This window comes from Pogoniulus pusillus, chromosome 12 (assembly GCF_015220805.1).
Source record: "Pogoniulus pusillus isolate bPogPus1 chromosome 12, bPogPus1.pri, whole genome shotgun sequence".
Taxonomy (NCBI): domain Eukaryota; kingdom Metazoa; phylum Chordata; class Aves; order Piciformes; family Lybiidae; genus Pogoniulus; species Pogoniulus pusillus.
This window is the reverse complement of record NC_087275.1, coordinates 20,388,479-20,524,326: the sequence shown is the minus strand read 5'-3', so window position 1 is coordinate 20,524,326 and position 135,848 is coordinate 20,388,479. Positions and strand designations below refer to the sequence as shown.

Sequence of the window (135,848 nt, the reverse complement as noted above, 5' to 3'; positions counted from 1 at the left end):
CTCTTGGAGCCTACCAGTATGTGCTGTGCTTTTGCATAAAGCTGTCAAAGGTATTTTGCCTCGGCACAGCTGTCGGAATTTAATGCTGCTTTAAGTCCAAACGGCCATTACTTGCCTGCATTGGACGCAGCTCATGTAAAGTATCAATCGGTAGGAAAACCACCTGAAGGTGTTCCTGGGACACAGGAAATAGTGTGGAATTTTGTTGTATACCCAGTAAGCTCATCTTAGTAATTAAATGGCACTTCTTTTAAAACCTATTCTTTTGTTGTTAGACTCGGTGGAAATAAGAGGTAGGAAGGAAGGCTGCAGGTATGAATCACACACAGAATCAACCAGGTTGGAAGAGACCTCCAAGATCATCCAGTCCAACCTAACCACCCCGCCCTGTCCAATCAACGAGACCATGGCACTAAGTGCCTCATCCAGTCTTGAGCACCTCCAGGGATGGCAACTCCACCACCTCCCTGGGCAGCCCATTCCAATGCCAATCACTCTCTCTGTGAAGAACTTCCTCCTAACATCCAGCCTCTACTTCCCCTGGCACAACTTGAGACTGTCCTCTTGTTCTATTGCTGGTTGCCTGGGAGAAGAGACTGACCCCCACTTGGCTACAGCCTCCCTTTAGGTAGTTGTAGACGGCAGTGAGATCACCCCTAAGCCTCTTCTCCAGGCTAAACACCCCCAGCTCCCTCAGCCTCTCCTCACAGGGCTGTGTTCCAGGCCCCTCACCAGGCTCGTCGCCCTTCTCTGGACATTTTCCAGTATTTCAACATCTCTCTTGACTTGAGGAGCCCAGAACTGGACACAGGTGTGGCCTGACCAGTGTTGAACACAGGGGAATAACCTCACTTGTCCTACTGACCACACTGTTCCTGATACAAATGAGAAGAGATTGTGATGAATTCATCACCACACAGCTTTTGTTGAATACAGTAAAGACTGTGTAGTTATTTTTATCCTTAAATGATAGGAAATTTTGATTTTATTACTATTTTTATACAATAAGGTTTTTAATATTAAATCAAGAACAGCAAATGGATATTACAGGTAAATCTCGTAGTGGTTCATGTTTGAGCTGCCCAAACACTGCCACTTACGATGTTCTGTTCTGACTGTTCAAACTGATAAACTAACTGCTTTGACTAAAACTTTCCACCAGGGTTATGCTGATGTTCTTGAGGGGAAGCTTTGAACAAACTTTAGCCACTTTTTTCACAAACCTTGTTTGCAAAAAAACAAATGATGTGGCCATCTCTTGGGTGGAAGGAAATCTGATGTCCTTTTTGTCTTAGAAATCTTACTGCTTGCATACTATACAGTTGTAGGCTCATAAGAGCATTTGGTTTATCTGTAGAAAATCCACCCAACCTGAATAAACCACTATCATTTGCATATTCTCAGTAGGGACTTGGAGATGTCACAAATTGCTGTCTGTGGAGTTTCTAGCTATAATAATGTGTGCCTGACTGGGATTTAGCATAGGTTTCTCCATCCGTGAACTTCTCTGAGCCCGCTGGAGCCAAGGTAACCTCTGGTGATCGGAATGAAGAGTAAGTGACCATGGCTCATGCTCTCAGAGGTGCTCTTGTTCTCCCACTGATTTCAACAAAGTCCTGTGATCCAAACCAGCATTAAAGTCATAATGAGTTGTTTTTTAAGGCTTAAGGTAACTTATCCTTGAGTATGTATTAGCATTCTTATTTAACATAAAGAAACAATAGCTTGTAAGAAGTTCCTGAGTTCTCTTTGTGCTGTGATGGATGTGAATGTTTGTGCTTCATTTTGCTGATGCATAGGTTCTAAAGAGATGGGGGACACTACTAGCTGATTCAATTTCAAGTTCTCAAGCTGAAAACACTCCAGATCACTAGAAGCTTGATATTGCTAACAAGGTTTTTGTATATGTGTTGTTGTAGAATATTAATAGTTAAATAGTTAGTCCTGTGATCATCTTCATAGTAATGGCTGACTATGCTTTCCCTAAGTTAGTGAGAGACATGACAACTTTTGGGTTTAAAAGGACAGCATTACAGAGAGCTTTTTGTAAGCTTTCATACTGTGCTGAAGTTACTTCTTTTTGAACATCAGGAGCTGTGAAGTAGTTACCATAAAAAAACACCAAGTAATTTCCCATTATGGTTTTCAAGGTTCTGAAAGTTGTTTTATCTGCAAAAACAGTGTTAAATGCAGTCTCTATACAAGTGTAAACTTAGAGGATGGGGGAAGGAGGAGCTGGGGAGAGGAAGTTGGGCCATGACCACCATGTGCTATGGACTGTACTGGGAGGTATTATACTGAGTTACACATTACAGTTGCAGCAATTTGCAACTCTCACTAAAAGAAAATCTCAACTTTTGAGCAAGTGAGCTATTTCATAACAAACACTGCTACTTTTACTGATCTGAGATACTTGGAAGAAAAAGAAATCTTCAGAGGCAGCAATATCATTTGCTGCAAGTGGAATGATTGCAGCATGCCCTGCTTGTAAAATAGGCATTCTCTGCAGGAGTTGCTTTCCCCGAATGTATGTTTGGATCTAATATTAGTACTTAAATATATTTTTCTTTTTTTTACTGAACAATAATATTTAAGGCAGCAGTTATCTTTTATTTCATTCAGCAGTGAAATGAAAAAAAAAAACTCTGTTGTCTTTGCTTCTTGGCTACTTTATGTATTACGTTCTTCTAGAACACTTCAAGGAGATTTTTTTACACAAGATAAGAAAGTGTGGAACAATTCTCTTACCTTCCTAAACTTGTTCTACCTTCACCACTACCACAATCAGTTCAGCAGTCTTGCAGCCCATCAAAGATAAGAAAATTTTGAAATCATGAAATCCTGACTGTTGAGGGGATTTTTCCTCTGAGATTAAGTGAAGCACCACATCTTCATTGGGCAGAATCTTTCCAAAATCTGCATGAAAAGGCGTGATAAATGCTTTGGCTGAATATTTTTTTAAGTGAAACTTGGCCTTTCATAGTCATTCGTATACAGTTAAACTGCATTCCTCAAGAAAGGATGAAATATTTTTCCCTCTTTTATCACAGAGCATTAATTTCCTATCCATGATTTATTCTACATCAGCACTTTAACTGTGTGAGTGATCTTTAGGTTGCAATTAATTCTCAGTAATCTCTTTGATAAATTGTGGTTAGTGCAGGGACAGTTCTTACACAGGAGATGCTTAGTGTCCCTACCCCCTTCCAGCCCCTTATCCTTCCAGCATTGTGTGGCTCATACACAGGCCTTCACCACACCTGACATCACAATCCAGTGGAGCTAGGACTCCAGCTCCAGTAGTCCTAGTGGGCTGAGTGGCCACCAGACAAAGAATAATTTGAGCTACTTTGTGGTGTTTTGCATTCTGGTCAGAATACATACAGGTATAGTAAAAATGCCTCACAGCAGTCCTTTTAAAGTAAATTAAGGGAAAGCAGCACACGACAGTGATTTCTGATCACTGTTTGCCACAACCTCTTCTACCTGTCGCAAGCAACGGAATTAGTTTATTTTGTGCCAGGGAGTTAACTCTTGAGTGCAGTCCTGCTGTTGAATTCAGCCACTAAATTCCCTGGAAGCTCACTAAGAATAGGACCAGTTCTTTTCTTATAAATACTTTTGAGGAATAAAGAACAAATGCATAGTGTTCATGGTCATAGAGGAGAATAGTTCTTACCTTTTTTTGAAAGTATATGAGATGTGGACTACCTCCAAATGCATGCAGACTTTGAGTAAGCTAAACATCTTCCACATTCTGTTCATGACTTTGTAAATCTCTTATGTAAAACTCATGTAAAAATTGCTGTTGTCTTTCCACTTTTATAGTATGCTGTATCATCTCCCCAGTATCTTGCCTGTATGTAATGATGATTGAATGGCATTTTCATTGGATCCCTTTGTTTTTCCAAATCGGGAAAAAACAATCTACACACAGAGCTGAGATAGTTTATTCAAGTTCTGCATGGAAAAGATGCTTAGGGAATAACTCACAAATCCAGCACAACCTCAGGCATCACAGAAGGTCCTGCACACAGGATGATAATTATGGAAAAATCACACTGCAACACCTCATAGGGTACTTACCACTCTATGACAAAAGTGCATTTGCATGTGTCTGACTCCTGTCCAGCTCTTTAGGTTAGGGTGGTTCTACATTTACATGCGAAGTTTCCTCCTAGAGCTGCAGGGTTTAGTAGTATAATGTGTAACCATCACCTTACAGTAACTAAAGGTTATATTTTGATCCTATGATCCATCACTAAGTCTTCGATCAACTTTCTATTTCTACTCAAGCTTCATAAAAACAGTGCTTGACCTTTCCTAACAAAGTTTGACTAGAAACTAATTGGAATGTTGTGATCTTGAGGACCTTTCATTCTAGTTGCAATGGACACCAAACAGCTTTTCATGGTTGCTTAACTTTGTAGTTCTGCACTTGCTTGATTTTGATAATTTTTAACTTGACATCACCTTCAGTGGGTAGAAGATCCCTGCATTTTCTTAGTCCTGTTTCTCACTTGGCAATTTTTTAGGCTCAACTTTTACATTAATTCTGCATGTTTCAGAATAAGTGCATGATTTTTCCTTTCATCTCTTGTTTTCTTATAGAAACCATAGTGCAAACACAATTCTGCTCATAGAAAGTTATCTTACATGGTATAATTTTCTTCTCTTTCCCATCTAGAACACACTATACCTGCAAAAGCATCTTTATTTTAATAGAAATATGCCCTCAGAGTTTGTCATTTGCATTATACCAGCAAAATTAAAAGCAGTATGAGGTCAGTTAAGCAAAGAAAGAGTGGCTCACACAGCAGAGGATGGAATATATCATTACATTTTTTAAGTGTATCTCAGCGTTACAATAAAGCCAGCCTGTAGAAAGAGTAGAAGTGTATACATTTGGTGTGTCTCCCCTTCTTCAATTTCTTTGTTTCATGCATCTCTTAGTAAAAAAATAAAAATGTATGTAGTGTTTCTGAAAATGACATTTCAGTAGCTGTTTAAATTATATGGACCTCAAGCCTTTCTGTCTTGGCCAGCTGAGAGTTTGTTTGCAATAATGAAGAACTCAAGAGAATGAAAACTGAAGAACTCTTTAGAGAAAGGTATTTTAAAACTCTTGAGTCTCTTGATTTTACAGCAGTTTGGATTTTGAGTTACACACCTTTCACTTGAGACATTGAGGCCTGGACAAATATTTTATCAAACTGTTTGGTGTATTTTAATTTGAATTAGCATCTAAAGATGGATCAGAAAAGCTCACGACCAGCGCGCATTCCTGCCCTCTCCCTTACATCCAGTAGTTGTGCAATCCCATGATCAGATGGATTAGTTTACTCATCTGACAGCAAGCTACTCCTTCCTTAGTGGGGGAGGGGACGGGGACTGCTCTATGTAGGAGCAATCCCTAGTTAGCTTGGGCTAAGAGAAAACAGAAACTGCTGCTTGTTCGCAAGCAACAAGGAGAGGGACAAGTGGAGCTTTGTGGTGTTGCTCTGACATTTTGTAGTTTGCTGTAAGTTGGGAGAAGCTGTTTTGAGTGTCAACTGTCAAATCTACAAGTGTGAGCTGAATGTGAAAAACAGCCTCTGATTTCTAAAAGGGTATCTACAAGAAATCTGCAAGACTCATTTCTAACCTTGTATCAGGATAACTGAAAATTATTTTTCTCTATTGAAGGTCAAGATAAAAAACTGCACAACAGTATAGAACTTCTTCTCCTCTCCCCTGTTTTCTGTTTCTGAATGTGCAGAAAATAAATACTTGGAAATTTACACATAAGTGTCACCCGTGTAACAATTACACTACTTACCTGATTTTATGTCTGTCTCTACTTGCTGCTGACTTATTGGAAGTGTAAAACATTTATCTTCCTGAAGACAGTTCAGGTGCATTCTGTGGTTGAAAGCAGTGATGGCAGGTGAAATCACATACTGTCCAGGAAGATGGAATCCCCAAACTCAAATATTTAGTTAGAAAAGACATTATAAAAGTGCAAACAATCTTGCTCTGTAGGTTTGGAGCTTCTACTTTCAGCATTTAGAGTTGTGTAGGGGTGTATGTCTGTAAATGTATATATGGGTTGTAGCAGAGTGAGTATGTTACAAAAGCTATTGATGGGGGAAGAGGCATTTAAACTGTTGTCAAACTCAATAAAATGCAGCACAGGATCGTTAAGCAGAAGCCTGAGCAGCGTAGGTTTCTGATGCAGACTCTTGATGAGCAATGGGGCTTCCCCTCCTCCCCCCCTTGTGTCTGAAACAGCACATGAATTATCAAAGCCATCAAATCCTCAGCAGAGCGCTTGTAACTGAGCACAACGTTTCTGCGTTTACCTGAGGATACCCCAGTAAGTCACTAGTATTTCTTGGCCGAGTCTTACAATCTATATTTCTTCATGTTTTGTCCTTTTTTTTCAGCGGGTTTGTCCCCATCACACTTCTCATGTATGTTTTCCCTGCTGCTCAGTGTCGGTTGTTGCTTGTCTCCTCTGTGTGCTTCCTCCTCCTTCCTCGTATTCTCCACTTCCAGCTGCGGTTTCTCACAGCCCTGGCGCCTCCTTGCTGCAACAAATGCATCTTGCTAAGCATTTCAGAACATGTCTTTCCCACTGCCATCCCCAGCATGCTATTAACATGGCCTTAGCTGGCAGCTGTTTTGCTGTAACAGAAGTCAGCAGGCAAGATTATCTTACCATGTTGTGTATTTGCAAGTATAAGCTGTTAGGTTGAAAGTATTCACGCAGGTATCAGCCTGATTCTATTTGTAACGTTTCAGCACTGGTTACTAAATTGTGTCTGAAAGTGAAGTTTCAGGTGGGCAAAGCTGATTGAACAACTTGCTAACAAAGACTAAGTACTTTTCAGTGAGCTGATTAATTTCCTAACCTATAAAATAGCAAACATGTCAAAAGCTGGATTGATTTTGTTTGGTTGGTTTCTGCTTTGTTTTATCAAACAAAAGTAAGGTATTGGGAGGTCAAATGAACAGCAGAGCTGGTGAAAGGAAGAGGAAGGTACCACCAGGCTTTGAGGAGGAGTTATGTAAGAGTTATGATAGAGGAAAGGCAGCTTCCACTTCAAAGGCAGGTATCTTGAAGATCAATAAACTGCTGGGGCAAAGGTCAAGCCTTTTCACCCTTTCTTTGTGAAAAGCTTTCTTGAGTAGAGAGAATTTTTCTGGAAGTAATTTTGAAATAGAAGTTTCTTTTTCTATCCTTGTTAAAAAAAACCAATATAAATCATGTACAAAATAGTAGTACTTAGGTTTCAGAAGTCTAGATTGCTGAGATCAGTGGAGGGTTGTTAGGGATTGACACTAAAATCTCTTCTTGGTTGGACCTGCAGCTGCTATGGTGTGCAGCACCTGAACACCAACAATGGGAGATTTCTTGGCGTAGTCCAACTTTTTCCTTGACATCACCCAAACATCATGGGGGAGAAAGAAAAAGAGTTTTGTTTCCGGTCAGTAGCGAAGATGGCTGGGAAAAAAATGGCTGGAGAGAACAGAAGCAGATTATCTGGAGGAAAGAGCATAGGTAGTTAATAACAAAATAATCTTCAGATAAGGCAGTATGAGTCCTCAAACACTTGGAATCAAATCTAGTGTTACGAGAGATTGCCATGGTTCTGTTATCTACACAATAGCTAGGCACACCTTTTGTGTCAGGGCTGAGCAGTCAGTCAAGTGCTGGCTTTGATGAGGAACTGTTGAAAAGGAGCTCTTGTCTTCCTGTAGCTGCTCCCCTGACAGTTTGCTGCCTCTTCAGTTATGCCTGTGCAATTGTTCTTGAGCTTGTGTTTAGTATAAAAGTTGACCTCCATTTGAGAAGAAATGCTATTTGTTTTTTTTAACCTGTTGTCTGATCTGCTGTGTAAATAGGTCTGCAAATATTTGTACTGGCACAGCTGAAGGAGTGAGCTGCAGTGTGCAGCTGAGATGAAGAAAAGAGATCAGGAATATACTGGACCAATTCTGTTACTGAAAAGTGTTCATATAGGGAAATAGAGAAATTTTATCACACTGTACATTTACTGTAGTAATCTTTGAGGGTTTTCTTCACATCTAAATATTCCAGGCTTTCAGATGATCTGTGTAAATGTCTTTAAATGGTTCTGCAAGCCAGTTGTGATTTTGTTTCTTAATGTATCATAGCTTGTTTTATTCCTGCTTGCTGTGTTTAAAGGCTATTAGGCTGAAAGTCAAGCACTTGAATTGGGAAATACCAGGATTAAAGCTGTCTTTGCAGGATTAATTTGGTCACTTGCCATTTGTGTATGTTGCAGCCTTGGTTACTGTTAAAGTGACAGAGTTAAATTGCACCAAATGGCTGCGTCTTCTTCACTGCACAGAAGAGGCTGCGCTGCAAGAATGAAAGGGATGGTTGTAGTGGGATGCTTATCCCTATCTTGTTTAATGTGATAAATTTAAGGTGTTCTATGAATTAAAAAAATGAGAGTGTTGGAGAGATTCTATGTGAATTCTGTGATTCTGTGACTAGTGAATTCTGCTTTAGATACATAGATTTTATACCTGTCTGTAGCCATAGCATTACTGTGTTATAATGGACAGAGGAACATATGGTAATTACATGGTATTTATTCTGCAAGTGTCTTACAGAAAAGCAGATTAAAATGAAAGATTGACAAATATTTCAAAACATTTGACTAATATACTTCTTCCCTTGTACTCTTGAAGTACAGATTCTGCAACAACTTCAACTGGGTGTCTCCACAACCCTGCTTTAGTTCCAGTTCTTTCATAAGTGTGCTGTTGATCTCTCACCTCCATATTCCATGCTGCAACTTGCATCCTACATGAATCATTTGAGTTTGCAAACTCGGTTTCGTTCAGATGAAGCTAAAGGAAAAGATGCCTTCCTGGAACACTTGTTCTAATAACACTTCAAGTGTTAATCAGTGCTTACACCACAAGACTGGATTAGCTCCAGTCAGACTCCACCACTTCAAACTGCAGTGGCATCCTCAAGGAGAGATCCTGAAAGGAGACTGGTAGTGCACCCCTCTGTCCCCTCACTCATAGAAAGCAAACTAAAACATACTGTTTTCTCCAATCCATGGTAGCTTGGATTCTCTGCTTCTTTTTTTTTTCCAATGAGAGGGGCATTATACATTACAACTACCTGAAGCAGTAAAGACAGATCTAGTGAGGAATTCTTTTTTTGCTATTGCTGTGACACTTAAGTCAATCCTATGACATAGTCAGTGACCTGAGACACTGCATGTGGCATGTTTAAGTAATTTCTCAGTAACACAGATTTGTATTTTAATCACATTTTATATCCATTAGTGGTAAGATTTACCACCATCATTTATTAATAATAGGCTTAGTTGGTTTTTTTTTAATGAACTTCTCAGGATTCTTTTGTAAGCTGATGAATAGTGCAGCCTTTTTGTGGTAGCAGCATACATCATGTATAAGTTATAAACTGGTCTGGCTTCACATGGGATAGAGTTAATTTTCACAAGAAGCCAGGATTGGACATAGACAGGAGACCTGAGCTAATCTAACCAAGGGGGTATTCCATACCGTATGATGTCATATTCAGTATATAAACTGAGTGAGATGGCCAGAGGTGGGGGATCTGGAGGTGGGGGGGGATCATGGTTTGGTAACAGGCTGAGCATCAGGTTTTGGGTGGTGAGCAATTGCACTGTGAATCATTTGCTTCATATAATCTTTTATTACAACTATTATTATTTCTTTTCTCCTTGTGTTGTCATATTAAACCGTCCTTATTTCAACCCTTGAGTTTATACCTTTTTACTTCCCGTTCTCCTCACCCCACCAGGATGTGAGCAAGTGGCCACGTGGTGCTTAATTGCTCGCTGGGTCTAAATCACAACATAGACTAAAGAGCCAATTCTCAGATCACCTGCAAAAAAGAAGATAATTACTTCTAGCAGATATATAATTGACTTACTTTCCTACTACCATGGAGCAAGGTAGTAAATTCTTACAGGCTAGCTTGAACAGAACTGTAGGAATGATGCCCATGAAAAAAAAAGAAACTTGAATATTGCTGATTTCTCTGTGTATGTTCTCAGATATCTAAACTTCAGTTCATGCTGCAAAAATTGCTTAACTTAGAACCCGATTTTCCTCTTGCATTGAGATCTGATCAGGAGCACTCTATTGAGTTGTTGGGACACCCTGCAGCATGGAGCAGACTGTGCTGTGAGGCATATAGAACATGGGAGATTTCTGCACTGCAGTTTGATTTGTGCTTATTGTACTCTTGGACACATCCAAGGGTAACTGTTTCTCAAGTATATGAGTTGCGTGCATTAAAGTGCTTTTATGCTAATGAATAAAGTGGGGAGTTCAGTTCTCTGCTTTTAAGTTAGAATGAAGCAATACAGAGGTACTTCAGTTATAACAGTGACATTTCCAAGAAACCAGATCTTCTCAGTTCTTGATATCTACAAGCATATATTAACAACACTAAGTATAAGCAAACATGCTGAATTAATCTAGATTACAGTTAATAATCTTGCTTCCTTCTTTCTTTCCAGTATTAATGTCCCTTCCATCATCCTATTAAAATCAGAACAAACCCATATTAATTTATTTAGTCAGCATGAGACCATCAGAGTTGCTTAGCCTCAGAGAGGTGACTTGGCATAACTAAGCTTTATATATCTGATTCAAGTGTTTATCAATGTCAAGAGAGATCTTGATAAAGCTGAACGTGCCAAATGGGTAATCAAGAGTTAAATGATTGAACTGTTCCTTCTTGTGGACAGGTGTATTGCAGGAATATATACCCCAGTTAGGTATAATGATACTGGTGTAAGAACAGTGATTTAGAGCATATTTGAAAGTGAGCACAGGAGCTGGTTCTTCTCATACCTGTATGTCTGTTGGAGCCAACGATGTTTTAATTCCCATACTTTTCTCCAAATGAGCTGTTTTTCATCAGTGTTGATGGTAGTTTAGCCAGTTTGTGAAGTGCAGGAGGATTAGGTGTGTTTGTCTCTAACCACAGTTCACAAAAGGCAACCTACAACCTTTTCTTTTTGTTGTTGTTCTTTTTCAGAAACATCAGAATCATGGAGGGGCTCTTGCATTACATAAATCCAGCACATGCCATTTCACTTCTAAGTGCGCTGAATGAGGAGCGTCTAAAGGGGCAGCTGTGTGATGTTGTTCTTATAGTAGGAGATCAGAAATTTCGAGCTCACAAAAACGTTCTGGCCGCCAGCAGTGAATACTTCCAGACTCTCTTCACCAGTAAGGAGAATGAGTCTCAGTCAGTGTTTCAACTCGACTTTTGTGAGCCAGATGCTTTTGATAACGTTTTAAACTACATTTATTCCTCATCCTTGTTCATTGAGAAAGGCAGTCTTGCAGCTGTGCAAGAACTAGGCTACAGTCTTGGAATATCCTTCCTTACAAACATTGTTTCTAAGAGTCCTCAAGCTCCTTTTCCAGCTTGCCCTGTTAAGAAAATAGTGTATCAAGATGAAGACGAAGGTAACTCTCAGAAGAGAAGTGTCATTGTCTGTCAGAACAGAATTGAAGCACAAGCAAAAGGTATAAATCAAACGCAACATGATTTAAGCCATACTTCTAAACCTTCACCCTGTGTTGCTGTCAAAACTAGCAGTAGACCACAAGTAACAAAACCAGCTGAAACCCTTCACAACTTATCGCTGACTGAAAGGAGATGGCTGAAGGAAAGCCCTGTGAGCTATACCAAGGTTCATGAAACTTCTGGAACTGTGGAGGATCAGAGCAGAGGTGGTTTAGTGAAAAGGAGCACAGTACTGCCTCAAATGCCTTTAGCAGAGAAAGAAATTGCAAACGATGACCCAGGAAGCAGTGGTCAGCTTTTAAGAGGGAAAGGTGCAGAGATGTCACTGAAAAGACCACGTCCACCAGTCTTGTCTCTGCGTGGCTCATCAGAATCTGCATTTTTGTTGCGAGAGGCTGGAAAAGGAAATGGTCAAGGTGAAGACAGGAATTTGCTATACTACTCAAAGTTAGGGCTAGTAATCCCATCTAGTGGATCTGTTCCAGAAAACCAAAGTATTGACAGAAGTGGGCCACTTGTAAAAAGTCTTCTTCGAAGGTCATTGTCCATGGACAGCCAGGTTCCCATTTACTCACCTTCTGTTGACCTAAAACCTTCACAAGTATCATCATCCTCCTCACCAGGAACTAATGATTCCCAGAAGACATTTAATGTTGTATCTCAAAAATCATCCTTGAAAGAGCCATCAGAGAAGTTAGTCTTAGATGAAAAACCACGGGTAATACACCCACATCGCCTTAGGTCTTTCAGTGCTTCTCAGTCAACTGATAGGGAGGTTGCTTCCCCTCTCACAGAGGTGCGAATTAAAACTGAACCTAGCAGTCCACTTTCAGATCCTGCTGACATAATAAGAGTTACAGTGGGTGATGCTTCAGCATCAACAAATAAAGACTTTCCTTTTAAAACTGAGGATGATCACAAGGAACCAAGTAGACTTCCAGCAAAAAGAAGATTTCAAGCTGATAGAAGACTACCATTTAAGAAACTGAAGGGGGTTGAGCAGGTGGGTGAGCAGGCGTCTCCTGGATCAGAAGAGAACTTTGAGGAAGGCTCAAGCCCTATGCACCTCGATGCTGATTTTCCTGATTCTGATGTCAGTAAAGATGAATACAGTGAGATGGAAGAAGCAAGACCAAACAAAAAATTCAAATGCAAGCACTGCCTTAAAATTTTCAGATCAACAGCAGGTCTTCATCGGCATGTTAATATGTATCATAATCCAGAGAAGCCCTATGCTTGTGATATATGCCACAAGAGATTTCACACAAATTTCAAAGTGTGGACGCACTGCCAGACACAGCATGGCATTGTGAAGAATCCCTCACCAGCTTCCAGTTCTCATGCTGTTTTGGATGAAAAATTCCAAAGAAAACTGATCGATATAGTGAGAGAGAGAGAAATTAAGAAAGCTCTAATTGTTAAGCTAAGACGTGGCAAGCAAGGTTTCCAGGGACAGTCTGCTTCACAAGCACAACAAGTCATCAAAAGGAATTTAAGGTCGAGAACCAAAGGAGCCTATATTTGTACCTACTGTGGGAAAGCTTATCGCTTCCTCTCACAGTTTAAGCAGCACATAAAAATGCACCCAGGGGAGAAACCAGTTGGAGGAAGTAAGGCTCCTAAGCAGAAAGATCATGCTCATATTGAAAGTCCAGCAGAAAGCAAAGAGGTTTATCAGTGCCGTCTCTGCAATGCTAAGCTCTCTTCACTTATTGAGCAGGGCAATCATGAGCGACTCTGTAGAAATGCTACTGTCTGTCCTTACTGCAGCCTTAGATTTTCTTCCCCAGAGCTGACGCACGAGCATGAGAGCAAGTGTGAATACAAGAAGCTTACTTGTCTTGAGTGTATGCGTAGCTTTAAATCATCCTTCAGTATTTGGCGTCATCAAGTTGAAGTTCACAATCAAAACACAATGGCTCCATCAGAGAACTTTTCTTTGCCTCTTCTGGATCACAATGGAGAAATAAGTAGTTCATCAAGACTGGCTCCTCAGTCAGAGTCCAACAAAATGAACAATTTTGTAACTGCAAAGGAAGATGGCGTATTCAGCGATTCATCGGAGCAGATAAATTTCGATTCTGAAGACTCCTCTTGCCTACCTGAAGACTTAAGTGTATCCAAGCAGTTTAAAATTCAGATCAAAGAAGAGCCTGCGGACGATGTAGAGGATGAGGTCACTGAAACGAGCAGAGAACCTAAGGAAGTGGTCTCCAACAAAGATGCTGGTTTGTGGCCCTGTGAGAAGTGTGGGAAGATTTTCACTGTACGCAAACAGCTGGAGCGGCACCAAGAGCTCTTGTGCTCTGTGAAGCCCTTTATTTGCCATGTGTGTAACAAGGCCTTCCGAACCAATTTCCGGCTGTGGAGTCACTTCCAGTCTCATATGTCACAGGCTGCAGAGGAGTCCACAAATAAGGAGCCTGATGTATGTCCACCAGCTAGTTCCCCATCACCACCACCCTTACCTCCACCCCCACCCCTCCCCAAAATCCAGCCTTTGGAGCCTGATAGTCCAACAGGCTTGTCTGAGAGCTCCACTACTACTGAAAAATTGTTTGTACCACAGGAGTCAGATACCCTCTTTTATCACGCTCCACCTCTCTCAGCAATCACATTCAAAAGGCAGTACATGTGTAAACTCTGTCATAGGACTTTCAAGACCGCTTTTAGTCTTTGGAGCCATGAACAGACACACAATTAGCTTTAACAGACATCTTGAAAAGCCGGTTCCGTGGAGGCTGAGTTCAGAGTCTCAGATATGTACTAGAGACTAGAAATCTAAGAGAATCAAGACAACGAAGATGATGAAAAATTTGGAATTTGAGATGCTGCTTGGATTTGAAGATTAAGGTAAACAAACTTCATTGCTAGCTGGAAAGCAAAGTGAATTAAAATACTGTGGTCTGGGAATCTAATAGAATAATCTGTATTTCATTTGACACTGAAATACGTTCACTTCTAAGTTGTGTGCATGGATCTTCATCCTGTGATGTTGGTGTGTGCGTGCGTATTATATACAAAGTTATATATTAAATGAAACAGCAACAGCAACTTGGATTCTAACTGTGAGTTTATAGTAGTGAAATACTGTAACCAACTTCATTAATTCATTTTCTTTTAAAGAAACCAACAGAGAAGCTCCATTATACATCGCTGCCATGCACTTGCAGTTAGGAAGGAAGTGGTTGGAGTGTCTTGCTGTATTGACTTAGGTCTTAGAAACTTTTAGCAATAACAAACCTCAAGTTTGAATAATCCTGATGTTTATTGGACACAAATGTTTGATATTTTAAGGGAACATAGAATTGTTTTGTTGTTATATGGAACTTGTGCAAATCAAAATAGAGTCTGAAGTCAGCAATATTATTACTAAGATTTTATATAAAAAGTGGCAGCAAGCCTGCTTTCAGCCATTTAATTATAAGTTTGTAAGGAAAGCTGGGGGGGTGGGGGGGATACTTCACTTTATATAATGTCCCAAAGACTAATTTAGATACTTCGGTAGCTAAAGTCATTGTATTGACAGCCATCGTAATGCAAATGGTACAGGTTATAATATCAGCTAAGACTGAATGGATGTCAGACAAGTTTCATAATTTAGTTTCCACTATTTGTACAACTGTTTGTAGTTCTAACTACAGAAGAATGTATAACAAATCAAAAAGATAAAGGAGAGGAAAAAAAAGAGAGTTCATTAAGGGACAGGAAGAAGAGTTGTATTCCTACAGACAGTGATAAGATTGGCCATGAGTACAAAGATATGTTTTAACAAAAACTAGAACTGTAAATATTTATATAGATACCTGTATAAATGAAGAAGTATGTATTTGAAATTTGTATTAAGCATACATATCCAGCTCTCAAAGCAGAGGAAAAAAATCATCACACTACAATCACTGCATTTTATGAATACAGTGCATAGAGTAATTCTTTCTGCCGCTTTCTATCATACGTGACACTGTGTTGCAACTTTCTGATTTGTTGAAAATGATGGTAATAATGGGCTGCAGGTTTTCTTTGTGGTTCCATTATTTTACCTCAAATCCTAACTGGAGCATTTAGTCTAAGTAAGGTCAGAGGTTATTTACCAGAAGCTATAGTAAAGGGTACAAAATCATTCTGTAAGGAAAGGAAATATTTACCCAGAGGTAGGTAGGAAACTAACAGTGAAAAGTTCTGTTAGAATTTAAACTCACTGGAGTGGTGATGGATTGCAGTGGATGCAAGTGATGCAAACAGTATTTGTGATGCTGAACAGCTTTACTCCGTGTGAGCTATGCGAGGAGGGCTGCATTTGATACTATGGAGCCAGAGTACAGTCTGTGTTTGTGGCCAGCAACGCGAGTTAGGTCACCGGTTTCAGGGGAAGCTGGAGCAAGGCTTTAATTCTGTATGTAACCATGAGGGGTTTTTTCAGCATCTCAAACTCAGAAAGAATTACAAGCTGACACCAGGATACAGCAGAGTTAAGCACAAGTGTAACTCCTAAGAATCTGAGGATGAGCATCCTTAGTTAGGCACACGCAGGAGCAGATTTTTCTCAGTGAAAACAGAAGTGTGCCACCACTTTTTTTTCAACAGATTTATTATTATTCCTGTAAGTTACTTTTAAAATAATTGGCTCAGGATAGACCCCTGATTTTTTTTTCAGCTACAAAAAAAAAAATCAAACCAAAAAACAACATTGCAATGTTAGCTGCAAGCCTCTTCTGTTTCACTTTTAAATTAGATTCTCAAATTGTTATTAAACACTTTTTATAGATACATGTGGTTCATTTTTGTCCTCTTTCAGGTAAATTGTAGCTGAATACAATTATGCTAATTTGTTAGAATATCAGTTAAACTGATACTGCTGTTTGCAATTTAAAGAAGGTACTAGTTTTATAGTGACATTTCTAGTTACTGACGTTGTTATTCTACCAAGTAAGCTTAAATTTCCTTCTTACCAGAAATAATTTCAAAGTAAAACGATTATTGCAATTAACCTGTTTAAACAAAATCAGAAAAGCATACAGCTTTGCTAAGCATCCTTTCAACGTGCTTAAGAAATCTGTGCATATAAAATAGGAACATGTTTTTAGTGAAGTGGTTCCTAAATTTTCACCAGTGATTCTTCTACACAACAGCCTGGAAGTTTATATGTAGCCTTTTAGAAATCAATGTCCTTTCTAAAGGAAGATGGATTCTAAGGGAAGTGCAGCTGTGTTACAGTCATATAATTTCCAACTGGGATTCTGCTATGTGATATGACAATAAATTCCACACACTTAAAATCAAAAGCTTGTGCAACATCTTTGAGGAAACCTTGACTGTTTTCCTAGTATTCTGTGTATTATTTAAAAAAAAAATAATCCATGAAATATTTTTGGTCTAAATAGCTTCCTTCTATGTTTTTCTTTAGGATTTGGGTTTGGGGTTTTTTTGGGGGTTTTGTTGGTTGGTTGTTGGTTGTTTTTTTTTTCTAAGTTTTGTTTTTAACTTTTGAGTGTGTTCTGTGTTTTGGGTTTTTCAAATTTTGGTTCCTGATCTTTAGTAAAGGAATTTGGGATTTAAATATGAGATGTTTATATAGCTGTTCTGGTTTTCTATTAGCTTTTATACAGTATCTTAAAAAGCCCTTGATAGAAGTGTTTATTTTGGAGGATACAGAATAAATATGCTTCCACTTATATAACTTTTAATATATGATTAAAAAGTTAAATTATGGAAAAGATGTTACTTGCTTCTTTATAAATAAAGGTCTTTTGAAAGAGTGTCTAGTTTGGCCACAGCCAAAATAAAAGGCAAATTTATTGATACAAAAGCCTGTCTTCATCATATTTTGTTTAATTCTGTAGATGTGTACTAGAGTTGCACAAAGTTAGAGGTCTTGTTAAATACAAAAAAAAGGGTTCTGCTTTTTTTCCTTTAAATTGTGACAGGAATGTGCAGATGTTTTAATATATAGATTAGAATCTTTAATTATTTCCTTTTTTTTTTTTTTTGGCTATGTTTATAATCTGTCACATAAATCTCAGAGAACTGTCCCCTGCTTCGGTGGAAGTATAGTGAAACCTTCTATTGCATGTAACAGGAGCAGAGTAGAGCCATGAAATGTATTTTGGTTTGGGACTGTTTTCTTTTCCCTTTCAGGCACTGTGTTGGCAAAGCATCTAAGCCTGTTATTAAATCCCATTAAGACGAGTCTGAATTTGTTTTAAACATGTGCTTCAGTTCTTTGCTAAATTGGGACCATGATCAACCTTGAAAGTGATCAATGGCAGAAAAACACATACAATTTTTATTTTAAGTCCTAGGACAAGAGCTGAAATGTGCTTTACATGAAAACTTTTTCCTTTTTTTGGCATGGGGCAGCAAAGCACCCTGTGACAGTTGAGCAGATAACCTGCTGAAGCAGAGGGTGACACTAGAGTTTTGTCTTGCATATTTCAGAATGGAGATCTAGCCTTATCTCTGAACCAAAACACAGCTGTCAAAGACGTGTTCTTGCATTTCCTATTTATACAGGCCTTCTAGTGACATCCAGTAGGGTTTTTTTCCTACTCTCTGCAAAGAGGTTGGGCTAGGTGACTTTTAAAGGTCCCTCCTAACCCAACCCATCCTGTGATTCTGATTTTTTTTTTGTTTGGTGTTGTTTGTTTTCCCCCAAGTAGGACATGCGGGTTTGGTCTGAAGCTACATGTACTCTGTTTTTGTTCCAAGCTTCCAGTGATAAAACTGAAAGTTCCTCACATGGAATAAGGACAGACTATGCCTAACTTCTTGGCACTAACAGTGAGAGTGCAAATATCTGGCATGAGCCTGTAATCTGGCATGTGCCTATACTGTTCAATAAAATTGTTTACATTTACCTACCAGAAGATTTAGGTAAAAAACAAAGCAAACTTAGGGTTTTTGGTTGTTTTTTGGGGTTTTTTGTTTGTTTGGGATTTTTTTTTATGTTGCTATTAATGAATCAGTGTTAAAATCTTTTTCTTTGTCATTCTTGTTGCTGAACACAGCCTGATAGTATTTTTTCAGTATAATTGCTCTTTGTTTATTTAAAATGACTTGTGAAAAATTGTACTATAACTGTTGTACATAAAGGGACACTGTCAAGAGGAAGATTGTATACAGTAAATGTCCTTATCTGTATTAAGAATACTGGATATTAATAAAATCAAATAATATAAAATCATTGAGCTGCTCAAATACAAATATGCCTATTAAGGGCATCCTCAATTTTTGCAAGGATGTCTGAAAAATGTATCAAAATTCTGTGGGTTGAGCTTGTTTTTCTTGCTGTTTTTTTTCTCTCACTATTCCAGAATAAAGGAGTCAATCCATTTTTCCTTTTCCAATTTCTCAGTGACACACATCACCTTCTAAAAACACAATCTTCCAACTGCTGCAGCAGCATCTTTAATTCAAATACATAAACCCAGAACAAACTCTCTTTTGCAATGTAACATGCAAAATTATATGCAAAATACATAAACCCAGAACAAACCCTCTTTTGCAATGTAACATTGTAAGGCTTATTCTTGACAGTGTCCCTTTTTAAAAAGCACTTTTAGTACTTGGATACAGGGGAATAGTTTCCTGCAGTTCCTAGAAATTGGAATCCAGTAAAATTGCTATAGAGTTTTCCAGTGAGTTACACGGAATCATTTGTCATGTTAAAGGATTATAGAGATAAGACAACTGAAGGTTTCATAATCCTGTATACCTTATAGTCATTCTGTATCAGTTCCATACACCAGGATGGGGTTTTACTTTTTTTAGGACTGAAACTTAATAGCTTAGGGTAAATTTTTCTTCAATGTAATGTAAATCCATTGCTGCTTTGTACAACTTTTTCTACCGTGTGTTTTCTTTACTTAGATCTTGACTAAGAAATGTTGGCGTCTAATAAACTTACACTTTGTTTCTTTTGAATTATTGTGTCTTCTGTTGGAATCTCTTGGCAAAGGGTCGTGTTATTGTGCTTCCCCTTGCATCTGTGGGATGGGAATTTTGCTTGTGCAAGAGCATCTTTTGATCTAGTAGTTGGATGTAAATGTTTTTTTGGATTTTTTTACATTCCTAAAATGATGGCTTTTTTATTTCTTTTACTAAGTGCCCCACTGACCCATTTAGTGGAAAGTACAAGAAGACCAACTGCTCCAGACTGTCTCTTTTAAACTTGAGCACAGCCCAAATTACGTTTCCTAGGCAGTCAGTGATTAACATGGGACTTTGTGGAAACAAGGTTACATCAACTGAGCACCTCTTTCATCTAAAACTCGATTGAACCAGATGTTTGAAAATACAGGGTCAGGAATATTTATGGTATTTTGCAGTGTTCTCATCAAAAGTAGTTTCTGCTGTGTGTATTTCCCTCTTCAAGAAACAACCCTGAATGAGAATGTAGTTTGCAGATTCCCATGATGCAGAAAATCATCTCTGTATATTTTGGGAACACAGTTTACTAGGCTCTTTTATTCAAAGTACACATAACCTACCTTGGAAAACTCCTAATCTACTTTTTCTTAAGATACTGGACTCCACATTTACTGTCCTTTGCCATTTTGATTTGCACAGTTTGATTGAACCCACTGGCCTTTCACGTTTAATAGAGAAGGCCTGAAGAGTTAATCTCCCAAGAGTTTCATTTAAAAATCACTGTGTAGCAAAGAATAGCCTTAGTGGGAAGGATAAGGTCTGCATCAAGAGTGTGTGCTGAACAGTTACCTGTGCTTCTTACTCTGGTGCTTGTCGCTGTATGTATGTGTGCTGTTGTGTCAGGGTGGGGCAATAGGTCAGGTGAAACACAGGGCAGAGCTGAAGTACAAGGTCTGCCAAATGATCAGAATGGAGAGTTGAAAGGGCACCACAAGCTGAAGAGGACTTGGATCTTTGAAAATAAGGATGAAGGGCTCCTGGCCTGTCTCTCTGTGAAATATGCCTGCATATCAGAAGTGAGCTGTAGAAAAGGCAAAGAAAGGGTGAGGAGCTGCTGACTCATTTACAGAATTGTAAATCAAAGGTTTGGCTCCCTGTTTCTGCTTTCAGCATAAAGAACTGCTCTTTCTGCATCCTGATCGTTCAACAATGTTTCCCCTACAAGCTTGCGCTGAGGGAAGTTCAGATCCTCAGGCTTTGAAAACTGCACATCCCGAGGGCTTCACCAGGCTTAGCACCTGTATATCTGGAGATACAGTCACAGTTCTTCCACCTGCATCTGTGGTTCTTAGAAAGAAGATGATCCAAAACCAGAGGAAAACCTATAGAGAAGTAAATACTGCCTTTCTGACCACCATCCTAATATCAGTTCCATGCTCATTGGCTTCATAGACATCTCTTGCTCTTCAGGGCACAGTGCCTGGAGTCCAGTTAATGTCAGAACAGACACAGCTGTTCCTGCCCATAGTGGGAAAGGTAAAGGCCTCCTCTGCATGGCAGCCCAGGGATGAAGTCAGCAAAGCAGCTGCTATTTGCTGCTGCCTCTTCCTCACTCATCAATCCACTGAGCAGCAAAATAACCATGAGAAGAAAACTTAGCTTTATTAGCTTGCATTCAGATTGTTTGTTTCATGAGGAATTTGACTTAAGGCACATAAAGATGTATAAATGCTTTCTTAAAAATTCATAAGAAAAGAAAAGTCTGAATAACTCTGGAGGAGAATCACAGGTAGTAAAAAAGAGATTTGAAACAGTGTAGGTTTTTTTGGCAAGCATTACTACAAGGCTCAAGAGGGCAAGATCACACAGAACATGCATTTCAGAGAGATGACCGTGTAATGTACCTCTAACACCGTCTACAGGCACTAGGAGGAACCAGAAACAAGACTGCAGCATCACATCGACCTGAAGAGCAACACAAGCATCGCACCAAAGGTCAACACCTCTCTATGTGTTCGTTTCTGTTTAAAAAACACATGTGAGTGTCTTGAAATAGAGCTGTGTTTGGGGGGAATTCCCTGTTAGGTCAAAGGCATGTTACAGTACACTTCTGTTTTAAAAGCTGCCTTTTCTGCTGTTTCCTTCACTGAGAGGCATGGTTTCTGCCTAGCTGACAGCTGGGAATGGGGAAGTGAGGTGCACACGCTTGAATCCTTGTCTCTCTGTTGGAACTGCCTAGGAAGAGGCCAGTGGTTGGTGCAGTGCAGACAGCTGTCCAAGAAAGTGCAAGAGCATTAGTTGTAGCATAACTTCTGTTATGAAAATACAGTCAACACACTTGAACATAACACAAACTTACGACTGAGGAGTTAAAAGCTTTTCACCCTTTGCCATTGCCATAACACATTTCATCCTCCCTCAGGTAACTGGCAGGATTTCCATGACCATATTGTGAGTGAGCCTGTACCCACGTGTGTTAGCCTTAGCACAGTACCCATGGGATGACATGCAACACAAAAATGGGACATGCTCTTGGCTTTTCTTAGCTGTCAGGCTGACTTGGAGCATTTTCACTGTTCTAGTAGAAGCTGTGGGTCCTGAGATTTTGCAAAAGCCTTTATTTCATTTCATTTCATTTCATTTCATTTCATTTCATTTCATTTCATTTCATTTCATTTCATTTCGTTTCATTTCATTTCTATTTATTTCCCACATTACTTGAAAGCCCTTTGCTCTCAGTTGAAAACTTGAAAGATCTCTTACTACTCACAAAGTTCTTTCTTGTTTCTGATGCCAAACATCCCCAAAGCCATTCTCATGGTAACCTTAGCCAAGTGTCAGAGTGGCATATGAGTGTTTATACTTCATGGGAGGAGCACATACCCCTGAGAAGTCAGTATCTCCTGGTTGGAGCCCAAGATTCAGAAGGAGAGAGGAATCTCTCCAGTGGCTCCTTGTCAGGAGGGTTTTTTAGATCTATTTTGAGCATGGGAAGCCTTAACCAGCTACTCAAAAGAGACCCCAGTGGAGGGCTACAAAGATGATTAAGGGGCTGGAATATGAGCCCTATGAGGAGAGGATGAGTGATCTAGGGCTTTTTGAGCTGGTGAAGAGAAGACTTAGAGGGATCTAATCAGTGTTTATAAATATGTGAGGGCTGGGTGTCAAGAGGGAGGGGACAGGCTCTTCTCAGTTGCACCCTGTGATAGGACAAGGACAATGGATGTAACCTACAGAACAGGAAGTTCCACCTCAACATGAGGCAGGACTTAGTTACTCTAAGGGTCACAGAGCACTGGAACAGGTTTCCCAGAGAGGCTGTGGAGTCTCCTTCTCTGGAGACTTTCATGCCCCGCCTGGATGCATTCCCGTGTGACCTTCGCTAGATTACGGTCCTGCTCTGGCAGGGGGGTTGGTTGAACTCGATGATCTCCAGAGGTCCCTTCCAACCCCTAACATCTGTGATCCTGTGATCCATTTGGACACAATGTTAACTCTGAGCCGAAATTAACTCACCAGTAGGCAACAAACTTCATGTAGGGGGAATTAGGCATCACGTCTGGAGTGCCGTGCTTGATGAAGGCAGCTCACGATGTTGCTTAAGTGCGTGCAGCATGAGCACCGCAATCCCTCCACCCCAGCACCACCGCCTCAGGTGACGCTTGCGCCCTCTAGCGGACAGAATGTAACTGGCACCAGCAGCTGGAAACTAAGACGGGGGAAAAAAAGTTTGTCTGTCCTATTTTCAGTTCTAAAAGCTTACAGTATTTTACAGAAGTCTAGTAAATATATTTCTGAAGAGCCACAGATTAAAAAAACAAGCCAACCTTTCAAAAATATTTTTCCTTCTTCCGTTGCAGTGCCTCACACAGACAGTGAAAGAAATGGTTAGCAGTTCAAGAGCAAATGTTCACTACTAGCCTTTGTTCCTTTTGCAAAAGCATGACCACTTAGCAATAGATTTTTTTCCCTGAAAACTGGAAAGAGAGAAAAGTGTGATCCTACAGAGAAAAGCAAAATAGTTATAATATGGCATAATAAGAGGCTTATAAAATGAATGGGTGGAATACTGATGTGCTATGGTTTATACAAACACTGTGGTGTCATCATTTATCTGCTTTCTCATGTTGATTTTTGTCCCTTGGCAGGATGTATATCTAGTATGTGAATGGCTTCAAAAGAAAGTGCAAGTATCCAAGGCATACCAGCTTGGGTGCGTGGTTGCTCTGATAGAACTGAAACAGGGCTTTTCAGTTTTGCTTTATATCTGACTATATAACTTGAAATTATGATTGGTCACAATAAAACACGTTTGCCCATTTGTACTGAAACCTAGACAATTATATTTATAAGGCATAGCACTTTCTTCAAGATTTATTTTTTGAGGACCAGGCCTGTATATTCTTACAACAAAGTCATAAGAAGAATTTTCTGATCTAATTGAAAAACTCTGCTCCTGGCACTAGTCCTTCATAAGCACTTAGAAGATGTAGGCATTTGGGCAAACAAGAACTAAATTACCTAAATAAATTGAAGTTTTTCCTACTATGAGGTCATGGTAGATATATTACTACTTCTTCAATGAGATTGGTGCTTGGGTGGATCAGATATCTCCTGGTTTTGCAAAAGAACCAAAACAGAAGCAATTAGTCAAAGTGAAGCTCTAATGGTGCCATAATCTCAGAGCTTTTTTTTTTTTTTTGTAGGAAGCAAGACTCTTTCATTAAGAAGAGGATGTTCTCTGCAAGACAAAAGTGGGGGGAGTTATTTCAGATCAAGTGCCAGCCAAGTGCTAGCCTGAACCCTCCTATGCTAGCTCCTAGTTATGAGAGCTTGCTTAGTGTCACCTCCTTGGTGATCATTGTCCAAGGAGGCTTCTCTGGGCATCTCACTTAGCTCTTGTTCCAGCTGTTTGCAGTCATAGCACTCTCTTTCTGACAGCTGTTGCATCGCAGGAGAATGGATTCCTGGTATGTTAGGTCACATGAGACATGATAGGTCACCTATGCTGATTATCACCTAGGAAGGTTACAGAAAACAGGCTAGACAGTACACGTAAGGACAGAACCAAATGCAGGAGCTGATCTGTGTTTAGCATCGTGTCTCACCTTTACTCACAACTCCTGCACAAACTAGCCACAGTCAGCAGGTGAAAGGATATGGCTATTACCTGCCTCTGGCACAGCAGAGTGGAAGGGAGGCTAAAATGCTACATGTGAAAAGGGAAATAGTCCCCTCTTCCATGAGGAGCAGCATGCCAAAGGGGCACTTTCAGCTATGAAGATAAACAGGTATGCTTATGCCAGCAGAGCTCTCAGCGAATACAGTGTGGTGGTATCACCTTAGGCTGACTGTTACACTAATACAGTCTCATAATGAAGACACAGTTATAGCCACCTTACACTAAAGATGGCATTGCACAGTCCTGGGATGCTGGAAGAAGCTCTGCTGACCAAAGTGCAGTTTTGCCAAACCAAGTGTCTCTTACACTACTACACTGTCCAGACAAAGCACTTGCTTCAGGTGTCATGTTAGACTGCATATGTGGCTTCTTATGAACTTTTTCTTTCAAGCATGTGAAAAATACTCCAAACTGGATATGTCTGTGCATTGAAATTGCATCAGTGATTATTTAATTTCTTTTGTTTTGGTGATCATTGTTCTGCTCACAGCTTTGAAACTTAAATCAATTAAATAACTATGATCTCATCCTGCTCTCTTTGCTTATATCTATAACATAGGACTCGGAGTAGTCTCAGATCTAACACTTTCTCAGTGCTAGATCTCAGTCCAGATCCTGCTGTGTCCCACCCTGGCATACACATTTGCCTGTGCCAAGTTCAAGCCACCATTCCACCCACCTGCAACAAATCTGGAAAGCTCAAACAAGTTCAAGGTCCTAACATTCTGTCCACATTCTGACCATGAGATGAAAAAGAGCATCTCTGAACTGATGTATGACGTAACTGACAGCACCAGTTAACAGGTGAGATCTTTCTTTGTGGTCCACATGCCTGAGATAGCCCTACCAGCAAAACATTCCAGCATAGACTAAGTCAGAGTAAGCTACAGGTCTGTGGTTTTCTTCTTGCCTTTCCAACACAGGGTGAAATGGTTATCAAAATTCTTACTTCAGAGGACCAGAACAAGTGAGGTAACCATGATGAATGATGCACTTAGTACTCTTTTATTTCAGAACCCTTGTAAAATCAACTCTCTGTCAGGCTCACTCACTTTACACTTTTAAAACTTGCTTTGCAGACATCATTGACTGTTAGACACTTGCTGATGAGAATTAAAACTGGGATTTGAGAAATCCTGAAGCTGCGTCATAGAAACACAGCACATAGCAGAGTCTAGGAGCAAGTCAGAATCACAGTTCCCAGCTTCAAAGTACACACATTTATGAAGACTAATTACTTTACTAATCACATCCCCAGAGCTATGCTTTGATGGGTGAGATCCTGAATGTTTAGAGAGGGCTATTCCAAGGTCACAAGTGCATGAAAAAGGAAAACAATTAAATAATAGCTAGCACATTTTTTTGCTATACTTTAGCAGTAAAAATGTGAATTCTGATAGTAAGATGATTCTGCAAGGGAAAACTGTTCTTAATATCTCAATGTATTTCTTGTGGTTTCATGTTCACTGATGACTCTTAAAATTCCTGCCAGTTAAGGCACATGTCTACATGACATATGTGGGGAACTGAAACATGGGACAGGCTAAGAGAAAGCTCATGTGCCACAGTGCAGTGCTGTATTAGAAGTCCCTGAGCTACCTGCAGATAAGCCAAAGATGTTGGTCTGGATCTTAAAATCATCCTGGCTAATCAATCTGGCCTCACAGTAGGGTAAATTAACCTACATACAGAGCTGTGCTAACATAGCAGTATAGCTCTGGTTGTGCATCTTTGGGAATTGCAGCAGCTTGCTCCTTGGTATCATGTAGGTGTACTCTAAATCACCTGCCCGGAGTCAGGCAGGCAGAAGGCAACTGGTCAGTCAGTGGACTGTGGGATTTCCCTGTGTCTGTCAAACACATTGACCTCTGAGTGGCCCATTTGTTTAAGTGCATACAGTAAATTTACTACAGCAGATAAAGCCATGGTCTGGCCCTGTCAAATCTGCAGCTTGTGGGTGCAAATGTGGACAAGGTATCTGCAACACAAAATGATCATTTGCCTCTCAGGCAGCAGCTCCTTCCTCCTCCCAAAAGTCTAGCCCCTAAACTCAAAAATACTGTGTTACATGTTGACATAGCAGCCCCAGGGACCAAGGTGAAAATCTGGAGCAAAGAAGATATACTCTTGGTGGAAGAGGATCATATCAGGGAATGCTTAAACAAAGTGGACATATATAAGCCCATGGGCCCTGATGGGACGTACCCACAAATGCTGAAGAAGCCTGCAGAAGTCATTGCAAGACAAGTCTTGATCATCTTTGACTGATTATGGTGACTGGGAGAAGCAAACAAGGAATGGAGAAAAGTGAACATTATTTCTAACTTCAAGAAAAGCAGGATGAAAAATGTGGATACATACAGATCAGTCAGCCCCACTATAGCCCCTGGAGCAGCTAATGCTGGATGCCATTTCCAGACATGAAGAACAGGAAAGTCGTGAGGAGTAGTCAGCATGGATTCACCACAGGGAAGTCATGCAGTGTCAAGTGGTGGACATTGTCTATCTAGAGTTTTGACACTGTCTTCCATATGACCCTTACAGAGAAGGTGAAGTGTGGGCTGGATGAACAGTGAAGTGGATTGAAAACTCGTTGAGTGGCTGGACCCAAGAGTGGTGATCAATGGCACAAAGTCTAGTTGGAGAACAGTAACTACTGGTTCACCTAAGGGGTCAATACTGGGTTAAGTCCTGTTCAACAACAGGGAGAGTGTTGCCAGCAGGCTGAGGGAAGCAATCCCTCCTCTCAGCAATGCTGAGGCCACACCTGGAGCATTGTGTGTCCACTGGATAGAGTCCAGTGAAAGGTTACTGAGATGATTAAGGAGCTGTTGCATCTCTTGTATTAGGGAAGCTGAGAGGACTGGAGAGGCAAAGCCTAGAGAAGGCTCAAGGCAGATCTTATCAGTGTATATAAATATCTGAAGGGAGGATGCAAAGAAGCTGGAGGCAGGCTCTTTTCAGAGGTGCCCAAGTGACAGAACAAAATGCATGAGCACAGACTGCACCACAGGAGGTTCCTTCTGAACATAAGATAAGGAAAGGCACTTTTTCACTGTGAGGGTGACCAAGCACTAGAAAAGATTGAACAGAGAAGTTGTGGAGTCTTTGGAGATACTGAAAAACTGTCTGTCTGGACATCTATCTGGACATAGTCGCAGGCAACCAGCTCTGACTGGCCCTGCTTGATTAGACAGGTTGGACAAGATGACCTCCAGAGGTCCTGTCCAACCTCACCCATTCCACAATTCTGTAGTGGAATAGTTTTCTTATTACCCCTGTATCTAGCTGTTAACATGCTTGAAAATATCCAGTAAAGAAGCACTTGTCTCCTGGTCTGTGTGCCCTCCTTGGCACCTGCCAGCTGCACAGCTCACTTAGGAGGCACACCAGAGGCAGGCACCATGGGACCTCCAGTAATTCCCCTCCGTGATCCATGGCACGCACTCCAATGGTCTGTAATTAGGAAAGGAAAAGATGTTTCTGCCCTTCAAGGCTACAGTGGCAATAGCCTAAACCCCAGTGGAGCAAGAACTTACAATGACATTTCACTACCAACCTCAGTGACTTAACCACTGCTTGTTTTAACATCTGGATTGGGCAAGATACCCAAATTAGGTTGTCTGGGAGCTGGCACAGGTAAAGAAAGTCACTACAACAGAAACAGAGCGGACAAAGAAAAGCAGAAGAAAAACGAGGCCACAAATAATAATAAGTGATAAGGTAGCACTCTGAAAAACAAACAGGAACTTAACAGAAAATGAATGTGCCATAAATAATTATTACACTTTTATTTACTATCAAAAGACAGCTTCCTCCTCTTTTATCGCAAACCTGCTACTGATAACAACAGCCACTCAGCAGGGTTTGCAGAAAGCACTCAGCTCCGAGTTTATGCTCCAGGGTGCAGATCACAATGACACGCAGAACTGGGTTTTTTCCCTCCTTCTGATGGGTTTGACATCCTCAGCAGAAGAGATCCTGAGACACCAGTTAGAAAAGGGAAGCTTGTGTTTGCCCTTTGATAGGAAGCAGAAGGAAAAGTAAAATGTTTGTGGTCTCCTGAGCTGTTCCCGCAGTGCTGTGAAGGAGTGAGCAGCAAGGCTGGTCACAGCCCCGCAGGTGTTACCCTGTTGCGGGAAGAGATGCCCTCATGAAATGCTGACTTGCAACTGAGGGGCAGCATGGCGATGTCATCTGCTGGGCTTTGCAGTGTTGACACACGGGCAGCGCCTGTGCCTCAGCTTCTTGCACACAGATTATCTAATCTTTTCTGTTTTCGGGAAAACATCGGGAGTGTTCTGTAACCCGCTCCCACTGCTCACAAGCAGCGTTAGTACGTTTACCTATATTGCGTGCAAAGAAGGCGAAGAGCTGCTCACAGGATTTTTCACTTGCAGTTCGTGCGCACGCAACATCGCTGAACACCACTGCCGTGCGAGGAAGCCTTTTGTTACGTGAAAACTAACAAAAATTACTAGTTTGACACCGGTGTCTTTCCTGGACCTCCGAACGCGTTTGCTGCCCTGCTGCCCTTCTGGCGGAGCTCTCGCTTTTCGCCCAGTCGTGACAGCGGGCTCTTGTCCCGTTCTGGCCGCAGCACCGCCTTGATGCACCGGATGGTTTCTCCGAGCAGCGCCGGCTCAGGGAGCACACGAACCAGCCTGGCCGCAGCCTTCCCTCCAGGCACGCACCACAAACCTTATTCCCTCCTGGGGCAGCAGCAGCCGTCCCGCCTCTGCTGGCGCCTCCCGGGGCACCCGGCGCCCCCATCACCTGCAGCGCTGCTAGACTGGGGGTGCCGCCGACCGAACGCCCCCCGCCGGCAGCGTGCCAATCCCCCCTGCCACCGCCCACGCCGGCAGCGCAGGGCTGGGACCAGAGCTGGGGCGGTGGTTGCGGGCCGGGGCCAGCCTCCCCTCGCCGCCCCGCCGGCAGGGGCGGGCCTGGCGGTGTCTGCGCCGTGGGCGGGTGGTGCGGCGCGTCCCCGGGCAGCCGGCCGGACGCTGTGCCGCCGCTCCCGGCTCGGGCCCTGCGCGGGCTGTGCCTGCGGCTGCCTGGCCCCGGCTACAGCCGCCCTGTGCGCCTCGGTGGGGGCCGGTAGCGCGGCTCCCATTATGGTCAGCCATGGCGTGGCTGGCGGGCGGGCTGGCGGAGTTGCGCTGGTGGGCACTGGTCGCCCTATTCGTGGCGGCGCTGGCTACCCTGGCTGTCTACCTAGTGCAATATGCGCTGCTGGCCCTGCGGCGGAGTCGGCCGCCGCCTCGGCCACTGCCGCCGGCGCTGCAGCGGGACGACCTACTAGAGGAGGGTGATACGGTGCTGGCGTGGGCGCTGTCGCTGGGCAGCTGGCGACGACAGTGGCGACGGGCCTGGGTGGCGGCGCTCAACGCCGAAGCGGCGACGAGGACGGTGAGTGCTGGAGACGCAGGTGAGGGGCGGCGGGCGGACGGCAGGGGAAAAAGTGGGCGTCCCGCCGCAGCGTCCGGCCGGAATGCTCCCGCGGGGCACGGCCCGGGGCTCCCCAGGCTTTGGGCGTCCCACTGGGCCATGCTTGAGCGGGCGAGGGCGGCGAGTGCTTCTGTGCCGGCGGGGGCTCTGCCCGCCCGGGCCGAGATGCCTCTGTAGGGGACACGGGAACTTGGCTCCAAAGGTATATCAGAGCGCCGTCAGCACCGTGCTAACAGCGCCTTCCGATGTGTTACTGCCCCTCCTTGCCCATATCTTGTGTGTGTGTATTCTGTATTGTGTGTATATATGTGCGTCTCTGTGTGTGTGCTGTGTGCGTGTGTGTATGCGATGGTGTATGTGTCGGGTGCGTGTCTGTGTATTCCATACCTACGCGTGTGTGTTGGTATGTGTATCCATATGTATGTATCCATATGTATGTGCGTTTGGTGGCTGCTTTGTAGGAATGTGCAGGAAGGAGCTGGCCGGAGGCACGGGGTGCGTGCACGCGTGGGAGGAGGGAAGGATGGGGAGGAAAGCCGTGGCCTCTGCGGTCCCTGGCAGGGGCTTGTGCTGCCGATAACATTGTTCGGGGTCGGGGAGAAGGAAACAATGGAAACTTCCTGGCCTGGGTGCCGGCACAAGGCCTGTGGTTGGTCCTTTGGCAAATAAGTCCCAGAGCTGGGCTTCCTTCATGGCATCTCAGTGCATGCTGAACCCGTGTGTATGTCAGTTTGGCACAGGGCTGGCATCTTCCAGTCAGCCGTGGGATACTGGGCTTCTCAGGCTTTGGTCAGCTGGTTTACAGCCTGAGTCAAGTAAGGTGTACAAAATGTGGTATCCTATCCCATCCTTCTTGTAAAGGGCACAGTTTGGCGTCTTGCTTGTTGCTTCGTAATGGTATGCCTAGATCTAGGAGGTGAGGAGGTTAGGTGAGGGTGTGGCAGCCTGGTTCCCTATCCTTGCCATGTCAGTGTAAAATACGCAGGTTAAACTATGTAGGAATTGGCATGTACCCAGGTCTCCAAATTTGTGCACAGCTCTCTCCCTAGGTCTAGGAAGTTCCTTTCCTGGTAGCCTCAGCATGCTTTCTTCTTATGTCAGGGGAGCAAGCTGGGGGGAGAAGGAAGAGAGTGTGTGTGAAAGATAAGGAAAGCAGTTTAACTCTTTACAGGCATCGCTGCAAGTTAGAGCAGTAGGAAGAAAACACTTTGCACTTTTGTATTGCGAAGTGTGGTTAAGAAAAGCATGGGTTGTGCTAAGAAACTAAGGTTTGTCTTGTGCTCATGGAGGAAAAGTCCAGCCAGCTTGGGCACAGGTGCTAGGAACTGAAAGAACTGAAACAAGCAGCAGCTTCCCCCTCTAACCAGAGACCAAAGCCACTTTGATGGGCACACACACAGACACCCTCTCTGGGTGAGCAGCTGGAGCCGTCTCTTGCGGTGAGTTCACTGCCTGGCACTGCAGCGTGGCATTGCTCCTGCTGTCAGGCTCTCAAAACAATGTCAGCAGTGCACAGTTAATGAAATTCCATCATGCAAAACAACCTCGAGTGACAAGGGAAGTGGTGCTGACTGCTTAGTGTGGGTAGCAGGTGGAGAGTGAGTGCTAATGCCTCTCAAAGTATGACCTCACTGCCAAAGCAGGTATATATGCTCTCTTTTCCTTCCTGTCTATGTGAATATTGAGTAGCTGTCATCACTGCCTGCTGTCACACATGAGGAAAGATTAGGGAGGAGAAGGCTTTTCCCACCTCTGCAAGATGGTACTTGGGTTTTCTTAGTTTCGCCATAGCCTAGTGCTAGCCTGTATTATTAGACCCAATTAAAAAATTGCTTTTAAAACTACACTGATTAGTCCTTACTCAAGAAGAGCAGTTTGACAGAACTCTGTTGCTGGGCTTTGCTTTGCTCTGTGTTGTGCATCTTGATATTCTGCTATAGAGAATGAGTTATGATTAGGTCTGTAGTTATGTCCTAAGTATAGGTTTTCGAGCTATGCCCTGTATTATGTAGTGAGGTGGCATGCAATTAATACATACAAGCTTTGCTGTACATTTGCAGTTCTGTCTCTGGTTCTTCCAGGAACTTCACTGACTGCGTTTTTATCACTCATTTTCAAACAATGGGTTCATCAGCTAATGATGCTTCTTTTTTCCTATAGGATTCAGAGTTGCTTACGTTTGAGGAAGATGACCCACCGGAATCACTTGAACTAGCAGTTAAACAAGTTGTTAGCATTGTAAAGTCAGCTCAAGAGAAGGTAAACTTTGGTTTGGCTTGGTTTGGTTTTGGTGTACTTTGGGGCAGGAAATGTTAACTTTTCTTATTAGCATTAAATGGGAGTTTTATTTGTCATTACTTCTGTACCTTAAACCTTATTTATGACCTTTCTAATAAGAACATGTGTAAACTCTATATTGATTGACTTCTTTTCAAGTCCTGAGCAGAATGTGCTTCAGGGCTATGCTGAGTTTATAGATATGCCTTCAATGAACTCACACAGCAGCCCTCTTATCATTCCCCTGCAATTGGTATGGTGGTTCTCCAACCTATTGCTGAAATGAGACTACTTCATGAAGAAGGAGAGGGACAGAAAGGTAGCTTTGTCTGCCTCTGGCTGTTTGTGTACCTGTTTACAGGTTTGCTTCATCAGTTGGAGCCACGTAAGGATCAGTGGAGTAGGTGCAAAGTCCTGAGGGTAAAGTCTTGACTGCTGAATCCTGTATTCAGTGAGTGGTGAATGCTCTCTTTCTTCTTCTCCTACCCTGCATACTGGGAAGAGGTTTAGTGCATGTAAGAGTAATATAAAGCAGAATGTGGCTTTTAGGGTAAAAATGCATTAAAAGGAAAAAAAAAAGGTATGTGTGCTTGTTAACAATGATAGCTTCTGGATTTTCATCCTTGTGACTGTAAGTACTAGTCACATCTGAACTGGTGCTCGGCTTCAAGCACCTGCATCAAATTAGGCTAATGCTTTTCTTCTGGTTTTACTTCGTCATTGTGATTTGCTTGTCTGATTTAGATGTTAAACAGCTCTACTACGATTCCCTTGGAAACTACGAACGTTCCTTTGCCTGATACACAGCTTACAGGTGCACCCTGATTGAAGGCAGCTGGGGACTGCCAACATGTAAAGTTGGCTGTGTGCTTGTTCTTGCCTTTTTTGTTTTCCTTTTTTTATTTATTCCTCACCCCTACCTCCACGGTGGTCCCTGCCACAGCAGTGGGGCTAGACTTACTGGAGTTGATAGGGCTGTAGAGTTGGCACTAGTGTTACTCTATGCTGCTGGAAGACACCACAATAGGGGATTGTAGGGAGAGGGAACTGCTAGGTCTGAAAGCCTTGTGCTGTATGTGTGAAGCCAGCAACTAAGGGAGGTCTGCTGTAAATAAAAGCTAGCAACTAACTGCACCAAAAAAATGTATCTTTCAGTTCAGTGTCTAAAATGTTGCTGGAAGACACAGCTGCAAATGTTTTTGCATGGGAGATGGCCTGGAGGTTTAGATCTGCTGTCTGCCCTCGGACAGTGCCAAAGTTCATCAGGGGTGCATGAGGCTAGCTCTGTGCTCAGAATACCGTGCCTGTGGCTGCACCACAATGAAAAGACTGTTTCAAGGCTAAAGCCCATTTTCATTTTGCCTGTGTACTAGTGCTAAGGCACAATGCTGCAGTCCACAATTTCCCTGAAGTCACATTGTACCATCGGATAGGGCTGGGTGATAGGTTGGACTGGGTGATCTTGGAGGTCTCTTCCAATGTGGTTGATTCTATGATCTCTGCTGCAGTCTTTAGTTAACAGAATCACAGAATCATTCAGATAGGGAAAAACCCTTGGGATCATCAAGTCCAACCATTAACCTTACTCTACAAAGTTCACCCCTAAACCATATCCTCAAGCACCACATATAAATGACCTTCAAACGCATCTAGGGATGGTGACTGAACCACCTCCCTGGACAGCCCATTCCCATGCCTGACCACTCTTGCTGTGAAAAATTTTTTCCTAACGTTCAAGTCTAAACCTGTCCTGTTGCAATTTAAGGCCATTTTATCTTGTTCTAGCACTAATTACCTGAGAGAAGAGACCAGCATCAGTCGCTCTACAACGTCCCTTCAGGTAGTTGTAGAGAATAATGAGGTCTTCCTTAGCCTCCTCTTCTTCAAACTGAACAGCCTTCTGTCACTATTCATAAGATTTATTCCCCAGACCCTTCACCAGCTTTGCTGCCCTGCCCTGTACTCACTCCAGCACCTCCACATAGCTCTCTTGTATTGAGGTGCCTGAAACTCGACACAGTATTCAAGGTGTGGCCTTATTTAACTGTAGATTTTGGCTGCCATATCAGCGAGGTAAGTTAACACCCATGGTGCCTCCTGGGTACCTTAACTCTCCATGGTTAAGCTTGGGCAGCAGAAGGTAGCAAGTGCTGGTTCTGCCACGGTCTAAGCCCAGGGAACTTCTCACAGCTGTACTCTTGCTCTCTTCTACCTTGTGACCTTGTATTCTGGCACCCTCCCCTCTACAGTCTCTGGGTTCCTTTTCAAAGCACATGGAGGAAATTGAGGTTATCAGAAGTAGTCAGTATGGATTCACCGAGGAGAAGTCATGTCCAACTAATCTGATGGCCGCCTACAAGGACATGACTGGATGGATAGATGGAGAGGATGGCAGTGGATATTGTCTGCCTTGACTTCAGCAAGGCTTTTGACACCATCTCCCACAGCATCCTTGTAAGCAAGCTCAGGAAACACGAGTTAGATGAATGGACAGTGGAGTGGGTCAAAACTGTCTGAAAGACAGAGCTCAGAGGGTTGCGGTCAGTGGCACAGAGTCTAGTTAGAGGTCTCTAACAGGTATTGTTCTCCAGAGGTCAGTACTGGGTCCAGTCTTGTTCAGTGTATTCATCAATGACCTGGACAAAGGGATAGAATGTTCCCTCAGCAAGTTTGCTGACGCAAAGCTGGGAGGGGTGGCTGACACACCAAAAGGCTGTTTTGGCATCCATCAAGACCTGGACAGGCTGCAGAGTTGGGCAGAGGTGAACCTTAGGAAATGCAACAAGGGCAATACCTGGGCAGGAATAAGCCCATGTATCAGTACAGGTTAGAGGCTGTCCTAGAAAACAGCTGTGTGAAAAAAGACCTGGGAGTCTGGTGAACAGCAGGATGACCGTGAGCCAACAACCTGTCCTTGTGGCTAAGAAGACAGATGGCATCCAGGGGTGCATCAAGAAGACTGTGGCGAGTGGCTTGAGGGAGCTTCTTCTCCCATCTACTCTGTCCTGGTGACACTGCACCTAGAGTACTATGTTCAGTTGTAGGCTTCCCAGTTCAAGAAGGACGGGGACTGCTTGAGAGGGTACAGCAAAGGGCTATGAAAATGATTAGGGGACTAGAACATCTCTCTTGTGAAGAAAGGCTGAGGGACTTTAAACATTTTAACCTGGAGAGTGCTAAGAGGGAGTCTTATCAATGCTCATAAATACTAAGAATGGGTTTCAGGAGGATGAGGCCAGTCTTTTTTCAGTGATGCCCAGTGACAGGACAAGACATAACAGGCACAAATTTGAACATAGAAAGTTCCATCAAATCATGAGGAGGAGTTTACTCTGAGGGTGGTAGAGCACTGGAACAGGCTGCACAATGAGGTGGTGGAGTTTTCATCTCTGGAGTCATTCAGAGCCCACGTTGATGCTGCCCTGAGTAACCTGCTGTAGGTGAACCTGTTATGTCAGGAGGGGTTGGACTAAATGATCTCCAGAGGTTCCTTCCAACCCCTATCATTCTGTGGTTTTGTGGTCCTTGTCTGACCTTGAGTTGAGGCATTATCAGTATGTTAATTGAGCTTTTTACACCACAGCCAGCAATCTAATGTGGTTTCACAGCAGCTTAAACCAATATAAACACACTTTAAAATGTATTGGATTAAAACTGAGTTGTTCTGAGCTGTCCTCAAACCCATTTCCAGAATCTTGTGCACAGCTGCTAGACAAATTTCACTCAGTTATTCTTGCTCCAGTTAAGGTGCAACCTGAATATTTATTTGGACTTCAGTGTATAATAACCATAGAACTGCATTCTGGTAGCTGCTTTCCCTCCTTCCTTAAATGTATACCTTTCTCTAAAAAACATCAGAAGTTCTTCAGTATGCACTTGCAGCCCAGAAAGCTGACTAAAGGCTGAGCTGCATCAAGAGAAATGTGGCCAGCTGGTCAAGGGAGGTGATTCTCCCCCTCTACCTCACTCTGGTGAGACTCCACCTTGACTACTGCATCCCTATTCAAGAAGGATGTGGATGTGCTGGGCCATGAGGATGATCAGAGGGCTGAAGCACATCTCCTATCAAGACAGGCTGAGAGAGTTGGGGCTGTTCACTCTGGAGAGGAAGCTCTGAGGAGACCTTATTGTGGCCTTCCGGTATCTGAAGGAGGCCTACTAGAAAGCTGGTAAGGGACTTTTTAGGGTATTGGGTAGTGATGGAACTAGGGGAAATAGATCCAGGCTAGAGGAGGGTAGATTCAGACTGGGTGTTAGAAAAAAATTCTTCACCATGAGGGTGGAGAGACACTGGATCAGGTTGCCCAGGGAGGCGGTGGAAGCCGCATTTCTGGAGGTCTTTAAGGCCAGGCTGGATGTGACTCTGAGCATCCCAATCTAGTGTAAGTTGTCCCTACTCATGGCAAGTGGGGGTTGGAACTAGATGACCTTTGAGGCCCCTTCCAACCCTGACAACTTTGTGATTCTCTTATGTGGTATTTGTCTCTCTTACATACTCTTCAGGTACTGCTATAGGTCCAAAGTTTTGTGGTTTTGTGATGTTTTCTTTCCCTCATTGCTCTTCAAATCTTTGCGTTTGAAATGGAAATCTCTCACTGTAGCTTGTCTGAACTCAAACTTCTGATTCATGTTTGTAGCTCGATACTGGTGGGACTGGCTCTGAATGTAGTTGTTGCCCATATGCTACATGTTTATAACTGTTGTAGCATCCCACAGAGCTCCGCACTTGCCTGAGGTGTCAGCTGGCACAAGACTGTTTTCCTGCAACTGGTCCAGCATGCTGCTTTACTTGTGATCTCTGTGGCAAGACTATAGGAGGTGCCTTGGTTCTGCAGTCTGGGCTTGATTTGCAGCCTGGTGTTTCAAATATGTGTTTGACCTTGCATCGGAGAGGTTGTGGTCATCAAAGGAACTGGACAGTTGAGAGTGAGAGATCAAAATAGAAGTAAATATGGGATGTGTAATATTTTAAGGCAGCTGTATGCTGATAGAGCTCTGTGCAGTATTTTGTGGTGGGTAGTCCTCTGTCTTGTTCAGTGTTGGGCCATGGAGCACAGCCAGGCGATGAGCCTGCCTGATGGTGGGAATGAGCTTTCTGCCTGTAAGTATTGCTCTGAAAAAACACTGGACTGGCAAACTGTAATTGCTATGTTACAGCTGGCAGCCCTGTTGATGATCAGAAGGCACACTGACAATTGCAGTCCTTAGCAATATACATGCTGTCCTTGCCGTGAAGGAGCTGAAAGTTACAAACTGGTATATGCTTCACAGCTGCAGTGCTGCAGACATGGCTTAGGAAGCTGCTGATTGTCAGCTTGGCCAGAGCCGTTGTGTCAGGGACAGAGCTTTTCTGTGGCTAAAGGTTACACCACGCTGCTTCTTGACAAAGCCTCTATTTATGTGTAGCCTTCACTCTGGTTCTGGACCAGAGCCTAAATATATAGAATGAAGTGGCCTGTTTTCATTGTGTTATGTTGGTTGTTTTGCTTTAATAAGCATTAGGAATACTGTTACCAAATTCTGCCAACCTTTCCATTACTGCAGAGGCTCTGAACTTCACAGCAGCAACAAGAAAGGCAACAGAAAGAATGATTTTTTGTGGTGTGTGTTTGTATGTGGACTTGGCATAGAGGATTTGGATGCAGCAGGCTACAACAGAAGTCACTCTTTTCCTGCTTCATGCTTAAATAGAAGGGAGTAAAATGCCTGCAGAGCTCTTTTAATGAGTGATAACAAGTTGCTACACAAGGAATTCCTGTCTTGGAGCACAACAGGCAACAGCAAATAGGAATGTTTCGTGTCAGTTTTTGCATGATGGGTCTTGCTCAGGGAAGGAGTGAAGAGAAAGAAGGGCTGTTTTGCAGGCTTGTGAGAGGTCCTGTTTTGTGATGAACTGCAGCATGCTCGAAGCGGCCTCATTCGCCCACACAGCTGTTGCAGTTTGTTTGCAGCCACCCTGCCAGGAGCTGGCAGCCTGTGTTTGTGCCACGTTGGGTAATCAGGGCTTCCAGTTCCACTTGCTCTGAGCAGGTAGAAATGTTGTGCAGCAGACACTGCATTCTGTTACAGGAAGGACTTGTTTCTTGCTGTCACCACCGCAGTACTAACTGGGATTACTCCTGGCTATAAGTATATATATGTGTTTATTTGTGATTATTTTTGGTGAACTGCCCTGACCATCATGTCAGTGTTTGTTGTCTTTTAACTCCCTGTTTTGCTTGAAAATCTGTCCCACAACTTTGGTTTTTTAAAAAGCCTAGGTGGAATCATGGCCCCGTGAAGCTTTTTTTTCCACTTTTCCCCTGTTTTCTTTTTTGGTTTCTGTACCGGTGCAGTTGTTTACCCTCCACACATTTACTTTTCTTCCATGGTGCTTGCTGTCAGTAAATATATTGTGAAGGAATTACATTTCTTTCCAGCCTTTGTTCATCTTGGCTGCATAAGTAGTTCCATAAGCCTCCTTTCATGATGCTGTCCTGCCCTCTAAGTTATGCCTTTGCACCTGTTCTGTGCCACAGCTCCAGTTAGATCTATCTTCTTGAACTTGATGGCAGAAGTGACACACAGCCCTACAGGTGAGATCTCACCATACAATGAGATTACTAGTTCTTTCTGGCTCTGGAAATACTTCCTTAGTGCATTTTAGGCTTCCCATCTGCCTCTACTGTGGCTGCTTGACACTCTGACTGACTTGACAAATCCAGGTCTCCAGTGGTCTCCCAGTGATAAGCTGCCTTTTGTAGTAATACTTCTTAATTCTCATACACACTCTGTATTTGGAATTGCTTTTATCTTCTAGTCTTCAAGACTTTTACCTTTTCTTTGTGATGTCCTAATCTTCCTTTCTTTTCCAGCTTCCTAGCTTGCTGTTCTCAGTGTCACACTGACTATGCAATAGGATCAGTGTCTGACATGCTTCCAGCTTTTACCCTTCTGCTTATCATATTGTCTTCTCCCTTTCCAACACATCCACATTTCACCTTAACATGGGAATGATGGAATACAAGCTTAATTATCTGTGGTTTGACCCTACTAAAATAGACAAGACAGCATAATGGATCTAACCTACTGAAGAACTGAGTGTCCTATTGAAGGAAGATGAGTGGGGACTGTTTTGCCTCAGTCAAGAAAATACTGGTTTTGTCACTGTCAAGTAGTCTGCTTGTCTTCCTGCTCATACTGCAGGTGTGTGTGAGCTTCATTTAGGGTTGTGCCACATCTGCCAGCTTGGTGCAGGGGTCAGGGATACAACTGAATCTCTTTCCAAGCAACTTTAGCACAAACTGTCAAACCTCACTTATGTTTTATTTGTCTTGTCTCCTTGTCTCTCAAATAGTTTATAAAACTTGCATGCTGATGATACCAAACTAGCAAGTCTATTTCTGGTATTTATTTATTTTCCCCCTTCTTAAATAAAGGTACTGCTTCCTGCCCTCGTGCTGCTTGATAATCACTTCACTTGATAGGCACATTGAAAAGTCTTCCTGTCCTATTTCCTTGTCCTCACTGGTTTTATCTCTTCCCTTTTTTCCCACTCTGTTGAGTTTGTACATCTGCCAGACTCAAAGTTGTGGGTAAATCCCCATGTTTTATCAGTTTATGCTTTGTTTCTGTTGCTGAGAAGTGTCTCTCTCCTGCACTCATTCCATCACTCACCTTTCCTTGGTGTTTACCATCAGCTTAGAAAACTGGTCTGGGAATGTCTCATAATATTTGCAGGCAAATTTGCTTTGATACTAGCTTCCAAAAATCCGCCCCTGTCTGTGCTTCAGATGTTGCATTTGGCTTCTCTCCTTCAGTTTGTCTCTCATTTGGTAAGCTGTTTGGGTAAAGAGGAAATGGTGCAGAAGACAGAGAAACCCCCTCAAGAAGTTGATGTGTAGGCTCTGGTAACCAAGGAGGATCATGTAATTCCTCTGAACAGCAGAGTGTTGTGACTATCAAAAGGCAGAAGTTTCTGACTGGAGAATTTTCTTATGGTGAGGTTTTAAGCTGATTACACAAGCTGTCCGTCTGGATATTGACAAGATAAGGCTTCCACGCTGACAAAAAGCCTTCTTCTTAGAGTAGTACTCCAAAACACATATGGGAGATTGTGAGGGGTCCTAAGTCTAATAGTGTACCAATTCCTATGGTTCTGATTAAAGCAGCTTTTGCCATGTGGCTGCCTCATGGTATCTACAGATTTTCTGGTGAGGATGTTAAAAATTCCTGTTATCTCAAGTAACCTGCTCTTTCTGGAAATAAGTACCAAGTGCAGTGAAAATCGTTTCCTTCCCAAAGAAACCCTACAGCGAAGGTCTGTAATGCTGAGGGGTTCAGAAAAACACAGGTGCGATGCAGGTGGAGCCTGCAGGACGGCAGAACTTCCCCCGGAGTCATCGCCTCCTTTGGCCACAAGAGAGAACCTGTTGCTATGTGGAGAGGGGAAGGAGGAATAACAAAAAGGCCCTAAGTAATGCATGACTCAATGGGGTGCCTGTGCCTAAACCGAAACCTCAAGGTGAGAGGACAACACGTGTGAGGAGTTAGAGGCACTCTGGTACTCCTTGAGATGAAGCTGCTTCTGCTCCTACTTTGGGAAGGAAAGAAACTGAAATTGTGCAGCTCCAGAGGAGCCACCAAGGGAAAAGTTGGAGCGGGAGGGCAAAGCAGGGCAAGCAGCAATAGAGCTGTGGGGACCCAAGTTTGGACACTTGAGTTTCAAAAAGGTTTGCCTTACTCCAGCTGTAGTGCCTTTTCAGCTTCCTTCATTCCTGCAGTTGTTTATCTGAAAGAGTATTTTTTAAGGTAATTGTACTAACAGTTTTGGCTACATCTAAGCAAGGTGTGTTACAGCTTCTGCGGCTCGTTGGAGCTGTGTGCCAGTGTTGGCCAGATGAGGAACAGTGCCTAGCCAGGTTGGGAGTTTTGCTTATCCACATCATGAGCTTCTGCAGTCAGGAATAGAGACAGGTGATGGAAGAAGGCTGGGGAGTGTTGAGGACACAGCACGGGAGTAATCGAGTGCCAGGAGTCCGCTGAGTGTGCAGATGGATGGCAGAGGGCTGTGGAGGAGCAGCAGCACTGAAGGTGCCTAGGCACCTCAGGAAAGACCAGGAATCCCTTCTGTGAAAGATCCCCAGAGTGCATGGAGAGACTTTGGCAGGTGAGGGGTTGTTCATGCTAGGGGACGCTAGAGATACAGAGGAGCTGCAGGGAGAAAATAGATTGGTCTTGGTAGTACAGAGTCCAAGTTTCTTTGTGCTGTTACTTCACCTCAACCTGTTTCTACTAATTTAGGAGGTCCTGCTTGTTCGTATGCAAGATAACAAAAGAGATTGGAGCATGACCCTTCTGGGAGTGCTGAATTAGCTACCACAGCTGCTGTGCAGTGGTGCAAGGGCTTAATTTTTAAAGAGGAGTTTGTAGTAAAAATAAGAGGTTTTCTAGGTTCTAAAGCACAGAAGTGTTGATGACTGGGGGATACCCCTGGTAAAGCATGGTGGGAGAAAAAGATGAAGACAATAAAAGAAGTTGGAGAGCAACTGCTTTCCCGTTGGTGCAGGTACTCCTGTTTTCTCATGAACATCTATCCTTGCTCTTTCTCTGCTCTGTTACTTTGCTTGAGCCTTGCTTCTCCTGCTCTTCAACTGTGCAGAGAAAATGAGTTTGAGGAAGGAGGTTGGATGAGGGCATGGGGGAATTGAAGTGTAGCACAGAAGTTTTCACTGTTTTTCTTCATGTGATGTTCTGGGCAATATGGCCTATATAATTTCACTCAGTCTGTCAAAATCATCTGCTGTGCTTCTAAAGGAATGTCACTTCAAAATGAAAGTGGCAGCTGCAATCTCTTTAATCAGCTTCTCACCACTTGTGGCAGCATCTGAGGTGGAAACAGAATCTTTTACTTCAAGTTCTAGCATAGAATTCTACTTGTCTCAGTGTTCTGACTCCATAATCCATCCCGCTTCTGGAACAAAGGGATTCACTTGTGTTACAGTTTAATACTAGTGTCTTAACTAGCCCCAAAAAGGGCTGAACGGAACATAAGATATATATTTATCTAATTTCATTGGTTTATGGTTTTCTTATATAATCTGAGATTCAGAGTGTTCTTTCTCTCTTGCTTGTGTTTCCCACTGTCTCTCCCTCTAGCCTTGCCTGTTCTGCTCTGATCGTTTGGGTTACTGGTGAGAAGAGAGAAATAAAACTGTGGCAGCCTGGGCTTTTGGCTAGTTGCATATGTGTGTGTGTGTATATATGTATTTGTGTAAGTTTATTACCTTTTATAGTTAGCCTACTTTTGTAAATAATAATTTCATTTTACTTCCAAATTCTGAGTAGTGTGGTAATTCACCTTTGGGCTATAAATCCCAAACTCTAAGTGGTGTAAAACCACCACAACCTGATGTAAAGGCATACATTAATGAACGTGGAACCACTCCATTTTTCTGATTGGATTAAAAATTCTGAGGCCTCTGTGCCTGAAGACCACAGTTATTTTATTAAAAGTGAGGGGGAAAGGGGAGCAGGACTTGGTACACTTCTTGGCCAGGAAATAGATTAATAAAGGAGTCTAAGCTCAAAACTTACTGATTTGGGCTTCTGAACTAAACGTACAAATACTAAAAAAAAAAACAAAAAACAAAACCAAAACCCAAAAAACCTAATTTAGCATCTCTTGAAAAGATGTAGAAAGAAAAGTGATGGTTCTACCACCTGGAGTGTCTGTTTCTGTCCTTTACCTACAAGTAAACAGGACAAAGAAGAAAGTGGCACATGAAGTCATCTACCAGTTCTTCTGCCACGCTCTATTTCTTTTCTCCCAAGCGATGATCAACAATGTAGCTTGCAACTTTGGCTATTAGGCATCCAGAAATTCCAGACAAATGGCTCTGCATCACATGTGCAGCAAGTCCAACTTGTTCTGCATGCACTGAATGTGAATGTGTGGATGAAAAGTGTATTTAGGACATGGAAGTGTCAGCTGCTTTTGCATCAGACCTATCCTTTTCCTTCCTCTGCCCTCAAAAAAGAGGGAAGAACCTGAGCACTTTTTAAGCCTTTGAAGAGCTGCCATGCCAAGCCATCCTTGTGCATGAAAGGAGTCATTCTGTGTTTCTGTGTTTCGACTCAGATATGTGTAAATTAAGCAGTTGGGCTCTTCAGTCTTGTTAGTTGTTAAAAATGTTTTCAAATCCTTTATGTTACACCATAATAGTGAGTGTTTGTGTTGGTTAAGTGGGATTAAGAGTCAGAAGTTGCTTCTGAAGGAATTCAGACTTCGGAGAAGGGGAGAGGTGAGGGAAACTGCTGTGTCCACTTCTAGAATTTGCAAAAGACAAGCCTCAAAAGGCAAATATTTTCCCTTGTGGGTGTGGTTGGGATTTTTATTTGTCAGGTCCACCCCCTCCTGCTGTAATTAAGTTTCTGCCTTAATGGATGTGCTCAGAAACCCTTGATAATGCTCTGGTCCTTCTTAAAATGTATGCTTATAGTGCCTAGGGAGATGAAATATGTCTAAGAGGAATCTGATAAGGATCTTCCGGAAGATACATGGTTCATTTAAAGCCTTTAGCTTCGATTCCAGTGCCCGTAAATGAAGCAGTAAGTGAGCAAACATCATTTAGTAGCTTACACGCAGAGTTTCCGTCAAACAAACCTTGTGGCAGTTCATTTGTCTGTGCATTGAGTTGGCTTGTTTAACTTTGCCTGAGTCAGTCTAAGCAGGGCTCAGCTCTCCTTTCCAGGCGTACAGCTGTGGGGACAGTAACCACAGCGGGACAGTGACAAGCAGTCGTCTTCAACCAGCAGAGCTGTTTGCAAAGTGATCTTTTTCTCTTTGGTGTAATGAGCCATTTCTGACTTCTGTAGCTGGGTCTTTTGTGTGCTGCCAGGCTCTTTGTGCACACTCTGGGGAATTGTGCGTGGCAGCCCTGGCTCCTCATTCCCTTTGCAGAGGAGAAAGAGGAAAATCCATTCGGTGTTTGCAAACAGAGCGATAACAGGTTAAATTACGGCTCCTGAAAGCGAGGGAGTGTATCTGCGGCAGTCAAGTAGCATACAAACTGCTCCCAGACGTTTGACATCCTCACCAAATCTTAAGGCCTTTTTTGCTTCGGGCAAAGATTTGCAGAAGCTTTCAGAGGCTCCTGCCTCTCCCCACCCCGTGGGAAACTGGAATTACTCAAAAGGCATAACCCTGCTGTGTCAGAAGAGGATAAGTGTATTTGTAGGATGCCACTAAAACAGATCTTGCTTGGTAAAAACATCTGCCCTCTGGTAGGCTACTAGTTCTGAACAGAAGAACAAGCTTATTCTTCTCCTGATGCAAAGTTGTGATCTTTGAGCTTTTAATGTATAGATATGTAAAACACTAAGGAGTCTTTGTCAGGTGAGGAATTCCTCCTGTGTTAGGTATCAATGGAATGAGAATTTTGGAGAATACCAGAGTTACCCCCTATTAAATTCTGTGTCCAGTACTATGGTTTTTGGAAGTGGATGTACAGAAGGAGGTAGGGATGTTACTGAAATTGCCTAGAAATCTCCCACCTTCAGCATAATTCCGGTAGCCTAAAATCCTTCCTTTTCCTAGGTCCTTTATTGCCTGTACCAAACTTTCTTCTGAAGACTAATGTGTTGTTCCCTTCCTTTGTCTCCCACCCACCCCTTTTCATTTCCTTAGGTCATTTCTTGCAATGTCGTGGGAGATTCTGTTAAATTTGTTTTCACTGTCTCTCGTACTTCACCCCCAGCTTCAGAAGGTCAGTCATACAGCGTGAAACTGTCTCCACTTCATTTGCAGGTAAAGTGCTGCCTGTTGTGTTCTTTCTCCTTCATCCCACAGCTGAGCTGAACCTCCTATTTACAGAATGCATACAAACTCTTGTTAACTCCCTGAAACATTTGATGGTATTACAGTTTTCCTCTGGGGCAAGTGAGAAATTAATAACTTAAGGCACGTTTTTTGAAGACTGTGAATAAACCACGTGTTGGGTAGGCTACTGGAATGTATAGGACCTGTGTTACAAGAAAGATATGCTTGTGCTGGAATGTGTCCATAGAAGGGCCTCAAGGATGATCAGAGGGCTGGAGCACCTGTCCTGTGAGGACAGGCTGAGGGAGTTGGGATTGTTCAATTTGGAGAAGAGAAGGCTTCAAAGAGACCTTACTGTGGCCCTCCAGTATCTGAAGGGGCCTATGAGAAAGCTGGCGAGGGACTTTGTAGGGTGTATGGTAGTGATAGGATTAGGGGGAATGGATCCAAGCTGGAGGAGGGTAGATTCAGATTAGATGTTAGAAAGACGTTCTTCAGCATGAGGGTGGTGAGACACTGGAACAGGTTGCCCATTTTGGTGGTGTAAGCCCAATCACTCAAAGTTTTGAGGCCAGGCTGGGTGTGGCTCTGAGAAACCTTATCTAGTGTGAGGTGTCTCTGTCCCTGGCAGCAGGAGTTGGAAATAGGTGATCCCTGGGGTCCTTTCCAACTCTGACAATTGTTTGACTGGCATGCATTTTCAAAGCTTCTGCCTTCTTAGACTGTCACTTTGAATTTACTTACTCAGAAACTGGTATCATTCTTCCTTTGGTGAGCCTTAGTGTGGAGCTTGACTTAACAATTTCTTCACAGTGTATCAGAACATCATCCAATAACTGCTTTCCTATCCACAGCTTCAGCTCTGCATGAAAGACAAAGGAGAAGATGTCAAAGTTGAGTGGTTCCTCATCAATGCAAATGAAACCAACTTTGAAATCCAGCCAGCAGTGCAGGAGGTCAGTCAGTAAGTTTTATTAATTGTAATGGCAGGGAGGATGAGTCTCCAGCCCTTTGGTGCAGGATTTTGTGTAATGCTTTAGGTGAGCAGTAGAAGTGTCTAGGGCTAAGGTACAGAGTTTGGAAGAAATGAAGGGAAAATACCCATTTCTTTCTTCTGGCTGCCTTCAGTAGAGGCGTGGAGCAATTGCCTGTCAGCAGTGCCATCTCGAGCAGTTTCACTGAGACCTGCAATGGCTCATCCATCAAATCAGGACTTTTTGGCAGACAAATGACTTGACAAATATTCAAAGGTGTGAAAAATGTCTGTTCCTTAATACCCTCTTTCAGAGCACTTACAAAATTGCCAAAAAAAACCACCCAAACCCAACTGATATTCCCAGCAAAGTTGCCCTTTCTTTAACAAATCAGTTTTGACATCTAGCAACTGTACTTTAGAAACAGCTCAGAAAAAATATAATTATTTAGGGAACTGGTGATGATACAAAAATACCTCAATGCTTTTGGAGTGGATTCTTGTCTTACTCTGTAGGCATTAGTTCATTGAAAATGTTTTTCATGGGGACATCCCCTGGAAGAGTTTCTTCATGACTAGAACTGTCTTCTGCCTTTGACGCTTCACAGATGTTTTAGGGTTGGGGTTTTTTTGGTGAAAAAATGGCAGCTTAAGCTTTTCTTAACAACAGTGAACATTTGGTGGTGTTTTGTGGAGTTGGTTTTCTGACCAAAGGTCTCGTTAAAAGATGGGTTTGTTGTATAGTAGAGCTACTTTTAAAGACCTGTACAGAGTGACCTAGAATCATAATAATTTATGGCCACAATTCTAATGCACAAAAATGTGACACTCATCACTAAAGAGAGACAAGTCTTTTGAAGTGTGTTTTAATGCAGAGGTTACTGTGAATGCATAGCAGTGTGAATAACCTTCACGTGTTAGGGTGCATCCTGATTATCCCCATATGGAACAGTCATTAAGTACTTACTGGCAAATGCAGGTGGACTTCACAACCTGCTTTTTGAGAGATGCCTGAGTCCAGAGTAGCAACGGAGTTGTAACTTCTTGTACTTTGCCTGCATTTTTAATATGAGCCTTTTAAGTTCTTAATAGCTAAGTACTTTATTTTCACTTTGAAGTGTCAGTTTGTACTTAGGGAAGAGAAGAGGCAATAAACAAAGAGCCAAAACCTGTTAGCTACCTATACATCGGAAATTGCCTCAGCTTCTAAACTTAAATGTCAGCTTTTGTGTCCTTTTTCCTGTTTTGGAAGCAGTTTTGCTTGTGCAAATAAATACCTTTAATTGCTTGTGATTATCTACGCAGTGTTTTTATCATTAGTCAGACAAGGAGGATATAATAACCTATTTTTCATTGGTAATAGGTGGGTAAACCTGAGTTGCATTTGGCAGCCTTGTTGACTGGCATGGCTTGGGTTTGCCTGCAGTTGTGCTGCTGTGACTTTATTTGCTGGTGTGTCACAGTGCTGGCTGTACACTTCTGTCAAAGCCAAAGTAAAACATACTGTCTTAAACCTTTTTGGTTGACGTTGTGGCTTACCTTGTCATGATGGAGCATTACTTTCCAAATAATAGTGAGATTGGGCTGACAGGAGGCTCTTTGGCTCTTTAACTAGACTGCTATGGAAACAGCAGAAAATACCTGTGAGTAAAAGTCCAAGGACTTGTTGCTGTTAAATGAGAAATATCCAGATTAGGTTGATGGCAAAGTGAGAAATGAATGAGATTTTTAGAATTGTACAGCATTCTTCATCAAACAGTGCTTAGGAAAGGGCAAGAGAGGGCAATTACCTCCCAAATAATGAAAATGGAGATGGTTTATCTGCTTATTTAAATAGCATAAGTAATGAAATTACTGAAACTGAGGCTTTAGACAGCCTAATTTACTGTAATTTTTTTCTTTAGTAAAAGAGTATAATCTGCAAGTTGCAGAAATGTGCTGCTGCCTCTTCCCTTGGCAGTTGTCTGGATGTGAACAAAGCACAGTTTCTGTGGGACTCACTCAGTGTTGTTGTATGTTTAGAGCTGTAGAGACCTGTCATCAAAGGACGGTTAGGTAAGATGGCAGTGAAACAAGATTTCTGTATGCAGCATTCCTGGCATTTTTATGGAACACCCTAAGTGCTTCTGGAGCGTTTGGGTAATTGGGAAATGACTGTCACTCCAAATCTGTTCAATGTGTTATGCAAGCTGCAAGCATACCTTTAGGAGTGCAGAAGTCGTTGCATGATCATTCACCTACACCCAAGATAGGACTGAGGATTTTGAAACAGTAGATTGCCTCTTGTGCTGAGAGCTGGCTGCGATGGAGGAGCACGGTGTGGGGTGTTCAGGATGGCAGAGCAAACCTGTACTCTGCTGCATTTGCAGAGGTGTGGCTGCGTGAGACTTGAGCTGTTACTGCCTCCTGGATTCATGGGGCTGTGCTGCTGCAGCAGTGTGGGTCAAGTAGCATTGCAAGTTGGTGGTGCACAGCCACCATGTTGTCAAGGCAACTTAGCAGTTGCCTTGATCTACTTGATCCCCTACTTGATCTCCCTGCTGGTGTGAATTGGTCCTTGTTGTCAGTGTGCCATGTCTTTGCAGCAGGACTATATTTGTTGGCCATGGCACACTGTTTGTAGTCATACTTCCTTCAGACAGCAGAATGCAGAAAAGGGTGCCTTTTACTGCTTTATGTGATGCTTTCGTTCTCCATCTTTTCTGTATCTGCATCTGTAAATAGGTGTAAATCACTTTTAAAGCCTGGTTCTGTAATAGTAAAGCCTCTCAGGTGAGAAAAGACAGATGAATCCTTTGTCGTTTCAGTCAGATCTTTGTCAGATAGTTCATGCTTGTCTTCAGAGAAGAAACCACGGAGATTTCTGCTAGTTTCAGAGCAGCTGGGTGTGAGACTGCCCTTTCTGTGATAACTTAATTTTAAAATCCACCCTCTGTAGGCAGCTGTGCAGAAGAGACTGAGCAGCATGGCACAGGAGGCACGCTTCTCCAGGGGTGCAGGGAGGGCAGGAGCAGTTCACTGTCTTTATACACCTTACAACTCAGCACGTGAAACGACATGTGGAAGCGTGTTCTGATCCCTCAGAGACAGTGGCACAGATTACCATGGACAAACATGAGTCAGTCCCACAGAGCAGAATGACTGTCTGTACGGTGCACTTTCCAATAAGGTTGAAGACCTTCAAGAGATGCTATCATGTCTTTTTCAATGCACACAGGATTAGCAGCTTCTCAGCTGTGACAAGCTGGCATAACTCCCATTAAATCAGTGGAACGGTGCTGATGTGCTTATCTGATGACCAGATCTGCTCTCTCAGTAGGGTGCAAAGCAGTACAGAAAACCTTTAAAGCACTGTCAAAAGGTATAAACTGTTAATGAAACTTGTGATTCTGTGGCTGATAGCTGTGCCTTCCTAACTCTCAGAACAGTGTGTGACTTGTTCAGTGTATATTTGTAGTTTTTCTTTAATGCATAACAGAAATTGAAGTAATTATTTGCATGGTCTCTTGTGACATTTTGTCGACAACAGAAACCAGGGTGACGTTAGGGTGATGAAGCTGGTGAGGGGCCTGGAACACAAACCCTATGAGGAGAGGCTGAGGGAGCTGGGGTTGTTTAGCCTGGAGAAGAGGAGGCTCAGGGGTGACCTCATTGCTGTCTACAACTACCTGAAGGGAGGTTGTAGCCAGGTGGGGGTTGGTCTCTTCTCCCAGGCAACCAGCAATAGAACAAGGGGACACAGACTCAAGTTGTGCCAGGGGAAGTATAGGCTGGATGTTAGGAGGAAGTTCTTGACAGAGAGAGTGATTGGCATTGGAATGGGCTGCCCAGGGAGGTGGTGGAGTCACCATCCCTGGAGGTGTTCAAGAAAAGCCTGGCTGAGGCCCTTAGTGCCATGGTCTAGTTGTTTGGCTAGGGCTGGGTGCTAGGTTGGACTGGATGATCTCGGAGGCCTCTTCCAACCTGGTTGATTCTATGATTCTATGAAACCATGTCTCTCTCTGACAATGTTAATGCTTTTTTTTTTTTGCCTTCTTTCTCCTGATTTTTGAGAAGCATGGTTGTTTGTTTCCTCTTAGGGACAGACAGCAGGGACATGTGCAATATCTGAAACACTTAGAGATGTTTTGAAGAACCTCTTCAGCTTGGTTTCTCCATCTGTAGTGTTGAGCTCAAGACCTACAGATATAAAGGAAGTTCAGGTAAGTCTTACTCCTACCTAAATCTTTTGAGAAGGATCCTTCTGTGTAGTGTTTTTATTACATACTCATGACTCACAAATGAATAGTTTAGCACTGGTGATCAAAAACAACTGGAACACCTCTTCAAAGTAGAATAGCCCTTGGCAGTGAAGATTTTGTGATCATCATCATCACTCCCATGTGGCTATCTGTTGAGGTTACACCCCATCACAGGTCTGCTTGCCTGTATCAGTGTAACAGAAATGAGGAGTATTTGGTGTTTGGGTATGTGGCACCCTTCTTGCTCTGCTTGCTTTTCACAGAATGTACAGAACATAAGCCTTCTCCCTCAGGGCACTAGTCCGCCCAAACCTCCAAGGGCTCATGAACTCAAACTGCTGGTGAAGAACATCGCGGTAAACCTAACCGATCACAGTGCTGCAGGTAACGTAGACCATGCCCTTCTCCTTGTTTGCAGCAGGGCGGGAATGTTTTGCTTTTTGGTTAAAATCCTGTGGAATTTCTGTGTTCCAAGCTTCTCTCGAAAGGTGCAAGAATCTGCTCTGCTCCCAGAAACAGTCTTTAGTTGTACTCGTACAAAACTTTCTGTGGTGTGGTTTATCTGAGTATTCAGACATTTCATCTTCTTGGAAACAAAGGCATCGTTGTTGAAAACAAACTGCAAGGGGCACATTTATAAAGTTGGTTGATTAGTTTATTAATTTTAGTTTTAATTTCTAAAAGTCACCACTTCGGGCATACCCAAGATCATATTTAACTCTCCATTAACTGTTAGCAATGATTTTGTTCTGTGTTACCTGATTTTTACATCTGCTTTGCTTTAAAGCAATTTGCTAAGTATCTAAAACACCCCCCCCCCCCCCCCCCCCCCAGTGTAAGCTCTCCTCAAAGGTAATGGCTTTTCATCAGGGATTTTTTCCACTTAACAAAGTACCTCTGTGGGCAGGGGAATGAGTACCTCTTGCAAGTGGAGGATAAAGCCAAAAAGGAGGTCACTGCCTAGCAAAGTTACAGTGTTGGTTTTGGAAAGAAGCACCAAGCCTGTCTTGCAAGTATTCAGATTTCTTCCAGCGCAGGCCTGCCTCCGTCACTGATAGAGGCATGACCAAGCGTATTTCAGATGGCGTCAGCAGAAGTCCAAATTTGAGGCTCTGTTATTTATGGTCACTGACAATTCTATAGCAGTCTTTTTAATGGAAGCTTGTGGCTGCTAAATTGAACGAAGCACTAGTTTTGGATAAATATATCCTGCTTGCTATACTGCTTTTTTTTCAGCTAGATGTAATAGGTTTATGCCCTGGACTCTTGCATAATGCTGCATTGCTCATCCTGGTTGGAAGTGATTCCCTTAAAATCTTCTGCATACTGTTTTTTTTAATAACATTATTTTTAAAGCAGTTCTGGAACTCTTTGCAGTTAAGTGCCCTGTATAAGTAAAGCTGTGCTGGAAACTGCGGATTGCAGTAAAACTCATTCCACATTTTTTTTAGCTCTACGATTTTGTAGAGCAATCTAACCTTTTCAAAAGAGCAAATCATTCCAGATGCCTGTGCTAGTTTGAAGCTAGCTAGAATGTTTTGGTGAGAAGAATTAGATTACAGGCTGTGAAAGGGAAACAGTGGTCATGTCTACTTCACCCATAGGCTTGCTGAGTTGCATGAGAATAAGAATGTAAATATAGATAAGACAGTCACTGTCTGGGCTTTGGGCTGCATCTCTCTTTAACCTAACTTGCTGTATCTGTGATTAATCAGCCTGCTTCCTAACCCTCTGCTGACCGTCCAATCTTCCTTGGGCATAAGGCAAGATCTGGGGTAAGGGAGAGGGGTGGGAGAAGGTGGAAGGGTGGTTGAGAGCCCTCCTGGGGACTTAGGTTTCTGGGAGGGGAGTTGTGTTTCTGTATTACCTTTTAACTTGTAGAATTCTGTATATATATTGTAAACACCTGCTTTTATATTGTACTAAGCTTCATTCAATTTCCAGAGCCTCTGAGTCTAGTCTGGGTGATTTTCCAAAGTGTGGGGGGCAGGTAACACCCAAACCATCACAATGCCTTTAAGAGTTGTGAGATGACATACCTTTAGATGTATATGGTGCATACAGTAGAGGGTTCAACTTACAGGAAACTTCTCTGCACCCTCCCTGAAAATGAGAGGAAGAGGGGACAACTAATGTGCTCTTCTGTGGCAATCCAGATACTGAGAAGCAAAATCACCATTTGCTGTTCTAAAAAGATATAGAGGAAATTTTACTGGTCCTGTGGCAGCTCTGGGAGTGTAAACACTTTGGACCTGAGCAAGAGAAACAAAGCTTCATAGTGAGGTTTATCTGGTGCTCTTGAAATTCACTGGAAATACTGTGCAGCTGGGAAGGTGGTAGCTTCTGGACATAGCTTGTTGCCTTCTAATGACAGTTCCTTTTCCTTTTCTTGGCCTTGTCTTGCAACAATGATTATACTGTTGCAACTCTGAAACTCGGTAAGAGTATGTAATATTGCAGGCTAACCTGCATGCATACTGAGAGGCCTGGGGAAGGGCCATTTGTCTGTCTTGATCGTTATCAGCCTATAAACCATGGGTGCTAACATGGTTTATAGGAGCTTGTTGCTTTCCTATAGATAATGTTAGCTCAACTGGTGAGTAAATCAGTAGCAGAACTTGTCTCTGCTTATGGGCTGTGCCCATTTTTATCTCCTTAGTTTATGTATGTAAAGAGAGGTTATCTTAGATTTACTACTGTATGGTCCACGGTGTATCATCTAGGGAAAAAGTGATTTCTGCTGTTAAAAAATTGTTAGCTGTGTACAGCAGAGTGTGCAGGGCACAAATGCTGAAGTACTCTGTTCAGTATCAGTTAGTTAGTGGCTGCAGCGTAGTTTCTGACAGTGCTATAGAGGCATTTCTGCCCCAGGCTGCTGAGCACTGCTGGCAGTAAAAGCAAGCTGCAAGAGACATATGGCTGGGTTAACAGAAAACCACCCCAGGTTCATTAACTCGGGCTCAGCTTGCTGTGAAAGAAGCTAAACTACTTACTCCAGGGTCAGCTTGGATCCCAAATAAGCCATGTGCACAGTGCTTTGTCTCCTCTAATAACCTTGCCAGGTCCAAGCTGCTTCTGTTCCTGCGACAGGGCTCATGCACAGCCCCGATGCAGCACCGTAGGACAAGTGAGAGTTGACGGCAGTGAATAGAAGCCTAGATTCTTCTGGAGAACTGGAGGCAGCATGCCTTTTGTTTGCTCTGTACACAGCCAGTTCTGAGCTTTTTTTGCCAGTTTCCTTGATATTTTAAGGATACTGGGAGTTAATTTCTCATGATGTGAAGGACACACAAAAGCAATTGTTTTAAGAGGAACACATTGTGCAAACTATTTCCCCTTGGAGCAGCAATGTAACTACTCTGATATGCCAATTTGCCACACTATCAGATTCCAGAATCAAGGTAGAGATAATTCTGCACCAGTACCCTAAAATTCCATGAACTTATTAAAAACTGCAGTCCACAAAGCCATTGTTTATTGACACTATTGTCATCATTCAGTTGCTAGCAGATAAAGCTTCTTTGATGTCCAAGGAAACCACTGTGACTGTGGCTAGTAGGAACTTGGAAAACTTGTTTCATTTCAAACAGCTGAAGGCACTCCACCTTGCACCCACACCACTACCTCCATGCTGACTCCCCATCCTTTTTTGATCTTGCTGTGCCTGCAGTGTTTTGCTTCATAGCAGAATTTAAATCAAGCTGTCACGTTTCACACTGCATATAAGATGGCATAAGACGAAGATGCAGTCATGGCCATTGGCATTAATGTAGTTGGTATACAAACTGTGGTGAGAAATTAATTCTGTGAGAAGGTAAGGATGTGTTTGCAGTAGTCTGCTCAAAAGCACAGTGTGTAAGGGAAGGAGGTTCTTTGCTTTCCTTTGAGTAATTGTACCTCTTGGTGATGGAATATTAATAACTGGATATTGCTTTTTCTCGCCATTACAGGCAGCACAAACCTTGTGTGTATAGTTCAGTTGAATGACCCTATGCAGAAGTTTTCCAGCTCTGTAGCCAAAAATGCTGTAAATCCCTTTTGGAAGGAAGAGTTTATCTTGTAAGTAATTTACTACTGAGAATACTTTTAAGTGGAACATCTTTCTTTACTATGTGAAGTTTTTGAGAGAAGAATGGTATTTTGAGTTTTGTCCAGTTGGTTGGCCTCAGAAAAATCTGGAGCTGGTAGTAACTTCAGGGTATCTGATTACACTTGGCATGGGTATGAGATCAAATAAGTCTCTAAAGTTTCCCTGCTAGGTATTTGATTCTAGTAGATGACAGCGTAACAGGCAGAATAAATTACCCTGTGATTTCATACAGTGTTAGCAAGGTTTTGAAGTCATTTAGCTTGAGACCTGCATTTGAGGAAATCTAATGTCTCTCATTCCATGAGTGGGAAATGTGAATGTGCAAAAAGTTGGAGCATCTGAAAGAATGGTGGCTATGGTTAAAAAGGGAGTGTAAAGCTAGAGGTTTTCTGTTGGGCAGAAGTGGGAGTTTTCATCAGCCTCTGTGGTATCGTGTGATTCGCACAGCTTCTCTAGAGAAGATCAAAAGTGAGCAGTTTTAAATGGTTTTCATTTCCACTTTCTAGCAGTAGAATAGAAATATCTGATAGCTTCTGAATTGTATGAGCTACAGAAGAGGCAGTCACTGATGGTGGGGCTGGTCAGAAGAGTATTTCTGTAGTGGCTTTAAACACCCCCACAGGTAGGCAGAAGCAGCTTCCCAGGGGAATGGGATAGAGATGCTGCCATGCAACACGCTGCAGATACTGCTTTCTTTTTTTTTTTCTACCAGATAGTTAAGGCGAGAGGCACTTCTGGTTCTTTTTGTAGCTTTCCTCTCCCATTTCAGTTCTACTTCTCTCTCCCTCTGAAAGTACATACTTCAGAGAGTAATGCTGCTTGTTTTCGTGTGACCTTTTTTCTGCACTATCTAGTCACAGCCTGGTATCCACTGTACTTTGCTTACAAGGAACTGAGTGTTTATTCAGACCTGTGCCTGTCTGTGCTGAATGCTCTTTTCCTTGAGGAGTGTGTGCACTTCTTTGTGCTCCTCCTCAACTTGAAGGGGGAGGAAGTGTCCAGGGCACATATCTTTTTCTACCTGCTGGATGATGCCCCTGTGAATGTTATGGAGCTGAGAGATAAAGCAATAGGAACTGCTTGATTTATAGGAAGGCACCAAGATTGATCATCACAAATTGTAAAGGACATGGAAAACACCAGACCCCTCTGCATGCAGAGAGTGATTAGAAGTCACTGTAGCCAGCAAAGAAAAATGGATGTTGTAGAACAGCACTGAGGGGCCTCACCTTTTTATGTGGGCTGGTGAAGGTGTGTGCAACTGTTTCTCATCCTGCTTTTAACTGTAAAACCAGACAGAAAGATCTCTTTTTTTCAGACAGGCACAGTCTGATTTTAGTTATGAGGACCTGCAGTATTTGTGGAAAGCCACAGAATTAGAAAACATTCTACTGTGACAGTGCTGCATTGTCATCAAGACTTAAGGACTAACGCAGTGAGATTTCTTCTCCACAATAAAGTGAGAAAAATGCACCTCTGTAGTGGCTTTCTGGTTTAGAGCTTCATCCACTGGGTCTGTGAATCGCTTCAGCCATCTGTTGGTAGAACAGCATCCGTGTTGGGTGTTACAAAGCAGACATGTTCCCAGCGATTTTGGGCAGGAAGTTTGTCAGAATAATACCCTTTCCAGCTGAAAGTGCAGAGAGGGCAGGCAGGATGTGATTGTTGAATGCAATTTGACCTTGACACTAGGGATAATGCTGGGTTTTCCAGGGCGTTGGCTTCTCTACAGTGTGTGAGGTAAGCTTGGGGACTTTTACAGATGAGTGATCAGAATGTGGCTGCACACCTTTGTTGAAGTTCACATTACCTTGCCTCCTTTTCTTTCTTCAAAACTGAGAATACCCACCAGTATCAGTACCTACCCACTGAAGCACTGAAGGCTAGGGTGCTGACCAACATGTCAGGCTCTGCTTTACCTTCATGGGAACAGCAGCAATAACACTATCAAGGGATTTCCTTGAAAGTTTTTGAATTGGCAAGGAAAAGTTTAAAACCTGCTTCATAGATGATATCCCACAGCATCTAATGGAGGTGAGGTGTCTGTGACCAAGATCACAGCATCCTGAAATGGCAACATTGAAATAAAATACATGTGTATGTTCCCTTAAAGGTTTGGGCAGAACACCTGCTGAGAAGTGTTACTGTAAGGTTCCTCAATTAGTACCCAGTTTGCTTCATTGGCTTCATTAGAAGGATCTCTATCTACCATCGAGTCCATCTTATGAAGCACTGCACATGCCAGTGACTCTGCTAACAGTTCACATTGGTTCTGTCACACAGAAACTGGCTCCTGTTATAACACATTTGGGTCTTGTTTTGGAAAAGTAATACTGACTCTTCTCACATAAGGCTCTTTCTATTTACCTGCATCTATCCTGCTTTTGTAGGACACTCTCCTCCTTTGACAGAATACTCCACGGCTTCAAATCAGTTGTTGATTGAACCCATTCCAGCGTCTTGACTTACAAATTTGATCCTTCCAGGAAAAGATAACTTCTTACTGCTGGGGTCTAGCAATCAGACTAGGGACCAACACCCGTTTGAAGGGTAGTGCTTGTCAACTACTGGGAGAAGAGCCACTGAAATTTTAGGCACCCAAATTTCTGCAACAGTTCTTGGAGAGATTTTTCTGACTATAATCCCCTTAGTCAGTCTTACCTGAGGTAAAAAAGACGCTGTGCACACAGTGTCTCCAGCAACCTGGGTTAGCAAGTTATGCTGCCTGGCTTAGTGTGAGCCAAGAAGAGTTAGGGTGTTGGCAACTGGGATAGGAAAGGGAAAAACCTAAGGGGGAAGGAGAATCTGCATGCCTGCGAAAGACCTAACATAGTTTCATTTACTTCACAGTGAACTAAGTGCCAAATCAAAAGCATTGCAACTGCAAATAGTAGAAGATGGAAAGTTGGAACGTAAGTATTAAAAATGAATTGTTTTGCATGACCAGCTCACAAACCTTGCTAAATGTTGACATTAAGTCCTTTTAGTTCTTCCTGGCTGTATCATCAAACAAGAAACTGTCAGACTGATGAACGTACATTCAAACATAGTCATCTTCTGTGGACTTGTCCAGTAGTGAAATTTGATTTGCCTCAAGCATGACTCTAGGCCAGCCCCATGGGGAAGAGCAGCTGTGAAAGGGAGATGAGCTGAAAGTCACCAGCCAAAATGGTTGGCTTGGGAGCAATGTGTAACTTAAGTTTGTGGTTTTAAACTCTGTAAGCTTGTCCTCAAATACGGATCCTGGAGTTGAAATCCATGGAAAACTGTGGAATTTTTAGGTAGTACTGATTGGTGCAAGTTAAGTTCTGTCTATGTACACTGTTAGCTCCATCAGGAATCATGGACAGAAGGAAGAATACATTGTTATCATGTGTCTGTCCTCCTCTGAGTTAAGGCTAACTTGGTTCTGGTTTTGCAGTTTCCAATTAGCCCTCAGTGGCAAGAAGACTTCTCCACTGAACTATTGCTTTTGGTTTATATGGAGAAACATTACGTTCCCAGTGGAAATAAAAGATAGGTGGGTGCTGAGACCAGACAACATATTGAGGTGTTTGCATGAGCTTTGTAAACATGCTCGAAATACTTCATGACTTGAGCTTTATTGATCACACATCATAAATTCTTCTCATACACACCACATGTTCTTTTGCTGATAGAGAGCTTTGCTATAACTGGAGTTAGTAACCATATTTCCCCTCTTGGATCCATTTGATTTTTCCTTCTTATGTCAGGTTTCACCTGTAAGACAAACAAGAAAAAGCATTACTTTTTGACACTCACCTGCTTTTCTGTACTCTGCTGTATTAAACAGTTGAGAAAAAAACTTTGAAGCATTGGCCAAAGCTCTTCATAGCCAGTGATTAAAAATGTTGTGCTTTTACTCATGGTGTCTTCTATTAGAATAAAGGCTTGGCCAGTCATTTGTTAGGTAATAATATTTTCTCTAGGCCATTGTTAGTAAGTAATATAGCCAAGTGGAGTATGTTTTTAGTTTTCAGTTACTGTGCTTATTATTTTTTTTAATAATCTAGATATATAAAGTCAGTGTGGTACCTTGCATATAGTCTGGAATTATGGAGGGATTGGGAAATCAAATGTTAGACAAAAGCTTTACAAAATTTCTCTGATGTGTAAGCATTCAGTTTTGAACTCCCCGGTTCAGGAGGGACAAGGATCAACTTGAAAGAGTCCAACGGAGGGCTACGAAAATGATCAAGGGACTGGAGCACTGCCCTATGAGGGGAGACTGAGTGACCTGGGGCTCTCTGGTGAAGAGAAGACTTAGAGGAGATCTAATCAATGTTCATAAGTATAGGAGGGCTAGGTGTCAAGAGGGAGGGGACGGACTCTTCTCAGTTGTGCCCTGTGATAGGACAAGGGGCAATGGATATGAACTACAGGACAGGAACTTCCACCTCAATGTGAGGAAGAACTTGTTACTGTAAGAGTGATGGAACGCTTTAACAGGCTCCCCAGAGAGTCGTGGAGTCTCTTTCTCTAGAGATTTTCAAGCCCTGTCTGGATGCATTCCTGTGTGACCTGAACTAGATTCTATGGTCCTGCTCTGGCAGGGGGGTTGGACTCGATGATCTCCAGAGATCCCTTCCAATCCCTAATATCCTGTGATCCTGTGATGCTACTTTTTTATTTTGACAGCAAAAAGACCAGCAGTCAGCAAATACATATTGTTTCTTGCATGAAGTTTGGTCTTGCTTGTACATGGGCATCTTTGTTAATGGGTCTTTCGAACCATACCAGTAATATTCCACATCCTACTGGGAATGTAACTACCAAACTGATGTCTTGAAGAAAAAGGCCTCAACCGATTTCACTGAGCATTATCTGACCCCCCCCCTCCACACCATCTGAGCTGTTCTCCCAAATATTTGAATAGAAAACTCAAAGTAGAATTGTATTATTGAAGACAAAGCTGAGTAATGTGAATGTAATGCAGATTTCTGCTTGTCTTTGAATTTCACAGAAAGCTATTTTAATCTCTGAAATCGTGCAGTCATTTTGCTCATAGTTTGCTTCAGTCTAGTACAGCTGATAAAGGAAGGGGAGGAACAAGAGAACTGCTGAACTTGCACTAAAGGTCAAATTAAGAAAGATTTCTCAATGCTGTACCAGTTTACCAGGAATCCAGAGCATTCTGTGAAATGAAAGATGCAGGTAACTGGTTGTAGAGATTGTTCAATAACCTAATAGTAATATTTCTAGATGTTTTATAGATGGCTTTTTTTTTTTTTTTTTTAAACTTTAAGCATTCTGTATGTACAGGAAAAAATGGCCAGAAATAGTGGCATATAAGTAACATTTCATGACTCCATTCTTTGCTGTTGCACAGTATTAGGCCAGGCTGAGGCATAGTCATAAAATGGAAAGATGCCTGTAGAAACTGCCATGTTTATGCGCTGTGGTGTAGAGCCACTTCCTGCAATTAGTGTTCTTGCTCCTCGTTTCCAGTCTTCTCACCTTTAAAGATATGTGCAACTCACTTGTGCACTGATTTTGTTGATTTTATTTTTTCTAGATCCTTTGTCTGCAAAGGCAACCATACCTTTGGACTTGTTCAGGAAACAACCTTCTGGCCAGCAAAGCTTTGCACTCAACAAGACCAGTGATAGCAGCCCAGAGCCAGGGCTTGGGCTGGGATCCATTAGTGCAGAGGTACTGCTGTGTTTGGATGGTTTTAGGGTGGATCTTTTACTGCAGGAATTACTCGTGGATGCTTATCCTGTGCTTTGCAGTTTGTGGCTGAGTTAGAGTAGCACATTCAGGTCGTGTGGTAATGCTTCACATGGTGTCCATCAGAACTAGCTGCCTGGCTCTTGAAAGCTGCTATAAATGATAGAGTAGTACTACCTAGAAATGTTCATGTCCTCCTTGCTTGACTGTGACATTCTAAGGTGACGTTGTTTTGTCCTCCTAGTTCTCTTTTATAGAACCCAGTGAATTAAAAACATGGCAAGTCTCTTCTTCACTGCCAGCCACTAAAATAGAAAAGGATCGCACTGTGATGCCCTGTGGGACTGTGGTCACTACTGTAACTGCTGTGAAAACCAAACCTCGTCTAGAAGGGAGGTCATCTCCACTGAGCACAGGTGTGGAAGTCCCCTTCTTTCAGTATTCATTAAGATTTTCTCTGAGGAGCAGAAGTTGAGGGCAGTGTAAAGAAAGGCACTGCTGTCCAGACTTCTCTAATGGGTGGGTGGTGGGGAGCATTGTTTGTACTTCCCAGAATCAGGTTTTTAAGTTCTTACAAGTACTCTTTAATGCCACATGATAGAGTAGCAATGCAAAAGAGCTCGGGTTTGGTTTGTGATTTTCCACATGACAAAAAGTGTTCGACTCCTAGAGTGTTTGCTGATGACAGACCTGTGCCTTACTCTGTGCTATCTCCAACAAGGATTGGTGTCATCTTGTGTGACAGAGTTGTGGCTTTTTAGTACAGTTCTCAGGAATTAAAATAAAGGAAGGAGCAGACCTTCTGATTCTTCTTTGGATAAGTATAAAAGTAAAACCTCTGAACAGCCTTTGTGTGAAGTCTCACAAAGAGCTTCATTCTTTAAGGTTGTTAAAGCAGATCTTTTATTTGAGTGGGTGTTGCCTAGCATATTACAGTGAAATGTTTAAAAACAATAAATTCATACACTTCACAGGTCTTTTGGGGTTGGGTTACCATAGAGAGTATGTGTTGAGAGTTTGTATCAACAGACTTCCTCAAGCACTTATTATTTGAACAGATTTTATCACTGTTATAATAAATGACTATTTTCATAGCAAATGTCTTGAATACTTCAAGTAACAAAAACCCCACAACCTTGATCCTCAGATTCTCCTGTGAAAACTCCAGTTAAAGTAAAGGTGATTGAAAAGGATGTCTCTGTTCAAGCTATCCATTCTCATGGTGCTCCAGTCAGCAAAACTTTATCATCTTCAGATACAGGTAACAGAAGTTTTCAGAGCTGCTGATGAGGATACATCTCTCTCTGCTGCACATGGGACTAATGTAATCCTGTTAAAATAACAGCAAACCCATCTGGCTGCTGCCTTTCAACGGGCACTGATACGTTTGTTTGCAAGTACTGTGGTTATGGATATAGCAGCCTTGTAGTAAGGGGTTTTAATTGGTGATTTAAATTACTAACTTTGAATAAATGACATTGAGCTGTGGGATGGAGAGGGGAGGTGACTGCAGAAAAAGACACTTTTAAATACTTCAAAATAAAAGATTCCTCCTTTATGAAGGAGTGGAGGTTCACTGCCCAAAATGGAAACACTGTGAAATTTACCTCTGTGGCCACTGTGAAGTCCCCTCTGTCTGAACAGAACACAGAGGCTGAACTGATACAAAGACTGATTTCTCTTTCTAGTCTTGCCTCTGGGCTTTTTTGTGCCAATGCAAATAAACAGTGTTGCTGTGTCTGTTTTTCCACCTTCCAGGCATACAGCTAAAGTGCCTTCAGAGTGTGGGTGGCATTGATAATAACTTTTTATTGCAAATTCACTTTAATTGTAGTAAACCTGATTTTGTCTTTGGGGCATTTTAGCTTTACTAGTTGTAACTCTTTCAGTACTGTGTGTAGTCACCATTCAGTCTTTCTGTAGCTCTGAATGGAATAGTAACGAAAGATGTCACCTAGTCTAGTCGCACATGGTGTGGAGTGCAGTTCTCTTTGTACAGGTATGAGCGCAGCTGGGACAGTCTGGAGGTGATCCAGGCTGATCCAGGAAACAGAATACTTGCTGAGAGAGAAAACTGTGTTGCCCAAAAGACAGAAATGTGGGGAAAAGCATGAACTGATAACTCTGAATAGCTGTAACAGCACTCAGGTCTTTCCCCACTTCTAGACTAAGAAGTGCTCTGATACCATGAAGCAGGATGGTATTCCTAAGCCAATTTGGAAACTACTAAGATAGTGCCAGACTTCTGAGTTGACTCTAATAACTATTGATGATATTAAGAATACAAAACACTTACTGGAAAACTCACCTGAAGATGACTTAGAGCACATTGATGAGTGTGCTCAGAGTTTTTATGGGAGCGCAGGGGATTTCTGTGAAATGTTTATTCAGTGCAGCAGGAAGAATTACTCATTAGAACAGGAGCTTAAGCCAAACAAAAGAAATACAAGGGAGCATTTTGTATGGCAGTAACTTCAGTAGTAGTTACCACAAACACCATGCCAAAATAGCAACAAGAACTATGGAAAAGATGCTGTGGCTATGATAACAATAATGTGAATTAGCAAGTGCTGCTCATCCTGTCCTGGATGCTCTCAGCTGTTCCTGGGGGCTTGGCTGTGGCTGCAGAGGTGGAAAAATCAGGGTTTATAACGAGTGTGCAGACATGCATGGGCATGCATAAACTTTGTGTACACATACTCTTAAGTTCCAAAAGCATCTGCATCTGAGATACTTAGTGCAGCATAATTGTTCAGACCTTGTCTTTTATTGTGTTAATGTCACTGTAAGAGTAGGCACTGCTCAGTTTAATTAACTCTAGTGCTATTCATGCTTCTTTTCTTCTGTTATTTAAAGTCTTTGCTAATAGAAAAGCCCACCTCAGACAACTAAATATGAGGTTTGTTTCATTAGCTTTCTTAGCCTTGTTTGTTCATTGATTAATTGGATTAGTATGTATTTGCTGTTTTCAAAGTACTTGCATACTAGATGCCAGAAGTGGCCATGCTTAAAAAGAAACCTCTGTTTGTCATCAAACATGATTTTATAAAACAGTTTTTTTAATTCCTGTGCAATGTCTGGAGGGCAAAAGGAGATGCACTTTGCAGGTTTTGGACACAGCTAATAAAGAGCAGAGTGATTGCCACAGTGCCTTCCCCATCCTATCATAATGCCATAGCAAACCTGGAAAAGCCAAGAAAGGATGTCTGGGAAAGAGTAGGTCATATCAGCTTTGCGCCTTGCTAGAACTATGGCTTATCCTGAGTGTGATATCTGAAGCTCTACCTACTCCTTCTTAGGATTATAATCACCACAGTGTAGCAGTTGATTGAAGTAATTAGATGTTTTGTGTAGACTTCTAAAGCCTCCTGTGTGCATGGGGCTGGGGTTTGTAACTGCAACTTAAGTGCTTTTTCGCAAAAGAACAGGTAACAGAAGGTGAAGATAAGATGCAGCTGAGTGGTGAATTGGAAGATGCTTTAATATACCTGGTGTTCATACCATTTCTGCTAATTGCTATAAAGTTTAAGTTAAGAATGAACTCAGCCTCTCTTAGCTCTCTTTTTTCCTGTTTTCCTTTCTTCCCTCTGAAATAATGCTTTCTTTTCAGAACTGCTGGTGCTGAATGGCACTGATCCTGTTGCAGAAGCAGCCATTCGGCAGCTAAGTGAGTCTGCAAAGCAAAAGCTGAAGTCGCCTAGAAAGAAAAGCACCATTATCATATCAGGGGTGTCCAAGGTAAAGCACAAAACAGCACTTACATTTAAGGCTTAATAGTGTCAAGTGCTCCACCGAGTGCAAAGTTAATGTGTTCTACTGTCTTAATTCAGCAGTTTCTTAGGATCTAGATTGGTGTACCAGTTTGTTTCAGTAACTGTTTCAAGCTAAGACAAATCAGGATGGGTTTTGTTGGGGCAGGGGGTGTTGGATTTTCATTGCCATATTTGACAGCCTGACTAAAAATACATGGTACTCTTGGATGGGAGTGGGTCAATTAAGGATTTGGGGAAAGCAGTTTAGGTGAGAACAGATGATGATTAGTCCTTAGAATTTCACTCATGGAGGGAAGATTCACAAAAAAAAGGGTTTTCAGGTTTTTTCAAAGTTGTTAAAACTTCTGAAAAACCTCCTAGGCCTCTGAGTCCTCTTCCAGAGGAAGGGCAAATACTAGACTGTTTCTCAATGTGTAGCATTCCTCCAGTCTTTCTTCATCCTTCAGTGGAGATAAGGAAGCCTAGCAGCAATACAAGTAGAAGTAAAGGAGAGAAAAGAACTTTCTGCATGGAAGCTATTTTTTGTTCTGGCAGAGCAACTTGTCAGTGTTCTCTCTTATTTCCACTGGGCAGACCTCTTTATCTCAGGACAGTGAAGCTGCACTGATGATGGACTATGCTGCAGCTATGGACAGCTCCTGCAAAGCAGATCCACCAACCGTGGAAAAATCTGTTGCCAAAGTAACCTCTGATGAAGAGCTGTCATTAGGTACTTCAGAAGCAGTACCTGGTAGTGACCCACAGCAAAGTGCCCATAAAGCTTGGAATTTGGAGAATGGCAGCCAACAGTGGGACACCAACACACTCTTAGACCAGACCTGTGAAGAAATATCTTGCAGCTCATTAAGTGTTTCAGAAACTGGGAGCATGAAAAAATCTAAAGGTATGTGATCCTTGTCTCCACTTCAGTTAATGACTGCTTTCTCTACAGAACTGGCAGTGTTGTACAGCACTCTACTAATTTGTCCTTTCAGAATCACAGAACCTTAGAGGTTGGAAGTGAACTCCAGAGATTATTGAGTCCAACCCCCTGCTGAAGCAGGATCCCCTAGGGTAGTTGGCACAGGAATGCATCTAGCGGATTCTGGAAGTCTCCAGAGAAGGAGACTCCATAACCTCTCTGGGCAGCCCGTGCCATCTGTCACCCATCTTACCAACCTGAAAGTGGCAAGGTTCAAGGGTAGCTTTTTGATACATTCTTTCACATTTCTGAGCACAAGATTCCCCTGCCCTCACTTAAGCATGTGTTCAGGTGGCACCACAGCTAAGTCAGAGGTATACTCTCTTAACTGTCTCATGAAACAATTTCTCCCTTTTCATAGGTTGCATTAATACATATTTTGCTAAGAAAAAACAAAGACAATTTAATAAGTAGATAAGGGATCAGATGATTTTGCTCCTGTAGTTACATATTTGGATAGCTGCAATTTGAAAATGTTTTGGGATTCTTTGTGTTTGCTTTTTAAATCCATTACCCTCCGAAGTTGTAGCACTGGTTCACGGCTAAGTAGTAAACACAGGGGCTATTAGAAATCTGACACAAGTGTCAGCGCAGTGGACTGTGCAAGATTCACGGTCTCAAGACACACCAGACTCTAGGGCTGCATGCTGAAGTTGTAAAAATTCCCATTTCTAACTCATATCTATCCCTCTTTCACTTTTTAATCTTGTATGCTTTGCTTACTCAGAGATACTGTAGCCTTACTATAAAACCTCAGTTTATCATTAGGTTGTTGTACTCTTCTCCCCCACTTGCCCCCATAAGGTGTACACTGGACCTCTTTGTCAAGAATCTTCCTTAGAGCATCCTTAGACCAGAAAAGGTTTTCTGGCCTTCTCACAGCTGTATTGCTGTGCAGGTGGAACCTGATAGATCAAGATGGCACGGCACAATCAATTTGGCATAGATAGTTAGGCACTGGAAAGTTCCCTGTGTATTTCTGGTGGGGTAAGGTGATAGTTTTGAAGAGATTTTTTCTCATTTCAAGCCTGGAAAAGTTTAGGAAGCAGAATGAGCTTCTGCAAAACCTCTGGACTCTTCTTTAACATGTGATTCTGAAACAAGCAAGTGGAAGTTCATATGTAAGCTGTTGTCCAGTTTTGCTTTTCCTGGTGCACAAGGTTGCAAAGAGTATGTTGCTCCCAAAGATCCTGTTACATGAGGTAGTATAGGGCTGCTAAAACCCACAAAGTGTCACCAGTACTTGAAAGAGTTGTCTCACCTTGAAAACAGTATTTAAAAACTGCCCCAAATCCCTGTCTTGATGCACAGATCTCTTCATAGAGCTCTTGATTTCTCTGCTTTGTCACAGCCAAGTAGCTTTCGTGGAACAGCACAGAAAAACGTTTCAACCTCCCTGCCTTCAGTTAGCTTTGAGTAGTTTAAGGTTGTTGTTCTGTTAAATGCTTTCCTTTTTAAAAAGAATTATAAAAACAAACATAACAACAAAAAGACCCAAACAAAGCCCAAACAGAGCAAGCAAAACCCCTTTGACTTTAAAAAACTTTGTGTATTTATAAATGTCTTAAAGTTAGCACTGTCTGTTTCTTCTTCTTCTTTTTTTTTTTTTTTCTTTATTACTCTTGCATATTTTTGGTCTTTTTTTCCCCTTTTCTGACTTCCTTTTTCTTACCCATTCCTTGTTATAAACTTAAGAGGACTGCTATGCCAACCAGAATTAATTACCTACACAGTAAGTTATTTTTGTCTTTGTTTTTTTTAAGAAAATGTAGCTTTACAGTTATATGCTTATTGTAAAAACTGAAGCAAAACATAGTTTGGCATCTGTTTTCCTTTTTCCCCCACATCCATTTCTTTCCTCCCTCCAAAACTACCTTCTCATGCTCAGGTGTCTTAGCAGACTAGTCTGCTGGAACAAGCTGTTTTTCTGATGGTCATATTGTCCAGGTGGATCATGCAGAAGGGACAGCAAGGAAGGCTTGGAGGGGTGCTTTGCATTCCTGGTCTCTCTCCATCATGCCCATTCCTGTAGTATCTTGCTGTCAATCAAAATCTGCTCATGCAAACCATGTGTAACCCCATAACTCTATATGCATGATGTTTATTTTGAAACCTAACTCTATATGCATAAAGTTTATTTTGAAACCTGCTGCTCACAGTTTTCTAGGTCACTTTTCTACCCAGACTTAGAGAGCTACCAGGACTTCAGCAGGTATTGGCAAAAAACACCTGGATAAAAACTGTTTTGGAAGTTGGGAAGAAATGGAAAAAAGCAATCTCTGTAAATATCCCTGTGAATGTGGAAGGAAATCTTCCCTCAGTAGCTCAAATGAGATTCAGAAGTGATCTTAGCCCTAAAAGCAATTTTAGAACACCCTTAACTAGTGCAGAGAAGCCTAGGAAGACCAGGCAGTCTGTGCAGCACTCTTGACATGCTCTCTGCTTATCTCCTGGTGTTAGAAACAGAGTTGGCATATGGATCTTGTCGAACTCAAGAAGTAAGCATGCAAAGAGCACAAGCATCATCAAGCTTGTGATTTGCCTTACCCTGCCTTCTTAGCCTGGATGCATGCCTCCACAACAGCTGGAGTCACTGTCAGGCAGCACGTACCAAACTGGCCTGTGGCAAGCTTCCAGGTGGCTATGACCTCAGTATCTCTGAAAACACAGGGAGCTTTCATGTCATGACACTGCTGCTTGTGAATCTCTTGCTCAGGGAGGCAGTGACTGCAGTTTTTCAGCTGCAGCAAGTTGTCCTGGGACAGCAGAATGCTGCATGATTTTGTATAGCATTCTTGATTTAATTCTATCTCTTAATATGAGAAATCAGTCTGAATTGATGGGACTAAGTATCTGCTTATGGGTAAACCCTTCTGTCCTACTCCTGCTGGCATAATTTCAGCTGCAGCTGTCAAGACTGCTGGGCAGAACAGCTGACTGCTAAAACAAAAGCCACACAACAGCAAGGCCTCATCAATCCTCCCCAGCCTTTGCATATTAACAACTGTCAGCTTCATGGGGTTGAACACTGCTTCTTTTATGCTGTTGATAACAGATTGAAGTGGTACTGCCTTGCCAAAAAGATCAATCAGAGGGTGATGGGAGAGCAGTCAAGATTCAAATCCATAAGCTCCAATTGCTTTCAGCTGCCTTCTGCTTTCATCCCATCCTGCCCTGTGAGAAGAGTCTCAACAGCAGCAAGATGAAACATGCTAGGATATCCTCCCAGGTGCTGAGTGCTTAGTCCTTAAAATGCGATGTCAGAAACCTAAGCATATGTTTGTAACTGCTGTGGTCTGAACAAAGAAGCATCTGGCTGCGTGCAGTAGAGCCACCATCAAATACCTGTTCTGCAGCTGTCGCTGTGTAAAATGACACGCAGCCTGTGTCAAGTCCTTGAGGGACAAACGTAATTCTAGCTACCATGCAGCACTGCATGTAAGAATTAGTCTGTGTGTTGCCTTCTTGTATCCATTTTCCATGGGAGGAAAAGCAGAATCAGGACCATGTGCTGGCAGGAATTAATAGCTGAATGGAGAAAGAATCATGAAATCTGATAGTGCAACAGGAACAAGGTGTGGAAGTTTTGTCAGGGACATGACTGTCCTCGTGTACTACTCTGACTGCCACAGTGCTCCTGTGCTGGCTTGCTACCTGGGTCCTCCTTCATTCAGATTGGCTCATGTCACTTGGGCAACACCACCCGATTTTGCACAAAGCTGTTGCTGTTTTAGCATAGGTCTGAAGTACAGACGCAAGGCTGGTAGCTTGGAGCACTATCCCTGCCAGCAGCAGCCAAGCTGCCTTACACATTAAGCACGTGTGCACATGGAAAGGGAAGGTGGAATTTGGCAGAGCAGTGGCTGCAAAAAGCTTATAAACTGATTATTGATGTTGACAGCTTGAATCTTGAATCCCTGGTGGCAGCTGCAGTTGCCTTGACTGCATAATAGATTTCATATGGGAACGAGGGAGAGAACACAACAAAGTAAAGCAGCTTAGTTTACTGCAGAAGAGATTCGAGTAAGTTTCTGAACCTGTTGGAAGCAAATGTAACATTTGTATCTCCTTGAAGTGAACTGCTATTCCTAACAGCCTTTTAAAATAGCAAATGCTTCATGAATCTTACTCTGGGTGGTGCTACCAAATTCACATCAAATACATGCTGCCTGGATTTACTGTAAGCACAGAGATTGACTTCCAGGTACTGTATTCTGGCACCAGCAGTGTCCTTCACCTCAAATTAAAATGCCACCTTTGTGTTGTGCAGCATGGGATAATCTCCTCTTAACAGCAACTGATCTCTGAAACAAGAAGAAGGAATAACATTGCTTCCTCTCTTTCCTTCTTTTTATAAAGTGCTGTGCTTGTGTTGCAAAGGTTGGATATGCCTGTTTGACATGTGAGAACCCAGAGTACAACCCACACCAGATGCTCTGCATGTGTGTGTTTGAAACTAATACGGTATGAGAAAGGAGATTTCCACAATATGTGTGGATTGGCTTTGGAAGCCGAAATCAGAGGATTCGGATTTGATTGCTCATAGGCGTATTTCACAGCAGTTTTCCTTCCTTTTCAGCAGCATCATTTCTGAAAGAACTGAAGGAAAAAATCCTTTTTTTCTTTAGTGTTCCTCTAGCAATATGTGAGCTCTTGTCTCCTGAACATTTCCTCTAACTGTACGAGTGTGTATATATGCATATATCTAGAACTACCACAGTCTGTCATGATTCAGTTTGCACGGTATCTGCATGGAATGAGGAGAAGCAGAGGAATACATTCTTCCATGGCATCTGAATTTCTCAGTGGTGTGCAGCTGGGAGAGAGCCAAATCAACAGTTGGGCAAGGGGGATTCAGTAGCACGTAGTGTGTGTGTGCGCCTCTGGCTGAAAGCACGATGATTGCTCACATTTGCACTTGTTCCAAGGTGGAACTTGCACTGTTATGGCCTCTAGCTTACAGACCATCAACATTATTGCTTTAGAGTCACCACTCTCAGCTTTCTGATGTTGTTTGAACAGTTACCAGGAGGGTGTGATGCTTAAACTGGAAACGTTAAGACCAAACCTTTCTTCAGTTGTGCTGCAGTTGCAGTTACAGAATCACAGAATGTCAGGGGCTGGAAGGGACCTCGAAAGATCATCCAGTCCAACCCCCCTGCCAGGGCAGGATCACCTAGGCCAGATCACACAGGAATGCGTCCAGGTGGGTTTTGAGTATCCCCAGAGAGGGAGACTCCACAACCCCCTTGGGCAGCCTATTCCAGTGTTCTGTCACTCTTACACTGAAAAAATTCCCCCTCATGTTTCCATGGAACTTCCTATGCCTCAACTTCCACCCATTGCCCCTTGTCTTGACATCGGGCATCACCGAGAAGAGCCTGACTCCGTCCTCCTGGCACTCACCCTTTACATGTTTATAAACATCGATGAGGTCAATCAAAGCTGAGCTGCAGGAGGAGAAGTTCTGTTAAAGTGTCCTGCACCTCTGCTTTTTGCTTCTGCAGGTGGGATTTTGAAAAAAAGTGCAAAGCTCTTTTTCCGTCGGCGACATCATCAGAAGGATCCGGGCATGAGCCAGTCACACAATGACCTCGTCTACTTGCAGCAGCCGCTCTCGGAAGAAACGCGCAAGAAGGGGGGCACGCTCTCACGTATCCTGAACAGAAAGCTCCTTTCCAAACACAAAAGCAAGAACAAACTGAATGGTGCTTCAGCAGAACCATACCTATAGTACGGAACTCTCTCTGATGGGACACTTGTGCGTCAGTTGACCATTTGTTTACAGAGCAGTACTAGAGAATGCAAATATGGCTGATGATGTGCATAAAATGATGTTCACTTAATACAGTGGTCCAAAAATAAACAGAAAGTTTGGGGGCAGGTGCTGCTTATTTTTCTTCCTGATTATAAAGTTGCTTCTCCAAATACAAGCAGTGCTACTTGTATCATGACAGCTTTTGGAGGATCGTGTGGTGTATTCTAGAAGATGAGAGAGGATGGGGAATGGTGCAGGTGGGAAGACCTGCATATAGGCACCTAGTTTATATTAATGGGGAGCTAAGAGATGAAAGCTCATACTTGCTATATGACTTAACCACTGTAAGGAAAGAAGATACCACTGTGCTTCCTTAACTGCAGGCTGGAATAACAGCAACACAAAGTTTCAACTTGTTTTTCTAAAGAGGCCAAAAGGGAAAAGAGTCTCAGATCCAGTTTGTATTGTAATTTGGAAATGGGTGAGTTTTCAGAAGCAGAACTAAAATGCTGATTAAGGTATCCTAATGTAATGACTGGAGCCTGCTGAAATAACTGCTCAGTCCATGTAGGTGGAGAGATCCCTTTCATGTTAGCCATAAATCAATCAATTATGCAATTGTATGTATTAGCATATTGTTTAATGTTCTGTGCATAAGTTATGCTTAAAGAGACATAACTTTTTTAAAAGTTCATCTGTGTCTACTTGCAAACAAAGCAGTTAAAAATTCTTACATGTAGAATTTTTCTTTCCTGTGTAAAAAGCTGTGTTGCTAATGCAAAAGCCTATCTTAGGGGCTCTAATTTTGTCTCCCAAGTACTTGATAGACAAGTATATTATCCATCATGTCAAATGCAAAGCTAGGGGCAATAAGTGATGACTAGAGCATATTTAACCCTATAATGCTTTTCATTAGACAGCTTGTTTTACTTGCCAAACACTTATGGAGATCTTGCAAAAGGCAGTTGTGGAAAAATAGTTTAAAATAATAATAATACCAATTTCCTTAGTTGTCTTTCAGTTTCTAGCTCTACCAGTGTTGTCATGTGGTGACTGGGTGAGCTTTTTAAACTTTTTTCCTCATTAAATATTGCATCTGATTCCTTTAAATTAAAAGGAAGAAAATGATGAAAGTAGTAAAGGCGTAGTTCTTGTTTTGGCTATTGAGAAAGGTAAAATGTCAGTCAGTATTTCACAGGTGCCATATCCCGTGCATACCTGTACTTTTGCATCCTCTACATTCCTACAGAGGACAAAGAACCAAGCCTGTTCTCTTTAGCCAAGAAAAGCATCCATTCCCTCTAAATTACTGATGTGAATGGGTGATAGATTTATGCCTGCTTTGCCAAAAGTTTTTCCCCTCCCAGTTCCTCTCTTTAGGACACCCAACACTGTGGCACATATTTGGGCTTTTGGCTTAAACCATCCTTCAGAAATAAAAAGTCACTGAAGAAGAGAAACACAAAACTTCTGATGGTCTCTAGATCCTCCTGGGTAAATACTTTTAAAAGGAATATAAACATAGAAGGGTTTTGGTTTCTGTCAGAATCTTTTCGCTGAGCCTGTTGGTGAGTACTGTTTATGTGTAACCTTCCGAAAGCACTGTGGTAGTACAGCAGTCCAGGCTATGAAATGGTTGTGTGTTTAAGCATGCTGCATATTATCAAACCCTTTTAAGGCATTTTAATATTCTGCATCTTGAAAACTGATTACAAATGAGTCTTACAGAGCTGTAACAAGCTTAGACATCTCAGTTCAGTAATACAGGTTTATCCAGCTTGGATGTGCTTGAACACTTCCATTTGTTATTAATTTAATACAAAGTAGAAATTTCTTCCTTTGTTCTACAGTAGTTTATGGTATTAGAATTAAAACACTTGATGTTATGTTCTCTCAACATACACTTTTCCCCTTGGCTCTACTAGAAGCTCTTTGCATTGCAGGACAAGGTGAGGGGTCAAATCCCTGTCATGCTTTAAATATTCAGCCTTGTTTGATAAATTAAAAAGAAAATGACAATGGGTCATTAAATTCAATAAAATAACATGAGACTGAGCTCCCTGGGTAGCACCCCCTTAGACTAAAAGCCAAGTGCTGTGAGATTAGGGAAGGTAATAAGGGAAGCATGTAACATTATCTGAAGTTTGCTTATGGGGTTTTGGTTTATGGAAGCTTTATTGTGTACTGTAGAATGGAGTGGAAATAACACTGAAGAACTTGCAGTATACAGGAGCAGAGTTTGCTTATAACTTACTCTGAAGAACCAGATACACACTGAAGAAGTGGCTTTTTGGTTCTTCTTTCTTAAGGTCTTGGTCATTGCCTAAATGTGTGTCTTGGTGGTCACTACAGACTGTGTGATGGTTTTTGCTGGCATATGTTGAGAGAATGACTTCTTAAGATGAGGAAAACAAGGCATTTGGGGTAAAAAGGGAATCTTGTTTTCTAATTGCCTCCACTCTTCAGGAAAATAAACATTGTTTGATTTGATGTTTGACCTCTATGTCAGGCCAGTGCGTAGCTCACCACTTTCTACCCCTCTACAAATACTTTGTTTCCTGTTGTAAAAACAAGCTAAGATACTAAACACAAAGGGCCAGTTGAGTTGCTCAGTCAGGACAGCCCCGAAGGCCTGCAGTTTCCCCTTCCAAAATAATTAGATTGTCATTTAAGATCAGGAGATCTGATTATGCACATTTGTTGTGTACTGGTATTTAGATCAGCATGAGATGAGTTCTGGCTACCAGTGGAAGCTACGCTACAGGCTTGGGTTGGAAGGACTGGATTTGTAAGCTGGTATAGGTAACACTGAGGTGTATTCTGTCAGCTGCTGCATAATACTTCTTCATGTGTGGTTGTATGAAGGATGCCAGAGGGAATCATATTGCTCTTTTATGTTGTGCAGTCTTCATCGTTTTAGTAACTATACACTAGAACAGTAAAACAAATGTCCATGTGACATTACAGTGAAAACTGTTTTCTGCTTTCTAATTTAATTACTTTAGAACAGTAGCTTGGAAACAACCTGTGAAATCTTCCTTCATTTTTGCCTCTTTTCTTACACTTTTATGCTTCTAGATGTTCTGTACAGCAATGAAGGCCTGGTATTTATTTTATGAGGGCTAAGAGATGAAGGTTTGCTTTTCTTTTCTGCATGTAGTTGAGCCTTCTTGATCTGTGTTTGTGGTTTGCTCCATGCATTTTAGCTTTTTGTTTGCCTTAATGAATGCAACATGCATCCTTATCTAACCAAGATTTGTCTTGGCTTTAGTGTGAATTTTGACCAAGGAAGCAGTATGAGGATTTATTTCTCATTGTAGATTGAACAAAACTACCAAGTATCTGAAGTATGAATACAAGCAGGGTAACTTCTTTAAAGCGACAGATCACTTTAAAAATTACTTGAAAGAGGATGGGATCCTTTATCCCTTCATCACTGGTATTTCATGTCTGAGTCATCCTAGGAAGAAAGCACAGTCATTTCACTTTTAACTATATCTAAAACTTGTGAATCTTAGGTGACATGAAAGAGAAGTAATGCCATTGTGGAAAGATAGTCATATTTATTTAAAGAGCAAAACAGCTTTGACAAACTTCACCTTAATGCACTGGTTATAAACTGTGCAAGCATGAAGACTGTGTTTACTGTCTTGCTCTTGAGAGGACTTGGCCTTGCAATGCTGATTTTTTTGGAGGTACTCCACTACCTGGAAATGATACCAGTTTTGAGGATCAGTGAACTTTTACACCATTTCCTGCCACTGCATCTCCTTGCTGGTTCTTGGTGGTTTTCAAATGGAAGCTTTCTGCTCTGTGTTTCTTGTAAAGTTTTGGTGGTCTTGATATGCAAATTTTCATAGGGAGAAAACAAAGTCAACTACATACATACTACCAAATGCATATGGGGGAGCAAATAAGACTCTTGCTCCTGTTTAACATCGTTTTCAGCTCTGGTAGCTCAAGGTGTCACAAGGAGCAAGAGCTATATACAAGATGGGAGCCACACAGCTTGTTTAGTTTAGTTTATTGCAGTTTTTGAATTGTAGATCTGAAGTTTGAGGTAAGTGTTTATCCTGATACAGAATTAAGTATACCACAGCTCCAGGCTAAAACATTGCCAGTGTGGGAGGGATCAGCTGACCTCATGCTTTGACCTCTGCAGGACCTAATTGGATTTTTTCATGTATTTAAAGTCAGCATAGGCTTCTGTACAGTGCTAAGCTACAGCCTTGGTGACAAAACGAGTCTTATTTACAACAAGGGTGATTAAGTTAAGGGTGAACAATATAATTTCACTCAGGATATCTAAACTGTTACTATGCAAGATACTGGCATGGTGTGAAAAAAGCTGGGAAGGATGACTCTGAGGTCTTTCCAGTACTCTGTATTTCCCAATAATGTATTATACTCTGATATTCCAGGCGAGGTAAAACAAGTTTTTCTAGCATTCTTCTATGATAGTCACTAATTCTGTGTGAGGTTTGATTTCTTCTTCTTTTTTTCCCCCTCTGTGTACACAAAATTCTGTTGGTGCAGTTAAGAAATCTCTGATGTACAGATTTATTATATCACTAAAATGCCTGAGAAAAGGATTTTTTAAAGAAATAACTACTGCTGTACAAACAATAAAGAGCCAATTGTCTCTGTGTAGTGTGTTGTCCTCCATATCTAGTCAGCCAAGAGTAACAGATGGTTTTCTACTCTCCTTCACTCATTTGAACTGATAGTTACACATTCCATTTACCTGTTCATTCAGAAGCGGAGTTTCCCACCTAGGCTGTGGTGGCACTGCAGGTTATTTCTGATAATCCCAACCATGTCAGGCAGCCCTTTGTTTCTTGAGAAATCACCTGCAACACAGACTGGACGGGGACCTAACGGAGGGTGGGTTTGTGGGAACTCGTTGTGGTTGCTCGTTATTTTTGCACTCGGCTATGTTGTATTATCCTAAAAACTTTGTGTACGTTGGGGTCTAGACCCTATTTAGAAGACACCAGTACTAAAACGCGCAGAACCTGGATATAAAGTTGTGTTGTGACCATTGAGAAAGTTACATTCTAATACAGTGTTGCCATAAAGCCCTACCGGAGGGAGAGGAAAAGGGAAGAAGAAAAAAAAAGCCCAACATCCTCCAAAACCAGGTATTCATATAAAATTAGTCATGGCAGTGTTTTTGTTTCCCTTCCCAAGGTGAGTGCTGTACCTGCTCTGACAAGGAAGTTGTATGTTATTTAACTAGGAGCCACTGCCCACATTTCTATGCCTGTTTATTACGTATTCCTACAGCGCTTAGCTGAAGTTGCCTTCTTACTTTTCTTCCCTGCTCTAATCGTGAGTGAGGGTTTTTTAGCTTGAGTGTACAGTAACAAAAGAGACAACACCCATCACAGTGAGAGCAGAAATGGATGTAGCACTTCATCTGCTACTGCAATTTTTTATCCAGTTTATCATTCGTAAGCAATGCTGCTTAAACAAAGGATCTTTGCTTCCCCACCCCAGCAAGCCTGGTATAAGATACAAGTTTGCAGTCTGATGTGGTTAAAAAAAAAAGAAGAAGAAAGAAAAATTGGAGCTGCAGGATGCAGACTCACATGGATTGTAAATTCAGGCTGCTTCATCTAGGAAACATGCAGACAGCTAGTCTGAATTAGTTAATGCTTGTTCTGACAGAGTGAGTGTGCTGCAACTAGGGTAGCCACCTTTGTGCACTGGATGCTAGAGAAACTTACGGGGAGGCCCAAGCTAGCATTGTGAGTCTGAATATGCACTGTGATATACAGGGAAAATAAGTAAAAGCAGACCATACAAAACTAAAGACCACTTTGCTTTGGTCTTCAAAAAAGCAAGTGACCTGTACATGCAGCTAGATCCTTGAAGAATTGCCTGTAATACTCCTGTGCTCAGTAAAACCTTCTGATGGGTCATTTAAAAAGAATAAATGGTCCCCTCTCCTTAAATTAACACTGTTTTCCCAAGAAGCAACCATTTTCAACATTCAGATGCTGTGTTGTTTCAGTTTGCCCAAGCGCTTAGCAAGAAGAGAGTGACAACATTATCCACACCATCTTCTTGAAACTGGATACATGTGCAGAAGATGCAGGATGAGTAAAGTGCAATGCGAGGAGGGGCCTGGTCCTAGCCAGCTGTTAAAGATGTAACCATGAGAAGAGCACAGAGCCTGGAGAGGACAGAGCTGGTGCTTGCTGTCTGTCATCTCTGAATCTGCAAGAGTGCTCTTGCTATGAAGACTGGCAGCCGCACCATGCAACAGGGGTACGAAGCCATTGCATAGGGTTTGGAGGGGACTACATTGTAGGTAACACTTTTGACCAGAGGAACAAATTGAGGCATCTTGCTTGAATACACAACATAAGTTCTCTTTGGCCCTGGCCTTTGTCTCTGAAGAGGTGTTCTTGGCTATACAGTGCATGTGTCCACTGAGAAAGGGGAGAGCATCGTTATAACCTGTACTGGGTGTTTAAAACCTTTGCACTGAGGGCTGTGAGGCTATGTTCTTTGTTTCTGAGGCACCAGGTCTTAGCAGTAGCCCATTGTGTTAAAAAAAAATAGCCATAGCTGGTTGCTCCTGAGTGGTATGTGTGGCTGTGCTCTCTGAGTACAGCAAAGCTGGGCCCTGACAACATACTGGTAATGCAGGGTTGATGACATTTAGGGGGCTGGAACTTGCTAGCCTCAGTTGGGCTTAGGTACAGAGGCAGACACTCAAGTACTTGTTATGGGCTTAACTGGGGAAGAATCATAGGGCCCAGAGCCTGCTTTGTGTCTGATGTGGCATTTCTTAATGCCTTCTGCCAGACTGCTTTTGGGATGCCAGTACAAGAACGATACAGATCTGCTGGAGAAAGTCCAGAGGAAGGCCACAAAATCAGAAGACCGAAACACTCTCTTGTGAAGAAGGCTGAGACAATTGGGGTTGTTGAGCCTGAAGAAAATGTTCCAGGAAGATCCTTTGAGTACTTAAAGGGAGCCCATAAGAAATGTGAGGACAGTGTTTTTAACAGGGCTTGTTATGACAGACAAGGGATAATAGTTTTAAACTAAAAGATGGTAGATGTAGACGTAAGGAAGGCATTTTTTACGGTGAGGGTGGTGGAACTGTGGCGGGTTGGCCAGAGAGCTGGAGGATGTCCCATTCCTGGAAACATTCAAATTCAGGTCGGACAGGGCTCTGAGCAATCCGCTCTAACAGGAGATGTGCCTGCTGACTGCAGGGCAGCTGGAGTAGATGTCCATTAAAGGACACTTGCAGTACAAAGTATTCTGCGACTCTGAGTGCTTTGTCGCGGGTGACCCAGCCCAAGAGGAGAAGGTGAACACCCAAGCTGTGCTGTGGGTGCTCAGTTCAGCGGCAGCCCTCCCTTCGCTCCAGCCCCGGCGAGTGCCGCGCGGGCGTTGCGGAGAGCAGCGCAGGGGAGCCGGCCGGGAGGGGGCGCCCGCCCCGCACACAGGTGTTGCACACGCCCGGGAATGGGCCGGTCTGGGGGGTTCCCCGCGCCGCGGCGCTAAAGGTCCGGCCGCCGCGCGGTCCGCTGCCCTGACAGGGGTGAGGCAGGCAGATGAGGGGGCCGGGAGAGGGACGACGCTTCCGCCATCGCCCCTCCCTCGGCCGCTCCTCGCTCTCCGCAGCTCTCCATCAGCGGCGGCAGCAGCTCGCACCGGGGCACGCGCCACGCGGCCCTCCCTCCCGCGGGCAGACTACATTTCCCGCCGTGCTTTGCGGCCCCCGGCACCGGCTTCCGGTAGCGCGTGGTTTCCGGAGCGGATCGGAACCCGGAGTCCGGATCCGATCCGGGTCTGGCCATTCCCCAGGCAGGTAACGCCGGTTCCCCGCGCTCCCGCCCGCCGTCCCTTGCCCCTGGCCCACGCGTGGGACTCTCCACGCTGGACCCCGGTCCCACCGCCCCACGCCTGTTCCGCACGGCCTGGTGCGCTGCGTCTTATCTCGTCTCCCCGCCGCTCCCCAGGGCGCGCGGGGCCGAGGCGGGGGCGGTGGCGAAGGCTCCCGGGGCGGCGGCCGCTGGTGCCGTGCCGCCGCCACCTCCTCCTCCTCCGCCGCCGCCTCCTCTTCCATGCCGCCTGTTCTTTGTTACAGCGGCCGCGCCGCGGCGCGCGGAGGGAGGGCAGTAGGGAGGGGGGCGAGGCGGGTCCGAGGCAAAACCCGGCGGAGCCGCTCCCGGATCCCGGGCTGGGCCTCGCCGCCCGCCGGGCTCAGGGTGGCTGCGGCGGGGTTCCGCCGCTCAGCGCCGACCGTGCCTGCGGCGCTCGCGTGGCCGCACCGAGGCCTCACCCTCTACCCGCACTCCGCAGACGCTCACACACGCACTTTGCGGCGTCGGGAAGCCCTGGCCCCGCCGCTGGGCTGCGCCGGGCGCTGGCACCGCCGGGGCCGTGTGCCAAGCGGGCTGGGGCAATCGGCGGGCGGAGCCCGCTGGGCGCGGGCGACCGAGGGATGAGCCACTGAGGCTATCTAATCTCGGCGGGGAGGGGGGCGTTGTCCGCACAAACAGTGCTCGGGCGGTAAGCCCATTGATCCAGGGAGGACGCGGGCCCTGTGTGGGGCTGGTGCCGCCGCCAGCAGCGTTTTCTTGAAGCTGCGGAGGCAGTGGTCGAGTACGGATTCACCTGGAGGGTGGCGGGCCGCCGTCAGGTGTGAAGGCGTGATCCAAAGGGAAGGGGACGGGAAAAGGAGGCAGGCCCTGTAGCGGAACCGGCCGTGCAGACCCGTCCCTCGCCCGGAATCTCTAGGTGGAAGAAGGTGCGATGTGCTCGCTACAAGACAAAAGAAAGAAAATTTCGATCTACAGTGCTTCATACACACAAATCGTCTGCATTACACTTGCTTTCTGCCCGTTAGGCTTTGCATATACTTCACTCACCCTAGGCAGAATGACCATAATCATGGGAAATGTCAGGAAGGGCAGGTGACAAACTCCACACCCATTCTGCTCTTGCTCTGTGCTCCCCCTAACTGGCATAGAAATTTTCTGCCCTCTACCTTCTCAACGATAACTGATAAGAGGGTTTATTTTTTTTTCCCTAGAAATACAAGGCCTGTTATGTAGTTTGCCAGGTATTCTGCCAGGTAGTTGAGCAGTAGTGTGCAGAAACGGGGCTGCATCATGAAGAAACTCTGCGTTTTCAAGTGTGTTCTATTTGCACACGTGTATTTGCAATACCTGTCTGCTTGTATTTTCAGCTTACTTATGTACACTAGTAGAATCCTATTCTAGACCTTTAATGGAAAATTGGAGAAAGAAGAAAGGGGATATGTTTATTTTACTTTATTTGTCATCAAATTTATTTTTTTTTTAAATGGATTTGGCATATTTTTTCCATTCTTGCCTCTATTTTTTAATCTATTTGCAAGAACAGAACTGCTCACCACAGGACCTTGATTTCTTCAGCAGTTTTTAAGAGGAAAGTATGCTTTTACAGCAGGTCTTGCACTTTTGGATAGCTTGTGGCTGAAGTGATACTAATGCTGCACATCACGCAACACAAGCAGATAGCTGTTATGCTGCAGCGCCTTAGTGTCTTTATTTGGATTCCCCTGAGTTTCAGAAGTGTTTGTTACAGCTTGAGTTTATGTGCATAGCTGTGTACTCTACTGTCAGGCACAAAGTCATCCAAATCTGCAGATGGGAGTACTAATCTGCTCTTTTACTGCCATCAGAATTAGCTTTTGTAACTGTGGTCTAATTTCTTTTGTGTAACTTCTAACCTGATTACTCATTATTTAATGATTGCTCTCCGTTTTATATAAAATATCTGGAATTCCCAGGAGCTTTGATTGTCTCTGCAAGACAAGAACATAATTATGTGCAATAGGATGAGTGACTTAATGGGACCTTTTTCAGATACAAATCCTTAAAAGGCAAAAAAAACCCAGACGTGTCCCAGAGCAGCAGCAGATGAGTGTAAAAAGCTCTTAAGGCTGTCTTCAGTGTCATTGTAGGAGGCTTGCATGTCACTTTGTGGCTCCATTTACCAACTGAAGCAAGTGGCATAATGTCACTTACTTCAGAAAGTCTTGGGAAATAACAATTGAGATTTAGGAAGAATTTTGAAACCTATGGGTAAGAACTAGTGTGTGTCCGTAAAGCATGATTGTTAAATTCATTTTGGGGCAGTTCTTCCTTTCTTACTCTTTCTTTGAAGTAGGAAAGCAAGGAAAAAAGACCACACAAGAATTTCTGACAAGGTGCAGATACTGATGCACCTGTACATTGAGGTGTAAGTTTAGCTTAGTTGATAAATAATATGTTCCCTGTTCCTGTTTATTCCAGAGCAAGTCATATGCTGGGCATAAGAAATATGGGTTGTGAATCAGAAGTGTTGTGATGGGGGAAATGAAGTGCTTATGTAAAAGATGAAAGCTGCACTAACACCCTTAGTAACTGAGGTGTTGTGTCATTATCAACTATGAGGTCTGTTTGAGGGACCTTTGCACTTTTCTGCCCATCACCTTGAACAGTGTTTACGCTACTATGATTTCTCCACCCTTTTGTTGCTATTAACATCTGGTGATCCCTAGAAAAAGCCTGACATTGCTGTTTCTGTAGTGCTGCATGTCATCAGTCTGCAGTTTGTGAAGAGTGCAACACAGGAAAGTCCTGGAAGGTGAATTGGGCAGGTCACATATCATACTGCTGGTCTTGCTATATGTACTGTCCTCCCTGTGTATCTGAACTGTTGACTGAGAGGAGTATTAGGTAATTCAGCCATATTTAGGATTGAACAATCTAACAAAAAAAAAAAAAAAACCTCTTGAAATGGTGAAAAGCATCCACAAAATATTTTGATTAAAAAGCAAAACAAACTCTTTCTGACACAAGCCTACAATGTGCTTTCTGAGGCTTGTTTTGTGCTGGGCTTCCCTAAATATTTGGGTTTATGATTAAAATACTCTGAGTTTCCCTAAATGCCTGTTGCATTGTTTACAGTGCTTTCAGAAAAAGATTTTGGAAGATTCCATGAATTGCTGCTCAGCAGTGGGCTCTTGTAATTTAAGTATTTACGAGTTTAGTCTCCAAAAGCCATAGCCAAGACAGGTCTAGCTTGTGCCATGGATGGGCAGTGCTGGCCCTTTACTGGGGTGTAAGGGAAGTTGGGAAGGGCTGTGATGGTATGCCAGGTTGCCCAGATGTGGTGACCAAAATTCTTAGGCTACTGCCCAGATGACTGAGCAGCAGGATCTGTCCTGCTGTGACCTGAGAGCCACAGTGACCAGGTGTCCCTTTGTATTTCTATCAGCTGATGCGCTGGCTTTCTGCTCAGTGTGTCATTTGGTGATAGACTTGTGCTTTACTCATTGGGAGTAGGCTGCAGGTAGATGAAGGAATCTCTTTGCTGCTTCTGATGGAAGCTTGAGGTGGAGCAGAGCATGAGTGCAGCTGACAACTTTGTATCTTCTTGGCATGTGCAGGTGCCATCGTAGCATCAGCAGCAAACTTGACACAAGTATGGAGTCTTTCCTGAAACCATGAAAGTGGTTGTGTGGGCCAGAGACTTTGCTAGAGCTTGAAATCAGCAGAGCCAGTACCTGTGCAGAAGCAGCTCCTGCTCCAGGCTCCAGCCTGAGGCACATTTCCATGTCTTAGCCAGGCAGAGCATATGAAGCATCAGTGTTCAAAAGTAAACTCATAATGGGAAGTCCTGTTCCTGTGCTGATCCTGAGTAGTGGTTGTGCTTGTGCATGTGTTTGGCTTGAGTTTTGTTCTAATAACAAATGCTTTACTTTTTTTTAACAAAAAAAGCTAGCTTGGTTTGTCTTTGGTCATGTTTCCTCTCCTCCTATTGTTCTCCCTCTTGCAAGTTCAGTCTTCCTACCTATTCTCTTCTTGTCCAATCTTCTTGCTGTTTCTGCAGCCTCATTCTCTTTTAAAAACTTTGTTCATGACCTTTGTGCTGCTTTGCCTCACTCTGGGGCATTGGGAAAAAGGAAATCTGCCTTCTAGATCATGCTTATGTTATGATCTTAGCTATACACAATCAGGCTATTTGGCAGCCACAATAAATTATTGTCTAGACATTGCTGAGGAGCGGAACAGTAGTGTTAATGCAAGTTTCTAATGCATACTGCCAAACCTGAATTTTAGAAGTGAATATAGATTATCCTTTTTATATGGGTGAAAGAAAATTGGTAAATTACCATTCCATGGAAAGCAAGTGACAAGATTTGTTTTCCCAGGTTTTCTGATTTTTATTCCCATAGTATACCTTTGCCTTTGGTACAGGTCCATGGTCATATCTGCAGTTTTTAGGTTCTTAAGATTATTGTATTGTATTTATTAAATAATAAATTATTAAATCTACCTTTCAGAGATAATTTGTTAAGCTACTGTTCAGAATGCTGAACCAGATAGGTCTTGTTTCTGCAGCAGTTGTTCCTGGCCTGGATTAGTCCTCTGGCTTTAATTTTTTTAACGTTCCATTGACACTCCTGCCCAGGCAGTAATGCATTTGAGTGGATCTGCTGTGGATCAGTCAGCATCCTTACTCCATACAAGGATGTTTCAATAATACTGGAAAGTAAAAATTATTCAGAACTAACTTTATCATTTGTATTTTGGCAGGTTTTAAAAAATGGCTGAAGATGGCAATGATGAGCTTATATTTATTTGTAAGTATTAGAAAGGAAGATGATCCAACTCTCATTATGTGACTTGGCTACTCAGAATGCTTGAAATTAAAGAGTGAAACAAAGGTTTTATTTAGAAAAGTATTTATGTAAAGGAAGCTCTAACAGCTTATGGAGGCATAGAGGGAAAGTTGTTCATTTTAAGGGTACACATTCTCCTGGTTTGCACAAAGAGACCTCTAAATGTGAGTTAGCAGAGCAGCTTTTCATGATTAAGGTGAGACTGAAGCCCAGCTAGTTTTAGCAACCAGGGGTGTCTCTGGGGAACTCTGACCTCCAGCCTGAGCTGAAGATCTGCACCTCTATAGGACAAGGATGTGGGCTCATTATTCTCCCTGAGCAAGCCCAGTTTGAGATGCACCACTTTCCCTGACAGGTCTCACTCATGGCATGCACTGTGCTTTCTTGTGTCTGGGTGTCAAGGGTTAGGGCTGGGCTGGCCACTAATGGCTGACAGATGCTCTCTGCTGACACCTCTCCTTTCCCAAACGGGAATAGAAAGGGAATAAGGGAGAGACGCTTAGGAACTGAAAAAGAAAACTAAAGCTGCTTTAATGAAAGTAATAACAATAAAATGAAATGCATATAAATGTATACAAACCCAAAATTGAAACAACCCTGCTGATGTCAATCAGTCACCATAACGACTGATGCTGTGGCAAAAGTCCCAGACAAGGTTCAGTGGCAGATGGGATTCCATGGATGGAAACTGAAGGCAGAACAGAGTCCACCTTGGATGTTGACAGTTGAAGGAGACATCTTGACTCTTGTGATTGCTCAGCTTTATACTGAATATATGGAACAGAGTAGCTTGTTGATCTGCCTAAGGCCACCTGAACTGTTTTGTTTTCTGTACAGGTGCAGCCTTTCACTCTGCACCTCCAGTGTAGGGCACAGGGTTTAGTCCTTGGTACTAACTAGAAACATCCAGTGTTACTACTGCTAGAAGCTGATACTGTCTGTGATGTGATGCTGTTAATTTCAGAAAGTGCAGTTACTCAGAAGAGATGTAACTGAAAAGTAAAACCGATCAACAGAATTGGTTCTGGTTTAACTCAAACCAGGATACTCTGCACTTCATGCAGCTTGGCTTTGTAGCATGCCTTTTGTATAACCTTGTATGCCATTGGACTCCATGACAGGGATCTGAATTCATGGGGCCATGAGTGAAGACAAGCTGCAGTGTATTTTGCCTAGGAAGTGTGGTGGGCAGTGTCCTGTGCTTGATGGAGCTTGTCTGGTATACTTGTTTTCTACTGGAATACTAACCCTGTAGCTTCTCCTTTGTCACCAGCCTGGGCATGCAGGAAAAAGTGTTAAGTGGAAGTAGACTCCAGTCATGTGGGATTTGCTATAGAAGGTCCAGTGGAGGGCTACAGGGATGATTGCAGGACTGAAGCACATGCCTTATGGGGAGAGGTTGGGAGACCTGGGGCTTTTTAATCTGGAGAAGAGAAGACTGAAAGAGGATGTAATAAGTGTTTATAAATATCTGAGGGCTGGGTGTCAGGAGTGGGGGGGACGGGGTCATCTCACTTTCTCCCTGTGATAGGACAAGGAGCAGTGGATGTAAGCTGCAACACAGGAAGTTCCACCTCAACTCAAGGGGTAACTTTACTGTAAGGGTCACAGAGCACTTGAACAGGCTCCCCAGAGAAGTTGTCGAGTCTCCTCCTTTGGAGACTTTCAAGGCCTGTCTGGATGTGTTCCTCTATGACCTGAGCTAGATTATGGTCCTGCTCTGGCAAGGGGATTGGACTTGGTGATCTCTGGAGGTCTATTCCAACCCCTAACATCATGTGATATACTTGAATGAGCAGAGAGAGCCTACATGCTGCAGATCCTATCTGGCAAGAGCAAAGTGGAGCACATATGTTTGGTATTATGTATCCACAGTCTTTTACCCCTGATGATTTCATGGCTGCAGATTAACCTTGTGACAACTGTGTCAAAGTTCCTTTTTACCCTGTACTGCAAATTGACCAAGGTTCCTTAAAAAGTAGTGCTGACTCAATAGGCATTTTTTTGAGTTGCAGATGTTAGTAGTGAAGCTACCTTATCTACCCCTCCATAAAATGACCCTGGTGAATAGCAGCAAGGTTGGGGATGTGATACCATTTCCTAGCTACAGGCCTGTGCACCACTGAACACAATCCTCTGAGCTTCATTGTTCATCCAGTTCTCAATCCACCTCCCTGTCCACTCATCTAACCCACACTTCTGAAGCATGACAATGAGGATGTTAAAGGAAGTGGTGTCAGAAGTCTTGCTGAAGTCAGTAAGAAGATTTCATTAACATTTAGGTGAGCTACAAGCACACCTAAGGAAGGGGATGGTACGCAGAACAGAGGAAACATGTAGGCTTAGTTTTGATGCTGATGCCTGCAGACCCTTTCCTCTGATACAGCTTTGTGGTGCTGTATAGCAAACTGGACTGAGAAATTTGTTCAGATGAAAAACTGATGAGGAAAGCTGGCTGCTGCATTTCTTAGTTCACCAGAAGGCAGCACAAATACCTGTACAGCAATCAGTGACTGGCTTGAGGGTTGCAAGAGCTGATACTGCCAGTTGTCAAATGGATGTGGGTTTTCACCTCTCAGCTGGTTTTGTTTAGAGAGGGAGAGATGATATGGGACTGTGCATGTAATTTAGGGTCCCTTTTCCACGTCTTAGAAGGAATCCTATTGTTAGTTCACTGGGACAAATACTGGAAGGGAGAGGCTTCCAATTAGGAATAGAGAGTAGCTTACCAGATGGGAACAGCATGACTTCTGGCTTCTTCTCTTCCCAAAGAAAGTGTAACCACCTTCTACCTTCCATTTTCACTGGAGTTACATGTCTTGGCCTTGTGAACATGAAGCTCAGATGGAAGCTGCACTGCAGAAATATTACCCTTGTGTGATGATCTCTTAAGCTATTTCAGCAGCTGACCAGACAGGGCAGTTTGACAGCTATTTTTCACCATGATGCAGTGTATATGCATTTGAAATCCTGTTAAGCTGTCTTATTTTAGAAAGCCTCAAATTATCCAGGTCTGAAAACTGTTTCATAGGAGTCATTCAGTTCTGGGTAATTTACAGCCACTTAATTCACTGTGTCAGCTTACTTAAATTAACTTTTAGTTTAAGAAGTGATCAAAGTATATTGCACAGCCAGCTGACCTGTTTGGAAAGACACCAGAAGGTACCTTTCCCCACTGTGAGTAAGCATGAGCAGGCCCAGACATGGCTCTAGGCAGAGCTGGCCTATTACAACTCATGCCCTGCTGATGCCCTGGGCCAGTTCTGATACTGGTACTGGGTTTATGCTTCATGTCACTAAAAATATAAGCAAAACCCCATGCTATTCAAGCTATTTCTAGAAGTCTGTGTTCTGGCTGGACTAGATGCCCTTGGAAGTCACTTCCAACCCAGACCATTCCATGGAGAAGGTAGGAAGGTTGGAATATGGTTTTCTTCAGATGTTAGATGTTATGGCACTTTGAAGAATAATGGCACCTTTAAGCAGAGTATTTACTATGGATGTAAGGCAGTGTTTGTTCTTTGAGAGAGAATTTAAACAATTTGTCTTCTGATAGTACTGCTCCTGGGGTACGTTGTCTTACACAGGCACAGCTATCAACTTAATGTTCAATTATACATGTTCTTTTAAGCAATGTAAATAAGCACCTGCCTCCATATGTTTGGATTTTGCCTGGTGCTAGATTTTGTATTTGGCTCTTGCAAGGAGGCAGCTGTCTTGCAGAAGTGCTTGCCTTCAACCTTTCTGTGTGCTGTCTGCTTCATTGCAGGGTGCGAGGACTGTGGGCAGTACCATGATTCAGAGTGTCCTGAATTGGGCCCAGTGGTGACAGTCAAAGACTCCTTTGTGTTGAGCAGGGCAAGGTAAGGAACATTTGTGTTAGTTCTGACTAACCCACCGCCCACGTTAGTTCTTTAAAGCACATTTGCTGTTTAATGGATGCCCTGCCAACAGCTGAAAAGTGAAGTCTCAGTCTATGGAAGCACATGGCCTTGATTAAATAGAAAAACCAATGCACACACCTAAGTACTCTACTGAATTGCAGCTAAAAAATTATCTGCTGCTCATCAGGACTTGGCTTCTTTACTGAGGTTCTGGCAAAAAGTCAGATGGTGCCAGTTGGGGTGATGACTTCTGTCTTGGTGTCTTTCTCACCTATTCAGAGGTACCCCTGAGAAGTGTTTGAGGATTTCTTACTCATGGATGGTTGCGTTCTCCTGCTTGGTGCAGCTTCTGTGGTTCCTTCACTGAGAAGCAAGTTACTGTCATTATTGTGAGTCTTCAGGAATGTTTAGAGATACTGCTTCTACCAGAAAATATCACAGATGGCAAAACCAGACTAAGTCTAGTTAGGAGAAAACAACACTGAATGGTGATTTTTATAGAGAAAGGCAATCAGGCATTGCCAGCAAAATTCATTTTAAGGTGTAAAATGTAAAGCTAAGGAGAAGAAACAACTGTCATGAAGATGCACTACAAATCTAAAAAGTGAGGAGGGTTCAGATGGCTTCACATATTACATAATGTGTTTAGGGCTTCCTTCTTTCTTCTTGGGCTATCACAAACAGAAAACGTGGGCATGTGGGCAGTAAGTCTGACACATGCTGGCTATGTAGAGCACTCTGTGTATCCCCAGAATTATTTTGTAACAAATAGTGAATGTCCTGGGTGTGCTGCATGGGTGACAGGACTCCTCTCTGTCTGAGCAGGACACTTGGTGTCCCACAGTGTATACTGGCTGCATGTGTGCAGGGACCATAGTGGTTTTTCTCAGTTTTTCCAAGAAAGGAAGCTCCCTTCGGCTCTTGCCCAGCACCACCTCCTTGTGCCTGAAAACCTGCATGGATCATCTCCTGCAGCAAGTGTTAAAAGTGACCACTGTCTTACCATTCCTTACACTAGAGGTGCTTTGTTCTTGGTGGTAATTGCAAAATGCCTGGAGGGATAATAGAACTGCTTTCTTAGACACGGAAACTGGGCTCCATCTCCAGGCTGTACTAAGCAGCGTAATAGTTTAGTCTACAGCTTTGTTGTTGTTTTTTTTCTCATTTCTCTTTTCAATTTTTAGATCATCTCTGCCTTCTAATTTGGAGATAAGACGATTGGAAGATGGGACTGAAGGAGTGTTTGCTTTGACTCAGCTAGTGAAACGTACTCAGTTTGGCCCATTCGAATCCAAGAGAGTTGCCAAGCTGGAAAAAGAGTCAGTTTTTCCCCTGAAGGTAAGACAGGGTACATGAAAAGCAGTAACAAGTAGTCAGCTTTGTGATAATTTTTTGCTGTTTAACCCAATGGAAAACAAAATGTGTGTAGGAGGGTTACTGGGGACATCTTATAACCATCCTAAAAGTGGACTAGCTAAACAAGCATTCCTAGGGCAAGGTACATCAAGCATGTAGAAAGAGACTCTAGTTTGATTCTTGAAGTGAACAACTTTCTAGGAGGCAGTCAGCAAAACTGCTTGTGTTCCACCATCTACATGTGGTGATACAAGAGCAGCAGTGACTTTGGCAGTTCATTTCAGTTGTTTCAATGAGTCTCACTTCAGTTTGTATTTGCTTAATGAGTGACATAAGCATTAGGTTTATGGAACATGCAGGATAAATCTTTTTTTCTATCTTGCATTTGTTTTACTCTTGACAAGTTTTGGTAGGAAAAATGCTGTGATAAAAATTGAATTTTGTCTTAATTTCCATTAATACTTAACTTAGAAGTATATGTGACTCAGGCTGATTGCTGTTTCACAATGTGCTGTTTGGATTATTCTCCATTCTGTGGTGTTCAGTCATTTAAATTTTAAGAGTAACTGGTAGTTATAGCAAGAAGTCTTAGGATATAGGTTCAGTTTGTTCCTATCCTGCCCCTGGTAGCCTGTCTCAGACTTACTCATGTGAAGATGGGATGGATATGTGAAACGTGCCTAGTGCAAGTGTTAAGGGTGACTTTAACATGCATTGAATGGAAGCTATTGCAAAAGCAGAAAGTAAACAATATTCTTAGCTTTGTCTTATTTGTTAGGATTTTATTATAAGCATATTTTGCTTGGTAGGTTTTCCAGAAGGATGGGCCCCTGGTATATTTTGACACCTCAAATGAAGATGATTGCAACTGGATGATGATGGTGAGACCAGCCACTGAATATGAGCATCAAAACTTAACTGCCTTCCAGCATGACAATGATATTTACTTCACCACCTCCCGGGACATTCCACCAGGAACTGAGCTGCGAGTGTGGTATGCAGCTTTTTACGCCAAAAAAATGGAAAAGCCAGTGCTGAAGCAGGTCACTAGTATTGCCAATGGTATGTGTGGGGGCCTCTTTTCCTTCCTAAGGGCCCAGTCCTGGTAAGGACTGATAGTAACCTACTGTTATAGTTGGCAGTGCTGTTTAGAAAGTAGGTTCTGACCCTGAGTTTGTTAGACTTTAGAATCAGGTTAGCCTGCACACATGGTTTCCCTGCAAGAAGAAATTATGAGATTCTTCACCTCGATATAGCTGAGATTGTGAGAACAGATGGCCTAGGTAATGTTGAGGTTCTTCACAGTGAACAACCTGGATAAATAGCTCTTAGATGAAGAACTGGTGGTTGCATCAGAAACATTTTTTAGTAGAAGAGCAGAGGAACCCAAGTGATAGTGTATATCTGAAGATATATGCATATTTGCTAAAGAAGCCATTTGTTTTCAGGTGTAGTTAAAATGTTTTGATTTTGTTCAGAACTGTTACACAGTTCTACAAAACTACTTTTTTCTTATGCAGCCTTGCATTGGACCCACCAGAATAAGATCAGTTCAAGAGCAAACTGCCATTCCACATGATTGCTTGTGCAAAGAAAGGCAGCAGATTGTTTAGAATCAAGTTAGAATTTTCTGAGGCCTTTTGTTCCTCCACCTGTTTTATTTTGCATTTTTGCTGCTAAAAAGTATGATCCTTTAGCATTGCAAAGGCATTTTCTTTCTGCTCTTGTGTTGGAAATGCTCCCTGAATGGTTGTTACTGGTGTGTTGAGTATAGTTTGGGGTGACAAATGGCTTGGGGAGGGGCCATTGCCATCTGCTTGCTTTATAGCTGATCTTAATGGTCATCAGTCTTAAGCACTGCAGCTCAATCAATGCAGGTAACAGGTTTCTCATTTGTTAGATATTTGCATTTGGTATTAGTTGAGAGTTTTAATCTTTTTCCTCTTAGGTTTAGCTTGCTCATGTATTCTTGTGTGCAAATCAGTATTTAAATCTATTGTATAGATACATCCTGCTTCCTCCCTTAAGCACTTTAACTGTACACTCCAAAATATGAGAGGCACATTGGGTGAGATTCAGGCATAAGAATATCCTGGTTAGGATTTTACATGACATTGTTTTTTGCAGGCTTGCTATAGGCCAAAACTTTCTGATTGTGGTTGTTGCCCTCGGCAGAGAGCAAGAGAATCAAAGGGTCTGGAAAGTAAAGGAACTGTTTTATTTCTTCACAGATATGTGCTTGGTAGTCCTGGAATCTGATAAAGAAGGGGACAAAACCTCTTCAAAACCTTCATCTGCTGTCTTACCTCATAAAAAAACAAAGAAATCCAGCTTGCCAACAGCCGATCCAGCAGGTATGCAAAACTGTTTTTAAGAGAGGTAGAGGACAGATACAGATTTAAAGAGCTGTTAGGTGTACCACCTATGTGCAGATAATTATGATTATTTAACTTTGACCTATTACTAATTCTGAGAAAATGTGAAAGTCTAGATTTTTATTTTCATGAGCATGGCATTTAGAATATATATGCAGATTAAAAAGCGACAGGGGGGCTGATAAACAGCAGATGAGTTTCAGGGAAACTACAGCTGCTTCTGAATTTGGAGGTGGTAAAAGTTGGGATGGGGACAATTGCAAAGAAAATCTTCAGACTCTGTGCAAAGTGTAATAGCTCAAATTATGAGGCTCTAGAAGAAAACATGAAACTGAGTGAACAGAAGAACAATTGTCTTTGGAAATGAAAATGCTGTCCATCCCCAAATTATAACTCTAACAGAAGCCTGTTAGAGTGTGGACTGTTCTAGATTACAGGAAGTCAGAGTTAGATAAACATACAAGCAATACAGATACTATTGACAACAAACATCTGTCTTGAGAAATAACCATGATGTCATAGGAACTTACTCCCCACAGTCAAATATGACACAGTGCCTGCCTACCATGTAATCTCTGATAAGTGCAACAGTGAAATTAAGAGCCTATTTAAAACAAATTGCCAAGTCTTAAAGTAAACTCAGAGTATGTAGTATGGAGATCAGGATTGAAAGAAAACCATTCTGGGGCTGTTCTTGGTGGAGGTTACTTTGCTAAATTTTGGTTACTCGTACTAAAAGTAGCCAGAAGAAGAGGAACAGACTTGTTGCAGGTGTGTACAGAGCAATTCTTCAGAAAATCCATGTAACTTGGATGTTGTCACAGCTAAAATGTGAAGCTGTTTAGAAAGTTGTCTTTCAGTTTGATTTGTCCAAGATGGGGGAAAACTCTGAAGAATTTGAACACCCCTCCTACACTTTCAGAAAGTAGGATGAAGGATGTAACTTCAATAGAAATAAAAGGCTGCCTGTTATACTTTGAGAATCCTGAGGTGTTTCCAGTGTTTTAGTGTTTTCCTGAAAACATGCCTACTCTGACTCTTTGCTTCAAGTTGACTGGATAGGGCTGGGGGATAGGTTGGACTGGATGATCTTGGAGGTCTCTTCCAACCTGGTTGATTCTATGAATCGTTTAGTCGTTCTTTATTTATTATAGCACACCTCTGTGGTTCAGAACACTGAATGTAACTTGTAGCAGGGAACAAACTCTTCCTCAGAACATCTTTTTTATGGGGACTTAAAAGCCAACATTAAAAACTATGAGGTCCTGAGGGAGAGAGAGATGAGCTGACTTGCTAACAATTACACAGGAAACATCATGGCAGAAAATGAGTCAAAGTTTGAGCCTCCTGTGCTGCCATTCACTTAATCTAATTTCAGTGTCATCCTCAGGCGGAGTTTTGTAGACTGTAATATTCAGCTTTGTGTGTACCAAAAAATTCCCTGAACTAGTCTGGTTTTATCAGATCCTGTTGACAAATTAAGGCACATCATCCAAGGATTTAAATACAATAGACTGTGAACAGAGTAACTGCTTTCCTCTTTTTTAAATTCCAATTCCATTTTCCTGTAATTTCTTCTTTGTTTGTCTGACAAGAGCTGTTAATTAAAACATGAATATGGTGGTTTCCTAGAACATCCCATTAATGAAACTGCTCAAAACCACATTTTCATTGTCCTCATTCTCTTTTCCTTTAGTCCAAATGCTATTGCTCTGCAGTGCTCTTCACAGAGAGCAAGGAGGCATCTGCTTCTGTCCTCAGCTGACCCACAAAAGAACTGGTAACCCTGGTTTTAAAGGTGCTAAAAATTACTTCATACTGTGCCTTTGATAATTCCAGTTCTTTGTAAAGTGATAAAGGGACCCTCAGGACTTTATAAGAACACAGATACTGTCTTCTGACATCCTTTACTTTCTCTTCTGACTTCTTACCTGCTACAATGTTTCAAGTGTTCACATTTGGAAAATCGTGAAGCTGTCCCAGGTGCCTTTGTGGGCCTCTTAAATACTTAAATCACAACTTCTGATACTCAGGAAGCTCTTGAAGGATAAGCAAAGCTACGGGGATTTGTCACCTTCTCATTTTCAAAGCTTCTTAGTGTTTTTTCTTGTTACGATTTAGTGAATGCTTCAGAAAGCAGTGGAGCTGCAGAAGCAGAGTCCAGCCAGTGGACATGTAAAGTGTGTTCATCTGCTTTCCAGGAGCCTCAGCTGCTGACAGGTAAGAAGTGCTAGAAATCAGTGAGAGAGTACTGAGAAGCATCAGAAGAATTCTGCTGCTCTGGAGCAGGATGCTGGAGCCATGTCCCATCCATCAAGCAGTGAGATAGAGATTTTGATTATTGTGTTCCTTTAAGAACAGAGCTGGTGGTGGTTCTGGAGGGCAGGTCTGGTTGGCAGCAGTTGGGCGTGTTTGGTCTGGAGAGGAGGAGGCTGAGGGGAGACCTCTCTGCTCTCTGCAACATCCTGAGGGGAGGCTGGAGTAAGATGGGGGTTAGTTCTTCTCCCTATTATCAGGTGATAGAATGAGAAGAAGGGGCCTGAAGCTGTGCCAGGGGTGCTGTATGTTGGATATTACAAAAAAATTCTTTACTGAAGGAGTGGTCAGGCACTGGAACATGTGTTCAGGAGTGTGAAGGAGTCAGCCGTCCCTGGAGGTGTTCCAGACATGTGGACATGACACTTTAGGGACGTGGTTTGATGGCCATGGTGGTGTTAGGTTGGTGGTTGGACTTGATAGTCTTAGAGGTATTTTCTAACAAAAACAATTCTGTGATTCTGAGATAATATGAATATTAGGAATGTCAAGGATAGGAGCTGCATGAGCAGTGTATAAAGTCAGTAATAGCAGCTTATGCTTAATGATATATGCCTGATATTTATGGCTCAGAGTTAGTCAAGGTAATGAAATATTTTTTTCTTTTTCTTTCTCTTTTTTTCCCTGCATTTCATTTGCAGCTATTTTATGTGGCTTTCCAAAGAATTTAAAGTAAGACTTCTGGCTATTTGATGAATTATTTTTGAAAAGGAGACATATTCATTATCAGGGAGCACAACATTTTTAACAGTGTTATCTAACACGTCTCTTCACAAATGCAATCCCTGTGAATAATCACTGCAATATTTGATAGGTGCTGTGCTTTTATTTAGGAAGGTGTTGTGACTGCTTTTGAAATAATTTGATGGTGAGTCTCTGCTAAATCAGATTGATGTGATGGATAAGCTTCAACTGGATCTATCCTTTTGAGTATTCCATGACAGCTTCTTTCAACCCTACTCTCTCATTCTTTCCCATCCACCCAGAGCACTTGCTGAGTCACCTGGAACAAGCCAAAGGTGCCCCCCGAACCAGCCAAAATGAGACTGTTGCAGAGAAAGCATCGGAAGCTCCCTCTGAGGACCAGCCAGTGGTCTCTGATGCAGCCAGTACAGACTCAAGGAGGAAGGCCAGGCGGGGAAGAAAGCCCAAAACAGCAAAAGCAGAAACACCTATTGTCATTGTTGAAGATGAAGATTCTCCAGGTAAAGCAAAACTTTAGAAGATGCTAATCACACATCCCCTCATTCATCTGTATTGATGCCTTCTCAGAAAAGCTTAAAAAGTAGCAGAGAGACAAGATGGAGTTTTTTAGTTAGATCACCAAACCGGATGATATATGGAATTGTCTATAAATATCTGAGGGGTGTGTGTCAACTGGAGGGGGCCAACCTCTTTCTACTGGTGTGCAGTACTAAGACAAGGAACAGTGGATACAAACTTGAACATAGAAGATTTCACCTCACACGAGGAGAAACTTCTTTGAATGGGCTGCCCAGAGAGGTTGTGGAGTCTCCTCTGGTGAGTTTGCAAACCCACCTGGATGCATTCCTGTGTGGACTACCCTAGGGGATCCTGTTTTGGCAGAGGGGTTGGACTTGATCTTTGGAAGTCTCTTCCAATCTCTAGCATTCTGTGATTCTGTTAACTGTCTCTGAGGGCCTTGTCTATGATAAACATTGCAGCATCTACACTTAGATCACCTGCGTTCTCCTGTAATGATTTTAGTAATAGAGAGGCCCAGAGAATCCCAGGGTAGTGATTATGAGAGACCTGCCTAGCTTAATGCAAGAAGGAACAGCAGAGAAAGCATCCTCCCTCTCAAGAAGCCATGATACAGAGTCAACTGACCCCTTAGTGATAGGCTGAATAAGTAAGAAATTATCTCTTCCTGAGAAGGCTACATCTTCCTTGTCACTCAGTAGCCCCTTTCTCTGTCTTGCAAGTGCTACCTACTCATTAGCAATCCTACTACAAACTAACATGTCTGTAGACAAATAATGTGTTTGGTTCCACATCTTGTTACAAATTCTGCATTTGAGATTATATTTCTAGGATATCCACATGAACACTGTATTTTCATGATGTGTTTGCAGCGGAACACGTAGCTGAGGTTGTAACTGAGGTCCCACCAGAAGAGGTAGCCCTGCCTTCAGCTGCAGAAGAGAGGATTATGGAACTGGTTCTAGGAAAGGTGCCTAGCACCACAAATAACATCAGTCCAGTGACAAAGTAAGTGTTCTGGGATGTAGAATTTCCTCTCAGTAGCATTACTTAAGTAGTATGTAACGACTGTGCTCAACTTCTGGGCCTACTGGATTTTGTTAGCAAAAAATTGTCTGCTGCTGCTACAAGAGCTAACTTTGAGTGCCACAAACATGGCTTGTGCACTGGAGAATGGTGCACAGGTGGTGAGATATTGGTGGTAGAATTTTAGAGTATAAGCCATGAGATTTTCGTCTTCCATTGTGTTGCTCTTTTGTTCAGTGCGATTCACTGCCTTCTGCAGCTGCAACATGGAATATTACTCCCGTTCAATGTTGGTGGTAAATAAGGCAAAGAGAATTTTGTTTAAAAACATTATGCTAATTATTATTATTTTTATTACTATTCAGTCCTTTTTGTCACTAAGTCATGAATGGCATTCTGTTGATTTGTGTGTGTGACACTTCAGATTCAGAGCAGTGGGAGGGGAAACTTTTGGTATAATAGAACATCAGGGAGACTCTTAAATATAATTTGATTAATTTAGATTCCTTTCTGCCTTTTTGTCTAGGTCAAATCAGCTTTTTGAATTATTTTGTGTGTGTGTGTAATAAAACACTTTTTAAAAATTAGCTTTAATGGTATATATTGAAGTGCTTAACAGAGACAGATCCATCAAAAAGGCATTGCAGTGGCTGTGTTGGGAAATGGATCACTGCTTCTTGGTGCCTTGCTGCTCTCTTATATACGCCTTTTGCATGCGAGCTGCCAAGCTTTCTAAACTGAGGTAGTGCTAATTGTCAGAGGATGAGCAGAGCAGATCCTTTGTGTTCCTCTGAGGGGCATGCTAAGAGAATCTCTGAGGCTGGTCGATGGTGCTGTTTTCCTCATTTTTGCTGGGTGAAAATAATTTGGAGCTAACTGCACTCTGATATCTGCTGCTTTCACGGGGTGGCCAGGAGAGTACCTTGGCAATGCGAAAGCTCCAGGCACCCTTCTCTCCCATCAGAGGCTGAGCATTACACTCCTCTAGCTTTTGGCAGCTGGTGGAACTTTCTTGCAACTCGTGGGATACCTTTCAGTCCCTGCCTTTCTTTCTCTAATCCAGTAGGTTTGCTCATCACCAAAACACCATGTCCCTCAAAAGAAGTTTAATTCTCTCCAGTAGACATGGTATACGGCGGAAGCTGATAAAACAGCTTGGCGAGCACAAGCGAGTCTATCAATGCAGTATTTGCAGTAAGATCTTCCAGAACAGCAGCAACCTCAGCAGGCACATCCGTTCTCATGGTGAGTTTGGTGTTGCTTTCCTTGCATCTTGATTTCTGTCTCTTGTTGGTTCCACCTATGATCAAAAGATCTAGGCTGGTTTTAGATACTGGGATACATAATTGTGAGAGAGATATTGTTGTCTTCTTTTATTTTGACTTTCTCTTGGAAACATTTGTAGTTATGTAGACTAAAGCATGTGAAGCTATTTCACACAGTGACATGTTGACAATTGTAAATAGAGCATTTAAAACTTCAATTTAGATAAATCACACCCTTGCCCTAGTTTAAAATATTTTTTCCCCAAAACCTATTCTTGCATTTAAATATATACAGGTATATCAACTCCACCTTCACAGGCACAGGAGTAACATTGCTGTGTGTTAGCTGAATGCTTTCAGAGTCACAGAATACATCTGCTTGGAAGAGGCATTGAAGATCACTTAGTCCAACCTTTGACCCAGTACTGAAGGGCTGACACTAAAGCATGTCCTTAAGCTCCAAGTCCACGCAGCACTTGAACACCCCCAGGGATGGTGACTCCACCACTGCCCTGGACAGACCATTCCAGTGTTTGATAACCCTTTTAGTAAAGGGTTTAGTAAAGAAGTATTTCCTAATATGTCATGGAAGGTAGCAAAGCCCTTCAGCAGGCTTCATTTCTTTCCCCATAAAATTCCCTAAACTACATTCTACAACAAATATCCAGCCTAAAGCACAGCTTGAAACCATTTCCTCTGGTCCTGTCACCTGTCATTGAGGAGAAGAGGCTGCTCCCTCCTTGCTACAGCCTCCCTTCAGGTAGTTGTAGAGAGCAGTGAGGTCTCTCTTGATCCTCCTCTCCTCCAGACTGAACAACTCCATCTCCCTCATATGCTTCTTGTAGGTCATGTGCTCCAGGCCCATCATGAGCCTTTCTGCCATTCTTTGGACATGCTCCAGCACCTTAATATTTTTTTTGTATAGTGAGGGGCCCAGAACCAAACCCAGTACTTGAGGTGTGGCCTCATCAATGCTGAGTACAGTGGGGTAATCACCTCCCTGTTCCTACTGGCCGCAGTTTCTAATACAAGCCAGGATGCCTTTCTGGCTTCTGGTCTGCACTTTCAGGGGTCTGTAACCTCTTTCTCAGAATTCTGTGGAAAATAATTACTGAAAAAGTATGGGAGACCCAGCAAAATTGTTGGAAAAGGGTAACATCCACTATTTGGATCTCCTAAATTACAAGTTTCTCATCACTAGCCCATTTCCTTGCAGCTGTTTGTGTTTTAGTTCCCCCTGTCTTGCCTAGATTTGATTCTTGCCAATCACTGACTACTTTCTTTGTTTTATTTTATCGTGCTTGATCTCCTCAGGTGACAAACTATTTAAATGTGAGGAATGTGCCAAGCTGTTCAGCCGTAAAGAGAGCTTGAAGCAGCACGTTTCTTACAAGCACAGCAGGAACGAAGTGAGTGGCAATAACTAGTGGGCTCTTTCTGAAGTTAGATGAAAACATACAGTGAGTTTCTATGTGCTAGCTGGAGAGCTTGAGTCAATTATGTTTGAGCAGATACCTGTGTGAGTAAGACAAGCCTGATGGGGAGAGGTAACAGCTGTTACAACAGCTGATAAATGTTGTAAAGCGTGAATGAGCTTTTGAGCATTCAAGTCCTTTTTCATGTCTGAATTTCCTATAGGAAGTTATTTTCAGGCATGAGCTACATGACAAGCTGGAATTAGTGGGACCTGATTGATCTAGAGGGGAGATGTGATTTTAGTTTGTGGTACTAAATGTGGTTCCAGTTTTGTTTGCTTGTCCTTTTTCATTTATCTCCACCTGCAGCATCACTTCATGTGTGAACTCTCTTAACAGAGGCTGTGTCATAAAGGCTGTGTGCTTCTGTAAATGTACAGTGGAGCACCACTGTGCCTATTGGTGAGGGCCTGTCAGTGCTGCTGTCATGTAAATATCAAACACGCCTGTAGTGGGGCCTTATCAGTGCATATTTCTGTTACTGCTTGGCATCGAGGTCCTAAGCTCTCAGATTGCTGGCATGTGTTCTAGAGCAGGAGGATGAGTCAGATTGCATCTTCCTTCTCAAAATTCCATCTCTATTGGACCATGGATTATCAGGAAGACTGTTACATGCACACAGGTGTATGGTCTATAGTGTTTTTTTTTGAGAGAGCTCAGATAAGGGAACATGGCAGGATGATGTAGCATCAGTTTTGTGTCAGTGCAATTTAGATGTCCTGTTGAAAAAAAATTGGAAAAGATAGAAATAGAAGAAATTGAGGTTCAGACTTTGCTGGCAGACAGGACTTGGCTTTTTCCTCCCTTACTTACTGCTTGCAATCCTCAGGTGGACAGCGAGTACAGATACAAGTGCACCACGTGTGAAAAGGCCTTTCGGATAGAGAGTGCATTGGAATTCCATAACTGCAGGACAGGTGAGAATGGCTGATCATCTGCTTCCTGTCATCTCTACTCCCGTGTTGTGAGGATGTCCAGGTCCATCCCAGCACATTAATAGCGAGGGGGCAGTGAGCATTTAGATTTTTTCTTTAATCAGTTGTTAGCAGCCTGCCTCTCTGCTTCCCTGCATTGCTGGGATAAGACAAGCACAGGCAGTAATCTACAGAGCAGCAAATCCCTTTCTGTGCTGCTTCTTTTAGTGTCTGGTGTTCCCCTGTCCAATATCCTCCCTGGGATTTCATTTGCCTATTCACAGATACCCTATTACCATCTTTAACTTCTGTTCTTGAAACTAAATTTCACCAAGTTTCTGTGGACTACAGAAACTGGAAAGGGCACCAGTTTCTGGGATTACAGTTTTCTTCTGCTTTCTCATGCTTGCTTCCTTTATAGTTGCAGTAGACTCCCTATGTGTTTTTTTTTCCCATAGCCATCCCTTGTGGTTGTTCATATTATTTATGCTGAGTGATCTTATGCTTAAAAAGTGACATTATTACTACTTTTATGGACCCATAATAACTGCTAGACCAGAATCATCTGGATAATTGCCCCTTAAACAACATCATTCAAAACAGATTTTCCTCACTTCCTTGTAGAGGGTACAGCTTGTGCAAAAACATGGCCTTATAAAAAATGGGAAGTAATGTCAAGCAATCCCAGTATCCTCTTTGTTCAAAAGCATCAAGCTCATTTTTTTCTCTGAGGTGACTTACCAAAATGAGCAGTCATTTTTTCAGTACGTGAGACTTCTGTTGAAACATGAATACAAAACAAGTTCCCCATAGGTCCATGGCAACCTAGTGGTCTGGAGATTTTGCACTTTCTTCTGGAATATTCAATATTGGCTGATATTAGGAACCAGTACTGGTAGAAGTACTCTGGTGCTTAGGCACAGCTGTTCACGTAATGTTGTGCTGCTCTATGTGCAGTGGTTTTAACAGCATTAAAAACTTGAATCAACTGTAACAGAATCTGTTGCAAACAGATATGCTAGACCACAGTGTAAATAGTCTGTGTGAAGAAGCTATCATGCAAGAGTCACCGTTCAAGTTACCATCATATATATTTATTGCCTTTAAAGAAATGTCCTTCAGATCATTTCAGTGATAAACTCATAGGTAGCCAAAGTTAACTCAGCAGGTTGATGTTTATTTTTAAAGTAAAGTTTAAATGTATATGTTTGTAGATTTCTCTCCTGAATCCATTTAAGTAGAGATACTATGTTAAAAGTCAGAAAGAGTTTTTGTCTGAGGGAAGAACTCACAAACACACAATATCTGTTTTCATAGTAAAGAGCTGTGTTGTTTCTTCTGCTTACAGATGACAAGACATTCCAGTGTGAGATGTGTTTCAGATTCTTCTCTACAAACAGTAATCTTTCAAAACACAAGAAAAAGCATGGGGATAAGAAGTTTGCATGTGAAATCTGCAACAAGATGTTCTACCGGAAGGATGTCATGCTTGACCATCAAAGGCGACACTTGGAAGGTAGGTATACTGCAGATCAACCTAATTACTACTCTTGAAACAGCAGTAGAGGGGAGAAGGTTAAGAAAATGGTTGCATATTAAATTCTTCTGGATGGTAGCTCTGGACATTTTTTTGTTGTTTTTTGTTTTTTTTTTCCTGGTCAGTTACTTGATCTGGATTAGCAGCTTTCAGCAAAATGTGACTTATTAACACTCATAGCAACAGATCCTTGAGGGCAGTTGTCTGATTCCATGAAAAACTTCCTAAGAGATACACCTACTTTTCTTTTTTCAAGCCTCATGTGACTGGATCCAGTACTACTGGGAAGTTGCTTGGCTTATTTTGCAGCAGTTTAGCTAATTTTAGAAACAGAGAATCAATGGCTTAGGTTGGAAGGGGCCTTAGAGATCATCTACTCCAACCTCCCTGCCTTGGGCAGGGATGCCTCTCAGCTGCTCAAGGCCTCATCCAGCCTGGCCATGAACACCCCCAGGAAGGAGAGACAATCACAACCTCCCTGGGCAATCTATTCCAGAGTCCCACCACCCTCCTACTGAAGAACTTCTTCCTAAGATTCAGTCTAAGCCTACACTCCCTTGACTTAAAACCACTCTTTGAATTCTATTATTTCTTAAAAAAAAAAAAGCATAGTAAGTAGAAAATGTAAAGACAGGCAGTGAGCTTGCAGTGTACTCCAAGTGATTCCTGGATAAATCAGTAGAAAAGGAATGCTGTGTGATGTCTTTCAAGACTGAGAATATATGGAAATGAGATTCTAAGAGTTTTCTGTTCAAAATCTCAAACATCTAAGGATCTTATAGGTACTCAAAGGCTCTGTAAAAACTTGGGTAATGGTAGAGTGCCAAAATATGAACTAAAATGCATCCAGTGACCAGCACTGGCTTGCTCTTGTGACTCAGACCTTTCTGTTGTGAACTAGAGGACAAGAGGTTAAATGATGATGGCTCATGTTTACATGTCACAATGTCAGCAGCCCTCTTCTCTCCTGAAAGGAGCAGAGAAAGAGGTCTGAAATCCTCACTGAGCATTAAAGGTGATGCTGGACAATTGCCCCCTTCCTTAAGAGACTGAGGGGGAATTTCTGGGCCAGATAACTGATCAAAGTGCCACTAGATCTGCCTGTTCCTAGGTGTTGACAATGAATGTCTATTTTCAGACCCTTTACAACTGGTGTAATAACCAATGAGGCATACTACAACACTTCAGACTGCTTTTATGTTCTTGAGACACTGTTTTAATTTAGAAATGATCCTTTTGTCAGCAACTAAATTCTGCATTGAGGCTTTTCCCGGTGTTTCACTCTTCTTTACAGTATTCACCTGAAAGGGCATGCAGATTGGAGTGGAAAACCATGGTTTATTTTTTTTTGTTTTGTTTTTTTGATGGGGACTGTTCTGTTAAGGGGTGAGGCGTGTGAAAAGAGAAGACTTTGAGCACAGCACAGAAAACATGGTTCGCTACAAAAAGGAGCCCTCCGGATGCCCTGTGTGTGGGAAGGTAAGCATCTTTGCCAGTGTGTGCCACATGAAGCTCTTCACTGTAGCTCCAGGAATACTGCAGGGGTACAGTGCACCTCAACCCTGTGCCTCCAAATGAGGCACCCTCTATCAAACCACAATAGCAACCTACCTGGGTAGGTCCCACAGCCTGCCAAATGGTTGAGCTAAATGACTGGCGCTGAGGTGCATACCAAGTCAAATTGCCTTGCAATCCAGACAGGCACATGGTGAGCTCTGCTGTCCAACCAAGATGTTAGGCTTTAAACTGCCTTCGCTTCGTATGTCCAAGCACACTGTGGCCACCACCCTGTGGTGGGACAAAGGTAAGAATAAAACTGAAGTTTGGACTGACAATTTTTCAAGGTGTATGGCACAGTGTAGAGTAACGTGTCCACCATGTCCCATCAGCAAAATCTAATAGCTTATGTTATTTAGGGTGAAGTTTTTGTGCTGGCATGTAAACAGCTGGAGCTGACTGTGTGCATTAGGAATAATTTTCAGTTAGAAGTAATTTTCTCTAAGAAATCAGATTGGATTCATGTGAAATTGAAGTAATGGCACTGTCACACTTGTGTGTTTAACGCTCATGATCTTAAGTGCTATTAGCACAAGTTCAAAGACTGTTCAACTAGTGACTTTATGAAGGATGCATAGTACAAGATGTACTCAAGCAAGTCAAGTTGGTGTGTAGACCTTTGTTTCTGATGCCTTGGCATGAATGAAGGTAGATTTTGTGGATGTGACTTTTTACAGATAGGTGGAATGTTCATGATTCAAGAGACATTGTCTAAATATTTCTAAGTCCACCCTGTGTAATTTTGATGAAGCTTTTTAGCTTCTGAGGTGGCCTGCTGGTTAGACAACAGGAGCTCCTACACATTTCTAGCCCAGAGGTGTAAAACAGGACAGTGCTGTCTGCTGAATAACTTGCAGAGAACTATAGCTGCTCTGGACATGACACAAAACTACTTCCTTCTTTTCTTTTAGGTATTTTCATGTAGGAGCAATATGAACAAACACCTTTTAACACATGGAGACAAGAAGTACACTTGTGAAATCTGTGGACGTAAATTTTTCAGGGTGGATGTGTTAAGAGATCATATTCATGTCCATTTTAAGGTACTGTGTTTAATAAGTTATTCCAAAAGGCATGTTATCTACCAGATACATAAGCATATCAGTAAATACATTGAGACTGTTACAGCTAAATGTTCATACTGACAACACAATAGTGACTATGCACCCTGTGCAGGGATGTTGCTATAACATCCTGGCAAGACTTGTTCTGTGATGTACCCATGGCTGTTTCTACATCTGGGTTGCTGCAGAGTATGTGGATTATTGTGTCTGAAGTATTTTAGCTACTGCTCCAGAACACTGATCTTGAACACTGTGGAAAAAAAACACCTCTGCACCCTTGGGTGAATCACAGAGGTTGCTCAGTTTAAAGCAGGGAGAATAATTTACTGGGTAGGCTGCAGGCAGATGTGCTTTTCTAGCTGCAGTTTGGTTGCTGTCATCCTCTGTGAGAAAAAATGAATGAGAACTAATTGTTCCTGCCCTTTCCATGTAAGTGAGTGTGATTCTCTTTTATATGCCAACATAACTGCCTGTGTATTGAATTCTTACCTAGTTTAATCAAAAAGGTACAAATCACAAAACAATCCCACTCTTACTGCTTAATCAAACCCAGATTATCTTGACCAAACCAGGCTAATGCTGAATTGTGAGGAATTGGTTGAAAAGAGAATTGTATCACTCAGTGGTGCTCATAAAGAAGCTTTTATGGATGTAACACTGTACCAGTTGAGTCTCTGTTTACACTAAAGTTCCTTTCATACACAAAAAAAATTACTATTATTTACTTGAATAAGCAGTTGCTCTTTGTTTAGTCATGGACAGAGGAACTTTATTTACCTGAATTGAATGAAGCAGGAGGATACTTTAAATAAGTAATTGCTAATGCAAAGCAGTTGGGATGGCAACAAAAGCTGACCTGACATTACCTTTTGAAAGGGAAGTTTAACCTATTAAAACAGAGTATTCTTTCCCACTCTACTCAGGACATAGCTCTTATGGATGATCACCAGAGGGAAGAGTTCATTGGTAAAATTGGGATCTCATCAGAGGAAAATGATGACAACTCTGATGAAAGTGCAGATTCTGAGCCTCACAAGTATAGCTGCAAAAGGTGCCAGGTAGCTTTAAATACTTTCAAATTAACTTGTTTTGGAATGGGGGGAGGAAATGGAGATGCCATTAACGTTACTGAAAACCCAGAACTATTTATATTTCAATAAAAGAAGGCCAGTCCACAGGTCTGCTCTCTTCTGCAGTGCATGTTACCACTAGTCTATGAAGTGATGCTATTCCCTTGAAACTGTAGGTGGTGTTCTGTGAGGTGAATGCCTAATGCTTGGAAAGAGGAATATGGATATGTGTGCTTATCTGTGCATAAGGAGGCAAGCAAGCAAGACTGGAAGAAGAAACAATAAAGGAACATTCAAGTCTTATGCTACCTTTGAAATTGTGTGCAATTTAAAATCATTATTGCATTTCTGAATGATACAGTCTACAGACTGATTAATTTTTATGAGATCAAGTGGTCCTCAAGTGCATATCCAGTCTGGAGGATTAAAACTGTTGCTTATGTTCAGCATGATTACTTATTCTTGGCCTACCCTCTTACTAACAGAGTGGCATTGGAAATACTGCAGGAACATACTTTACTCAGTTATCAGCTGAGAGACTTTTTAAACTCCTTGCTGCATGGTTTTTGCCATTGATTAAAGAAATTATAAGGAAGAATAGGGTCCATAAGGCCCATCTGGATTCTGTGCCCTTCCTGGTCAAGGACACCATGCTAGTGTGAGTGGGATGTAAAAACAATCAGTGAGAACAGGAAAAATCCAGGCTGACATAGGACCAAGGGAATTCTGGAAGCTGAGCCACTGCCTCAGCCCCTGAAAATCAGAGTTTACGTTTAATGTGGATGAAGTGCTTAATTTATCTTCATTTTAAAAGATTGTGAAGATAGTAATATTCAGGTTTCTGTTGCTGTTCCCAAAAACTTCTTTTGCCTTGCATTCACTATTGGTTCATTCCACAGTTGACTTTCGGCAGAGGGAAGGAGTACCTGAAGCACATCATGGAGGTTCACAAGGAGAAAGGCTACGGCTGCAGCATTTGTAACCGACGTTTTGCCTTGAAGGCAACTTACCACGCACACATGGTCATTCATCGGGAGAACCTGCCTGATCCCAATGTGCAGAAGTAAGATGTCACATCTTGGACTGATAAGAGGAACTGTTTTTGAAGTTACAGTGGCTTTGCCACCTGATCCTTTTAGAGAATTGAGCTATACTGAAATATCTGAAACTTTATAAGAAGTGTTAAAATGTTTCTTAAAAGCCTGGAGTAGAGATCTCTATATGTATATGTGCATATATCACTAATAATTCACTTCCCAAAGATTATAATTTGATGTCCTCCTAGTTTGAGCTTTGTGAAGTATCAGTCTACAGTTTTGGTAACTATTTCCTAAAAACTGTGATTTGAGCAATGCCAATCAGCTCCAAGCTTGCAGTGAACTTACTGTTTCCTTAAGGCACCTTTTAAAAATGCATTCATGTTTCAAGAAACGTTTTTTAGTAGTTAATATTGCCAAATGTAATACAGTTACTGATGAAGATGCTTCAAACCCAGCTCTGCCTCAGGAATAAGAGTGACAGGTTTTGATCTCTTTGGTTTCAGATACATTCATCCATGTGAAATCTGTGGAAGGATTTTTAACAGTATAGGGAATCTGGAAAGGCATAAGCTTATACATACAGGTAAAAATATTGTGTTTCTTTATTATTAGCAAGATTTAAAAGATATTTCTGTTGCCAGTGCCTGCCTTATTCTTTTCAGGACATAAGTTATTCGTTGTAACTGTTACAATAAGATAAATGTTATCCTTCTAGAGTAGACCAGTTTTCCAAAAGAGATAGTACTAATGAAAGTATTTAGGCTAAGCAGACAATCTAGATTCATGGTTAATATAATATAGGATTCACCTGCTAAAAATTCTGATTCTCTGTTCTTCCTCAAATTCTTCATGCCACCTTCTCACCATTACACAGGCTGAAAACTGCTATTGCAAAATCATTTTTAACAGCTCATTATTATTTCATGCTATTCAGTGTTTTCCTTTCAGGGTTTGTATACTTTTTTCTTCCAGATCTCACACAAAAAGACAGCTTTTCTCTTGTCTCTCTCCAGAGGTTTCTAGTTTAGCTCGGGCCACAATATGCATGAAGGATGTGGTTGACAGCGCAGGTGGACTGTTGCCCCCCTAATTCACCAGTTTAGTCAATTTTTTAGGAGATGCACATTTTTCATTAACATTTTTTTGTTTGTTTGTTTATGTTGTCTTTTACATTTATTTTTAAGGTGTAAAAAGTCATGCTTGTGAGCAATGTGGCAAATCATTTGCTAGAAAAGACATGTTAAAAGAACATATGCGAGTCCATGATAATATCCGAGAATACTTGTGTGCAGAATGTGGCAAAGGTATGTCTGATGCCTTGTTTTCCATTAACTGTGATACTGCATAGCAGGTGAATATCTGAATTAGAACTGCTTCCATTCTCAGAATAATGGGAAGGTCCTCAGAGTGCTGTGTAGCCTGCATTTTTTGAGTGGCAGAAACCGTATCAGTCAGGAGGCTTATGGATATATCAACTACTCCTCATTTTATATGATCTAGCTTCATGGCTTGTTAGACAAATCAATAATTTACAATCTCAATAAAATTGTTACAATCATCATATTTGCTTTTGCCAGACTGAGGAGTGCTTGCCCGAGTTCCAACACATTTGCAGTGCAAAACTGAATAGCAGCAGATCTTGTCACTATTAACAAATGAGGAATTTCTCCTTCTGAGAGTTGCTTTTACTTCGTTAAGTGTTTGCATTTTAACTTGGGACAAATCTGAACTGGTATTTTAGTGGAAGGCAGTAAGTCTAACGTCTCTAATGATCAGTCTTTGCTTGCCCCTGATATTTTGACTCTTCTTCATGGGTTACTCAGATGTTTTCCTTTTGCCTGGAATTAAAAATAATAACAGTAATGGGCACTGCTGTCTAAATAAAAATACTCAACTGTGGACGTGCAGCAGATCTAATCTCATAGCAACATGAGCATCCCAGGTTGTCCTTGGAAGGTGGGAGCAGTGGGCTGATGGTCACACTGTACTTTTTGTCTCACAGGGATGAAGACAAAACATGCACTTCGTCACCACATGAAACTTCACAAAGGGATTAAGGAATATGAATGCAAGGAATGTCACCGGAAATTTGCTCAGAAAGTTAACATGCTGAAGCATTACAAAAGACACACAGGTGAGGTCTCTGGAGATGTGCATAAAGGGCACTGCATCAGTTAAACGTTTCCCAAGAGAGCTCTCACCCAGAACAGTCAGAGTAGAAGAAATACTAATATTAAAATAGACATGGTCTGCTTTTTGAAAAGTGAGATTTTGTCCATTTATCAGCTGAGGCTACCTGCTATACAGCTAAGATACATAGCTTGGTTGGTTTAATGTTTTACTTTTAGAAGAGGGGTACTTTTGCTTTTGGGTAGGTCTAGAGTGTTGGTTTAGAATTAGTCTTCAGGTTCTCATTTCCCATACCAAAATTTTGTTTCCCACATCAATTCCTCTTGGATTAATTTTCTGACAGATGTAATGTCATGGTTTGGATAAAAATTAAATAGTGAAGCTGTGGTGCTTCTACTTGTTTGGTTGCCTTCTTTGTTAGTAATATGAGACTTGGAATTGTCCCAGATGCCTTTGACTGTTTTGACTCTGGTGTCAAATGTGCTCTTCATGCAGGAATCAAAGATTTCATGTGTGAGCTCTGTGGCAAGACATTCAGCGAGAGAAATACAATGGAGACTCATAAGTTGATTCATACAGGTAAGGCCTCTGAAAAATGGTATCCAAAGACAATAGCTTTTTTTTGTTTCTGGGCTTCCTTTAGACTTGCCAGTCTTGGGACTAACCAAGTTACCGACAAGTTGTTCCACTTGTTGAGATGTTGTGACAATGCAGTACTCATCTCTGGGGCCTGTTGCTGACAATATTTTCTTCCGTCTGCCACCAGTAGGAAAACAGTGGACATGTTCAGTCTGTGATAAGAAATATGTCACTGATTACATGCTGCAGAAGCACATCCAGCTCACTCACGATAAGGTAGAAGCTCAGAGCTGCCAGCTATGTGGGACAAAGGTTTCTACCAGAGCATCCATGAGCCGACATATGCGACGTAAGCATCCAGAGGTGAGTTAGTTTGGCAGGTAGACTGTGGGGTCATTTGCTGTGATTTTGGTACTTTTAAAATTTTATTTTAAAGATAGTTTATGGCTTTCAGTGACCTGGAAGGATTTTTTTCTCTCTCTCATTTTTCTTTGTTTTTCTATTCTTTTGGGGATGACTTTACATAGTGTCTATTAAGAATGCACTTAACCAAATCAGCCTTTTTATTATGTTATGTTTCAGTAGTAAACCTGCTTGTCAGTCCCTAAAAATTAAATTCTGGTTATTTTAAATCCCTTTTCTTTTTCTGCCTCAGCTTACATGTATGTTTTCTCATGTTTTGTCTTTGTCCATTAGAGAGTATAATTGATTCTTTTTCTCCATTGTGTTCTCTGTATTCAGAAGTGATCTGAAAGAAGTGGTTGAATAGAGAGGTGGTGGCAGCATCTGCTGATGATACAAAATTATTCTTAGTATTAAAAATGAATGCTGACTGCAAAGGAGCTGGATTAGAGGGATGTTTTGTCTGACCCCAGTGGGGCTTTTTTCTCTGTTCTACATTTCTGCATAGCTATTGTGTTTCTCTTCAGCATTTCTTGTTTAGGTTGACTAAGGCTTGTCCATTCCCTTTGAGCCATTTTAATTTTGCAACTACCATTTTATCATTAGTATTGCTTTGCCTTGAGCTACCTCTGATGGGTTTTTTTTATTTATTATTTTTGTCATCACAACTAGAAAAGAAATGAACAAAAAAAATTGTTGGTTGGCTGCTGCATTAAAAATGCAACTACACATCTGCAGTTCAGAGGGTGATTTGTCTCTGTTCTTTGGTAAGCTGAGATATGTAGTCTTAAGTGAAAATAATGGAGTAGTTCACAGTTGATAGACATCATCCTAAAAGAATTTATTTTTTCAGACATACTGTTTTCTGCAGAACTCATCACTTCCCAGTGGGTTGTGTTCTGTCTAGAATATGAAAATAAACATATTCTTCTCTTGTTATCTTTGACCTTTGCTGGGTTTCAGCAAGAAAGAAAAGATGATGTGCCATGAAGTTACTCAAAAATAAACCCTGGTTAGGTCCCTTGTATTCAATGATATTTGTAACATGTTAGCTTACAGATTTTTTACTTTGCAACAGGATTAATTAGAGCAATGCTCCATTGTTTGCCTGCGATGTGCCCTGTTGCAGTTCACTGTCTAACCCCTCTGTCCACAGATTATTTCGGTGAGGATTGATGATTTAGAGCAGCTGCCAGAGACAACTACCATCGATGCCTCCTCAATTGGGATTGTTCAGGTAAATTCGCCGTTGCAGAATTCTGGTGGCAGCTAGGTTCCAGGCCTACTGGAGGGTGAGGTGAGGATGTGACTTTTTTTGGTACATATCATAGTTGGGCAAAGGCTGACGGACAACGAATGTGCTTTTTAGGAGAGTCAGCCCTGTTTTAAAGTGTATAAGCAGATGCAAGCTCTGTTGTTATGTAACGTGGGTGCTGTTGCAGTGGACGTAGTTAGGGGAGGAGGTGTCACTCCCTGAAGTCAGGCTTTTATTAGAAGTTCTTAATTTGAGAGTTGACAGTGAGCCAGTTTCAGGTGATAGTCTCGTACTTGGAACTTCTCTAAGCAAAAATGACTTTGTGTTTTGTTTTTAATTGTGTTGCTCCAGCCGGAATTAGCCTTGGAACAGGGAGACTTACCGGAAGGGAAGCGGCACATGAAAGCTCTTAAACGTGGCCAGAAACGAAAACAAAAGTCAGGTGAGGAGGAGGAAGCTCAAGTGCCTGATGAACCTGCCTTCAGTGAATACACAGAGAAAGAAGGTGAATTCACAGGGAATGTTGGAGATGAAACTAATTCTGCTGTACAGAGCATTCAGCAGGTGAGCTCCAGTAGCAGGATGATGAGTAGCAGATGTTGCAATTCTTTTTTTTTAATAGCAAACATACAACAATGATTGGGCTGATTTTATAAATTGTGGTGACACAAAGATTAATAAAGACTTTAAAAAAACAAGGACTTGGGCCTGTAAGCTCCCTGAGTGTTTTCATTTCCTCTGGTCTTACCGTCTCCTAGCTTGCTAGATAGCACTAACAGGCTGAAGGTGTGACTAAAAAATACAAAGTTAGTTTGTCTGCTTGTTTTGAATGTTGCATATGCCTCCCTCCCATCACCTTCTTACTTCTCTGCATGGAAGTTGCTACATTGCAAGCTTTCTGTGTTGCTTCTCTTGCTGGCAGTACCAACATGTCAGCCCATCATCACTCAGCTGATCTTTCTTCATGCTTGGTATTTTGTTTGTCAGCTGCAAGACAGAAGGCTGAGGTTACTTTTCTGTTTTTCCTCAGGTGGTGGTGACCCTTAGTGACCCAAATGTCACAGCCCCTTCCAGTTCTGTTGGGCTGACAAATATCACTGTTACCCCCATTACGACGGCAGCTGGGACCCAGTTCACAAACCTCCAGCCAGTGGCTGTGGGCCATCTGACTGCACCTGAACGCCAGTTACAGCTGGACAACTCAATTCTCACCGTGACCTTCGACACTGTCAGCGGCTCCGCCATGCTGCACAACCGCCAAAATGACATTCAGATCCAGCCACAGCCAGAGGCAGCAAATCCTCAGTCCGTGGCCCATTTTATAAACCTGACCACCTTGGTGAACTCCATTGCTCCTCTAGGAAACCAGGTAACGGAACAGCATCCTCTTACATGGAGGTCAGTGCCCCAGACTGATGTCTTGCAGCCTCAGGCACAGCCAACGCAGCAGCCGTCTGGACAGCAACAGGTTCAAACAGAGCAGCAGCAGCAACAGATGTACAGCTACTAATTTATATTTTGGAGAGGTTTGCAATGGACAGTACTGAGAGACAAAAACACAGAGACATTTGGAAAATTTCTAATAGGACTGTTTGCTGGATACCAAACAGAGATGGCAACATGTTCATACAGTGAAATGTAAGTAACATGGGCAGAGCATCCTGCAACACCCTAGTCTCGAGATTCTCATGCTATCTCTATGTCTTGCACTGTCTTCAAAAAAAAAAAAGAAGAAATCTGACCATAAATTTAGCACCTCCTTGCAGTGTGTATTTCATGCAGTAAGACTGAGGTTTGACAGGAGCATCATAATACATTTTAACCAAAGCAGGGAAAACCTAAATACTACGGCACTGGTGATACAAAACCCTCTGAGCCATACCACGTCACTTCTTTCCAGTCTGGAAATGACATATGAAGACCTTTCTCACAGTGATGTGGAATGCACTTGTGGTCAGCTGGTAAAGACTGAAATGAGCAAAACAATAATTGTCTTGTTTTTTATCTTCTTTAGGTCTTGTATGTAACAACACAGATAAAGTAGGCAGAGGTTGGGGGCTTTGGGATGGGGACGAGTGTGGTGTGAAAGAGAATATACCAATTTCACAAAGTATTTCCATTTTAGTCCTGGAAAAATTGTGTACCCATCACACAACATTAGTGCTACTTGAATTGGGTGGTTGGTCTCATGCTAAAGCCACTTTTAGGGTCTTCTGGTCAAGTTTGAATCAAAGCAGTTATGAACTGAAACAAGAATGTGATATGGTTTTATGTAAATTTTCAAAACTGCTCTTTAATTCTTACTCCTAGGTAATAGGTCTGAAGAGCAATTGGTCCCTTTTGATCAAGTTCAGGATGTGAATTTTTTTTAATTAGTCTTCACTCATTGTGTAATAAACATTTGAGAAAGCATTCTTTTGAGATATATATATATATATATATATACATGCACATATATATATATATGGCCTTTACTGTGTGGTCCTGCTGAGTGTGAAAAACAGTTCTGAATATGATTCATTAAGTTTTTCATCCCTGCATTGCCCTTCCTCACAGAAATAATGTATGGATTCTATTCCTTCTGTTTCCAAAGTTCACAGCATTTTCTTGCATGATGAAATGCAAGGGGAAAAAAGGATGTCTGAAGCATATTCTGCCACAAGGAGGCAGCATACCCGAGTGTATAATGGGCAAGGTTTGCATGACTGTTAGGGTTATAAATAGTGGGTTGGGACAAATGCATCGTTGCTGATACCACACTTTCATCCATTCTCCATACCTTGATGTGCAGTCTGGACTTCAGTATGTCAAGAAGATAGTATCTTTCCCACAGAGAAAAAGCAGATGATATCAAAAAGGAATAAACTATTACAAAAAAAACCTGCTGCCTAGAATCCTGAAAGCCAAATCTGTCCCTCCAGCTGTGGCTGAAGAACTGCCTTTGGGGCAGCAGACTGAGCCACAGAGCCATGCTAAAGGTTTTTTGCTAAGGCTAAAGCAGCTGCTGTGTTTGACAGTGAAGGCAGATTAACAGTTGGGAAAATCCTGTCTGTGCCTATTGTATTTATGAAAATGTTTTATGTATTAGCAAAAATGACTTCAGCTTTGAAAGCCTGTATTAATAACATGGACTACTTGGCCCCTGAAAGATGCCTTATAGTCTGTATGACAAATTCTTCCAATGTCTAGATATTAAAATTAACTTCCAGTGGTTCTCTTGGTGCCGCAGCAGTGTCCAGAGGCTGCTGCGCAAAGCTTAGTTGCAACAAGACAGGTGTAGGAAAGGCATTTCTGGTGACAGATGTGATGGAGCAGGTGTGTCAGAGGAGCAGAACAGTTTTGCTCTGAGTGCCAAGAAGCCTGTAAAATGTTTGCATGGGAGGGGCTTAACACCCAGTGGGACAAGACTGCATATCAGAAAGATAAATTCGCTTCTACTGGAGTGGTGAATTTCATTCTCTATCAACTTCTGTCTTCCTTGGACCCTTTTAACACAATGGTATGAGATCCTGTGATTTTATCAGCCTCTCAGTGTCCCGAGAAGTGCAGTTTTATACCACTCTTATCACCTGGATTATTTCACCACTGGCTTGAGAGAGTTAAGTTTCTTCTCGGCTGTCTTGTCCACATGTGCTTCCCCTCCACAGTAAACCCACTGGTCAAGAGGAAACTCAGTTTTATTTATGGAGTGTGTTGTTTATGTACTTAAAACCTTTCACCCCTGTGTTTGGTGCCTAATTAGTAAAGGCATGTTATCTTTTGGCAGAGTAATTTTAAAGAGGAGAAAAAAAGGGAGTGAGGCAGGTAGGGGGTGGTAGAAGGAAAGCAAGTGGAGAGGTCCTAGGTCACCTTGCTGTGGTAAATAAAAGATGGGTAACATCTAGAAAATACATACATGTGCATACACACACATGGAGGGTTACAGTGCGGTGTATAGAGCTGCAAGATGACGTTTGCTTAGACATATGTAAATGGTGATTGAGCTTTTACTTGGGGAAAAAAAAGAGGGTTTTTGTCTTAGCTTCAGGGTGACTACATCTGTGCTATGTAAATACTACTATAGTACCATTCATGATGTATTGAATGAGCCCCAGTCTTTCACACATGTAGTTGCCTGTTGGACAAGAATTGCATATGGAGGTGATCAGCTATTATAGAGACCTTTCTGGCTTCATACAAACTCTCTATCCTAATGTAATCATCTGGTATTCTGTATTCTTACACTGCCTAGCATTCCTCCCACATTACCTAGCCTGCATAATCCTAGGCAGGCAAATTAGCATTTTAGCTTTCTGGTAAAGACTGGTTCTAGCTGGTTTTAAAAGGAATGATCACACAAGAAATGGCTGCATGTTGGTGGTCACATAGAAAAGAAATTTTTGGTCTCTGTTTCCCCAGAATCATAAAACAGCCCAGGTTGAACAGGACCTTGGGAAGCCAGCCTTGATGTGATTATCCAGCACCTGGGCCAGCTGTATCTTTAAAACCTCCAGTGACAGGGACTTTACCATGTCCCTGGGGATGTTGTTCTAGGGGATAATGGTAAAATTTATCTTAAGTAATACTCTGCTTGAGGAGGGAAAAATGGAACTGCTGGAAGGGCTTTGACTATGCCAGGCAATTGAAAGTTCTCTGAAAGCTCATCTTCTCTCCTCCTTTTAATCACTGTTTAGAAATGATCTTCACTTCCCCTGCAACCATCCCTACGGCACCTCAGCATCTCACAATACGATTCTTGTTACTGCTACTAAGATCTTGTAAGACAACACAGCTGTATCCTGGGTGTGCTGCAACATAGGAAACAAAGCGAACTACTTTGGTTTTGTTCAGTGGATGCCTTTTCAGGCAGAGCATCCTTTGGAGAGCCTTTGACTGCCAGCTGCGCTCTCAGCAAAGCCTTTTCTCAGATGAATGCCAGAGTTGTAGCAGTGCTGTTTCAAGCTGCACAAGAAATAAAACTCTGTCAGGGATGTGCAATCCAACTGTCCTTTGCCAATTTGTTGCTAGCCTTCTCAGCTGTAGGATGTGAAGGTTACTGTTTCCAGCCATCTCTTGGAGCTTTTGCATACCCGCTGTTGAGTAACAAGCTGGGATTACTTTGAGCCAAAGGAGTGATGTTGGGTACTGTTCTGTGTGTTGTCATTGTTTATTACTAAGACTGTTGTTTAATTGAATGCTGTCTGTGGCACGTTGGCTCTCAAGTAAAGGAGCATCAAGGTACAGAACTCTGGCAGTGTTAATCTTTTCTGGTCCTCAATTGATGCATCAAACATTTTTTTTCTCCAGATTGCATAGACTTGCTTCAAAAGCAAGAAGCTTCATTATCACATAGAACTTTGCAGATCCCAAAATGCACAGGAATATGGAGTAACACTGAAATATTTGTTCTGTAGCTTCTTACTGAGTCATTACAGAAGGCAGAGGAGATGAAGTCTTTCTTGGCTGTGATCTGTGGTGAGTTCTCTCAGGAAAAGCTGCTGTATTGAGTGCTACTACACTCTCCAAAATTAAAATGTTCTTTTTAGAATTGTCAGTATGAAAAGAGTGTTTCTTGCAGAAATCTACTGGTCTAACTAGACATGTTTCTGTACCTTTTATTGTACCAGGAATTGGTTGAAGTTAACATACAAGTAATAGCTGAGTTTATTTCTAGAACTGAATTTTTGGTCAGTTTGTCATAATGATTTACTTAGTGTTCTGCACAGTGTTCTGCACACTTAGAGATGCCTCAATTTCGCATTTTGAAAGCTAGGAATGGAAAAAAATGCATACATCCAAATGACATTCACATATAAAAACTATAGGTACCACATGAAAATGGATGAATAGCTTTGCTAGTACTGCTTTGGAAGTTCTTGTTCAGTAAAGTGATTTCCTTGGTGCTGGCGAGGGACTTCTTAGGATGTCAGGTTGTGATAGGACTAAGGGGAATGGAGCAAAACTAGAACTGGGTAGATTCAGATTGGATGCTAGGAAGAAGTTCTTCACCATGAGAGTGGTGAGACACTGGAACAGGCTGCCCAGGGAGGTGGTGGAAGCCCCATCGATGGAGTTCTTTAAGGCCAGGCTGGATGTGTCTCTGAGCAACCCAATCTAGTGTGAGGTGTCACTGGCAGGGGGTTGGGGCTAGAAGGTCCTTGAGGTCCTTTCCAGCCCTGACAGTTCTATGATTGTATTTAAAGTAACAATAATACCATTCCTGATTAACTTTTGGCCTGACATTTATTATTGATGTTGGCATGTCTGTTGCAAAACCTTGGATGTTTTTGGCACGCCTTTTCACCGCAGTTGTTCATTGGCCCCATCTGGTGTTGAAAGGGAAGAATACATAGCAGCAGAGCATACAGCCGATGCGCACCATGATGCACAGCAAAGCTCTGCTTGAGGTACTTTTGGAGACAGACTGTGCAGCCACATGACTTGCATCTGCAAGATTAGTTACCAAGGTTTGTTTCCACATGTGAGCTTTTGCCCTGTGGCAAATCCAAAGTGGCACGAAGCCAACAGGAGGGGGGAAAAAGGTGTTTTCATCATGTTTGTCATCAACTCGGAGTGATTTTCTCCCGTGCTGAGATGTTACTGGGATACTTGCACTGTATATGGCAAGAGGCCATTAAAATTTCTTGCTTAGAAGTGTTGTAACACTTCAAAAAGCCGCAGGTGATTCATCATACAGTGTAGCCATGGTTGGAAAGGATGTTTCTTGCTCTAAAACACTTGGAGGAAACTGTTCTGGATTTACTTGCCCTCTTGGGCAGTGAAGTGCTGTTCTGCATGAATGCTGTTGTTGGTTCAGCTCAGACTCTGGTTCAGCTTAGTGAGCCCCTGTAGTGCAGCAATCTGTGTGGCTGAGTCGTCCAATTGCTTTTCTAGAGTCCAGGCTCATATTGCTAAACTTGCATTGCCAACAACTGAGCTGAAAGGGGCAGAGGGGGCATGGTTTGAGCATGGCTGGGAAGGTGCGACTTGCCCAGGAGTCTTCAGTCTCGCGCTCAGAGGCTGGGTTTTGCCAATGTTTGCAGTGTAATGCTGTTGTCTTTCTGCCTCATTGATGGGCTGTTGGGGCAGTTGCTAACACTTCTGAAAAGGTGGCTATTAAGTGCAATGGCTGAAGAGCAGCTGATGTCAAAAGCAATTTTAAAAGTATACAAGAGTGTGGGGATTTATTTCAGCTAAAGCAAAGTCTAAGTGTCTTTTTGCTGTCAGACAGGTACTGTCGTGTAGTTTTCTGTTTGCTTACAGATTTTGGTTCCAAAAAGTTCTGCAAGTTTGCTGCAAGTGTAGCAAAATTTAAAGGGCTACAAAGAAAGAAGTGTAGTAATGGCAGAACAAGGAGTTAAAAGCAGGAGAAACTAATGATGGTAATTTTCTACGGATTTACACCCTTCTGCTGCCCACGTGAGCCTATGGTTCTTGCCATGATGCTGGCTCAGGGAAAGAGAAATGGCACATGCCAAACCTGCTCGTGTAGGGATTGAGGCGTTGGGTGTTGTTAATAAGTGCAGACAGCAGCTGAGTTCTGCCAGCCTTGCCTTCAAGCCAGATGCTCATTTCAGCCTCTCTTCCCAGCACAGCTGGCTGCTTTCAGAGTGCTCACAGGAGTGTGAGTCTCTCTGCACTTGTACCTCTCATATGTCAAGAAACAGATTCAAATCTGAAAAGAGGAACCCAAGAGCTGAGAGGCAATAAAACACAGGCTAAACAGTATGTGGGAGAACACATACTTAGCCTGCTGTACCTGAGAAGAGGAGGTTTGGGGTGGGGAGGACCTTATCGCTGTCTACAACTACCTGAACGGAGGTTGTGGCCAGGTGGGGGTTGGTCTCTTCTCTCAGACAGCCAGTGACACAATAAGAGGACATAGTCCCAAGCTGTGCCAGAGGAGGTTTAGGCTGGATGTTGGGAACAAAATTCTTCACAGAAAGAGTGACTGACCTTTGGAATGGGCTGCCCAGAGAGGTAGTGGAATCCCCATCCCTGAAAGTGTTTAAAGAGAGACTGGCTGTGGCACTTTGTGCCATGATTTAGTTGATTAGATAACGTTGGGTGATAGGTTGGACTTGATGATCTCAAAGTTTTTTTTCCAACCTGCTTGCTTCTGTGAAACAGTATGGTAAGTTGTGGTGACTGCAGTGCTGTTAGCTAAATATTAGTGAAAATCATGTTTAGGTGGGTTTTTTTTCCTAGCTGAGCCAATATTCCATCGCTTGTATAGGAGAAAGTGTCAGTGTGTGTTCAGTTCACCATGAATTAAATTCAAAGGTAAAACATGCTCACCATGGTACGTGCAGCAACACGCAGAAATCGAAGGGTGAGATACACAGTGATAAGAAAATGAAGCAGGTCCACATTTCATCACTCCTGGGAAGAAGGAAAGCACCATTGTGGGCAGCATTTTCTCAAGAGCCAAGTGTCCTTTCTTGCACACAGAGCAGACCTGCCCTATTGTGTACGTGATACCCGCATGCAAGTGGGGCACAGGAACGTCACTGCTGGGATGGCACTGGCCTATACAGATAAGACTGGGGTGGAATTTAAAAAGAAATAATGAAAAATCAGCTGATGAAAGACTGGGGGACTCTCTAACACTAGTTTCTTACTGCGCCAAGGAGAGTGAGATAAAAAAGAATGGCTCTCCAATCTTCCACAAGGCTAAGTGCCAGGTCCTGCGCTTGAGTCGCTACAACCCATGGTAAATTATAGACTGGGGATGTGTGGTTAGAAAGCTACAACCTGGAGAGGGACCTGGAGGTATTGGTTGACAGTCGACTGAATATGAGTCAGCAGCATGCCCAAGAAGGCCAGTGGCATCCTGGCTTGGATTAGAAACACCATGGCTAGCAGAAACAGGGAGGTGACCATCCCCTCTACTGGTGAGGCCACACCTTGAATATTGTGTTCAGTTCTGGGCCCCTCACTAGAAGAAGGATATTGAGGTGCTGGAGTATGGCCAGAGAAGGGCAGCAAGGCTCATGAAAGGCCTGGAACACATGGCCTATGAGTACTATCTGCAGGAGCCAGGGTTGTTGAGGCTAGAGAAGAGGTGGCTGAGAGCAGAGCTCATCACTATCTGAAGGGAGGTTGGAGCAAGGAGGGGACAGCTTTCTCTCCCTGATGACAAGCAACAGGACCAGAGGAAATGGTTACAAGCTGCACTAGGGGAGGTTTAGGCTGTGTATTAGGAAATACTTCTTCACTGAAAGGGCTACCAAACATTGGAATGGTCTGCCCAGCGTAGTGGTCACCATCACTGGGGGTATTCAAGCAGAACGTGGGCATGGCACTTGGTTTAGTGTTGACCCTTTGGTACTGGGCTGAAGTTTGGACTGGATGATCTTCAAGGTCTCTTCCAAATGGATACAGCCAGTGTAAGATCACAGAATATGTTGTGGGCAGGTGAATCATAAATCAACTGCAACTCTTCTCTCCAGACCCACACCAAGGCTAAGATCCTGATCTGAGCTTTCAGAGGCATAAATACATTTGACCAACGTACAAATGGCACTCATGCCCCAAGGCCCTACTTACCATCTAGAACTCAGGATTGGTTTTCAAACTTGAGATGGTTTGGGTGTTACCCCCCCACCACCACTCTTATGAAATCACCCAGACTAGACTCATCAGAGCTGGAAGTTAAAGAATTAAGCCATATTTAGAGCTTAGCACAATATGCAAGCAGATGTACACAAATATTTATGGTTATGTACAGAAATAGACACGTTAGAAGTAACAGAGAAGCACAACAGCCCTCCCAGAAACAAGAGTCTCCAGGAGGGGCTCTCAACCACTCTTCTACCTTCTTTCCACCCCTCTGCCTTATCCCAGACTTTGCCTTAAGTGCAAGGTGAGTGTGGAGGGTCGGCCAGGGGAGTTGGAAAGCCAAAGGAATAGTTACACAGAAAGCAGTACAGGCACCCAGAGACCCACACCAACTGTCTTAGCTATGTTTATGTTCTGGCTTTTACGCATCTCAGCAAGCCTATGAGTGAAGTAGACATCACCACCGTTTCCTTTTTACAGCCTATCATCTAATTTCTCTCACTAAAAGATTCCAGTTAGCCTCAAACCAGCACAAAAATGAATGTGAGTACATAGGTTGGGGGTATTTGGGCAGGAGAGGGGGTGGGGGGGGGCAGGAGGGGCTGTGTGTGTCTTAAAAAGTGAAGACTAGGTGCTTTGTTGCACACCTGTGGTGTCAGTGCTGACGCAGACGGGAGACTTCTGCTGAAGAGGCAATGGAACCGGTGACAAAGCACCGTTTTTAAAGGCGCAGGAGAGAGGAGCTTAGATTGCATAATCAAAGGGGAAAATGAGAAACTTCGCCCTGAAGGCAAGTGCAACTACTTCTCATTTGCTCACCTCCCTTTTCCACTGCTTTTTTTTTCCCATGAAATGCATGCAAATCCCAACATGCTCTAAGTTTTCCTCCAGGCATGATATACTTGTGTGGTTATTTGAGTAAGAGGTGGGTTGAATAGAGATAGGAGATGTTCCTGGCAGAAAGGTCTCAGAAGAATGCTCTGCTGCTGTTTTCAAGTAATCTGGTCACCTCTGAGAGCATTTCTAGTTAGTGAAGGGACAGCTGTCATTCTGATTATACAGCATACACATTCCCTTCTTCATTTACTTTGTCTTCTCACAGTGTAACCTGTATTTCCCAGTTTACCTACTTTAAGTGGAAAAGATGCCTAGAACTTAAGTGTAAATGTCTTAGCAAAATGAAGGGTGGTTTAAGAAGTACCTGAAGTAAAGCAAGAGCTTGCTGTAATCAATTAATGTTTGCAGGAAATAACAGATTTTTGCTGCGTGAGACAATATCAGAATCTGGAAGCAGTAACTGAATGTGTGTGGTTTCCTGCACTTGGCTAGGATGATCCTCAGCTCTCAGGTACAGGCTGGAAGTTAGGAGGAAGTTCTTCCCAGAGAGAGTGATTTCCCATTGGAATGGGCTGCCCAGGGAGGTGGTGGAGTCTCCACTCCTGAAGGTGTTCAGGAAAAGCCTGGATGAGGCACTTACTGCCATGGTCTAGTTGACTGGATAGGGCTGGGGGATAGGTTGGACTGGATGATCTTGGAGGTCTCTTCCAACCTGGTTGATTCTATGATTCGGTGTCCTGTGCTGCCAGCTAATCCATTCTTGTCTCTAATGGTGCCTGTGATTGGTGTGAAGGATGTTGAAAAAAGTGGGGTTTGGTCTAAAATAACAGCACTATAAATGGAAGAATTACAGGGCACATTGCTGCCCTATAGATAACTTTTCACCAGGAGTCCAGGGTCCTTCTCCACGGAACTGCTTTCCAACAGGTCAAGCCTTAGTCTGTACTGTTGTGTGGTATTGTCCCTCCCCAGGTGCAGGCCTCTATACTTAGCTTTGTTGAATTACATTAGGTTCTTCTTTGCCCAGCTCTCCAGTCTGTCCTGATGGATGGAGGTGACCTGACTGTTCCTGTTTCCTCCTCACTGTAAGGGGAGAAGCCAACCCACTCCCCACAGTGGGCACGGCAGGGCAGGTTTGTACCTGTCCTGTCCCCTGGTGTTGGTTATTCCTGTTGGTTAGGCATGTCCTGCCCCATACCCACCCAGCAGCTGTAAGCAGTGGGAGAAGGCTGTGGTGGGGTGCAGAGGTGGCAGAGAGAAAAGGAAGGCACTGAGGGTCTGTGATGTTAAGGACAGCAGAATTTTCTCTCCAGTCACTTCTGGATCTGGTCTATTCTGCTTGTTAGGATGCTGTGGATACCCTTGTTGGTCAATCAGAATAACTGTAACTTTTAGTGGTTTGTCCCAGCAGTATTAACACTGCCTCAGATAACTTTACTAAACTACTGGAGAGTGGATTGATTATTTGAGGTGTAGCTTAAGTCACAGGTTTCTTACCTTTCAGGTCTGCCTGGAGGGACACAAGCATTTCCTGCTTCAGGTCAGCAAGGTGAAATAAAAGGGTTGCTTGTAATGCTTTAGATCAAACTGTTACAATGCCAGAGGAGTCCTACTTGCCCTCTAAGATGGTAAGTTTTCTTAGAAGCTCTCATGTAAATTAAGTTGTTGGTGAGGGAATGGGTATTTTTAGTAGCCAGAAGTACAAAGATCCTGCCAGTTATGTTAGCAGTGCCTACTTAACACCATGGAGTCAGCATACTGATTCCTGCATGGTTGTCCTATGGCACATTTATTTTTTTAACCCAGTATTATCTCAGACTTTTTTAATCAGTAGAAGCATTAAGAGCATCAGCATCGAGGAAGACACAGTCAGGCTCTTATAAGGAAGCTTTAGGCTATTGGACAGAGTTCTTCTTCCAGAGTCATACACGTTGATGAGACAATGAGGAACCTCCTCCCAGCTGCTTGTTACCATCCTCCTTCCAAAGTCTGCTGCTGACTGAGATCCTCTAGCTGATCTGCTTGCAGGCTATGTAGACTCTTACAACTAATCCAGATTGCTGAGAATAATGCAAATTAGGGAGTGGTCCTCTGAGCAGCTGAACTGGCAGACTTTTGAAGTTAGCAACACACCGAAGAATACAGGAGTGGAAAACCACTAAGAATGGGCCAGCAGTTTTCAGTGAAGTGGAAATACTTCTCCTTGGCTTATGTTTCTCTCACTTCCTTTATACTGATACAGACATGCATCCAATCGAGCAGACAAGTGATTCAGCTTCAGTTTCTTTCTTTCTTTCTTTCTTTCTTTCTTTCTTTCTTTCTTTCTTTCTTTCTTTCTTTCTTTCTTTCTTTCTTTCTTTCTTTCTTTCTTTCTTTCTTTCTTTCTTTCTTTCTTTCTTTCTTTCTTTCTTTCTTCTTTCTTTCTTTCTTTCTTTCTTTCTTTCTTTCTTTCTTTCTTTCTTTCTTTCTTTCTTTCTTTCTTTCTTTCTTTCTTTCTTTCTTTCTTTCTTTCTTTCTTTCTTTCTTTCTTTCTTTCTTTCTTTCTTTCTTTCTTTCTTTCTTTCTTTCTTTCTTTCTTTCTTTCTTTCTTTCTTTCTTTCTTTCTTTCTTTCTTTCTTTCTTTCTTTCTTCTCTCTTTCTCTCTTTCTCTCTTTCTCCTCTCTCTCTCTTTCTCTCTCTCTTTCTCTCTCCCTTTCTCCCTTTCTCCCTTTCTCCCTTTCTCCCTTTCTCCCTTTCTCCCTTTCTCCCTTTCTCCCTTTCTCCCTTTCTCCCTTTCTCCCTTTCTCCCTTTCTCCCTTTCTCCCTTTCTCCCTTTCTCCCTTTCTCCCTTTCTTCCTTCCCTTCCTTCCCTTCCTTCCCTTCCTTCCCTTCCTTCCCTTCCTTCCCTTCCTTCCCTTCCTTCCCTTCCTTCCCTTCCTTCCCTTCCTTCCCTTCCTTCCCTTCCTTCCCTTCCTATCCATTCATTTATCATTCTCTCCAAGAATCAGTTTTCAGTTGGGTCTACTTTCTCATCAGTTCAGTGGCTGGCTGTGTGAACGCCAGAGCTGGATCTTGATAGGAACAAGAAGGGGCAGATGGAAGCAGCCCTGCTCAGTGGGATCCCACACTGATGTCAGGCTGAAGTGTCTGTAGAATTGCACTCTTGCTAATGGCCGCTTTGATTTCTGTGTGGAAAGAGCTTTTACAGCTCGCTCACTGAGTTCAGTGACAATAAAGGCATCCTCAGCAGATGTTAGGGATGTGATCACAGGACACTTACTGCATGATTGCAATGAAGGAAAATGTTACAACTTGTGGCTTCTGGCAAGATGTAAATGTTTGCAAAATATGGCCTTAGACTCCTAAAATAACATATCCAGTAATTAAAAAGTAAAAAACAAAGCAACCCACCCCCCCCAAACAAAAAACCCTTGTTCCCCACAGCCATGTCACCTAGGAGCCTGTAATATTAACTGCTACCTTCATAAGAGACATTTGCAGAAAGGTAAGGTGATAACTAACACAAAGAAATTATGATAGCTAACCCTAGCCTGTACTTCTAACAGTTTTAGGCAATGGCTCCTGCAGGCAAGCTTAAGAACATTGAATTGGCATCACCATGTGAACAGACTGAACTCTGCTTTGCAGGGAAATGGCAGGGAGGAATATAGAAGATTTCACCTCAACATGAGGAGAAACTCCATTACAGTGAGGGTGATGGAGCACTAGAACAGGCTGCCCAGAGAGGTTGTGGAGTCTCTGGTGGCTTAAAAAGCCTGCCTGGATGCTTTCCTGTGCAGACTACCCTAAGGGATCCTGTTTGGCAGGAGAGTTGGACTCAACAATCTCTGGAGGTCCTCTCCAATCTCTAATGTTCTGTGATTCTGTGATCTTGTGAAACACTTGGAAGAGCACCTACAGGACCCCCTGGAAACAGCACATTTGTGTGTCATCCACACAGATTACACTGCAGATTGTTCCTAGCCTAGACTGCTGACTTCAGATTACCTGCACCTTAGCTTTTCTAAGGGCCAGCTGCATCAACTCCTTAGACAAGGGCTTTGTCCTGGATTTTTGCTCATATTGACAGCTATTACCAGAATGGAAAGAGACTGGAGAGGCAATGTCATGAGAACTTTTGCTGAGGACTTTTTTTCCCCTAAGACTAAGGGCTCAGCAGGTTCAACTTTCTAAAACCTATTTTAGCAACCTGGTTTTGAGTGGCAGAACTTTTCTCTTTCAGGGAGCTGGCCTTCTGCTTAAGAATTCTAAGTTTAAAGTTGCATTTGTATAAATCTTTACAGAAAAAACCAAAAAGTTTACTTGTTTGTGTGGTATTTACCACCTTTGGATGCACACACTGATGGTGTTTTATGACAGGTATTGTATTTTACATCTTTTTAGCAGTTAAATGTACTTAAAAGGAAAACAACAAAAATAAAATCCATTTTTTTTGCAGAAAATTAGAGGCAGTCTCTGCGGATGTAATAGGAATAATATACTCAACTTTTTAATATAGCTACTTTGGCCCTTGTGTATCCTGCTCTTTCTTCTTAACACTGTAATCAAGTGTAATTACAGGTGTAGACATTTTAATTAAAGGTGAATGAGTTTTAATTAAAGGTGAAAAAAAAAGTAGAATTGGACCAACATTAACAATGTCTTTGTGACCTAAGCTGGAGAGTGCCATAGCATATACCTAAGAAAAGACTTTCACCAAATTTTCCTGTTGGCTCCATGAAGCAAAAAGCTGTGGTTTAAGGTACAAAAAGCACGCCAGTAATGCTGCAGTTGTGAGACAGTGGAAATGCTGCTTGCCACTGAGATTTGCCTGTTTTTATCTCCCCCATTATCAGTAGATAGCAGTTGCCAGCTTCTCTGCTAAGGTTACTTGCAGATCGTGAAGTTATTACAAGTATTAACTGCTGTTGGCATTCTCACTGGTGTGGCACAGGGCTGCAAATGTCACACAGTGTTCTGCAAAATGTTCCTTCTTGCTCACGTTTAGAGCAGTACTGGTGGTGGTGGTTGAGAAGTTGTGAATTGGGGGTGAAAGATCCCGGAGAGCTGATAATAACACATGTCAGTTTTCACAGCTACCACACCAAGCTCAAATTCATAAGCTCTCAGTTATGGGCATTGCACCACGATTTGCCAGCATGTTTGCAGAGCAGCTGTAGCTTGCAACAATTAGCAAAGACTTCAGAGGAGTTTGCCACTGGGAGAATTGTGATGTAAGTGATGTACCTTGAGATACTGCTATTGCTTTTTGTTTTCCTAACTTCACCTTAGCATTCTTTGGATTTGACTCACTATTGGGATTTTTTTTGCTCAATCTTCCTCTAAAAAATGTTTTGACTTATCTTCGTAAGTAATGCTTTGTAATTATTGTGCTATCATCCACAAAAGCAGAGAAGAAGAGACTCAGAGGGAAGAAAGATTCGTTCCTGACCCTGGTGAAACATTGCAATGTTCAGACCTGCTGCTAGGCAGTATTGTGCTGGGTTTGTAGCTAGGGGGTGTTGGCAGTGGGAGAAAGAGATGTTTGGAACATGTTTTGATGTTAGGAACAAGTTCTTTACCATGAGGGTAGTGGAACACTGGGACAAGTTGCCCAGGGAGGTAGTTGAGGTCTCATCCCCAAAGATATTCCAGGTGGCTTGACAGGGCTCTGGGCAACCTGATCTAGCTGAGGATGTCCCTGCTGACTGCAGGGGCATTGGACTAGACGACCTTTGGAGGTCTCTTCCAACCAGACCATTCTGTGACTCTGTGAAAAACAACATATTTGCATAACAGCTCTGACCACAAATTCTCACTTTCTTTCTCTTTCTGATAACTAAAATGAACTTTTTGGACAAAGATGCAATTTGTCTTTTGTTTTAAGAGCATCTATGCAAACCTAAATATATGTTCTTTAATGATAAATTACTGAACTTTGTAGTTTGTAGATGGCTCCAGAGTGTTTATTTGGTTTATTGTTTGTCTGGAGAAAAGCAACAAAGGATCTGATGTTTCCTTAGTCAGTTGGAAACTTTTTGGTTTTGGGTTTGTGGTGTGTTTTGGTTTGGGATTTTTTTGTTAGTTGTTTTGGTTTGGTTTGGTTTGGTTGTTTGGGTTTGTGTTGTTTGTTTGTTTGAACTGGGACAGAAATCAGATATTTGCACCAGGCTATTTTTATAGTCTGATGCTCAAAAGTGACCAAGATAGGCTTATATCTTAACTGCTACTTAGTGTCTTGTATTAAATAAAATCATTCTGTATGAAAAGAAGACTAGCAGCTGCCTGCTATCTTTTTTTGACATTGTTAATATAAATAGTGCAATATCAGTTGGACTTGGTGACCCTGAGGGTCTTTTCCAACCTGGATGTTTCTGTGAATTGCTCATCTCCCTCACCCTAACATGTGCAATATCAGTTGGACTTGGTGATCTCGAGGGTCTTTTCTAACCTGACTGTTTCTGTGATTCTGTGATGCACAGAAATTTCAGTGCAGACACAGGCTTTGGCAGCTTGATGTGCATTAAATACTGTTCAACAACTAACTGGAGGTGTTCGAGAAAAGCCTGGATGAGGCACTTAGTGCCATGGTCTGGTTGACTGGCTAGGGCTGGGTGCTAGGTTGGACTGGATGATCTTGGAGGTCTCTTCCAACCTGCTTGATTCTATGATTCTAGTGCTGCCTATATACACGGTTTCCCCCCCCCCCTGCTTCTTGGAAGTGTTTATTCCTGATCAAAAGTGGCTTCATATTGATAGGACATTATAAGGTAACACTTTCTCTGTCACTATTATCCTCAGAATCTCAGGCTATTTATAGCTAGGGAGCATTACCTTTGCTTCTGCAAGTGCAATGCCTTGCAAGTGACCTTTTCTTAAGGTCTTCTTTCAGGTCACTGTTGAGCAAGATAGGTTTTATAGCTAGAAGTAGTGCAGGAAAATTATCTGTCTGATCTACATTATTTTTTTCCCATCTTTTCATGATTTGCTTGTTTGTTTCATTTGAGTTGAGTGATAAAGCTGAAAACAAAATATTGGCAGAGAAGAAACAACAGAAATGAAACACACCATGGAAATCAGAAAAATTGCAAAACTGAGAGATTTTGTAAACCTGGTATGGGCAAATGCAACTCTGATGCAGGTTTAGTAATGTTGAACTACAGATCAAAACAAACAAAAGAAAATGTTTTTTGAAGGCCTTTGATCCATTTCTTGCTTATGTTTCTCAAGCCCTTTGAATGATTCGTGGGTTAGCATCCTTACATCCTATTTCTCTGTTGTCTATGATTTTATTTTACCAAAGCCATGATAAAATTAATGACACAAAATATGCTTTTTGAGGTTGTAAACAAACACTCATGAGGGTGAAGACATTACCATGCAAGGAAATATCAACCTGGTTGTGCTCTACAAGGTATTGCATTCTCCACGTGGATCTCACTGTTGAATTAGAATCAGCGTGATGTTTGAATAAATACACTGCAGAGGGAGTAAACTTTTGTACCTGGTGGTTAGAATCCACACTTTGGTTTGCTAACCTGTTCCTTATCAGGTTTAAAGTTCATAGAATCACAGAATGTCTGGGGCTGGAAGGGACCTCAAAAGATCGTCTGGTCCAGCCTTATTGCCAGAGCAGGATCACCTAGAGCAGATCACACTGGAATGCATCCAGATGGTTCTTGAGTATCTCCAGAGAGGGAGACTCCACAACCTCCCTGGGCAGCCAGTTCCAGGGCTCTGCCACCCTCACAGTTACTTTCAGTTTCTTCTTAACATTTCAGCATATAAACAGTGAGTGCCTCCCCACTTTCATTATTACTGGACAGAATGCCTAGAAATATCTATTTGGCCCTTGGGGCTCTGAATTTAGAATACCTCCTTTTTCATTAATTTTTATTCATACAAAATAAATCTGAGAGTGAAGTTTATAGAGAGAGATCATTCTGTTAGGTCACACTGTGAAAAAATCCATCTCTGTAACTAAAAGTTTTCATTTACTTTTGCATATTTTCATAAAAGTGTTCATTTAGCAGTGAATTACACCTGGAAGTACCTCATCCTCTTATTTTAAAGCTGTAAGCCTGAACATGTAATACAGAGCATCTCGGTGATGCCCAATGACAGGACAAGGGCCAATGGGTGGAAGCTGAGGCATAGAAAGTTCCATGGAAACATGAAGAAACGTTTTTTTCATCGTGAGGGTGACAGAACACTGGAACTGGCTGCCCAGGAGGGTTGTGGAATCTCCCTCTGGAGATATACAAAACCCACCTGGATGCATTCCTGTGTGATCTGCTCTAGCTGATCCTGCTCTGGCAGGGGGGTTGGACTGGATGAACTTTTGAGGTCCCCTCCAGCCCCTAACATTCTGTGATTGTGTGAGTTATAGTAAAGTTGAGGGGGTTTTGCATAGTTTGATTACAAACTATTGTTACAAACAATCTGATTGCCATCATATCTCCTGGCTTACAAGAATCATATTTCTCACAGTAGAGTGTGTTTTTTCCTACTTAATGCTATTTAATACTCACCAACCAATCTTTACTCACAGACACCTGAGATTGGTATATTTCTTTTAAAAGTTAAGTGGTTCACAAAAACTTCCAAGCCCTCTGAATTTGATTTTTTTTTGCTGCTTCTGTTGGTGAGCATGGTCTTTTGGAAAACATGCTTAACAAAACAAAACCAGAAGAAAACCCTTCCCCTTCATCGATTCCATGTTCCGTTATTCATTTCTGTAAGTGGGAAGTTTTGGTCATAGAATCAGTCAGGGTTGGAAGGGACCACAAGGATCATCTCGTTCCAACTCCCCTGCCATGGGCAGGGACACCCTACCCTACATCAGGCTGGCCACAGTCTCATCCAGCCTGGCCTTAGATACCTCCAGGGATGGGGCCTCAACCACCTCCCTGGGCAACCCATGCCAGGCTCTCACCACTCTCATGGTGAAGAACTTCCTCCTCATGTCCAGCCTGAACTTACCCATCTCCAGCTTCACTCCAATCCTCCTAGTCCTGTCATTCCCCAATACCCTGAAAAGTCCCTCCCCAGCTTTTTTGTAGCCCCCTTCAGATACTGAAAGGCCACAATAAGGTCACCTGGGAGCCTCCTCTTCTCCAGACTGAACAGCCCCACCCCAACTCTTTCAGTCTGTCCTCATAGGAGAGGTGCTCCAGCCCTCTGAGCATCCCAGTGGCCCTTCTCTGGACACGCTCCAGCACATCCACATCCTTCTTGTAATGGGGGCTCCAGAACTGGATGCAGTACTCCAGGTAGGGTTCATGGAATCCTTTAGTCCACAGCATTTTGCTAAATCTTTTTGTGCATGTTTGTTTCAAGTTCAAACCACATTTTGAATTTGATTAATTAAAAGAATGTTTCCCAAGTTAGTAGGCAGGCTGGACTACACCTAGGAGGTGGGGTAGGGCACACTGGAAAAAAAAAAAGAACTTTGAGAGCAGGGAAAACTGCTTACCTTTCCCACCCTCCTGCAAATATGTTCCCACAGTTATGACTGTAATCCTCTTTGAAAATCACCCATACCGCTTCCCCCAACACTTGCACTGCCTCCTGCTGTGTCAGATGCAGTTTCCCCAAAGGTAAAACTTCTGACTCAGGCAACAGCCCCAAAAACGTCTCTCCTCTCCTGTTTGCTACAGGAATATTCAGGAAAGGTCTGCTGAAACACTTGAGATGGTGCCCACAAGTTCAAGTGGGTTACCCTCCCCTCCCCACCCCCCCATATGATCACTCTGTTTAAGAAGCGGTTTTCGATCACTTTTAGTTGATTTACCTTAATATGACTATATGTTTTCATATACACAAGCCCTTGGGTTTCTCAGATCATGTTTCAAGCCCTTCAGAGGAAATAAAGGCTTGTCTCCCTGAGGGACTTATTGTGAAACACATTGGAGTATGAATTTAGCATGCAGCAATTTGCCTTCATTAACTCCTTGTGTGAATGTTCTGTGCACGGAATGCCTAACAGCTTAGTTTATACACTCTACTGAGATTAGAATGACTGAAAATAAATAATGATTTGGGGTTTTAATTAATGTATTTTTCTTTTACCTCCCCCTGATGTTTAAATTTGAATCAACTGTAGATGACCAGCAGTGGATGTATCAGCCTAAGGAGTTTCGCATGTTTTCCACTTCCTGTCCCCTGTGCTTTGATTTGGTTGAAAGCCAGAACAATTCCTTGTCCCAGGTCAGTATATACCCCTACACAGCAAAGAGGTTAAGGGGTTAAATCATTTGGAACTGAGAGGTGTAGTTTGACTTGTGAGTGATGACTGAATGGCCTTCTGTGTTACCTGAAGAAAATACAGTGTGTACTCTGCCTTTGCTCTGCAGGTGTGGATTTTTGTGGAGTGAGGCAGAAGGTAATTAAGGTTTAGTCCCCCTTGTCACCTAAGTACTGACTCATGGAGCGTTGTGTCCATAGCACCTAATTCAGTTTAATAATTGTGCAGTCTTCCCACTTGAGTTGGAATTATCTGCAACTGCTCTCACAGCCTTCTCCTGAGTCGAAGCAGGTAGATGTAAAGGGAGTGGAGAAGATAGAAATATAGCAATTAAGTGAATCAACACAAATACATTAACAGACACATCCCTGCTCCAAAGAATGGGTAACATTCACCCAAGTTAAACAGCATTTCCAGCTACTAGATGCTAAGTGAAAACTCAGGACCTGATTTGTGTGGTAGATACTGTAGAATGTTCTGCTTTTTTGTAGTTGAGGTAATTGTCTCTGTGCTGGGGTGAGTTAATTAGATGTTACTGCAATATTTACTGGTGTCTGTTTGGTTTCTAAAAGCACTTAATTCTATGTTCCTGAGAGTTGACTTCCTGCCAAAACTATCTTGTCTTCTCCAAGTTTCTTTTTTGGTTGTTTTTAGTTTACCTTTAATAACCCAGGTGGGGTTTGAACAACCTGTGGTTGGCTGTGCCTATGCTGCTGCAGAAGAAACTGCTGCAGATTGAACAAAGCTGTTTATTGCCATGGGAAGGGTAGTCTATACAAACATATATATATACATATAATATGTATATTTCAGAAGGTATTTCACTGCATTGTTTCTTGCAAAATCCACTTAGTTTTACATATTGCATAGGAAATTGTAAGAGATCTTCAGATATTTTTTTCATCCACCTTAAACAGTTGGAGAAACAGTTCTATTTTATAGGTACCATAATTTAAGTAGAATAGCTCCTGTTGTCCATGATGTTGAATCACAGAATGTTAGGGGTTGGAAAGAACCTCTGGAGATCACCTAGTCCAAACCTCCTGCCAGAGCAGGATCACCTAGGGCAGGCTTCAAAGGAATGAATCCAAGTGGGTTTTGAAAGTCTCTAGAGAAGGAGTGTCCACAACCTCTCTAGGCAGCCTGATCCAGTGCTCTGTCACCCTCACCATAAAGAAGTGTGTCCTTGTGTTGAGGCGGAACCTCCTGTGTTGTAGCTTGTGCCCATTGTTCCTTGTCCCATCACTGGGCATTACCAAAGAGAGACTGGCATCTTCATCTTGACACCTACCCCTCAGATTAATTAATAAGATCCCTTCAACTCCCCATTAGTTTAAACTTAGAATGGCTGTAACAGGCCTGGGTTTTCTTTGTGGTTGATAGTTCAGATAGCAATCAGACTTTTCACTTAACTTTCACCACTCAGGATCAGAGCTGTTGCCCTCACAATAATCTTTTATGGGAAGCTCACTCTTTGCATTCCCTCATCTGTTCCCTTCAAATCAAGGGAAGTGAGCACACCTACTGCCATGCTAGTATTTTTAATGCACTCTCTATATTGCTAGCTACCTCCTGTGTTAAAATTATTGTCATGGCTTCAAAGCTGATATTATGCCCTTGGCTCTACTGTAGAAGCCACATTCCATTGACAGTCTTTCATAGAAGATGCCTTGATTTTGTTTGAGTAAGGGCTAAACTATTTGGCCTGCTATTTGATGTGCATGCCATACAGCTTCAGCCCTACAAAGTGTATGAGCAGAACCTCCCTAGAAGAAAGGATTTTCTGCTGAAAAGTAATGAGACAATCTGTGGGACTCTGTTCTTGGAACAGATCATTGAGTGCTTGCTTTAAATTAATCGGGTTGGCTATGTCTTGTAAGATGCGTCATCAAAGTCTGGGTTTGATTGGAAGCCTCATCATGAACTCCCTAAATATGTGTTTTCTCAATTTATAAGTTAAACTTCATTTTAAGGTTAGCTATTCACTTCCATAATGCAAAATCTCATCAGCAGATGCAAGGTGACATAATTTTGTTGCTTTTCCCTGTTGAAATTAGCTGAGAGATGCACTGGGGTTTTGTTTGGATGGGTGACTCACTCCAGTGACCCAATAGAGTAGAATCTGTCATCCTTACAGGAAGAAAAATGACACATCATTGTGAGGAAAGCTTCAGAAACTAAAGCTCATTAGCACATGTGAAGGGATTCCCCTGACTGTGTAGGCTAAATAACAGAACAGGGAATATGGAAATGGGGAAGAAAAGGAACATGATATGTCTCCAAACAACATGTTGAAGAGATGCTTTGCTGTTACCAACAGTGAAAGCATCTGTTCTCCAGACCTGTGCTAGAAAGGATGAGACCTAATGAGTTCCAGTTCTACCAAGAGAGGTGCAAGATGTAAGTTAGGAGAGCCATTTTAATAGGGTATTTTATGATTCTGTAATAGTTGCCAGCTGGCTTTTTGGAAGTTGCCTATCACTAGACAGCTGAAACTTCTTTTGAGACCAAGGTGAGGTGATCATATCTCAAAATAAAAGAATAATAAGTTCTGGATTTTACAGGGTCTGTTGTAGTCTGTGATCTTGACATTGAGGGTAGGGGGAGTATACATTAGAAAATGACATACAGAATCATAACATCGAGGCAGTGAAAGACAACTTCTCATTCACACCACCAAACTTAACAAGCAAGGACAGGCCAATATGGTCTCATGTCTGAGAGGAAGCAGTTGTCATGGAACTGTTGTCTATCTGGACAACAGATAGAAAGTGATCAGTCTTTTCCAGGGACCCTTGGTGTACTAGCTAGTGATCTGAGGTGGCTTGAATTTGTGAAGGTATGGCAAGGATGGGCTGTTCTGCAAGGGAAGATGAACATGAGAAGGAACTTTTTCACTGTGAGGGTGACAGAACACTGGAACAGGCTGCCCTGGGGGGTTGTGGAGTCTCCTTCTCTGGAGATATTCAAGACGTGCCTGGATGTGTCTCTGTGTGATCTGGTCTATGTGATCCTGCTATGGCAAGTGGGTTGGACTGGATGATCTTCTGAGGTCCCTTCCAGCCCCTGAAGTTGTGTGATTCTGTGGAACTAGGAGGTAAGGGTGAGAGTCTATCAGACAGGGACCCCCAGGTGCAGTCTCACAGAACCTGAACAAGAGGGATGTAGCAGGTCTAAGTGGTACCAGCCAAGGTCAGCCACAGACAGTGATCACCAGCCAAGCCCGCTGTGCTAAGAAAGATCTGATAAGATCTTCCTGTCCAGGTAGCAAGTCAGAGGTAGGGCCAGTGAGGTGCAGCTCCCATGCCAGAGAGCAGAGGGTGTGTGAGCCCCAGATGAGGCTTCTCACTGCTCTCTCTCACAACTCAAGATGTTTTTGCAGATGTGTGTTAGAGCAGACCTCAAACACAGGCAACTAAACTAACCGCTTAGATGTGTGGAGTGAAACTGGCTGCAGAGGACTACAGGGCAACTACTGGCTGCTGGTATACTCAGGTGCCTGGCAGAGTTCACAAAGGGGGCACGTTAGAGAGAAATTCGATCTGATGTCTTCTACAGCACACTTTTGAGTCTGAGGTTGAAGAGAGAAAACTCTGCATCATGCACTAGCAGAACAATCACTCCTCAAGCTTCGGGTCTAGACAGGGGAGCTTGTTCATTTTTCCGCACCTCATCGGAAGTATCCCTATGCAGCAGAGGTGAAAGAGTCATTGAGGTCTTCTTTTTTTCCATTGGTTAGCAAGATGAGGCTTTAGGCTTTCTTTTTCTTCTAATAAAGAGTCATGACTCTTCACTAAGAATGTTGATCTGCAGTTCAGCACTCCTTTCCAAGAAGTTGCCTGCACTCGGCTCGATGCAGTGGATGTGGGTTGCTATCAAGGCTATTAGGTTCTTGTTCTACTTGAGAATGTTCTGATGAATAGAGCAAGTGGGACTCATAATATGCACACCTGGTTAAATGAGCTAGGAAAATTCTTCATGTTAAATGAGCTTTATGGATTAATTTCTGAGACCCAGAAGTACCTCACCCGTCACTGCATTTGATTCACTTTCTTTTACCGTGTGTCATCCATACAGAGTCACAGATTGCATTGGTTTGGAAGGGACCCTCAAAGGTCATCTTGTCTAACACTCCTTGCAGTGAGCAGGGCCACTTCCAACTAGGTCAGGCTTGCCAGAGCCACCTGGGACCACAAGAGAGTATTTTATCTCTCCCTACCTCTTAGTCCTGAACTTGAATTTAGCCCTTCATTCTTCAGAGTCTTTGACTGTGACCACACTATCATTTCGCCTCCCTAAAATAGTAGCTTTCTGCATAGATTTTATCTGTGTTAGGTAGGTGAGAGAGACTTGCTGCTTATTCTCCTTATGTGAGGAAGGCAGGTTATTCCTTCACATCTGTGTGATGTGAAGTTTGCTCCTGGAAGCAGTTCATTAACTCCATTTACACAACTACATTAACCTACTGGGGATTTTCCCCTTATTTATTTGTCAGATGCTGCATTCACAGAATCACAGAATTAACCAAGTTGGAAAAGACCTTCAGGATCATTGAGGCCAACTTATCACCTAATACCTTCTAATTAACTAAACCATGGCACTAACTGCCTCATCCAGTTTCCTTTTAAACACCTGCAGGGACGGTGACTCCACCACCTCCCTAGGCAGCCCATTCCAATGCCAATCACTTGTTCTGTGAAGAACTTCTTCCTAACATCCAGCCTAAACCTGGCACAGCTTGAGACTGTGTCCTCCTGTTTTGTCACTGATTACCTGGGAGAAGAGTGTTGTCATTACCCAGAACTTCATACTTGTGCTATGGAAACTTGCACCGTACCTGCAGTACCCAGACTGCTCCTGAGATCCTCAAGAGATCTGAGGCCATAGCTATTAGCAGGCAAAGATTGTCTGGTGGATAGCTGATTGCTTGCGGTTAACCACCATCTGCATGTCTATGTAAATATGGAAAATGGGAAGATAAAAAAAACACCAACCAGTAAGCAGAGTTCCTGAAGATGCAGTTGGCATATTCAAGATCACATCAGGTTCTCCTGGTTCTCCAGAGACCGTGGCAATTTTGCTGGAGTTCTGAGACTGGGGGGGGGGAAGAGAAATAGTAATGAATGTTATCTCTGTTCTACTGTACAAGCATCCATGTGGAGTCAAAAATGTTGACATAGGAGGGTGTAAAGTAGAGTTGCATGCTCTCTGCTGATTCAAGCCTAATGTTTTTGTAAGACAGGCATGGCCAACATCTTGAGAATTCTGACTGCTGACAAGCCCTCTAGCTCTGGCCTGGCCGTTGGCAGGGTTCAATCTCACATGATGTTTAATAGTTCCACTCTGGTTTTTTTTTCCCACAGAAGCATCTTTTTTTCTGAAAGTTTAACAGTGAGAGTATGCAACAAACATTTCTGTTCCTACTTAAGAAAGAAAACAGTACTCACATACAGCTTTTTCTTTTCTTCTT

At 42.5% G+C, this 135,848-nt stretch overlaps 3 protein-coding genes across 11 annotated transcripts; all 3 read left to right on the top strand.

Annotated features, from left to right (window-relative positions):
• Positions 1–11,072: 11,072 nt before the first annotated feature.
• On the top strand, positions 11,073–14,939 carry ZBTB21 (zinc finger and BTB domain containing 21). Its single transcript, XM_064152166.1, has one exon. The coding sequence runs from the start codon at positions 11,079–11,081 to the stop codon at positions 14,265–14,267; it is 3,189 nt and encodes a 1,062-aa protein (XP_064008236.1). The 5' UTR covers positions 11,073–11,078; the 3' UTR covers positions 14,268–14,939.
• A 14,658-nt stretch (positions 14,940–29,597) lies between these two features.
• C2CD2 (C2 calcium dependent domain containing 2) lies at positions 29,598–75,271 on the top strand. Of its 3 annotated transcripts, XM_064152570.1 has the most exons (15): positions 29,598–30,023; positions 32,223–32,321; positions 45,007–45,126; positions 45,993–46,094; positions 50,191–50,313; positions 50,616–50,736; positions 54,303–54,411; positions 57,293–57,354; positions 59,979–60,115; positions 60,378–60,549; positions 61,281–61,394; positions 63,744–63,871; positions 64,480–64,789; positions 66,563–66,599; positions 70,375–70,462. In XM_064152570.1, exons 1-14 carry the CDS (start codon positions 29,739–29,741, stop codon positions 66,586–66,588), a joined length of 1,908 nt encoding a protein of 635 aa, XP_064008640.1. In that variant the 5' UTR covers positions 29,598–29,738; the 3' UTR covers positions 66,589–66,599; positions 70,375–70,462. The 3 variants fall into 3 exon arrangements, with proteins under 3 accessions (XP_064008640.1, XP_064008638.1, XP_064008639.1); XM_064152568.1 differs by lacking the exon at positions 66,563–66,599 and having other exon boundaries at positions 70,375–75,271; XM_064152569.1 differs by lacking the exons at positions 29,598–30,023; positions 66,563–66,599 and adding an exon at positions 30,091–30,264 and having other exon boundaries at positions 70,375–75,271.
• A 2,921-nt stretch (positions 75,272–78,192) lies between these two features.
• Positions 78,193–112,189, top strand: PRDM15 (PR/SET domain 15). 7 transcript variants are annotated; one of them, XM_064152565.1, is made up of 25 exons: positions 78,195–78,455; positions 83,222–83,268; positions 87,077–87,170; positions 88,376–88,529; positions 89,357–89,609; positions 90,779–90,901; positions 93,044–93,142; positions 94,225–94,443; positions 95,335–95,470; positions 96,555–96,733; positions 98,068–98,162; positions 99,058–99,145; positions 100,491–100,658; positions 102,064–102,158; positions 103,148–103,279; positions 104,224–104,358; positions 105,270–105,433; positions 105,914–105,993; positions 106,595–106,714; positions 107,413–107,544; positions 108,036–108,119; positions 108,307–108,482; positions 109,678–109,758; positions 110,128–110,218; positions 110,807–110,924. In XM_064152565.1, exons 2-25 carry the CDS (start codon positions 83,232–83,234, stop codon positions 110,821–110,823), a joined length of 2,952 nt encoding a protein of 983 aa, XP_064008635.1. In that variant the 5' UTR covers positions 78,195–78,455; positions 83,222–83,231; the 3' UTR covers positions 110,824–110,924. The 7 variants fall into 7 exon arrangements, with proteins under 7 accessions (XP_064008636.1, XP_064008635.1, XP_064008634.1 ...); XM_064152564.1 differs by having other exon boundaries at positions 78,201–78,455; positions 108,310–108,482; positions 110,128–110,340; positions 110,807–112,189; XM_064152563.1 differs by having other exon boundaries at positions 78,202–78,455; positions 110,128–110,340; positions 110,807–112,189.
• Positions 112,190–135,848: the final 23,659 nt, after the last annotated feature.

Excerpts from the sequence above, each read along its gene's own strand:
- C2CD2 (XM_064152568.1), top strand. The coding sequence starts at position 29,739 with ATGGCGTGGCTGGCGGGCGGGCTGGCGGAGTTGCGCTGGTGGGCACTG. Across the intron at positions 50,314-50,615 it reads CAGATATAAAGGAAGTTCAG|AATGTACAGAACATAAGCCT; the intron begins GTAAGTCTTACT and ends TGCTTTTCACAG. Across the intron at positions 64,790-70,374 it reads GAGCATGAAAAAATCTAAAG|GTGGGATTTTGAAAAAAAGT; the intron begins GTATGTGATCCT and ends TTGCTTCTGCAG.
- PRDM15 (XM_064152560.1), top strand. The coding sequence starts at position 83,232 with ATGGCTGAAGATGGCAATGATGAGCTTATATTTATTT. Across the intron at positions 96,734-98,067 it reads CAGGCACATCCGTTCTCATG|GTGACAAACTATTTAAATGT; the intron begins GTGAGTTTGGTG and ends TGATCTCCTCAG. Across the intron at positions 105,434-105,913 it reads CCTGATCCCAATGTGCAGAA|ATACATTCATCCATGTGAAA; the intron begins GTAAGATGTCAC and ends CTTTGGTTTCAG.
- ZBTB21 (XM_064152166.1), top strand. The coding sequence starts at position 11,079 with ATGGAGGGGCTCTTGCATTACATAAATCCAGCACATGCCATTTCACTT.